This window comes from Ammodytes marinus (assembly GCF_949987685.1).
Source record: "Ammodytes marinus genome assembly, contig: scaffold_57, whole genome shotgun sequence".
Lineage (NCBI taxonomy): Eukaryota > Metazoa > Chordata > Actinopteri > Uranoscopiformes > Ammodytidae > Ammodytes > Ammodytes marinus.
In genome coordinates this window covers 42501-152500 of record NW_027648588.1, presented here as the reverse complement: position 1 = coordinate 152500, position 110000 = coordinate 42501, and the positions used below count along the sequence as shown (strand labels likewise).

The following is a 110000-nucleotide window of genomic DNA, read 5'->3' as shown; positions in this document are numbered from 1 at the left end:
CCAATTACCTTTTTACCCTCATTCCCATCCCAAATTTGACTTTTTTCAACAATTTTTGTCATTTTAACGAACTAAAAATCTTTCTGAAAATCGCATGCACAGTTTGTAGTTAAATTGCCCATCAATCCATCGTTATTCCATCCATCCATCCATCCGTCTGTCTGTCTGTCTGTCTGTCTGTCTGTCTGTCTGTCTGTCTGTCCTTCTATCTATCTATCTATCTATCTATCTATTTATCTATCGATCTATCGATCTATCGATCTATCTATGTGTCTGTCTGTCTGTCTGTCTGTCTGTCTGTCCTTCTATCTATCTATCTATCTATCTATCTATCTATCTATCTATCTATCTGTCTGTCTGTCTGTCTGTCTGTCTGTCTGTCTGTCTGTCTGTCTGTCTGTCTGTCTGTCTGTCTGTCTGTCTGTCTGTCTGTCTGTCTGTCCGTCCATCTTTCTGTCTGTCTGTCTGACTATCCGTCTGTCTGTCTGTCTGTCTGTCTGTCTGTGTCTGTCCGTCTGTCCACCCAGCCATACATCCTTTCCTAGCTTATCGTAAAATTTCACCCTTTAAAAAACCCATTCAAATATTTGACAATTTCATAGAAAATGTAACTTTTTTATTAAACCTTTTTTCTTGCATATAGCAGCACAAAAAAACTAAAATTCTTAAAATGTATTGCAAAGTTAGTAGTTAAATTTCATTTTACTACCCATCCACCCCTCTCACCAACGTAGAACACCCCCTCCTTGGTCTTTGACGCGGCCTCTTCGACTCCGGCCTTCGTTTTCTCGGCAGCAGCCACCACTCCTTCCTTGGCAATGGAGAATCCTTTCTTAAAAGCGTCCATGATGATTCTTCTTTACTTCTTTTTCTCTCTCTTTTTCGTCTTGTGTTCACCTCTGTGGCCCTCTTAATATTCTCTCTCTGCCTTATGCTGCTGCTGCTGCTGCTGCTGTGTCTGTGTTTCAGCCGTCTCGTCTCGTTCCTTTTGCTAGTGGACCAGAGGGAGGGGTGGATAGAGGGAGGGAGAGAGAGGTGGAGAGAGAGAAAGAGGGAGGGAGAGAGATGGAGGGAGGGAGGGAGAGAGAGGGAGGGAGCGAGAGAGACAGGGAGGGAGGGAGAGAGGGCACGAGAGATAGTGAGAGAGAGAGAGTGATATATGGAGGCATCATGGGACTCTTGTGCAGTGGAGTGAGAGAAAAAGAGAGAGACAGAGAAGGGAAAGTGGTAGAGAGAGTAGACAGATAAGAGAGGGAGAAAAAAGGTGTGGTAAAGAGGTAGAATAGGAAAAAAGGAGAAGCAAAGCTAATTTATTCATATAGCGCATTTCGTACACCCATGCTATGTTAACACAGTCTTGCTTCAAATAGGGAATTTTTTTTATTTACGTTTTAAAAATGGTCAGCGTTTAGACAACATTGTTTGAACACGTTCCACAATTTGGTGCATGTGAAATAATCTCTCTCTTCTGATCACAGCAATGGTGCAGCAGAGCTACACTTTGTTGGTGGAGTGTTGATTAACTAACCAGAGATAACAGCACAAACACAGCTCGGTAATCAATCATTGTGTCCCAATCCCCATTCTTTCTGCTATTTAGTCTGGTAGAAAAAGATTTAGGATGTCCCGATTCTTGTGGTCAGATTTAGTATGCTTAGAAATACCCGGATGCCTACTGCATCCGACCAAGATTGTTAGTGTTGAAATCAGAATGCTATTTGGGCGATTCTGACCCACAATCCAGTGCGCAACTGAAGTGACGTCACATTGACGCGGTCTCCGTATGAAAACAAATGGGGATGCGACGGATATAAAAACAAGAGGCAAGATCAAGGCGCAATGTTAAAATGAAATAAATAAGTTAAAGTATGTCCCAACTTAGTGTAGCATACTGCATCCTAACGAGAGTATTTTTATGGTCGGCTGTAGTATGTAGAATAGAATAAAGAGAAAAGTATGCGATTTGGAACACAGGGTATATTGTACTGTATGGGACCTTCACACACAAGCTCCAGGATATCAGCTTATCCTGCAGACGTAGGGCGTTGTGGCGGGAACAGGGTCATGGCGCCACAATCGATGGTTTGATCAGGTGTAGTGTGACACAGTGCAGGACAACCGACGCCTCAACACATCCAGAGAGAAAGACGAGCATGTTTTATTTATTTATTCTTGCCCTTCAGGACGTGCTCTGTAGTTATAACGTATTTACTAGTAATGAGATTTATGCGATTTAGTCTAGATCTATCTTAAAGTGCTACGAGGAACTTTTAAATATTTTTTGAAACAGTCTAATTTTTCCTCTAATGATCATGAATGACATGGAACAGCAAACAAGACCATCAGTGCAAAAAATGCTATCTTTTTCATGGGTACCTCACCCTGGAACTATACCTGGCATAGTAAAAAACGCTACCGCTTTTGTCCAAAGGGGGTGCAAGAATTAACAAAAACAAAAAGTTCCTCGGAGCACCTTAAAATTAATAATTTGCTGTTTCAACATTTAACCAAAATGTCTTCCTCTCTCCTGATTGGCTCACAGACCTGAGATGAGGTTGTCAGTTTTAACGGCATAGCAACAATTACAAAGGCAGGCGGAGTTTAGCAAACGATCCATGGTTTTATCTGGTGTAGTGTGACAGTAGCCTTGTCCTACCAGACCATCGTACTTCATTTCATTTGTACAGAAGGTCTGGAATCGCTCAATTGACGACAAACGTTAACCCACTTGAAGGCGGGTGTCTGTTGAAGTTTAAAACTATTGGATCTGTCCAGTGCCGATCTGGATCTGCCAACCAATCGCATAACGTTTGGTCGTGACGTATTTCATGCGCCGGCTTCTGAACCACTCCCTCTGTTCGCTGATTTGACTGGCAGAAATCTGGCTGGAGAGAACCCATTAATATACCGCACAGGCGCACACCCAGACTGACTACTGAAGGGAAATTAAAATTGAGCGGAAGTAGGTAGGCGGGCGGTGCCAGGCTAGTGTGACAGATAGCATGGTAGAATTGAATTTTCTTTGTATGATCCGTCACATCACATTTACCAATAGGAGCTTGAGATTGCAGAGATTTATAAAGAAAGATTGGGAAGAGAAAGGGCTTTTCTTAATGGGTATTTATTGTTTTTGATGAAGAATGAGTAACAGTCACAAGTATCATGGCCGCCTAAAGGTGGAGGAGAGAGGAGCTGTGACTCAGCAAAAAAAACACACACACACACACACACACGCATACACTAACACACACACACACCCTCTCTCTCTCACACACACACACACACACACAGACACACACACACACACACACACACACACACAGCTGCCTCACCTCTTCTCTGATTTGCCAGCATCCGCCGCCAGTCTATTTATAAATTATTATTTAATTTTTTTTCCCGGGACGGATTAGCCGCAACATTATGGGCTGTTGTGGGTTACCACGGCGATGAGGGTTGTCCGCCCAACCACATCATTGATCAATACTGACCACACACACACACACACACACACACACACACACACACACACACACACACACACACACACACACACACACACACACACACACACACACACACACACACACACAACACAGTAATGTAATACTAGATTGATTTCCGTGAAGAAATCCCTTAATAGCCTCACACACACACACACACACACACACACACACACACACACACACACACACACACACACACACACACACGCCTATTTATTGATGTGAGAAAATGGGATCATGAACTTTATTTTATTTTACTTTTTTCTATCGCAGCAGTACCCTCAGCCTCCTGTTATTAAGATGAAACCATGTGAACACAGAATATTATTTAGCCTATATCTTTGTTTTAGAAATAAAACTACACTTTTGGACAAAAGCGGTAGTGTTTTTACCACGCCAGCTGTTGTTCCTGGGTGAGCGTTTACCCATGACAAAGGCATTAAGAAAAAACTATATTAAAATAGCATTCTTTACACTGATGGTCTCGTTTGCTATTACATGTCATTTATGATCATCAGAGTAAAAATGAGACTGTTTCAGAAATATTTAAATGTTCCTCGTAGCGACTTTAATTAAGAAACTAAATCCAAAACACCCATAGAACAATGAAACTCACTAAGGAAACTTCCACCTAAGATTTTTTAAAATTCATAATAAATAAGTTTGCTGATGGATCATAAAAACTAGATATTTAATTAGGTAAATATTCAGCGACCATACAGGCGTACACCTCAGGTCATAACCGGAGCTGAAGATAAGATTTGTCTGAGTCTGTGGAGAAACTCGGGATGGGACAACGTGCTCCAAAAGCATCTCGGTGTGGAATCCAACACATGCCTGCTAATTGATACCTACAGTGTTTTAACGAGGCGCCTGTGTGTGTGTGTGTGTGTATGTTGGGTTAGCTTCCTGAATGCGACTCTATTTAATCACTTTGGCTTCATCACAACAGCGACATGAATGTTTCTGCAAACCCAGCAACAACGCACAGACCGCCGCACAGACACTTTGGTCTTTAGCTGAGTGTGTGTTTTGTAATCCCCTTTCAACCCTTACCCCTACCATTTAGCCCTACCCTTCTGATTTGTGCGTTCCGGTTTAGGGGTAGGGTGTCTCAGTCCCCTCTGGCATTGAGGGTTAGGGCTAAAGGGCTAGATGACCCTCCAAACAGAGATTTTACACACCCACGCTCCAAAACAAACAAAGGGCCAAGAGAAATCCCCCATAAAGCTTTGAGAATCTTCAGCAAAAAGATGGCCGACGGGTAGAAAGACAACTACATATAGTTTATCTTTAGTTAAAACATTTTGTAAAAAAAAATTAAATCACATTTTATTATCCAAGTTTTGACATACATCCCCAGAAAAAATTAAGAGACCAGCCTGGATTTTTCTTCAATCTTCATCTCTACATAACTTATTGAAAATGCTCTTAATGAAGAAAAAATTTATTGGAATTTGGTAGAAATGTTATCGGTAGTTTAAAATAAAACCAAAATGTTCATTCTACTCAAACATATGCCTCTAAATAGTAGGACGAGAGACACTGAACATCAGGAGTGGTCTCTTGATTTTTTTTCCAGAGCTGTACATGTGTTGTAGGAGCCAAATGTGATGTAAATGTGTTGTCTGTTATTCCCGGTGTGGGCCATTAGGTGGCAGTCTAATCTTGCCTGTTGGACATTTACAGAGGCATGGCAGGAACTTTTGTTTGGCAGGTGTATTATACTGTGACGCTCATCCTTTGTTTGTTTAAGTTAATATTGCACAGTGGAAATGAATGATTGTTTAGTCTTCTATTTAAATGTTTTACTTATATTCATATTTTGTATGCGCTTTTTTAATGTGTATTCTATATTTGATGTATTTTAATCTTGCCCCTGTAAAGCAGTTTGACTGGCCTTTTGTCTGAATGGTGCTATAGAAATGAACTTGCCTTGCCTTGCTAAACAAGACGAAAACTCGGATGAGATTATTGACAACACAATGAATAGTGGAGTGAAATCAAGCGCGTCAGCCAGGTGACTCTAGGTCAAACATTCTCTGTAGCTTAAAGCATCGGCTTAGCTGCTTTAATGTGTGTCATCAAGCATGTCAAAAGAGCAATACATTCTAGGGGGCGCCCTTAGCTCAGTTGGTTGGGCGTCCCCCCATGGGCCTCAGCCAGCAGCGGACCCGGGTTCGATTCCAGCCCGTGGTCGTTCTCTGCATGTCACTCCCCTCTCTGCCCCATTTCAACTCTGTCTCTACACTATCAAATAAAGCATAAAAAAAGCAAAAAAAAAAAAAAAAAAAATACATTCTAGTAGGATAAACTAGAATCCATTCTCTGCCTGAGATCGGGCAGTGCCACAGAATTAAACATAGTTTGTAAATAAAACACTTTTACAGATGGAATCAACATTTTATTTTACACGTTTTGGATCATTTAACATTTCTTACATATTGTAAACAATTAATTTAAGTAAATAAACATTGATTTTAACAACTTCATGGCTCCTCCACACACAAGTCAATATACTAAATCATTAACAAGAAATTTAAATGTCACAGATTTTTATGAAAAAGACAAAGGCTAAATTACCTAAAAATAAAAATTATGTTATAAATAATTGTACGTGTGAAAGATTTGACAATAGACACAAAACTGTCAAAATAAACAACAGCAGCTAAAGAAAGGAAATACACTAGGTGATGTTTGCTTTCAGGATCTCACAAAATAACCTCCAAAACATAAACTAAATCGCAGTGGCGTCTTTGCATGAGGGGCCCACCAGAGGGCGCTGCCGTGCAGGGCAGGATTATAAACTTAAGTTTTTCTGTGAAAAAAATTTCATTGAGCATAAGTTTATAATACATTAATTGTTAATTAATTAAATGTCCGCAGTTTTAATTTGATGAACGCAATTGTCTTACTTTTTGTAGTGTAGTAGTTGTGTGTGAAATAGTGCGTTGCACCCTCTCGTCTGTTCCGCTCGGTGGGGCCCAGCCGAGATGGGGAGCTGCTGCGCGAGCATGCGCGTGCGCAGCGCCCACTTTAGTTTCGGCAGTGGGGCCAGAAGTTTAGGGCCCCAGAGAGCTTCTCATTGGCTGATTTGTAGAAAGGGTTTACGGCGGGAGCTGCTCAGATCTTGCTAGCTCGGCTAACGTAGTAATACAGTAATAACAAATTGACGTTTCATTCATTCATTAAATGATGATGAATCGTGAATCTGAGAGAAACTTCTCCACTCTTAAAAGAATCAAAACTTTTACACGGAACACAAAGGGAGAGCAGAGACTGAACGCCCTGGCGATGCTTTTGAAAGTGAACTCATCCACGGACTGTTGGATTTTAACAGCAAAGTCACCGAGAGGTTTGCGCACATGAAGGGCCGCAGAAAGTCATTTCGTTCTGTGAGTCTTAATTTGCAATTATTTTTATTCTAAATGGAATTTATAATGTAGTTTACATATTATTGTTTGAATTAGAATTTCTGCATGCGTAACTGGCGATACGTGTGTGTATGTGTGTGGGGGGCACAACCTCATGTGGGCTCCCGAGGGAGCTGTTCACCTGTCTGTGGTGGTGAAATGGCTCTTTGGCTGTGGTATATTGTGAGTAGTGGCTTTGTATATTGATTGCTGTGTAGGCCTATAGGGTGTGCGCTGTTGTGTTTTTATTGTTGCCACGTTGTTGTTTCGATCTTGAGTTTTTGATATTGTGAAATCTTGAACACTGCCATTTGGTGGGGCTATTGATATAATAGCCAAATATATGTTGTCAGATTCGCGTTTGAGTGATGGCATTATTCAGCTGCAATTTTGGTCCCTTCTGTCACTTGCTACTTTGTTTTTGTTGTGATGGTAGTAATATGTGGTATTTCTGGATTGCGTTATAAGATTTTCCTGCATGGCCCCACCATAGTTTCCAAACCAAAATCGCGACTGCTAAATCGTAAATGTTATAATGGTCTTTATCTATAACTGCTCTGTACCACTGTCACACGTATCTTCACTGGTAATATCTTCAGTTCATCGCTAGTGTTAAAGAATGGAAACATCCTCTCAGTGAAAGTGTGTGTGAAGGTGTGTATGTGTGTGTTAGTATCAGGATCAGAGAACGACAGTTTTCCTCTGTTCCAGTCCAGATTCACTCTGATCCTCTGGAGCTTCTTCTCAAATGGGAGAACAGTGGCTGGAGCTGGTGTTGACCGTGCGTAGTATTTACCTTCATATAATGCTATTCTCCATAATCCAGACAGTTCGTCTCCCTTCCTCTGGCCAGACTCTGCTAACACACCCAGTAACCAGACTGTATTGTCTCCAACCTGGACGTCCCAGCTGTGAGTCCCTGAGTTAAAGCCCTCAGAGCCCAGGACAGACGCGTAAGGATCAAACCTCTCTGGATTATCAGGAAGCTGCTGTTTCTGCCCTTCTCTCACACTGGTCAGAGCTTCAGACAGGATGAGTTTTGGATGAGCAGTGTTTGGGTCCAGAACCAGAGGAGTGTAGGAGACCATGTCCTTCATCTTGTTCCAGATGTTGAAGGTCAGGTTGCCCAGGTGTTTGGCCTCGTCTATCAGAGCTCCTGAGAGCAGCTGTGGATCATCTGGCAGGGGGCGCTGCTGGACTCTGTCCACTGCAGCCTTGTAGTTGAGCAGGAATGAGACGTCTTCAGCTCTCAGCTGCTCCTCTGTGGCTCTGACTGTGTCTGAAAGAGCTGCTATCTCTCTGCTCAGAGCCTCCATCTTCTCCTTCATCATCTGACTCTTCTGCTCCTCTTCCTCCCACAGTGCAACCAACCTGACCACCTCTTCCTCTACTAGAAACTGGTGAAGCTTCTTAAACTGATCCTTGATCTGTGTCTCTGTGCGTCGGGCCTGGTCCTTTATGTGTTCTGCTGTTTGATCAGACTTCACTTTAACTTGTTCAAAAAGCTTTAACTTCTCCTTTAAGGGCTCCAGAGTTTCCTCTAGTTTCTTTTTGTGTTGAGGTGCAGCTTCATCGATGGGTTTGAATCTGTGGCGTCTGTGTTTCTCTGAATCTCTGCAGACGAGACAAACTGGCTGCTGATGGTCCAGACAGAAGAGTTTGAGTTTTCTAGAGTGCAGACTGCAGAGAGGCTCTGAGGTTCTCTGATCCCTCTCCAGTAAGAAGGTCTCACACAGGTTCTTTAACACCAGATTACAAGGGGGTTCTACTCTTGAAGATCTTCTCTTACAAACTGGACACTCACGTGTTGGTTTCTCTCTCCACCAGTTCTTCAGACATTCTTTACAGAAGCTGTGGCTACAGGACAGAACAACAGGATCTCTGAAGACGTCTGTACAGACCGGACAGCAGAAATCCTCCTCTGATCTGGAAGCCATTTTGTCCTTGAGTGCAGCTGAAAACAGAGCAGACAGAAAGTACAGTCAGTAGTGGCTCCCTTCCCTCTTCTACAAACTTCTCTGAGATTAACTTTGAGTCAAACTCACCTTCAGTGTGTGGAGTGTCACAGTGTTGTAGGAGCTGGACTCACTCAGAGGAAGTTGTTACTTTGGTCTGAAGGTGAATCTCTGTGTCTCTTGGTGAAGCTTGAAACACATGTAAGACAAGGGTTTGTTTCAGTCCAAAGTACAGTTTGATCACTAGATATGTAGATTGATAGTGTGTAGAAGGCTTTCACAACAGCAACGTCTAAATTCAAATAAGGGCGCACTCACACTTGGCCTGGTGGACCCATGCAGTGATTAAGCAAAAGGTCATTTTAATGACATTGACACTATTGGAGGAGTTAAAATATTAAGTAAAATCCTGTGAATGTCAAGACGGGAACAGACTGAATTAAGACAGCCTATAGGACCACCTTACACCAAACGATTGAGATAAGAGGAGCGTGAACCAACTCTGGCAGGACTGTAAGGTGTAAGGTCGGCATCAAACATAGCTCCCCTCCCCCTCAACTAACCTCTCTGATAAACAAGGCCGAAGCACACTTCTTCCAACCGGGCCAAAGAACTATACGGAGCACCAACACTGGTCAAACAAACTAGACTTTAGCTGTGCTTGGGCACGGTACCGATGCCTAGTCTGATTGCGCCCTAAGATTAACTATCTCTCTGAGTCCTGTTTTTAGTCAAACTCACCGTCAGTGTGTGGAGTGTCCGCAGTCGTGTCTGTGTGTCTCTTGGTGAAGTTTTGTCCGTCTGTCCGTCTTGGACTGAATGCTGTTGCACATGTAATGCCAAGGTGTGTTTCAGTCCAAAGTTTAGTTTTATTGCTGGTTGTATAGACTGATAGAGTGCAGCAGGCTGTTGCAACTACATTTATGTTCAAAGTAGTTTTTATGACACTGAATGTGTGGGAAGAGTTAAGCAGCTCCAGCAAAGGACCCCAAACTGCCCTTTCCCGGGCCACATTGACAAGCTCTGACTGGGGGATCCTGAGGTGTTCCCAGGCCAGTGTGGAGGTATAATCTCTCCACCTAGTCCTGGGTCTTCCTCCTCCTGGTCTAATGTGCCTGGACTAGATTTTTTTTAAAGCTTTTTTTTAAATAGATAATGTAGTTTTGAGGGACAGAGGTGAAATGGGGCGGAGAGGGGAATGACATGCAGAGAACGACTTGAAGTGCTAGATGTAGTTTTTTCTATCTTGCTTATTGTATATTGACGTATCAGATTGAATGTGGATAAACATTAACTATCCTCTGGCGCCCCCTGGAGGCCACAGCAAGCTTGTGCAGCAGAAAAATGTCAGAACCAATAACAGTTAAATAAACATTACAATGATGCCTTTTGAAAACACTTTAGAAACTGTGTGAGAGAGTTTTTTTGTTATTTTTTTTGTATTCAGATAAAAACTACCACTGTATCGCAGATTTGTTTCAGTTTACAGAAACCTATGCAAGACTGCCTTCAAGAAATTGGGTCTTTTTATACATTTAAGACAAACTAATATTTGTTGTTTTAATCAGTTCATATTATAATAAATGAGCTCCATTAATCAAAAATCCTCACGTCATAAGAGCTGGAAAAGTCTTTAACGATTATAAATTAAATAAAAACACTTTAGACAGAATCAACTGTACTTTATTGTATAAATTATACATATTTCACATGTTATTTGGATAATTCAAGGCCAGGCACATTTATTTCTACAGCACGATTCAGACTCAAGGCCATTCAAAGTGCTTTACATGGGCATGAAATACATCAAGATTAGACATTAGAATACGCCTTTAAGAGATGGTAAAAACAAAGAAAATAAAGCAAGATTCAAGATTAGACATTAAACATTTAGACAGCAATGTAGAATGGCTGCAATGCAAATGTAATACCTGACAATATTGTTATTTTCTATATAGCATATTGAACTTTTTTTCTTCTTTTTTTACTTCTTACATTTGCATATACAAGTGGACACATCCAAAGGAATATTTACAATCAAGGAAAAGCATAAAGCAAAATAAACTGTCCAACCCAAGTTTACTTGTTGTCATCAAATTTTCCTTTGACACTGATATGATTGACATTTAATTAATTATTAGTACACTGAAGTTGTAGGCTATAAGGCTGACCACTTCTAAAAAAAATAAAAGGCTTCAAGCCTACACATTAGAAGGTGCTCTGAGGAATTTCCATGACAAAGGCATTCAGAAAAACTATATAAAAATATAATTCTTTGCTTTGATGGTCTTGTTTGCTGTTACATGTAATTCATTATCATCAGAGGAAACATTAGACTGTTTCAGAAAGATTTAAAAGTTCCTCGTAAAACCTTTAAGATAAGGAATCCAAAATATAGAATCAATGAATAAACAGTAATAAAAGAGAAAACATGCCATCAAAAACAAAGTCAGATAATCAAATAAAAATATGATAAAATGATAAAACACTAACATACAGTGAATTGTAGTTAAATCTTAATATCTGTCACATACTTAGTTTTTCTCAAACTTTCTCCCAAACTGCTGCTTCTAACTCGCAGACCGTTTGTCCAATCGTCAAAATCTTCACACCGTGAGAAGCACAAGTTCCTGATGAAGATTTACTAAGAATATTGTGTCTGTAGTTTAAAACATGTGAGAAATAGATCAATTTAAAAAAGTCGTACTGTTTACGTTTCTCCAGAAAAGTCTAGTCTCTGTAATATGGGAGCCTATGGGGCAGTTTTTTGGACTTTCTGTCACTTGGAAGCTCACAGATCCAAATATGGAGGTCTGTTTGCTTCAGAAGTCACATGGGTGCGACCAGGACTAGATTTCCTAAATTTCAATCTAACAGATATGCATGTAGAGTGAAATTTGTGCGAGTGACAGTGATTAACATAAAGAAAATTCTCTTCTGCATTTAGGCTGCCTTCAGTGATGTCACCCAGTCTGACAATTTTGAACATTCCTTTTAAATTTCCCATTCATCTTTACATAGAGAACTATAATTTATTTTTTGCATTTTTCCCCAAAAATCTGTATGGCAAAACTCTTGTAAAAGCTGCACGTTTTGATAAAGTACTTCAAATAATACACAGTGGCAGCCGTACTGACTAGTGAGACAGCAGTAGGACAGGTGCAGAAACTTTTACCTTTAATTGTGATTATCTTTACTCTAGCTGCTCTGTTCCACTGCCACACAGACCTTCACTGGTAATATCTTCAGAGGGAGTTCATCTATAGTGTTAAAGTATGGAAACATCCTCTCAGTGAAAGTGTGTGTGAAGGTGTGTATGTGTGTGTCAGTATCAGGATCAGAGAACAACAGTTTTCCTCTGTTCCAGTCCAGATTCACTCTGATCCTCTGGAGCTTCTTCTCCAATGGGAGAACAATGTCTGGATCTGGTTGTGACCTTGCTGAGTATATACCTTCAAAAAACGCTATTCTCCATAATCCAGACATGTTGTTTCCCTTCCTCTGGACGGACTCTGCTAACACACCCAGTGACCAGTGTGTTTTGTCTCCAACCTGGACGTCCCAGCTGTAAGTCCCTGAGTTAAAGCCCTCAGAGCTCAGAACAGACGCGTAAGGATAAAACCTCTCTGGATTATCAGGAAGCTGCAGTTTCTCTACTCCTCGTCTCAAACTGGTCAGATCTTCAGACAGGATGAGACTTGAACGAGCAGTGTTTGGGTCCAGAACCAGAGGAGTGTAGGAGACCATGTTCTTCATCTTGTTCCAGATGTTGAAGGTCAGGTTGCCCAGGTGTTTGGCCTCGTCTATCAGAGCTCCTGAGAGCAGCTGTGGATCATCTGGCAGGGGGCGCTGCTGGACTCTGTCCACTGCAGCCTTGTAGTTGAGCAGGAATGAGAGGTCTTCAGCTCTCAGCTGCTCCTCTGTGGCTCTGACTGTGTCTGAAAGAGCTGCTATCTCTCTGCTCAGAGCCTCCATCTTCTCCTTCATCATCTGACTCTTCTGCTCCTCTTCCTCCCACAGTGCAGCCAACCTAACCACCTCTTCCTCTTCTAGAAACTGGTGAAGCTTCTTAAACTGTTCCTCAATCTGCCTCTCTGTGTGTCGGGCCTGGACCTTTATGTGTTTTGCTGTTTGATCAGACTTCACTTTAACTTGTTCAAAAAGCTTTAACTTCTCCTTTAAGGGCTCCAGAGTTTCCTCTAGTTTCTTCTTGTGTTGTGGTGCAGCTTCATCGATGGGTCTGATTCTGTGGCGTCTGTGTTTGACTGAATCTCTGCAGACGCGACAAACTGGCTCATGATGGTACAGACAGAAGAGTTTGAGTTTCTCAGAGTGCAGAGGGCAGAGAGCCTCTGAGGAACTCTCACACTTGTTCTTTAAAGCAAAGTCAGGAGGCGAGAGAGGCTCTGAAGCTCTCTGATCTCTCTCCAGTAAGAAGGTCTCACACAGGTTCTTTAAGGCTAAGTTGCGGGGAGGTGAATCCCTTGAAGATCTTCTCTTACAAACTGGACACTCCCGTGTTGGTTTCTCTCTCCACCAGTTCTTCAGACAGCCTTTACAGAAGCTGTGGCTACATGACAGAACAACAGGATTTCTAAAGACATCTTTACAGACCGGACAGCAGAAATTCTCCTCTGACATGGAAGCCATTTTGTCTGTGAGTGCAGCTGAAAACAGAGCAGACAGAAGGTACAGTCAGACGTGGCTCCCTTCCCTCTTCTACTAACTTCTCTGAGATTAACTTTGAGTCAAACTCACCTTCAGTGTGTGGAGTGTCACAGTGTTGTAGGAGCTGAACTCACTCAGAGGAAGTTGTTAGTTTGGTCTGAAGGTGAATCTCCGTGTGTCTTGGTGAGGCTCCTTTCTGACGTCTTTTACTGCTTGTTATGTAAACTGACAGTGTTGATGCAACAACATTAATGTTCAAGGGAAGTTGGAATGATGAGGATCGTATCGGAGGAGTAAAAATATAAAGTAAAATCCTGGGAATATTCTGGGACTGAGGGACCATGAAATATTGAGGAAAGTTGGTAACGTAGGATATAGTTTGTTTATGTATGTTTGCATAATTAAAATCAGTTTTTCAAACTATGAATCTATAAATATTTCAATGTACGAGCTTTGGAGACGTTCCTGAATGTATCATGTTCACAGAAAGGGGCAGGGCTGTGCAGAAAGAGTAAAGTAATACTCAGGAAAAATGTCCCTAAAATCCAGATTTAATCTGAAAATATACACCGGCCTGTGTTTTACCCTTTTTTTTCAAGATTATTTTTGCTTTTATTAGATAGGTTGTAGAGACAGTTGAAATCGGACAAGTAGGGGAAGATATGCAGAGAACTGACCAATAATAATGACCTGAATAATAATAATAATAATACATTTTATTTGAGGACACCTTTCAGGACACTCAGTCACCTTACATGTCATGAACAAAATAAAATAAAAACTGTTAAAAAGATTCTAAGCATTCCAAGAGATAGTTAGACAGTTAGAGTGTTAGTTATAGAGAGTAGGCCAGTAAGACCAGGTGGTTTTGAGGGAAAGGTGGTGGAGGGCTTTGTATATGAGCAGCAGATTGTTGTAATCGATCCAGTTGTGTACAGGGAGCTGTGTAGTTGAATTCCAGTGTTCAGATCAGTTTGTATGAGTAATGATGCGGGCAGACCAGTATCGCATGGTTGACCGATAGTAGGTGTCTGTGTACTGATGCAGGTAAGGTGGGCGGGGTTTCTCTTACACACACAAACACACACACACACACACACACACACACACACACACACACACACACACACACACACACACACACACACACTCACACACAAACACACACATACATACACACACACGCTTCAGTGATTTTTAGGACAGAGGGAGAGACATGGCTTGTTGAAAAAGCAGACAGGTTTTGCTCATGTTGCCGATAGTCAAGGCAAGCCAATGGACACATGCAGGTCTGCGGGCAACACACACTTACCGTTCATATGGAAGGTATTCACAGTGCTTCACTTTTTCCACATTTCGTATGTTACAGCCTGGAATAAAGCTGGATTACATTAATTTTTCCCCATCAAAATTCAACACATAATACCCCATAATGAAAACTTAATAAAATGTTGGTTTGAGATTTTTGCAAATTTAATGAAAATTAAAACTGAATTTAAACTGAATTTGAACTCAAAAACGCTGTTCATCACCTGATCAAAACTCAAAATCTGCACCAAAATCTGGATTTCATGTCATTTTTTAATCAGACATTCACACTGTCATGACCTCCAGATGGTGAAGGCAAAAAGGTTTTCTGTCTTTGAACATGGCAGGATTGTTGAGCTGCACAATCAAGGCCTCTCACAACATGCCACGCTGCAGAGGTTGGACGCAGTAATACAGTCATTTTATATTTCTTTAAAGATCCTGAGGCTTAAGGGACTAAAAAGTTCAAGTGGTCGACCCAAAAACAATGCGCTGAGCCGGAGGACCCGAGGTGTAGTCCGTGAAGACCCAGGCCGATCCTCGACCCAAATGAAGACCCTAACTGGTGCTGAGTGAAGCTCAATAACCATCAGACGGCATCTGTGAGAGAAGGGCTTTAAAAACTAAAAAACAGATTCAAAGACCATGTCTCACGCCACAAACCCGCTTTGACTCTTTACAGAACCTCTGGAGCTCCATCAGGTTGGATGGGGAGCGTCGGTGCACCGCCATTTTCAGATCCCTCCAGAGATGTTCAATGGGATTCAAGTCTGGGCTCTGGCTGGGCCACTCTAGGACATTCACAGAGTTGTCCTGAAGCCACTCCCTCCATATCTTGGCTGTGTGCTCAGGGTCGTTGTCCTGTTGAAAGATGAACCGTGGCCCCAGTCTGAGGTCAAGAGCGCTCTGGAGCAGGTTTTCTTCCATGTCTCTGTACATTGCTGCATTCATCTTTCCCTCAATCCTTTTTTTATTAAAGATATTTTTTGGGCATTTTTATGCTTTATTGATAGTGCAGAGAGACAGAGGTGAAATGGGGCAGAGAGGGGAGTGACATGCAGAGGACGACCGCGGGCGGGAATCGAATCCGGGTCCGCTGCTGGGCCCGGCCCGGGAGGGGGAAGCCTTACCAACTGAGCTAAAGGCGCCCCCCTTTCCCTCAATCCTGACTTGTCTCCCAGTTCCTGATACTGAAAAATATCCCCACAGCATGATGCTGCCACCACTATGCTTCACTGTAGGGATGGTATTGGCCAGGTGATGAGTGGTGCCTTTCCAAATCATGTCTAATTAACTGAAGTTACCACAGGTGGACTCGAATTGAGCTGTAGAAACATCTCAAGGATGATCAGTGGAAACGGAATGGACCTGATTGCAAAGGCAGTGAATACTTATGTACAAGAGATTTTTTTAATTAATTTATTTATTTTTTTAAATAAATTTGCAAAAATGTCAAACAAAGTTGTCATTATGGGGTATTATGTGTAGAATTTTGAGGAAACCAACATTTTATCCAGCGTTATTCCAGGCTGTAACATAACAAGTTGTAAAAAGTGAAGCGATGTGAATACTGTATTTTTAGCTATGAGCAGCTACCGTCACCTGCACCAAGGAACACAATTTTTATCCAATCACAAGAGAGAAGCCTACAAACCGACACCCGTCTCACTCATGAGGGGTATACTACAAAGCAAACTCAACAGAGCCCGGCTCTCTTTTTTTGATCTGGTTCAACATAACACATACCCTCGCTCAGAGCTAACCGGTATCACGAAGGCAGTTATCAACCTCTTATGTTGAACGAGGGTTTCAGCTTCAGGCTCTGTGCGCGTCCCCATAAGAGGGGGCGTTTGGCCGTCATTTGACTCTGCTTCCGCACAGACTGGACTGATCTTGTGCCGCTAACTTTACACTAACGGACTGATTGCGAGCAGCTGACTTCACAAGAGTTTGTCAGTCTGAATGATCACAGAACAGCAGAAAACAGCCGAAAAAAACTATACTGCAAATAAGGAGAGAGTGGAATGTTGTCAGAAAATTGGGCTACTGAATTGATTAATTTATTTTACAGATCGTTCTCGCAGTGAGAACAATCTGTAAAATAAATGACATTAAATAACATTATAAAGCAATTAAAGGTTGAACTCGGATTTAAACAGTAGGCCTACACCATTTAGCCTAGTTCAGGGGTATTCAACTAAAATTCAAATAGGTCCAGTTAGAGAAAATGTCCTCAAGCAAAGGTCCGGAACATCATAATGTCTAACTTGCGTTATGATTCAGTGTGATATATAGTGAAGTAGCCTAGTAGTTGTATCAACGTCTGCATGTAATTAACAACTGACTGTCAGATCAATATAGAAAGAACAATTCAAAAACATTTCAACAATATTTATTCTCACTTTTAAATAATTATAGATATATAATGCTGAAGATATATGTATTATTTAAGTGACTCAACTGAAACTAATCTCTTCATAGAGAAGGGCTGCATTTAAAAATAAAATGGTGAAAATAAATATAATAATAATCTTAAAATAAAGATAAAATATATAATTCATTTTTGAAAAATTAAATAATTTTGAGAAATATTTTCAATGTATAATTTCTAAACTTCACTATACCTACTATGTTTGTTTAACATAGTAATCTCCCACTTTGTCTAATACTGGATTTTTATTTTGCAATTTTGAAAAGCTCTGAAAAAGTGACATGTTAGAAACTAAACCCCTGTAGGGGGGTCTGGGGGTTTCCCCCCCAGTAATTTTTTTTTGTGTTTTTAGAATGTAATCGGAGCATTCTGGTGCATTCTGGGGAAAATAATAAAAGAAAAGGTCAACATTTAATATAGTTAAGATGAATAGAAAAATTAACAAAACAACATAACTTGCTAGCAGCCAGATAACTGGACTGAGGGACGGATGACCACTAGCTTTCGCTAATGTTAGTGGGGGCTACTGCCAAATATCTTGCTAAAAAATTAACCTGTATTTATAAATTCTGCCATTACTAAGAATATGTAAAACTTAAAATGTAGATAGGCTAATTGAAACTACATACAAAAAAAATTTAAAAATAATGTTTTTCCTGTTGCTGTTGTGGGCAGTAGATGCAGTGCTGCTGGCGATTGGTGATTATGTCAATCTTATGTCTGTGTCATTCACACATAGGTCTACATCAGGGTAATAGAGAGTCCACATGATTGCACCTTGATCGGTTTTCACCAGTCTTACAAAAGGGGAAAAAACCATAGATAGTAAATAATAGGAAAAAACTCAGCTGTTGATCGCTCGTTAACTCGCTCGCGACACACAGAGCCGGTGAGCGAGCGGGCGAGCGAGAGAGAAAGCTGTCTCTCACTCTCCTCCCGCTGTCTTTCTCACTCTAATCTGACTTATTTCGCTGAAATTCTCGTAATTCTTGCACTTCTCTCTGTCATCTCTCACATGATAGCTCACTGTCTCTTTGTCTGTGAGCCAGCCTGAGCCGGGAATGCACAGATTCGATTGGCTGCCTGAGTAGCAGGAGGCGGGATGGCTTAACTCGAAAGCATTTCCTGATTCGCTAAACCAGTACCGTAAAGTCTAGAAAAGCTGCGCCGGTCAAAATAGAAGCGCCCCGTCAAAATTTTAAATACTTAAATAATTGATTGACTACAGGTCCGGGTCCGTATAGGACGGCGTCTGGGTCCGGACCCGGACCGCGGTCCGCCTGTTAGTGACCCCCGGCCTAGTTGATAATCCTACACTTGAAAATCTGATTTAAGTCTGACACTGTCCCCTAATGAATAGCATAGCCTATGTAGAAAATCACGTTAGTTTTGGGCCACATCAAAATTAATAAATTTTTGATTTTGATTTAGGCTAATAGCCCTTTATTTGCATCTTATAAATACCATTAAAATAAATAGCCTAGATACAAAACCTGTAGGCTAGTCTGTATTTTCCGGACAAATATGAATCTACTGTGAGAAGCTTAACCTGCGAGTCTGCAGCGATGTCCGAACTGTGACAGCTGTCATCTGTCACGTCCCAACTGTAATCGCTACTGATGAAAAGAAAGAAGCCTACAGTGAAATAATGTTGCAACCTGTGATTTTATAGAACGCTTCATTAAGAGCCAGTGTGTGTAGATCGCCAGGTAAAATCATTTGAGGTGAGAGCATGGCGCTGCATACAGTAGGTCTAGGCTATTTTACATGTTCTGCATCAATAGGCCTAACTATGCATGTGGCAAAAAGCCGCAGCGCGATGTTACAGTTCACTCTAATGTAAGCCTTATGTCACGGCTTCGTTTCGTTCATTAACTTACTGATCAATAAGTTTACTGATTTAACTAGTTTACTCAGTGAGAAGTATCGCTCAGACAATATAGTCAGGTCCGCGCCTCCGCGGGATTTCAAAAGGTGTAGTTTCCTTAAAGGGCAACTCTGGAACAAAAACTGGTCTGGGCAGGTTAGCCGTGCAGCCTCTGTTACCACGGTGATCTAGCCAGGTAGAAAGAGAGCCACCTTTCGCGATACTGAAAACTCTGGCTTTAGACCGCTTTAGACTCAACAGACCTCGCTCAGCCCTTAATCTCGCTTCGTAGTATACCCCTCTGGTCTCACTGCCAGTGCACGCCAGAGCGACACATGGGTGAATGTTTATGCGCCTACAATGGCGGAGCTGGTAAAAATCCTTCCTAATGACTGTTTTGATGGTTTTTAAAATCGTGTTTTATCACACTTCTGGATCTGAGATGACGCTAGATAACTCGCTGCTTGAAGACCGCAGTGCATTAATGTGGTGACGTAGGGACGAGCGAGGGGACTGCTAACTGCAGTAACTGACAGGAAGTTAGCTAAAAGAACCATTCCGCTTACAGCACCTTTAAATACATACATCAGTATGAAAATGCAAAACCATCGTAGGCATGAAAAATCAAAAAAACAATTTGAGTAATTAACAATTTATTTTAATGTTTGAAAACAACTTCATGGCTCCACACAAACAAGTCCATTTACAAGATCATAAACAACAATTTAAAATGACACAGAATGTATGAAAAAGACAAGTTATACAAAATCACACAAAGACATCAGAAACAACAATCCAAATGCCAAACTTAACAACAAAAAAGTCTATCAATCATTATCCTGTATTTAACCTATGTGGCAGTTTTTTGGACTTTCTGTCACTTGAAAGCTCACAGATCAAAATATGGAGGTCTGTTTGCTTCAGAAGTCACATGGGTGCGACCAGGACTAGATTTCCTAAATTTCAATCTAACAGATATGTATGTAGCGTGAAATTTGTGCAAGTGACAGTGATTAACAAAAAGAAAATTCTCTTCTGCATGCCATTTAAATTTTCCATAAATGTTTCCATTGAGAATTATTTTATTTTCCTGCGTTTTTCCCTCAAAACTGTCTGGCCAAACTCTTGTAAAGGTTTTGATGTAAGTACTTCAAATAATACACAGTGGCAGCCGTACTGACTAGTGAGACAGCAGTAGGACAAGGGCAGAAACTTACACCTTTAATTGTGATTATCTTTACTCTAGCTGCTCTGTTCCACTGTCACACAGACCTTCATTGGTAATATCTTCAGAGGAAGTTTATCTATAGGGTTAAACCAAGGAAACATCCTCTCAGTGAAAGTGTGTGTGAAGGTGTGTATGAGTGTGTTAGTATCAAGATCAGAGAATGACAGTTTGTGTCTGTTCCAGTCCAGATCCACTCTGATCCTCTGGAGCTTCTTCTCCAATGGGAGAACAGTGTATGGACCTGATGTTGACCATGCCGAGTATTTACCTTCAACGAACGCTATTCTCCATAATCCAGACAGTTCCTTTCCCTTCCTCTGGGCAGACTCTGCTGCCACACCCAGGTACCACTCTGTATTGTCTCCAACCTGGACGTCCCAGCTGTGAGTCCCTGAGTTAAAGCCCTCGGAGCCCAGGACAATGTAGTAATTATCAAACCTCTCTGGATTATCAGGACGCTGCTGTTCCTCTTCTTCTCGTCTCACACTGGTCAGATCTTCAGACAGGATGAGTTTTGGATGAGCAGTGTTTGGGTCCAGAACCAGAGGAGTGTAGGAGACCATGTCCTTCATCTTGTTCCAGATGTTGAAGGTCAGGTTGCCCAGGTGTTTGGCCTCGTCTATCAGAGCTCCTGAGAGCAGCTGTGGATCATCTGGCAGGGGGCGCTGCTGGACTCTGTCCACTGCAGCCTTGTAGTTGAGCAGGAATGAGACGTCTTCAGCTCTCAGCTGCTCCTCTGTGGCTCTGACTGTGTCTGAAAGAGCTGCTATCTCTCTGCTCAGAGCCTCCATCATCTGACTCTTCTGCTCCTCTTCCTCCCACAGTGCAGCCAACCTAACCACCTCTTCCTCTACTAGAAACTGGTGAAGCTTCTTAAACTGATCCTGAATCTGCCTCTCTGTGCGTCGGGCCTGGACCTTTATGTGTTCTGCTGTTTGAGCAGACTTCACTTTAACTTGTTCAAAAAGCTTTAACTTCTCCTTTAAGGGCTTCAGAGTTTCCTCAAGTTTCTTCTTGTGTTGTGGTGCAGCTTCATCGATGGGTTTGAATCTGTGGCGTCTGCGTTTGTCTGAATCTCTGCAGACGAGACAAACTGGCTGCTGATGGTCCAGACAGAAGAGTTTGAGTTTCTCAGAGTGCAGACTGCAGAGAGCCTCTGAGAAACTCTCACACTTGTTCTTTAAAGCAAAGTCAGGAGGCGAGAGAGGCTCTGAAGCTTTCTGATCTCTCTCCAAGAAGGACTCACACAGGTTCTTTAAGGCTAAGTTGCGAGGTGGCTCATCCCTCGAAGATCTTCTCTTACAAACTGGACACTCACGTGTTGATTTCTTAATCCACCAGCTCTTCAGACATTCTTTACAGAAGCTGTGGCTACACGCCAGAACAACAGGATCTCTAAAGACGTCTGTACAGACCGAACAGCAGAAATCCTCCTCTGACATGGAGGCCATTTTGTCTGTGACTGCAGCTGAAAACAGAGCAGACAGAAAGTACAGTCAGACGTGGCTCCCTTCCCTCTTCTACTAATTTCTCTGAGATTAACTTTGAGTCAAACTCACCTTCAGTGTGTGGAGTGTCACAGTGTTGTAGGAGCTGGACTCACTCAGAGGAAGTTGTTACTTTGGTCTCCGTGCGTCTCTTGGTGAAGTCGTCTGTCCTCTTCACACACAACTAATTAAAATGACACAGAATGTATGAAAAAGACAAAAGTTAAACAAATCACACAAAAACATCAGACCCTTATTAAAATAATTTTCGCCACTAGAAACAAATCCGAATGTCAAACTAAACAACAAAAAAGTCAATCAATATCAATATCCTGTATTTAACCAGGTAGAATTAATTGAGATTAAAATATCTTCTTCAAGAATGACCTGTCCAGGAAAGCAGCATTATGATAAAATAAGCACAATCCACACAGTCACATAAAATGATCATACACCACATTCAGCATCCAACTAATATAAAATACAAGATCAGGGACAAGAGTAATAATATTACTTAATAATGAGTCAGCAGAACAGGTGCAGCTAGAGAAAAAGAATCCCACCAGGTGATGTTTGAGAAAGAAAGGAAATCCACTATAGGTCAGGTTTGCTTTCAGGATCTTGCAAAATGACCTACAAACACACACAAATAGACAGACAGACAAAGAGACACAGACACACACATACTGAGAGATGACAGATGAAATGGGTCAGAGAGGGAATGACATGCAGAAAACTATTAGAAGTGCTAGATATATTTGTAGTTATTTCTATCTTGCTCATTCTATCTTCTTGACTGAATTTGCATGAACATTAACTATCCTCTGGCGCCCCCTGGAGGTGTTGAGTATTATGGACGAATATGTGATAAAACTGTTCCATTCGTACATTTAGACAAAGTGGTTCATTGTTTTATTTTGAATTTTGGATTGTTTGTATTTGGTTTCCGGGGAGTTTGAAGTGATGTGGGTTTTATTGTGAAAAACAAAGGAAGTGTTGATGTTTTTTTGAAAGTTAGAACAGTAACTTGGTATGTTCACGAAGCAGGAGAGAGGGGGCGATACAGAGAGATTTTCATGTGCTGGTTGAATAGGCTCCTCCCTTCTGAGAGGAGAGACCTCCTCTTGTATTAAAAGCTGAGGAGGAACGGAAGATAGTCAGTTGAGCGATCAACTCGGTAACTTTTGATGAGAGGAACTCACCAAGCACTTTTTCTCTCTCTCTCTCTCTGTCTCTGAACACAGATGACTTGGTAAAATTCTAAAACTTTTAGGTGGGGATTATTAGAATAGAGGTCTGAATAGAATGGTGATTGGAATTAACGGAGATTGGGGAAAGCCCATTTACTGACTGGTGTCGTTAACAATCTTCCTTACGTCCTTATCATTTTTACAGACCTAGAGGGATGCATTTTATATAGGGCTAGAGCGCAAGTTTAAAATCGGAGTGCATGCATTAACTCTGGTCTTGGGCTTTAACAAATTGTGAAAAATACCAAGTTAACATCTATTAGGGGAAATGTTTAAAAACTCCTTTTGATGAGTTAATAGGCAAATAATCTTGTTTCTATCTTTTCTGTATTCTAATATATGATGTACTCTTAATATCATGTGAATAAATAAAAACCAGTAAAACGTTCCTCTTGTCTGAGTTACCAATTAGTTTAGACAGTGTTACCGGACCTAGATAGAGAGTTTTCCACGGAAGAACGGGAAGCGCCCCCTTGGACATAACGTAAGTTGGTACTCATGCTACGGCCTACACACTGACAACATTATTGAACACAACCTCATAACAAATACCTTTTTTATCAAAGAAAGACAATTGTTTTTAATGGCTTCCCAGGTTTAACGCTGGTAGTTGAATGCTGAAAATAGTATATCTGTTCTATTTTATAGGAGGTGGAATTAATAAACATCGGGTACATAAAAATACAGTAAATAACTTGTGAAAGATATCCTTTGCCTAAAATAGGGGAGTGATCATCAGGAGCAAATAGAAAGTGTTACATTTCACACCTAAACGGGATTCCTGAAATAGACGAATACGTTTAGAAGAATTGAAACGCTGAACACAGTGGGTTTAAGTAGGACACTTTTATTTATCTAAGAGAATCCCAAGGCAGTCTAGTAGTTAAGATCCCGCGCGCTCACCTCCTGGAGCCCGGGTGAGACGCTCAAGCAGAAGCCGTGAGAGTAGGGGAGCTCTTTGATGGTAATAGGGGTTGTAGTTAAAGCATTGGGTTACAGGTTAGTTAATGCAGGTTTAATAGGACATAACTAATAAACTTAGATACTAGCTTTTCATTACAGATCAGACTTTGGAAGTCGAGATCGTAACATGGCGCCCGGTCTGTGGGGCTCGCTGGAACATTGTTAGTTTTGTATGACTGGATAAATAACTGTTTTATCGGTAATAGGAATAACTTTGGGAAGCGGGCTTAAAATACAAGAACCGACTCCCGTGAGGGAAAGATTCTTTATCAACCGGCGAAAACAAGCCGAGGAAGCAATTGCGGTCTGCCAGACTGGGAGGGTCGATGTTTAAAAAGGGGTTTTTAATTTTAATAAAACAAATTGAAACCCACGAACCGGCTTTTTGGACAGAGGTTCTCGTAGTCTGCTTTGCTCGTTCTTAGTAAACATACCTTATAACAGGAGGCAAAATACATTCTTTCTTTAAAAACTCGGCCGGGCTTTAGTTTGTCTGAGAAAAATGGGAAGTATGGTCTGTTAGGTATAGAGAACGGGGTGAGTGGAAAACCACACTGTGAGTAAACGATACTCAGGAGCGGACAGGATAGTGATTTAGTGGATGAGACAATTGTGTTCTGCGTACTAAGTTTAGGTGGTACTGGTACTTGTGGTCATTAGATTGTAATGATCGAAGTCAGGCAATGGGATATATTTGTAGCGATAAATATATTACAGTTCCCCTTTTAACTGATTGTATCCATTTTGGTGATCTCAGACAGTGGTGATTTTCTAGGTATCCTGATCAGATGCCGTGAAAGAAATAGGGACCACGAAAGGACAAACGACTTGAAACTACCATATTTACATTAAGGGCTGTTAAGCTTTTAATTTATACACGTTCAATTTTAATTGTTTTTAGTGGCTGGGTTGTGGTTACTTTACAATTAGGGATGGATGGAAATACTGAGTATGGCTCAGACAAGGGGGAAGAAGCAGAGGAATTCCCCGGAGGAAGACAGCCCACGGCCCCTTTAGCGGAGGGGGTTGAGGGGCTGACGGGGGATGGGTTTAGAGGGTCCACGGACGAGTTTGATTTCAGAGGTGGGGCGGAGGGACGGTGGCCTGAATTGGCATTTCGCCCTCCGGCATATAGAGTAAGTAGTTCTGGAGGGGGTGGTTTGGGTGAGGTATTAGATAGCACGGGTAAACCAGTGCGCAAATCTACGAACATCCGAGGAACCATTAAAAACAATAGGGGGAGATTAATCATCACTCAGGTTCCACTTGAGGAATTGGTGGAACCGGGTGCCTGTATGTTAGTAAATCCTGCAAATACAAAATTGGCTCATAAGGGAGGAGTGGCTCTGGCCATTGTGAAAATAACCGGAGATATTATGCAACAGGAAAGTATAAGGTTAAGGGAGGAGTATCAGGGTTTCTTCGAAAGAGACATGGTACTAGTCACAGAAAAGAGTGTAAATAAGAATGTAACATGTGTATTACATGTGGTGTTACATCATTCGGTTAGACTAGAAGGAGAGGACCCTATGAAAGTGTTAAAATATGCATATGAAAGGGTAATGCACGTAGCTCTTACTCAGGTCAATCAAGGCAAACCGAATAATCTCATAATGACGCCATTCGGGTGTGGTATTTATAAATACAGTCATCTAGATTCACTGAAGGCTTTTATGTTAGCCTGGAACAGTTTAGGCGCTGCTCTGAACATAACTCTGTGTGTGGAGGAAACTGTCACATACAACGAATGGGAGGAGGGATTAAAGAATTTCAGTTCTACAATAATAAATGAATTATTCCAGGACGTGTCGTTTGCTCGAAAGGGGGAAACGAAAGAAGAAGAAGAAGAAGGAGAGGGGTTAGCTGAAACCGAGGGGCTGTATGCTGGACCAGTTGAACCGAGATACAGGGGTGCTGGGCCCACTGGGGGAGACATCATGACACTGGGGAGCATTAGGTTCTTGGTAGAAGTAAAAGCACCAGATCAAGTAGACATGACTTATGGAATAGGCCCACTATTGGTGTTTCATGAGAAAGATTTAACAGATTCTCCAGATTATGATTCAGAAGTGAGAAGGATGATGGGCCAGGCACACAGTAGACGCGCGAGGGCGGATGCCATGATAAGCACGTTTGCTGGTAGTGGAGACCGATTCGGGGGCCTGAGAGTAGGCCAAGTGGTAGAGGTGGATCCAGGAGACATAGCCAAACAGTGGTATGACACCTGTGCTCATGTTGTCATAACGGACAGGGAGTACTCCCGAAGCGAGCAGCCTACTATCGAAAAGATTAGTAGACCACTGGAAACAGCGATCAGGACAGTAATTACATGGGCTGAACAGGCCTCAGCACGCGTATTGACAGTAAGAGTTCGCACACAGGGAAAAACTTATAAAGGCATTAATATAAGACGGCTAATAGAGGCAGTGGCCCAATCAGTACCCTTACAAAAATGTGCGCCTATAATTAGACTTTTGGTAGATACTCCTGATTTGAAACAGTATTTACACGAAAAATTAGAGGAAGTATATGCAAGGTTTCCAATAACTGACATTACAGAAGAGGAGAAGGAGACAGGAAAGCCAGATGGATACTTGGAGGGGGGAGGAAGGAGACGACCGAGTACACCATATCCTAGCCCCGCGCGGGGGGGTGATAACCGGTCGGGGTCAATTGACTTCAAAACGTCAACACCTAGTGGTACATCAAAGCATGGAGGGTCCAGACCATTAGTGTCCTTTGCCCCTAGTCTGGCGCCGATAGCGAGGGGGAGGCATGGGGGTGCTGGGCCGTATGTCAGGAAACAATACAACCCCCATAGACTGCCAGCGCTTCCCCCTGTATGGATGACGTCGGACGGGTTTGCTTATAATCCACAAACAGAGTTTGTACAGCCCGTTAGTGAACTGTGGGAAAGTGTAGATGGAGAAGATTTGATATTAGATTGGTATCCGATCACCCACGCGGAATCCAGGTATACAGCCGGTGCGCCGTCTGCAAACACAGTGCTTATGCAAAATAAAATTCCTCATACGTGGAAGGAAGCATATCTAGCGTCAGGATATGATTATTACAGGGAGGGTAACATCAGGAGAGATATGGCAACTCAGGCTTATGCACAAGTTGTAAGACCCCCGCCAATAACGTTAAACCGAGCAGCAGTTCAGTGTGCGCCGGTATATGAAGATGAGCCAAGAAGGCCTGTCAGTCCGATAAATATAAACGAGGCGCGTTTTCCGACGTACGCAGATCAATATATGAATAGAGGAATGATGGGAAGCATACGAGAAGAGGGTGAGGAGGAGATTAATGACTCAAGATATCCAACATTAGCGTTCCCCATAGCAGACAAAACAAGGGCTAATGAGTATATGCATGATAAAACCTCAGTTAGGGCCTCTTCGAATATAGAGGACAGAAGACACTGGACAGATATGACAGTTAGCCCAAAAGATTTAAAATACCAAATTCCGGAAAGAAACACAGATGAAACAGACGTTCAGTTTATCTCTAGGTGTAAAGAAACAGGTGTCAGTCAGCAGATCTTATCGAATCCCGCGGTGATAGGGTTTTTTAATATCAGTAGGAAGTGTAGGTTGCCAAAAGGTTTGACTCCCTGGGATATATTGGCATTAACCAGACTGACACCTGGAATGAGTAGAATAGACGAAAAAGTAACTAATTTGATAAAGGCTATTAGGGACAAACGCACAACTTTAACTTTAGCCACGGTGGAGATGGACCATATAACAGATGATGACATACACATGGAAAGAATATTAAAAGAAATATCGGGGGGCTATGAGCTAGCGTTGAGATGGCGAGGTTATTCATATTCAAAGAAAATGGAAGAAGTAGCGGTTTACGACGCAAAACAGAAACTATTCACTGAGCAGAAAAAGACACAGGCAATGGAAAAACCTGGAGGGAAAGACACGCAGTCAAAAAACGACAAGGCGGTGGATCCGGTGAACAAGTTTACGAATCAGTCCAAACAGACTTTTGGTGCGCAGTCAAAGAACACAAACTCAGGGAGATATATACCAAAAACGTCTCAAGAGCAGAATACAACACAGTCAGATCCCCGGCCATGGGCAAAAAACGAGGTGTGGGGGAATATGACATATGTGGAGAAAGCAGAAGTGAGGAAGAAACAGGAAGAGTGGGACCTGAAATACAAGAAACCAAAAATAGACCAGCCTTAGATTTATTGAATAAATATACGTGGGAGGAGGACTATAATTTCTATGCAGATTACAAAGACACAGTTTACAGAGTAGATACCGGAGCCGATATTACAATAAACATGCAGGGCGCAGGGACAGGGAAAGAGAGAGTGGTTGAGTTAGCTGATGGGACCACCACCTCATTAAAGGAAATAAATCATCAAGGTTTGGTAGGGGTAAAAGGAACAGATAATTTAATCTCCATAAGAGATTTGTTGTTGTGCAAAAAAGTGTCTTATCTAAAAGAAATGGATGTAGACGCGCAAATTGAATTCCATGTACGAAATAGTGATTTACCTGATAAAGCTAAACTTAGAGAAGTGTTGTATATGGGGAAGTATGCGAGGTTCAAGAATGATGTGGGCAAGGCAGAACAATTTACACACACAATTAGGGGGGGTATGCCGCCTCGGCAACCGCCTTACCCTATTAAAAAAGAAATAAGAAAGGAAGTAGAGACTACTATTAATGAATTAGTAGAGCTGGGAATTATAGAAGAGGTGGAGAACCCACCGACCAACCTACCTATCTTGGCAGTGCCCAAACCTGATGGGACATGCAGAATAGTACACAATTTAATTGAATTGAATAAAAGGTCTTGCACAGACGCTAGACGTTTGATTAATCCCTCTCGGACCATGAGGGTGCTACCTCAACTCAGATATAAAAGCTGTTTAGACTTAAGCAATGGGTTCTGGACAATCCCTATATGTCCACAGTCTCAACTTAAATGTTGTTTCCAAGTATTTAACAAGTCATTTAAATGGCTTAGGCTCCCGCAAGGATACAAGAACAGTCCAAATGTATTTCAATCAGCGATTATGAACATATTGGAAGGTTTGGAATTAAAAGTATATATAGACGATATCTATTTCACCCACGAGGGGGCAGCAGAGCACTTGGAATGCCTGCAAGAGGTGTTGGTTAGATTGAAGACAGCGGGGTTCAAAGTGGGTCTGAAGAAGTGTGAAATAGGGAAGTGTGAATTGCAGTATCTAGGGTTTAAGATCTCAATGGACGGGAAAGAATTAACAGATGAATATAAGCAAAAAATTGCAGAGTTTCAGACACCAACGTCGGTGAAATGCCTGGAAAGATTTTTAGGCATTTGTGAGTACGTTAGCAACCATGTACCTTTAATGAGTGAATTAGCGGCACCCCTCCATAAATTAAAGGGAAAACTAAGACGCAAGGGAGCGCCTAAGGATTTTTTATTGAATGAAGAAGATGTAGCACATTATGAGACAATGAAACAATACATAATGGATAATGCTGTACAACTTGAAAAACGGGAATCGCATCTACCTCTAGAAGCACATTTGTCTGTGGGTGATAACGGAGGAGGAGTGGAAGTAAGGAATGCGAGATCAAAAAGACCAATGTTATTCTTGTCTAACACTTGGTCAATTACAGAACAAAAATATACTCGGGAAGAGAAATATTTATGTATAGCGTATAGATTCTGGCCAGTGTTAAAAGATGTTGCGGGAAGCGAAGATGTAGTGTTCTTTACCCCGTTAAGTAGTATAAAAGAAGCCACTAAACAAACAACCGCAGGCGCAAAGGCCATGCAATCTCGTTGGGGAAAGTGGGAGTTAATGATCATTGATACACAAATAAAGTTTGAGCTAGAAGGACAGGTTTTAAAAGCGGTAAAAACAGAGGAAAAGCCATATAAAAAACCTAAGATAACTTTGTTTACGGATGGTAGCTTACATGGTGCGGATGAACAGGCTGTATGGGCTTATATATTGAAAGATGAGGATGGAAATGTAATTGCAAGACGCACGGGGAGATGTATGGGTAGTGCGCAGACAGCAGAGGTAACTGCTGTTCATGAGGGCCTTATACGTGCGAAAGACGCTGGGATTTGTGCCCTAAGGATTGTAACCGATAGTTCCTATTGTTACAAGGCTGGCAGCCAGGAGTTAGAATATTGGAAACTCAGGGAATTCACTAATGTCAAGGGAGAACCCTTGGTGCATGAGACACTGTGGAGTTTAATAGCTGAATTAACAGGGAAGATCAAAGTAGAGTGGGAACATGTTAAAAGCCACACGAAAATAGATGACTTCGACCACGAAGGAAATCGAGAGGTAGATAAACTAGCCCAAACTAGGTTTAGAGTGGCGAAGTTAAGCGTTGTCTTCCCTCCCGAGTGGAGAACGAAAGATAAGCATATAAATGTGCCGGTAGATCAAGCGTATGAGGTAGTTTTGGAAATACATGAAAATCTGGGGCACGTAGGTTTGGAACGGATAAGACAGTTTGTGAAAGAACGTTTAATACACATTCCTACACTCAGTGCACATACAACATTAATCAGATCGAGATGTCAACAGTGTGCTTTGGTGGGAGGATATAAAAGAAACATGCCTCAGCCATTACAAATTGTATGTAAAGAGCCAGGGATACACTTCAGTACGGATATTGCTGGGCCCCTTACAAGTAGAACCAAGTTAGGAAATAAATATTTCTTAATAATTGCTGACAATGGATCCTCTTACAAACATGTTTATCCCTTGAGGGCTGCAACAGGCCGAATCGTAGCTGTTAGATTAGGAGACCACCTATGTCACTTTCCAACCACTAGGTCGTTAAGAATGGACAATGGGTCACATTTCAAAAACAGGTGGGTTGATGAGGTGTTACAAGACCACTCAGTACAACAAGTCTGGTCTGTCCCATACTCATCGCACACAAACGGAGTAGCTGAACGCGGAGTAAGGGCAGCCAAGGAGTGGATTATAAAAAATGCTCCAGTAACTTGGGATGAGCCAATACATTTGACTAGACTAAATATATATTTACAACAACCTAAATTGATTTCTCCGGTGATTAGGCAGGTTAGTGAAGAAGAAGGACCGTTTATGCCAGGAGAGTTAGTTTGGGTAGGACGGAAGTCAATTAATTTAGGAGAAGGGAAGTGGAAATCAAAGGTAGAAGGCAAAGACACAGTAGTCTCACAAACCGGTAACGTAGTTATACTAAAGAAGTTTGGACCAGCGCATCCTACTCAATTACGGAAGATAAAATAATCTGATATCATTATGGCTTCTGCATATCCACTTAGCCTACGGACACCTGTTGACATTTGCGATTTGTTCATACATTCTTCACAGGCCACATGGATACTAAACTGTTGTGGAACTAAGGGGGCGACCATATGGCTGGGGAGTAATACAAAGAATTTATCTCTGGCATTAAAAGGTGTTATACCAGAAAACTGGGAACGTGTATTAAGACTGGTGTGGAGGAAGTATGTATTGGGTTCATGTGCGGCGTGTTCTGCCCGTGTTACAGATAGCGTATGGAGGGGACCTGCCTCGCTCAGACCAGTGATGTTTCGCATAGCGTCTAGTGGCTGCAGTTATGCGGAGAGCTCGAGAGAGGGCTTACCCTCTTGTAGATTGGTATTCTGTAACGATTGTTTTAATTTATATGCGTTACGCATGATAATCGGACGTTATGATCATCCAGTAGGTTTTAATGGAGACTGCCAATGTTCGTCAACCCCGGAGGGGGTGTTACCTTGTGAGAATGCGACAAGAATTGGGCTAAGTTCAGGGTTAGAATAACTGAAAGGAGACGGCACCATCCATCCTTTTGATTCAGAAAGGTTGGGTTATCGTAGAGGTGTTAACAGAAAGTTAGGGATGTATACCTCTACTCTGGACCTAGGTCCTAGTCTGTCACCTCTACAAAAAATGATAAAAACCCAGTTTCCCATTCTAAGCCTTGATAGACCTAGTCTGTTTACCGGAAGTAAAACAGTGTCCACTGTGACACTGTATCCAGATGTCAGAAGAGAGGAGTTGTTTCCTAAAATGAAACGGAGCAAACCTTATGAAATAGAATTCCAAACGATACTGCTACAACTATTAGAGGGAGCGTTTATTAAATATGGTGGAGCTGCGGTAGGGAGAAGACCCCGGCATGAGGAAATGGACTGGGTAACTTTACTATCTAGGAAGCAGGAGACAGATATCACATATTGGGCTACGAGTGTGATACTTCCGTGTTCACTACCTCATAGTAAGGGGTGGTCAGCTCCCACCCTCCTGTTACACCTACAGATGGTGTTAGCCAAAGAATCACAAGGCCATGTGAAGACGGCGAGAGTAGTTGTGTCTCAATCGGCTTTGGAGCCTAAAGAAAAACCAAAAAGTAAGTATGATAGGATTTTAAAGTTGTTTAAAAAGAAGCCTACTCTAACGGAGTAACCTAAGCTAAGTGTAATTCACTTTGGCTGATTCCTTTAATTACATCAAAAAGGGAATGAGTATAAAATGGAGATAAAGGGGGAAAGGGCTGATATAAATAAGATAGAACAAACAGTGGTGACATATGAAGCCACAAGACGGAGAGAATTGAATCATGCTTTCTTACTCTGTTTTATGTACATAATATTTACTATTACTGCTTTATTAGGGATTATTATAGGATATGCTCAAATCACGACATATTCAGTTAGAATATGGGATGTGAAGGAGATTAAAGTGGAAGAAAGAATAGGATCTGTTATTCAGGATGTATATAATGTACAACCGTTGCCATGTACGAGTGAGATATCTACATGTGAACATCCCACTCAATGTAAAGAACGGAATATAACCAAATATCGAAAATTGTTAGTAGAGGAAATGTTGAATCGGAATGTTAACCTTACTGGACTGGATGTTGATTCTTACATTCTGACAGGAGTTATGGATAAATTGTGGAGGTCGGAAACGCAACCTTTTCAAATCTTAAATTCAAGAATTACAACTCTTTTAACAAAGACAGATTGTACATCATCCTGGTTTCACGTTAATCACAACAAATTTGAGGTTGACGCGGATGACAAAGAGATATTGAATGTGTCAACGTTTGTAAATGACTCGCACATTCTAACCAAAACATCATGGTTTTTAAAAGTCATGCTGACATTCAAATGTGTGACTATCACCGCTAATTGGACAAACATAAAAAACGGATATATCACCAGGCGACCAGAAAGACAATTTAGAAATTGTACATGGTTCACTGTTAATAATAGGTCATTAATTAGATACACAGATCCTTTGAAGTCAGAGTGGAGGCCCACGTCTTTAAGTGTATCTAAAAATCAGAATTACACGAAACCTATCAGTAGTTACACCACGGTGGCTATGCCATCGTCAAACAAAATCCATGTATTGTATTTATGGAGGTATATATTTCCTGAAGGACGATCTGAGGCCAGTAAAGAAAATTATGAGTTAAAAAACACTACTGCACCGGATGAAAAAATACAAGAGGAAGAGGGGACTGATACCTTGTATCGATTACCTTTGCGTCCTGTAAGAAGACGAAGGCATCCTCAGTCCGAATTTAAGAAATACTTTGAAGTGCTTTTTGGACAACGAAGCATTAAATTACAACATAAGAGATATTTTCAGTGGGGTTTACAAGTTCTATCAACCAATTATGGACTTGTGGGGTATCCAAGAGGACTTAATTGGTTGAGGAATGTTTCATTTCCTGAGGAGGTTCTATATTATATGTTAGTACCGAATTTTGAACATATTGAGAACAAGAAATGGCTGAAAGAAAACGGATCTCTTGTTATGAGTAATTTTTTGCAATGTGTTAATAAAACATTGTATGAGGCCCTTCCCGTAGTGATTAAATCTATGTTAGAAACGGGTAGGTATCCAGAAAACCAAAAAGAAATAAATAATAACTTTATTAGACCATATTGTCGGCTTAAGGGGCTGCCTGCGAATGACCAATATCATGCCTTTAATCACACAAATTGTGGAATCGACCATTTAAAATATCTGTGGCGTGAAACCATGACTATTACGCATGGAGTAGACAGGTATGTGGGGATAGGCTTGTTACCTTCGGAAACTTTGAAATTAGAGCCATGTTTTTTAAGCTATACGTTTAAAGACTATCAGTCACATCTCTTGGAAACCTTCTTGAAACAGCAGTGGTTTTCGTTGCATGGGTCCCATTATTATGAATATATTGGAACAAAACAACCCACTCCACGAGCGGTTTCATTGGAAATACAGGGGTGCAAAAATTGTTTGGCACCACCTTCTATTTTAACCAAAGAGATATTTGAAAAAGGTAGAAAACATATAGCATATACGTTAGGTCTTCGTGAAACGATGACACACTCTAACCCGGATGGCAAATACCCATCTGTAAAATATGGTTATTACGGGAAAGATTTTTGTTCTGAAAAGGATAATTACGAATATTGTTATGAAAAGGACTCTTTTGCAGAGTCCACCATGCATCAAGCCAGATTAGTGAATAGAAAGAGTTTTTGGTCAAGAATATATAGACTACATGATGGAGTATTGATAGGGAAGAGTTTTGAAAAATTGATTGACATGTATTTTTCAAACTCTCCGCCCAGACATGCAATAACTAATGAAATAATGTTGAATTCACACACCTTCTGGGGACAGGTCGAACGAGAAGTAAAGAATGCTTTTCAACATCCCATTCCCAAATTTCAGAAGATTTTTGAACAACGTTTTGGAAAATGGCTAAACGTTACTTGGGAAACCTTTGTAGAAGACACAATAAGAAACGGGTTCCCAGGGGCTAGGCCTGAATTTCAACAAGTGTCACTTTCAGAGTTAAGGATAGCTAGAACTAGCTGGGTAAATGAAATTGTGTGTCATGTTGGGACGAAATACGCTTTTATTACACAATCTGCTTATTATGGGAAAAATGTATTTCCAGAACATTGGTTGTTAAACGGCCTGGATGTCCGAAATCCCTGGAGTATCCCATTCCCTTCAATTGATTTTAAGGGTTATAATATGTTGAGATTCTGGCCAAAGAATCTCTCATCTGAAGTAGATTTTCAAGCTATTACAAATTGCAAACAAGGGTTTGTCCCTGGTTATGAGGAAGCCGGTTTAGACGGGTTTGGAACGAGAGACATGGGGATATTTACGTTAAACAACATTTTTAAGAAAGCCACTGAAGGCGTGGTGAAAGGAATACAACACATAGGGACAGGAGCAGTAGAATTAGTAGTGGATTTACTTTACCAAAGTTTTGGGTTTTTAAAATATGTTATTCCTATTGTTATTTTTATTTTAATTATAATGGTGGTAGGAATACTGCACAAACTGGGTTTGTTGCCCATAGCCAAATTAATTGTAGGTAAAATGCTGAGAGTGTTACTTTCAATATGTAAGTTGGTTGTATGCAGCCTAATAAAGGTTGTAAAACTTACTGTAAGGGGGGTGGTAAGTGTGTTTTGTGTCACCTCACGGGCTGTCAGACAGACAGGTAGAAGGAGACACCGGTTGGGGATGTGAAAGATCTGTTGGAACTTCGTTTTATTGGGGAGGGACGGAAATGTATAAGGAGTAAGGACCTGAGACAAAGGTTCATTATTTTCTGTTATCTCTGAGGAGAGGACACACTGATCAGTCACCTTTCTCTTTAACTCTCAATGTGTTTAGTTTGAGTTGTTTTTCATTATATAACAATAGATTAGTTTTGTTTAAATTCATTATTAACTTACTTTCAGTGCATTTTGTTTCTTATTCTTATTTGTTTTATTTGTTTTTTTTTTCTTTTTCTTTTTTCTCAACCATGCGTACGCTTAGGCCTAGTGATGAACTAGATGAAAACAGTTTTCTAGACTTAGCAAGTTATGTTGGGAATGATGAGGACATGTCCTATGAAAGCATCTTCTTCAATGATGAGAACAGTTCTAATTATGAACAGTTTTGGGAGGATGCACTATCCGTGATAGCGGAACTGACAGTTACAGACCGGACTGGATCGTCAACCGAAGGATCAGATGTGGAAAACCCTATGTCCGTGCAGGGGTTTTCTGACGATCCCCGGGAAGCATCTGAGCTACTGGAAATGGATGATTTCCAACGCAGAATGGGCCTACCAGACGGGAATGAAAACGGGATGGATGAAGAAGTGCCGTGGGAAACCCTGGAGCCTTCTGTGACCTATGAGGGAACACAAGAGGAGATGGAAATAATGCTGTATCCATCAGACGAGTATTCCCATGTCATGTGGGATTTGGAAGTGGACCAGGACCCTATTCCCAGCGTGTCCCCAGGACTGGGGGCATTGGACGAAATGTTGACTGAGATGGTATCCCCGCTGGAGGACGTGATACAGGTGGCATGGTTGAACGACATGAGACGGAGCGGAGGCATGGACCTGATGGGGCCTACTTCCTTACCCTGGTGCCGACATCCGAGTGAGGCAACAGAGCCACCCATGATGAGCTTGCCCGACGAAGAGGTCAGTGCGTGTAATATCATGAAAGCACTAGAAGCCTGCCAGATGACATGGGAATCATATGTGCCCGCAGAAGCGAATTGGCCCAGGCTGGTGTTTTACGATGAAAGTCACAAAGCGGTGACTCCTACACAGATGAAGGATTCCGACACATGGTCTAATGTGTTCTATGCTCGTCTCGGCCTGAATAGGTATCCAGGAGTCCAGATCTGGGTGAAGGGAATATCGTTGGGGCTCGTGGAAGCAAGCACCTTCTTGACGGGATTATCACCAACGAATGTGTGTGTCTCCTTCAGCCTGAGATGCGGAGTGAAGATCTACCGGCTTGGAAATTTCAAATGGGCTTTGATGTCCTGTTATGATGACTTGGACACAAATATTGCGGATTATATCATAATGGATGGCGTCTTCTGTGATGCAATGGATCGTTTGGGATGGCACAATTAAATGAAAAGTGGCAAGTAGGTGAGATAACCCTGTGTGTGTGTAACCAGGTAGAGATGAGTAGACAACGAGTAGGGGTGAAAGTGTTGATAAAAAAAAAAAAAATAAAAAAAAAAAAGCAGACTAAGCGTACAAACATGGTTGATAGCATTGAATGATTTGTAACCTAAGTTTAAGTAGTTTTATTAGGTTTTTTGTGTGTGGTTTTTCTTTTCTATATACATATTTAATTTTTGTGTTGACTGATTTGAGAAAGGTGTGACTTATTGAATGGTTTAAAGATGCCAACAAATAAATGTTCTCTTTTTTCAGTTTCATGCGGGGGTGTTGAGTATTATGGACGAATATGTGATAAAACTGTTCCATTCGTACATTTAGACAAAGTGGTTCATTGTTTTATTTTGAATTTTGGATTGTTTGTATTTGGTTTCCGGGGAGTTTGAAGTGATGTGGGTTTTATTGTGAAAAACAAAGGAAGTGTTGATGTTTTTTTGAAAGTTAGAACAGTAACTTGGTATGTTCACGAAGCAGGAGAGAGGGGGCGATACAGAGAGATTTTCATGTGCTGGTTGAATAGGCTCCTCCCTTCTGAGAGGAGAGACCTCCTCTTGTATTAAAAGCTGAGGAGGAACGGAAGATAGTCAGTTGAGCGATCAACTCGGTAACTTTTGATGAGAGGAACTCACCAAGCACTTTTTCTCTCTCTCTCTCTCTGTCTCTGAACACAGATGACTTGGTAAAATTCTAAAACTTTTAGGTGGGGATTATTAGAATAGAGGTCTGAATAGAATGGTGATTGGAATTAACGGAGATTGGGGAAAGCCCATTTACTGACTGGTGTCGTTAACAATCTTCCTTACGTCCTTATCATTTTTACAGACCTAGAGGGATGCATTTTATATAGGGCTAGAGCGCAAGTTTAAAATCGGAGTGCATGCATTAACTCTGGTCTTGGGCTTTAACAAATTGTGAAAAATACCAAGTTAACATCTATTAGGGGAAATGTTTAAAAACTCCTTTTGATGAGTTAATAGGCAAATAATCTTGTTTCTATCTTTTCTGTATTCTAATATATGATGTACTCTTAATATCATGTGAATAAATAAAAACCAGTAAAACGTTCCTCTTGTCTGAGTTACCAATTAGTTTAGACAGTGTTACCGGACCTAGATAGAGAGTTTTCCACGGAAGAACGGGAAGCGCCCCCTTGGACATAACGTAAGTTGGTACTCATGCTACGGCCTACACACTGACAACATTATTGAACACAACCTCATAACAAATACCTTTTTTATCAAAGAAAGACAATTGTTTTTAATGGCTTCCCAGGTTTAACGCTGGTAGTTGAATGCTGAAAATAGTATATCTGTTCTATTTTATAGGAGGTGGAATTAATAAACATCGGGTACATAAAAATACAGTAAATAACTTGTGAAAGATATCCTTTGCCTAAAATAGGGGAGTGATCATCAGGAGCAAATAGAAAGTGTTACATTTCACACCTAAACGGGATTCCTGAAATAGACGAATACGTTTAGAAGAATTGAAACGCTGAACACAGTGGGTTTAAGTAGGACACTTTTATTTATCTAAGAGAATCCCAAGGCAGTCTAGTAGTTAAGATCCCGCGCGCTCACCTCCTGGAGCCCGGGTGAGACGCTCAAGCAGAAGCCGTGAGAGTAGGGGAGCTCTTTGATGGTAATAGGGGTTGTAGTTAAAGCATTGGGTTACAGGTTAGTTAATGCAGGTTTAATAGGACATAACTAATAAACTTAGATACTAGCTTTTCATTACAGATCAGACTTTGGAAGTCGAGATCGTAACAGAGGCCACAGCAGGCTCGTGCAGCAGAAAAATGTCTAATTGAATAAAAGTTCAATAAACATTTAAATTGTGCATTTTGAAAACACTTTAGAAACGGTGTGAGGTTGTTTTTGATAGTTTTTTTGCATTCAGATAAAAGCTACCACTGTGTCGCTGATGTGTTTCAGTTTACAGAAACCTATTCAAGATTGCCTTCAAGAAATTGAGTATTTTTATGCATTTAGACTCTTCTGGTTGTAAATATTTATATGCCCTGTGTTCCAAATCAACATACTTTTTCTTTTTACAACACTACATACTAAAGTACAGAAGAGGTTTAGGGCCACAGGGAGGGGAAAAATAAGATAAGGAAGTTTCTTTTTTCATTATGTCGAGAAATGTCAAGAATAAAGAGGAATACTCCAAAATGCTATTGGAGTTAATAGGGCATTTATGTAATTTCAGCGTACTAAAGTTGACGTGCATGTATTGGGACATCCTAAATCTTTTTTCTGGCATACTAAATAGTAGGGAAGTAATGCTACCCTCCACCGTCTAAAGGTCAGAATTCACCCTAGGATATATTTTTAAAGTAAAGCCTAGAAGAGTAATGTGCAGGCATTTTAAGACTTTATATACACACTCACCGGCCACTTTATTAAGTACACCAGTTCAATTTCTTTTTAAACACATAACCAATAAGTCAATCTCAGAAGATCAGAAATCACCCAAGGAGGATATATGTTTTAGAATCAAAACAAGTGTTGCAAAGATGTAGGTCTTAACATTTTAACTGTCATGTTTGCAATTTGGAAAAATAAACAATATTTCATCTTTTTTAATTGCTGTGAAAAGATTTAGATTTATTTACAGAGAACCTGATCAAAAGTAAAATAATTAATGTATTCGTGTCATGTTATATTTTGTGCTTCATTGTCAGGAAAATTATATCAATTTAGTTTTAGCTGAAGAAAATCCAGTGTTAATACACAGCCTAGGCTCTGTAAACAGACAGGTTGCAGATCATTAGCAGATATTCACTGATTTTGACAACAAGCATTTTCCAGAGTCACCAACTACCCCTTTAAGACAAACTAATATTTGTTGTTTTAAATCAGTTAATATTATAATAAATGAGCTCCATTAATTAAAAAACCCTCACGTCACTAGAGCTGGAAAAGTCTTTAACGATTAATTGAATAAAAACACTTTTGTTACGGTAGCTGGTGGGCAAGTAGGACCCAATAGCAGACAGTTTAACGACGATGTATTAAGCCCCACAAAAAAGGCAAAGAGTACTGAGAACACAGATAACACAGATAACACAGATAACACAGATAACACAGATAACACAGATAACACAGATAACACAGATAACACAGAGGACTAGACTCACCTACAACCACAATGCAAAGACAGGGAACAAAGGAAAGACAAGGGCTTAAAAACAAAACACAGGACAACGAGGAACAGGTGTAACACATTAGGGCGGGGCCAGTAATCACACAGGAGGGAAACTGGACAGGACATGGGGAGAAACAAGACAGACATACCAAAATAAAACAGGAAACACAGGACACCACCAAAACAAGGCAAGAACAGACAGATCATGACAACCTTAGACAGTCAACTGTACTTTATTGTATAAACTACTAATATTTTACATGTATTTTTGGATCATTCAAGGCAAGGCAAGTTTATTTCTACAGCACAATTCAGACACAAGGCCATTTAAAGTGATTTACAGGGGCATCAAATACATCAAGATTAGACTTTAGAAATTGCATTTAAAAGATAGTATAAACAAAGAAAACACATCAAGATTCAAGATTAGACATTAAACATTTAGACAGAGATGTAAAATGGCTCCGATGAATATTACGTGATTGACAATATAGTTATTTTCAATATAGCATATTTAACTTTTTTCACTCATCTTACATTTATGGCATTCGAAATTTATTTATTCCAAACAACTAAATAAAATCAAAATCAGAAGGTAATGATAAAACAAGTGGACACATCAAAAAGGAATATTTTCAATCAAGGAAAAGCATGAAGCAAAATAAACTGTCCAAACACTTAGTTATCATGTTGATAAAAGGGCTGAGAATAATGATATTTTTTAAAATCTCAGCCCTTCTCCCCTAACCCCTAGTCTAAACCGAAAGCGTCTTGATCTAAGATCTGTCACAGACTTAATTTCTCTCAAACTTTCTCTCAATCTGCTGCTTCTAACTCACAGACCGTTTCTCCAATCGTCAAAATCATCACACAGTGAGAAGCTCAAGTTGTAAACATCAAAACGTAGGAACTCGTAGGAAGTTTTCCCAAAAACTGTCTGGCAAAACTCTTATCAAAGCAGCACATTTTGATGTATTTTTTTTGTGTGTGCGATCAATGGTGTGGGACTAGTTACGTGCCAACGTTTTTATGGAGAAACATTATTTTAAAGTTCTTCAAATAAAGAAGGAAAATCCAGAGACTTTTACCTTTAAAACATGTAATCATCATATTTATCTCTAACTGCTCTGTTCCACTGTCACACAGATCTTCACTGGTAATATCTTCAGAGGGAGTTTATCCCCAATGCCAACATATGGAAACATCCTCTCAGTGAAAGAGTGTTTGAAGGTGTGTATGTGTGTGTTAGTATCAGGATCAGAGAACAACAGCTTTCCTCTGTTCCAGTCCAGATTCACTCTGATCCTCTGGAGCTTCTTCTCCAATGGGAGAACAGTGCGTGGATCTGGTGGTGAACGTGCGTAGTATTCACCTTGATACATCACTATTCTCCATAATCCAGACAGTTTGTTTCCCTTCCTCTGTCCAGACTCTGCTAACACACCGAGTACCCAGTGTGTACTGTCTCCAACCTGGACGTCCCAGCTGTGAGTCCCTGAGTTAAAGCCCTCAGAGCCCAGGACATACGAGTAATGATCAAACCTCTCTGGATTATCAGGAAGCTGCTGTTTCTGCCCTTCTTTCACACTGGTCAGATCTTCAGACAGGATGAGACTTGGATGAGCAGTGTTTGGGTCCAGAACCAGAGGAGTGTAGGAGACCATGTTCTTCATCTTGTTCCAGATGTTGAAGGTCAGGTTGCCCAGGTGTTTGGCCTCGTCTATCAGAGCTCCTGAGAGCAGCTGTGGATCATCTGGCAGGGGGCGCTGCTGGACTCTGTCCACTGCAGCCTTGTAGTTGAGCAGGAATGAGATGTCTTCAGCTCTCAGCTGCTCCTCTGTGGCTCTGACTGTGTCTGAAAGAGCTGCCATCTCTCTGCTCAGAGCCTCGATCTTCTCCTTCATCTTCTGACTCTTCTGCTCCTCTTCCTCCCTCAGTGCAGCCATCCTGGTCTCCTCTTCCTCTTCTAGAAACTGGTGAAGCTTCTTAAACTGATCCTTAATCTGCCTCTCTGTGCGTCGGGCCTGGACCTTTATGTGTTCTGCTGTTTGATCAGACTCCACCTTAACTTGTTCAAAAAGCTTTAACTTCTCCTTTAAGGGCTCCAGAGTTTCCTCAAGTTTCTTCTTGTGTTGAGGTGCAGCTTCATCGATGGGTCTGAATCTGTGGCCGCTGTGATTCTCTGAATCTCTGCAGACGAGACAAACTGACTGCTGATGGTCCAGACAGAAGAGTTTGAGTTTCTCAGAGTGCAGACTGCAGAGAGCATTTGAAGCTTTCTGATCTCTCTCCAGTAAGAAGGCCTCACACAGGTTCTTTAAGGCTAAGTTGCGGGGAGGTTCTACCTTTGAAGATCTTCTCTTACAAACTGGACACTCGCGTGTTGGTTTCTCTCTCCACCAGTTCTTCAGACAGCCTTTACAGAAGCTGTGGCTACATGACAGAACAACAGGATCTCTAAAGACGTCTTTACAGACCGGACAGCAGAAATCCTCCTCTGATCTGGAAGCCATTTTGTCTGTGAGTGCAGCTGAAAACACAGAGCAGACAGAAAGTACAGTCAGACGTGGCTCCCTTCCCTCTTCTACTAACTTCCCTGAGATTAACTTTGAGTCAAACTCACCTTCAGTGTGTGGAGTGTCACAGTGTTGTAGGAGCTGAACTCACTCAGAGGAAGTTGTTAGTTTGGTCTGAAGGTGAATCTCCGTGTGTCTCTTGGTGAATCTTGTAACACATGTAAGACAAGGGTTTGTTTCAGTCCAAAGTACAGTTTGATCACTAGATATGTAGATTTATATGTACAGAAATGCAGAGAACTGACCCGGGCAGGATTCGAACCCGGGTCTGCTGCAGGGCCTGGGCCCTGGGTGCCCTGCCCACTGCCGGGCACCCCCTTATATGTGCGACGGGCTTTTGTTTGTTTATTTATTAGGGACAGTGCATATTCATGAACAACTGTAACATTTACAGCTGTAAAAATGCCAGATTTTAGCAAAAATGCTAGATTTCATCTGTTGTCCCTGGCATGCAAAGAAATACAGGTTAAAAAAAAGAATACATATACAAAGGCACAAATAACACAAGAAAATAAAAGAGTTTAAAGGTGGTCACAGACTTGGTTTTCTTTTATCCACTGTTTGAGGTGTGTTTTGAAGGCTAGCCCTCCACCAATCAGATTGCTCTGGCTGAAAGACTGGCCCACTCCGATTTTTGTATGAGGAATCAGAAAATCAAAGTTGCCATTTGCACACACGTGTATAAGGTGGCCATATTGGAATTTAAAAAATGGCAGCCGTAAAACCCTAGTTATGTAATATATCGGCTTCTAAACAAGCTTGAACATGGGTTTAAACTACCATTTATATATTTTCCAGGTCAAGGAATACAATAGTGGTAGTTACAAAGCTAAAACATTTTAAACATTAACCATTTAATGCTTGAGTCGGACCAAATTGATATTTTGTTTTCTTGCAATGTCTTGGTAATGAAATGTTAGTATTTTATATTACAGCGGTTCCACAGAAAACATGTTTAATATCATTCCATCATATCACTAAGTTTAAAATACTATGGGCCAGTTTCACAGACATGGATTAAGCCTAGTCCTGGACTAAATGGAATTTTGAATGGAGATTGTCCATTGAAAGTACAATTTAGTCCAGAACTAGGCTTAATCCATGTCTGTGAAACCGGCCCACAGTCTGTTTGCAATGGCTCAAACAACGACCACAGAGGTCCTCCCCCCCAAAGGCCATCTTTGAGTTGGTCCAATGCAGTGGTTAATCAGACTGTTCTTCTCGCAGATGTTCCTACCTAAGGATTTAGCCTGCATCAACATGTGTCAGTGTAGCAGCCAGTGCCACAACAACGACGATTCCCAAACCATGATGCAAGAAACTATGCTGAGTATGATGATGTACTGTATATAGACTGTGTAATGAAAAAAGTTGCTTTATCATGATCTTACTGTGGTCTGAAAGTTGAGCTAAGTTGAGTTGAGTCAGGTAGAGCTACATGTGCTGTGGAAAAGCACCATTAGAGTCGTGTTTTTAGTCAAACTCACCTTCAGTGTGTGGAGTGTCACAGTGTTGTAGGAGCTGTGTCTCTTGGTGAAGCTTTGTCCGTCTTCCTTTTAATGCTGGTTATGCAAACTGACAGTTGCAACAACCTGCTGTAAACTGTCAGTTTGCAGCAGGTTGTTGCAACAACGTTTATGTTGAAAGGCAGTTGGAAAGACGAGGAATTAATTGGAGGAGTAAAAATATAAAGTAAAATCCTGGGAATATTCTGGGATTGAGGGATCATAAAATATTGAGGAAAGCCGGTAACGTGGGATATAGTTTGTTTATGTATATTTGTGTAATTAAAATAATTTTTTTAAACTATAAATATTAAATATTGAACGCATCATGTTCACACAAAGGGGCAGGGCTGTGCAGGGAGAGGGAAGTAAAAATCAGTTTTATCTGAAAAAAATTACGCCTGCATGGGTTTTACCGTTTTTTTAGAGGTGGGAGTTTCAACATTCAAAAGATTATAATAACAATTTTTTTATTTTTTTATTTAATTTTTTTAAATTGTTCTTTCGGACAATTCCACAAAATACACAATTTTCTCTTTCATATCTTCATACATCTTACTTTGTGTTGTCCGAAGGGTGACGGAAGAAGCCAAAGGCTTATCAGGTCCCGTCCCCATTTTCATCAGATTCGGATTCAGATACACAGTTATTGTTTCAGATTTTTTTTTTCTAAAAAAAATAAATAAAAAAAAAGTACGGTAAACATACCGCTTGGCATTCAACCCAAAGAGTTCGATCTTTGTCTCATCAGACCAGAACATTTTGTTTCTCATGGTCTGAGAGTCTTTCAGGTGCCTTTTGGCAAACTCCAGGCTGTGGCCTCTGTCTGGCCACTCTACCATACAGGCCTGATTGGTGGAGTGCTGCAGCGATGGTTGTCCTTCTGGAAGGTTCTCTCTCTCCACAGAGCAACCCTGGAGCTCTGACAGAGTGACCATCGGGTTATTGGCCACCATAACTAAAGCCCTTCTCCCCTGATCACTCAGTTTAGAGGGACGGCCAGCTCTAGGAAGAGTCCTGGTGGTTCCAAACTTCTTCCATTGACGGATGATGGAGGACACTGTGCTCATTGGGACCTTTAAAGCAGCAGAAATGTTTCTGTACCATTCCCCAGATCTGTGCCTCGAGACAATCCTGTTGCTCGGAGGTCTACAGACTTGCACAGTGACATGCACTGTTACCTGTTGGACCTTATATAGACAGGTGTGTGCCTTTCCAAATCATGTCCAAACAATCTAATTTACCACAGGTGGACTCCAATAAAGCTGTAGAAACATCTCAAGGATGATCAGTGGAAACAGAATGGACCTGATCTCAATTTTGAGCTTGATCGCAAAGGCTGTGAATACTTATGTACAAGGGATTTTCTTTGTTTTTTTATTTTGAATAAATTTGCAAAAATCTCAAACTTTCTTTAAGTTGTCATTATGGTGTATTATGTGTAGAATTTTGAAGAAAACAACATTTTATCCAGAGTTATTCCAGGCTGTAACATAATGAAGGCTGTGTCTTGATTCAGGGATTGCAGCCTGCGAAGGCTGCATTTGAAGACCGATTGCGTCATAGCGGCGCGCAAAGGCTGTCCCATTTGCAAGGCTCCTTGCAAGGCTCCTCATATGCGGCCGTGAAATGCAGCCTTCGTTTCACGGTTTTGAAGGCTGCACCAGATGTATCCTTCGTGGCCCAACATATCCCAGGATTCATTGCGTTTTTTTCAGAGATGGCATAAAATAAAATAAAAAATAACAAAACAAAACAGCAACGTGTTGCTCCATCTTCTTAACTTTTATCTTCCTTTCTTTTTTTCTTGTACTTTTTTTTCTTTTCGTCTGGTAGGCAACTTCTTTTTCTTTTTTCCTCCATTGACAGGGCTGTCTCCGTTGGCAGCAATCAGGGTTGCTAGGCAGCACAGGAGCGGCGAGTCGTCACGCAAGGTAACGGCTTGTTACGCAAACCGGAAATGCCTGTAAACGGAGACCTGCGGAGACCGTCCCATTTAACAAGGCTCGTTGGCCTTAAAATCGGCATTCATAGGCTATAGCCTTCATAGACCGCGAGACTGCGTCCTACCAAGTGCGTGGTCTCTGTAATGGGATACAGCCGAAATGTGGAAAAAGTGAAGCGCTTTGAATACTGTATTTTTAGCTATGAGCAGCTACCTTCACCTGCACCATGGAACACAGAGTGTAGAGGGAATTAAAAAGGCATGTATTAATAAATGTTTTCTAAAATTTAAAAGTTAACCCTTTAGGCGCCAAAGTCTCAAAATTGCAACATGACGCTGTACTGAATAAAACAGCAATTTTCTCTTAATAGAGTGTTATATGTCGTTCATACTCCCCTCCACTAGTTAGCAGACATCCCGAACTTAGACCTTAGTTCAGAAAAATGTCATACTTCAATGCAAAATGTTCGAGCAAAATCCCATCCAAAAAACATAAAAATTATTTTTTATTTTTTTTGTCATATCCTCCTAGCGACTTTTTCTGGTGTTATTTGAGACATTTGTGGTGTTTAGAGACTGACGGGAAAGCACGTATCACTCTGTTTACTCTGCTGTTTCTGTGCTCAACAAGCAGCGGGTGCTCACGGAGCCCCTACCCCGTCCAAAAGCACTCGCGGGCGGTCAGTCTCACAGAAGCTCAGTGCAGCGGTCCCAGCCTGCAGCCAGCAGAGAGGACACACACCCGCTCCTCCTAGCGACCCTTTCTGGTGTTATTGGAGACTTTTGTGGTGTTTGGAGACTGATGTGAAAGCACGTATCACTCTGCTTTTACTGTGCTCAACGAGCAGCTCCCGGAGCCCCTGAGCCCCGCGCAGCAGTCAGGGCAGAGCGGGTGTGTTTCTCCTCTCTGCTCCGCTGACACCTCCGCGTCCAGGCTGCAAATGAATCGCGCATGCGTTGCCATTCCTGCCCAGCCTGTGTGCTGTGCCATGCAATGAGAGGTTCCACACTGTGACAAACTATAAACAGTGTCATCTGGATAGATAGGCACAGATTAGGCCTCTGCAGCAAAAAGACGCCTACTGTTATTATTATTATTTATTATTATTATTATTATTATTATATTATAATGATATAATGATAATTACAATAATGAATAATAATAATGGAGAATAGAAGAAGAAAAGTACTGTAAAAGTTGTGGTGTGTAAAAAAAAAAAAAAGCCTGCTGTTTACATGCGTTTTGTGTTTTAGTTCTAGTTCTAGTTTACAAATGTTGGCTTACAACAAAGTGGGCATCATTACAAATAGATGGAGGGGGTGAATCTGATGAAATAAGTTCAACTCTCTTTCAAAATATCAGGTATTTCATGGAAATTACATAATCCAATATGGCCGCCGCCATATGACGTCATAATATGCAAATTAGATGAAAAAATTATTTTAAAAAGTATTTTTCAAAATTAAACCCGGCGCCTAAAGGGTTAAAGATAAAAACAATAAAAACCACAGCGTAGTTAAAGGTGAAGTAAGGGGTTTATTTATGTTAATATAAGTGTTAAATTTCTCTTTATTCATACAGTGATCACTTAAATAATGTGCGCGTTTCATAAAGCCGTGCATGTAATCGGCAAATAAACTTATTGGAGGATCCCGAAATTTTTATCCAATCACAAGAGAGAAGCCTACAAACCGACACCCATCTCACTTATGGTCTCACTGCCAGTGCACGCCAGAGCGACACATGGGTGAATGTTTATGCGCCTACAATGGCGGAGCAGGTAAAAATCCTTCTCAATGTCTGTTTTGATGGTTTTTATCGTGTTTTATCACACTTATGGATCTGAGAAGAGCTAGATAACTCGCTGCTTGAAGAACGCAGTGCATTAATGTGGTGACGTAGGGACGAGGGAGGGGACTGCTAACTGCAGTAACTGACAGGAAGTTAGCTAAAAGAACCATTCCGCTTACAGCACCACATCAGTATGAAAATGCAAAACCATCGTAGGCATGAAAAATCAAAAAAACATTTCATTTGAGTAATTAACAATTCATTTTAATGTTTGTAAACAACTTCATGGCTCCACACAAACAAGTCCATTTACAAGATCATAAACAACAAATTAAAATGACACAGAATGTATGAAAGACAAAAGTTAAACAAATCACAAAAACATCAGACACTAATTAAAATCATTTTACATGTGAAACGGTCGCCAATAGAAACAACAATCCAAATGCCAAACATAACAACAAAAAAGTCAATCAATCATTATCCTGTATTTAACCTTTGTGGCAGTTTTTTGGACTTTCTGTCACTTGGAAGCTCACAGATCAAAATATGGAGGTCTGTTTGCTTCAGAAGTCACATGGGTGCGACCAGGACTAGATTTCCTAAATTTCAATCTAACAGATATGCATGTAGCGTGAAATTTGTGCAAGTGACAGTGATTAACAAAAAGAAAATTCTCTTCTGCATTCCATTTAAATTTTCCATACATTTTTCCATTGAGAATCATTTTATTTTCCTGCGTTTTTCCCTCAAAACTGTCTGGCCAAAACTCTTGTAAAGGTTTTGATGTAAGTACTTCAAATAATACACAGTGGCAGCTGCACTGACTAGTGAGACAGCAGTAGGACAGGGGCAGAAACTTACACCTTGTGATTATCTTTACTCTAGCTGCTCTGTTCCACTGTCACACAGACCTTCATTGGTAATATCTTCAGAGGGAGTTCATCCGTAGTGTTAAACCAAGGAAACATCCTCTGAGTGAAAGTGTGTGTGAAGGTGTGTATGTGTGTGTTAGTATCAGCATCAGAGAACGACAGCTTTCCTCTGTTCCAGTCCAGATTCACTCTGATCCTCTGGAACTTCTTCTTCAATGGGAGAACAATGTCTGGATCTGGTGTTGACCGTGAATAGTATTTATCTTTATCGAACCTTATTCCCCATAATCCAGACCGTTTGTCTCCTCTCCTCTCCACACCCATTGGTAAGTACAATGCGAGGGCCATTGTTCTAATAAATCTAGACACATTTGATTCCTTCCTCTGGCCAGACTCTGCTAACACACCCAGTTCCCAGACTGTACCGTCTCCAACCTGGACGTCCCAGCTGTGAGTCCCTGAGTTAAAGCCCTCAGAGCTCAGGACAGAAGCATAATCCTCAATCCTCTCTGGATTATCAGGAAGCTGCTGTTTCTCTCCATATCTCACACTGGTCAGATCTTCAGACAGGATGAGCCATGTACCAGCAGTGTTTGGGTCCAGAACCAGAGGAGTGTAGGAGACCATGTCCTTCATCTTGTTCCAGATGTTGAAGGTCAGGTTGCCCAGGTGTTTGGCCTTGTCTATCAGAGCTCCTGAGAGCAGCTGTGGATCATCTGGCAGGGGGCGCTGCTGGACTCTTTCCACTGCAGTCTTGTAGTTGAGCAGGAGTGAGACGTCTTCAGCTCTCAGCTGCTCCTCTGTGGCTCTGACTGTGTCTGAAAGAGCTGCTATCTCTCTGCTCAGAGCCTCCATCTTCTCCTTCATCATCTGACTCTTCTGCTCCTCTTCCTCCCACAGTGCAGCCAACCTAACCACCTCTTCCTCTACTAGAAACCGGTGAAGCTTCTTAAACTGATCCTTAATCTGCGTCTCTGTGCATCGGACCTGGACCTTTATGTGTTCTGCTGTTTGATCAGACTTCACTTTAACTTGTTCAAAAAGCTTTAACTTCTCCTTTAAGGGCTCCAGAGTTTCCTCTAGTTTCTTCTTGTATTGAGGTGCAGCTTCATTGATGGGTTTGAATCTGTGGCCGCTGTGTTTGTCTGAATCTCTGCAGATGAGACAAACTGGCTGCTGATGGTCCAGACAGAAGAGTTTGAGTTTCTCAGAGTGCAGACTGCAGAGATCCTCTGAGAAACTCTCACACTTGTTCTTTAAAGCAAAGTCAGGAGGCGAGAGAGGCTCTGGAGCTTTCTGATTTCTCTCCAGTAAGAAGGTCTCACACAGGTTCTTTAAGGCTAAGTTGCGAGGTGGTTCATCCCTCGAAGATCTTCTCTTACAAACTGGACACTCACGTGTTGGTTTCTCTCTCCACCAGTTCTTCAGACATTCTTTACAGAAGCTGTGGCTACATGACAGAACAACAGGATTTCTAAAGACGTCTGTACAGACTGGACAGCAGAGATCCTCCTCTGATCTGGAAGCCATTTTGTCTGTGACTGCAGCTGAAAACAGAGCAGACAGAAAGTACAGTCAGACGTGGCTCCCTTCCCTCTTCTACCAACTTCCCTGAGATTAACTTTGAGTCAAACTCACCTTCAGTGTGTGGAGTGTCACAGTGTTGTAGGAGCTGGACTCACTCAGAGGAAGTTGTTTCTTTGGTCTGAAGATGAATATCTGTGTCTCTTGGTGAAGCTTGTAACACATGTAAGACAAGGGTTTGTTTCAGTCCAAAGTACAGTTTGATCACTAGATATGTAGATTGATAGTGTGTAGAAGGCTTTCACAACAGCAACGTCTAAATTCAAATAAGGGCGCACTCACACTTGGCCTGGTGGACCCATGCAGTGATTAAGCAAAAGGTCATTTTAATGACATTGACACTATTGGAGGAGTTAAAATATCAAGTAAAATCCTGTGAATGTCAAGACGGGAACAGACTGAATTAAGACAGCCTATAGGACCACCTCACACCAAACGACTGAGATAAGAGGAGCGCGACCCAACTCTGGCAGGACTATCATTGGAAAAAAATTCTGCGACAGTGAAATCATGTGAGAAGTTGTTTGGTGTAAGTTCGGCATCAGACATGGCTCCCCCCCTCCCCCTCTACTAACCTCTCTGATAAACAAGGCCAAAGCACACCTCTTCCAACCGGCCAAAGAACTGTACAGAGCACCAACACTGGTCAAACAAACTAGACTTTAGCCGTCAACTGTGCTTGGGCACGGTACCAATGCCTAGTGTGAGTGTGCCCTAAGATTAATGGTAACACTTTACAAAAGGGTAGACAAAAAAGAGTAGTTGCTGTTCAAAAAAGGAACAGTAACTACTCTTTTTTGTGTACCTTATTATAAAGCGTTACCAGATTAACTTTCTCTCTGCGTCCTGTTCTTAGTCAAACTCACCGTCAGTGTGTGGAGTGTCTGCAGTCGTGTCTGTGTCTCTTGGTGAAGTTTTGTCCGTCTCTCCGTCTTGTACTGAATGCTGTTGCTTCACATGTAATGCCAAGGTGTGTTTCAGTCCAAAGTTTAGTTTTATTGCTGGTTGTATCGACTGATAGTGTACAGCAGGCTGCTGCAACTACATTTATGTTCAAAGTAGTTTTCATGACACTGAATGTGTGGGAAGAGTTAACATTTTAAATAAAGTAAAATCACGGGATATATTCTGGGATTGGGGGACCATGATATATGAAAGAAAGAAGGTAACGTGGGATATAGGTTATGTCTGTCTGTGTATGTAAATCAGTTTTTCAAATCACGAATCTAAAAATACTTCAATATATGATCTCTGGAGTGGTTCCTGAACGCATCATGTTCACACAAAGGGGCCGGGCTGTGCAGGGAGAAGAGGGAAGTTAAAGCTGTGTTGTAAAAGCCCTACTAACGTCCTCAGGACATGCTCAGAGTATAAACACTAGCATCAAACCCCAATACACAAATTACAAACTTTTAATCTTTACAGTTTAAATAATTTGAGTTATTTCTTTGATGAAAGGGTGAAATTCTTTCACATGAAATTGTTTATTTTATAACAGTTTTTTAGGAGAACAAAAATAAATGAAAATCTGAATTTTGCTTCAATAGATACACATTTTGTACATTTTATTGAAAACATTTACAAATGTAGTATTTATCTGTGTAAATATTCTATAATACAGAAATCAATTCCTGTAATGTTGTCATTTACTGTAAGGATGCAACTCTAAGCTGTTTGTTTGCTGGAAACGTATTACAGATGCAACTTTAGATTTTTGCAGATTGCGTTGCACTCTCAACCCTGCCTCTCTCAATGAGAGACCATGATTCACAACAGGGTCTATCAGTGTAGCCCTTACTGTATTTCATCAGACATTACAGCTCTATGTCTTCTAGGTCTTCCTCCACACATCCACACTCTCACTGCCACTTTTCTCCCTCCAACAACCTGTCTTCATTGGTCCATTTCCAAAAAAATATATATTTTTGAGCTTTCCCTGTATACTGTTCACTAACAAGTCTAAAACAAGACATCTTAGTGTTTCAGTTGAAATTGCAATCCGCAGTGTTTGAAAAGCACTAGGCTGATATCCATTCTGTTTTGAATGTGTGGTTTACAGGTTTGGCAGCAGTGTGTTAGCATTTGAAAAAAGTGCTGGAAATCCACAGTGTTGTGCAGGTTGTGGTTAAGCCATGAGATAGGTGTGTAGTGTTTTGAAAATTGTGTTTAAGCAATGAAAAAACGTCAAAATTAGTATGAGTAGGACGTTAGTAGGGCTTTTAGTATGAGTATGATGTTAGTATGAGTAGGACGTTAGTAGGGCTTTTAGTATGAGTAGGATGCTAGTATGAGTAGGACGTTAGTAGAGCTTTTAGTATGAGTAGGATGTTAGTATGAGTAGGACGTTAGTAGGGCTTTTAGTATGAGTAGGATGCTAGTATGAGTAGGACGTTAGTAGGGCTTTTAGTATGAATAGGACGTTAGTAGGGCTTTTAGTATGAATAGGACGTTAGTAGGGCTTTTCAAACACAGAAGTGGGAGAAGTTGGGAGAAGACATGGAGAAGGACTTTCGGTCGGCACCAAAGTGTTTCTGTCAGGCACCTCGGGCGGCTGTGGTGAAGTGTGTAGGGCGGTTCGGTCGTCCACTGGGTTACAGGGTCGGTGGTTGGATCCCCCGTCTCCCCGCCACATGTCCAATTGTCCCTGGGCAAAGACACTGAACCCTAAATTGATCCCGATAGTTAGCTTGCACGGTAGCAGAGCAACGGGGCTTGATGAGATCCGTCCAGAAATGCTTACAGCTCTGGGTGCGGTGGGGCTGTCTTGGATATGTCACAATATCAAGTGATGAGGTGAAGATGTATTTAGTTATTTATTCTATAGTACATCATACAAAAAATAATAAGCTTTCATACAAAAATGTGTATAAATAGACAAAAAACAAAAAAAACAAGCAGCGACTAAATAAAGTTAGGAACACAAAAAAAACAGTTAAAAGAAAAAAGAAAGGAAAAAAAAGGGGGGTGGGGGGGTTCAGTCTTGCAGCCAATCTCTTTAAAGGCCATCGTTGCTTCTGTAAATTCTCCCAAAGGACGTGGACAGCAAGGGAATGTTGACATCTACAATCTCACCCTTAGATGACGTTAAATAAACCCCAATAAGGCTAAACACTGTATCTTTAAGGAAAATAAATATTTATTGATTAGATAGTGATCAGAGGAAAGCAGCAGTGAAGGGGTTTCTCTCCACCACACAGCAGCTGAAGTTGCTGCGCGGCGTTTCCATGTTCTGGACTCGGCTCCACCTGTCGGTCGTTACAATGATTATGAACATTTAAATTCAATCAGATTTCTGTTAAAGCTTATTGAGACACCAAACTTCGATGTCATATGTTGATTTTTTAATATTTTTATATAAGGTTAACAGAGGCTTAAAGCTGGGGTATATGATTTCTGATTGGTCAAAGTTAACATGAGCTGTACACTTTGACCAATCAGAGCGAGGCTCCGATTCTCTGTTCTTATTGGCTGTTGGGACTGTCCATTCACTTTGGCACGACTTTGTTGGTGTAGAGCGTGTCAGGGAGGGACCAAAGAGAACGAGTGGAGCGGTTGAGGTATTTGGATTCGAATCTCTATCCCAACTGCCATTTTCTCCCCAAATCCTCCACCCCAGCTTTAAAGTATTCCTGGAGAAATAGCTAGCAACATGTAGGACAAAAGAACCCGGTTCTGCTTTATTTAAATCCCACCTGTTAGTCCAAAAAGTTAGCCTGGAAATCCAGACCCATGTCTTGAACGATAGAGGGTCTGGCCACGATCAATAGACCTTCCCAACTCAAGGGGCGGAACCTACGTGTACATTTCAAATACCATTGCACGTGATTGGATAGCACTACAACCAATCAGAGCGATGAACAAGGTGATGTATTAAGCCCCGTTCGTTTAGCGGACAGCTGGGTTAACTGGTAAATTTTACTTGTCGGCAAAACAGAACATTCCTCTTACTTGCTAATGAAATATTTGAGTGCCGTCTTCCAAATCGTTAAGTGTCGAGGCCAAAGCCGTTTCAAACTCAAACAACATATCAGTATTACATTTGCGATCGGCAGTTCTGGATTTCCAGGCTACAAAAAAGTAGCAAAAAGTGACAAAAAAAAAACGCATTAATACAGTTGTGGAAACCTTATATAAATGGCTATCTAACTACCGTCCCCTAAACACTACACACTACAGACTTGACCCACCTGTTGGTCGTTCCATCGTAGCGCTCTACGGTTCGTACGGCTCCGTGGCTGTGGATTCCTCCGGCCACGTACAGCCGCCCCTCCAGCACGGCCACGACCACAGCTGCTGCGCTCCGTCGCTACCGGACTCACCAGCGTCCAGCGGTCGGACCGCGGCTCGTACGCGATCACTCTGCACGTATGCCACACGCCCCTGAAGCCGCCAACCTACCATGAGGAAAACACTTAAAGGAATATACTTCACCCATACGGAACCGGCGTTCTATCATTATAAAATCGCTATTATAATATAATAAATTAGGTTTTTCTTCCCTCAGTCTTTCCTATGTGTGATGATGTCACACATATTAAAATGCAGGGTTAGACAGTGAAACCACAAAACACTCTTTCTGCCTTTTCTCATGCTAGGATGAACCTATTTCTAAAATGTTTGCACATTTAGACTACATAGGATCTCAGAGTTCAATACACCTTCATATTCCCACCGGTGAAGTAGGTCTTTAAGGGAGTCTCAATAATGGTATAAATATTAATTAAAATGAACGGTCCCCATCCCTACTTACGACATAGATTCTGTCTCGGTAAGCGACGGCTCGTGTGGCGTTATATCCCACGTCCATGGCAGCTATCCAGGTCCACTGGTTGGTATTAGGGTTGTAGCATTCTGCAGAGCACAGGGGCTCAGCCTTATCAAAACCACCGCAGATGTAAACCTAGGGAAATATCAAACAAAGACAATATCAGATACTGTAGACTATTAGAAATCTATTCATTGTAATTGTTAATTAACCTTTATTTAGCCAGGAACATTATCATTGAGATTCAAAATCTCTTTTTCAAGAGAGTCCTGGCCAAGAAAGCAGCATAAAAACATAACAGTTTCACACTAAAAAACAAAATGTCACACTCAAAACAAGACACAAAACAAGATACAAAAATAAAAAAGGTCACAAAGCATCAATCTCATTGGCAGTAAGTCAGTGTTCAGTAACCGGGCATGTACAGTTTGTGGTTAAATAGTCCTTAATCCTGCTTTTGTCATTGCACATGAGTACAACAACAAATTCTATCAACTTTAGCATACAGTTTTTTTTGGTAGAAGCATTATACGTTTAATAATGTCAGTCAAACAGCACTGGTCCTCAGGTCAACCTACTTTTCCGCTCAGTGTGGCAGCGCTGGCGTCGCTCCTGTACTCGTGCATCGGTGCGATCATCGTCCACTGGTTTGTGTCCGGCTGGAATCGCTCGACACTTTTCAGCCTCTCGCGCCCGTCGAAGCCTCCCATCGCCAGTATACAGCCGTTTAGCACGACCACGCTAACGTAGCATCGTGCCGTGTGCATAGACCCCGCCTCCTGCCAGGTTTTAGTGGCCAGATCGAGCTTTTGAACAGTGCGTAAGTATTTCCCGCCGTTGAAACCTCCGACACAGTAGACAGATCCACCGAGGAAGACGCAGCCGTGGAATGAGGAAGGAGCCTCGGCTACGTTTACGCTCACCCAGCGATCCGCTCGCACGTCATACAACTCCATCCTGTTGGTTTGGATAAATACAGCAGATACAGATATGATAGATAAATACATTCATCACACAAACACATACAAAGGGATTTAGTCTGGTGGGGTGCTCCGGTGGTGTTGTGGATAGACCGCGTGCCATATTGGCTCCGGCCTTCGTTGCAGTGGTCGCGGGTTCGAATCCGAGCCGTGGACCTTTACTGCAGGTCATCCCCCCTCTCTCTGTCTCTCTCTGTCTCCCCATTTCAACTCTGTACTGTCTAATAAAGCTTGAAAATGCCAAAAAATAATCTTCTTCTTATAGTCTGGTAAAGAAGATATATCTACTGTACATACAGCGAAAAGTACATTTTTCTGATTTTATATTTTGTAAGTGTCAATTCAAAACACCAAGCCATAAAAATTGTTATTTCAATGTTTCTTTTATAGAAACAAAGAGATATTAAAGCTATAGTGTGTAACTTTTTTCATCTAAATGAATGTTGGTTACATCCAAGCCATGGCCAAAGCGAGTGGACACAAAGTTGATTAAGCCTATTATCAGCTCCACAAAACTCTCTCTGTATTTCTCAGTATGGCAGCGTTTACAAACTGGTGTCCCCCCCTCCCATGACACTGGTGCAGGAGCTCAGAAAAATCCCAAGAAGAGCCCAATAAATGTTTCAGTTATTGATTCTACTGCTAAGAAAAAAAACCTGGACGTACAGCAGAAGGTATAAAATCCATGTGCCATCACTGAAGGCTTTACCTCATGTAGATGCACCGACAATTGTTATTGCTATTACTCAGAATTCCTCAAGTGGGAGGGCGACCGAAGCTACACAATATAGCTTTAAAAGAAATAAAAAAGCCCTTATCCCTGTCCACTAAAAAGTAAAGTAAAAGGTTACGCACTATATTTTTATAGGTAAATATGCCCACATCTACCCACCCCGGACTGCAGTTGTTTGTAGAGTCTTTTGCAGAGCCGGCGATAGCCAGAATCACAGCTGGGGGCAGACGTGTGGGGGTCAAAGGGCGCGGCTGTTTACTGGACTCAAACATGGATTCCAATGTGGTCTGGATGGCGTCGGTCACCATGGTAACACACTCGGGACATTCCCTCAGCAGTGAGTTAGTCAAAGCCTCGGACAGACACACGTCAGACATCAACAGCAGCCGCACCTGGACACAAGACAGATTTAATATAGATTTAAAGGTACAGTGTGTAATATTGGAGTAGTAAGTCATTCAAAATTACGAAACTAAAATGCCAGTATAGCTAATAATTACTTTTCACTTAAGTCGCCCAGCCAGAACAATTTACATTCATAAAAAAAAAATTTATTTCCAATTATTTTTGGATTTTTGGAAAGACCTGGATGTCTACTACATCCGGCCAAGATGTTTAGTGTTGAAAACTGCATCCTATTTGGGCGATTCTGACCCACAATCCAGTGCGCACCGGAAGTGACGTCACATCGACAGAGCCTACGTATAAAGACAAACGGGGATGCGCCGGATATAAAAGCAAGAGGTAAGATCAAGGCGAAATGTTGGGATGAAATAAATAAGTAAAAGTATGTCCCAATTGTAGCATACTGCATCCTAACTAGATTATTTTTATGGTCAGATGTAGAATGTAGAATAGAGAAAAGAAAGAGGAGGAGATTTGGAACACAGGGCAGGTTACCTTCCTTAGCAGCGTTACCATGTCCCGTGTTCGTTCCTCTGGACTGTGAGCGACCCAGCGTATCACGGCGTCCAACACAACTCTCTCTCTCGGCACATTCAGCTCATCCTTCTCCAGAAAACCCGCCAGCTGATCCACAGAGAGCTTCAGGAACATCTCAGAAGATCTCACCACCTCCTCAAACCCATCCAGGACTAAATGCTCTGCTTTCTGCCTCAGATCGGGACAATTGTGGAAATCCGCCAAAGTCCAAATGTCCACGGAGTTCTTCAAGCAAAGACGCTGCTCCAGGAAAACGCAGCACGCTTTTATAATGCCCGCGATGGCGAAATATTTAGCTCCCGCCAAAATATCTAGTATATTCTCCTCTGTTACGTGGATTTTGTGTGTGTAGACGTAATCCAAGATGAGACTCATAATGTCTGGTGACACCTGGTGGAACGTGAAGACTTGATGCTGTTGTTGAGATGGTGACGATTTATTGCAGAGGATTTCTCTGTTGGATCAAGATTAAGAGGAACAAGTATTACATTTTAAAGGTGTAGTCAGTGATTCTGGAGAACGCTTGTTGTCAAAATCACTTTGTGTAAAAAATCAGTGAATATCTCCTCATGATCCACTACCTGTCTGTACTGTGTGTGAGCTGAAAAAAATCCAGTGTTAATACACAGCCTAGGCTCTGTAAATGGGCATGTTGCTAGCTATGGTGGGCCCCCTTTGTTTACATACCAGTTGGAAACACACAAAAATAAAACTCAGTACAGAACTATGTAGCCTATGATCTCCCTGATCTTTCCCAAAAAACAGTCTTCTTCTCACCTGGCAAACAAAACAAATCCCTCTCCTCTGAAACTGCATAGTGCCCCTTTAAATATCTTTCTGAATTCTGAACTATCTGATAGGCCAAATAAATCAAATTAAAAAATTAAAAAACCCACCGTCTTCCTCACCTGAAGAATTCACTGCATCCACACAGCACGATGCGATGAGCGGGAAACTCTGCGTCTCTGACTCGGATCAGCAGGTCACACAGCGCCCCCTGCCGGCGCAGCTCCGTACAGGCGCGTCTACACACACCGAGGCTCATCGGTCAAACGGTGGGATGAAACTGTGATAGTAAAATGTTGGTCTTTGTAGAGTGAGTGAAGGGACTTTCTTTCTGCCTCAACGGATTGTTTTGGTTTGAAAATCGTGAATCTTCAAAACTCACATTCTGTTCTGTAGCCTACACCATGATGTCTCTATTGAAATATTTTAAATTTGAATATACAATTTCTCCCTCTTACCTGTGTGTGTGTGTGTGTGTGTGTGTGTGTGTGTGTGTGTGTGTGTGTGTGTGTGTGTGTGTGTGTGTGTGTGTGTGTGTGTGTGTGTGTGTGTGTGTGTGTGTGAGAGAGAAAATGGGACAAACTATGCAAAGCATCTTGGGGGAGAAAAACAATCGCGTCAATTTTCTGTAATTTAATTTTGAAAAAGTGAATCTTTCATATATTGTAGAATATTCATTACAAATAAAGTGAAATGAAGTTAATCTGGAATAAACATACTTTTCAGAAGGTCGACATTTCTGTATTAGAAATCCTTTTGTTTGATTGGTTTCATGTCATATTCTAACAATTTGAGATATTCCATGAGCTGAAAGCCATAATCATCAAAATCAAACAAGATAAAGAACTGACATACTTCCCTTTGTAAGCAATTTAGAACATATTAGTGTTTCACTTTTTGAATGATCTTTTCCTTGATATCCTAATGTTTTGAGATGCATCTGTACAAGAGCAGTTGATATACTGAAATTACACTTTAACTTATTTATTTCTTCATAAAATTGTCCACTGCGCACTGGATTGTGAGTAGGAACCTCCATAATGCTCCCGATTTCAACACTAAAAATCTCGACCAGATGTAGTAGACATCCGGGTATTTTTAAGCATGCTAAATCTGACCACAAGAATTAGGATGTTCTTAAAGTTTTACTAGTATACTAAAATTAGTAGACCATACTTAATAGCAGCAAGTATGGGGATATGAACGCAGGGGTCTGTGTTCGAAAAGCCCTACTAACGTCCTCCCTCCTACATACTCAACATGTATATACTACATACTGTCTACTTAACCATCCATTGTGTATGCAAGGTTCGTCGGGCTGTTTACACTGAAGTATACAGAAGCAATAAAGAATTTTATAAAAAACTTCAGTGTCGTTTGAAAAGACGCAATGCATTGTGGGGCGGTTGAGTAGGAAAAGTAACTTATCGATCCATACACATAGGTTGCATTCCGAATTGCATACTCTTTCTTTTTTCTACTCTACATACTACATCCGACGATAAAAAGAATCTAGTTAGGATGCAGTAGGCATACTATTGGGACATACTTTACTCTCTTATTTCATCATAACATTGCGCCTTGATCTTGCTTTTATATCCGTTGCATCCCCGTTTGTTTTCGTATGGAGGCTTCGTCGATGTGACGTCACTTCACGTGCGCATTGGATTGTGGGTCAGAATCGCCCAAATAGGATGTAGTTTTCAACACTAACAATCTTGGCCGCATGAAGTAGGACATCCGGGTACTTCTAACCATCCTAAATCTGGCCACAAGAATCGGGACATCCTAAATCTTTTTTCTACATACTATATAGTAGAAAGTATGCGATTCGGAACGCAACCATAATCTTTCCAACACAAACTCACATACACAACCACAACACACTCAAATTGACATCAAAATGAGTATGAGTAGGACATTAGAATGAGGAAGACGTTAGCCAGAGCATATTCGCACAGTGACTTAGCAGCTAAATGAAGCATAATTTCTCTCTCAACTGTGTGTGTGTGTGTGTGTGTGTGTGTGTGTGTGTGTGTGTGTGTGTGTGTGTGTGTGTGTGTGTGTGAGAGAAAATGGGACAAACTATGCAATGCATGGGGGAGGGGTCACCATACAGGGGCATCTCTAAAAATATGAAAATCTATTTAAATTTTCTGCTATCTAATTTTGAAAAGTGAAACTACATTACAAAAAAGTGAAATGGATCTAGAATAAACATACTTTTCAGAAGGTCGACATAATTTTAAATCCTTTTGTTTGATTGGTTTCATGTCATATTCTTTATTCCGTGAGCTCAAAATCAAAATAAAACAAAAGAAAGAACTGACATAATTCCCTTTGTAAGCAATTTAGATATCCTAATGTTTAGAGATGCATCTGTATAAATTCAGTTGACATACTGAAATGGGCTCTAATTGACATCAACATTTGTATGAGTAGTAGGACGTTAGTAGGGCTTTTCCAACACAACCAGAGCATGTTCGCACAGTGACTTAGCAGCTAAATGAAGCTAACTGAAGCGTAGCAGTTTGACGGACAGATGAGGGACGCGTGATTTTTTTTTTCTTCGTCTAGAAGCTTTATTGATAATAGTTTACATCTCACAATGCATTCCACAAACACGGCTTGTTTTATCGTCACAACTATGAAGTATGAACGGTTTGTTTTCTTGTTGTATCATTCACAAGTATACTTTCTGCATAACAAACAAATGCGGTATTTTTTTTTTTTTTCTTCCTTATTCTCTTCTCTCCCCAAAAATGAAAAAAAAAAGTTACATCTTCAAGCTGCAACTTTCTATTAAGATATCAGATCCACAGACAGTGATGGTAAGGTCATTTTTTTTGTATTTTTCCTTTAAATATTTTTTTTCCGTCTGATGTATATGAATGTAAACGAGTTTCTTCCAGAGTTTTTTTTCAAATCACTACACAGCTGACATGGGAAATGATTTTCTAGATGTTTCTAGCTAGAGATACTCATAAAGCAATGAAGTAATTTTTTTTTTTTAATTTTCATTTTTTTCAAATGGTAGTATATAAGGCCTAGACCCGCCCTCCACCCCCCATCCCCCCTCCTTTGTCCCGTCCATTTCATTACTACAAAGACGTCATTCATCACGTCGACGCTCGAAAACACTCAGAACAAGACAGGAAAAAACGAACAAAATAATAATAAAAAGTGCTCGGCTCGACAAAAAACAAAAGTACTCCCATATTGTACTTGGGGGGGGGGGGGGGGTGGGGGGGGTTTGGGGTTATAAGGATAAGGTTGTGGGAAGGAAGGAGGGTTGAACTGAAATTTAAAATGCAAGTCTCACACAAACAAACATTGCTTATTAAGAATCAGAAATGATAAAAAGAAGAAGAAGTCGGTTTTGGGGATTTTTTTTCGACCCCCAAAAGGAAAAAGCAAAAAGAAAACGGAGGAATTCTGAGCTGGAAAAAAAGTGTTTTTTTTTATTATTTTGACAAATAAAAGTGTTGAAGGTTTTCTGCGTCCGCGCGCCAGACCCTTCTGTCGTCTGTCACCGTCCTCCGTTTATTCTCTTCATCACAAACTGCAACTTGTCCTTTTTCTCTCGTCACTCTGCTTTACGCTTCATCCCAGGGACCTTCTCCTGGATCCTACAAGGAACGTTCACAAAAAATTTATTATATAAAAATAGATAGATAGATAGATAGATAGATAGATAGATAGATAGATAGATAGATAGATAGATAGATAGATAGATAGATAGATAGGAATAATTTTGCAGTTTGGATTATTATTATTTTCTCTAGATCTGGATCTTAGAAGGGAAGTTTACACAGAGGGATTTACAAGGCCTATACAACTTCAAAAGTGAAAATAAAATTTAAGGACTTTATCCAGCAATTTTCAAGATACAAGTTGAAAGAAAACCTTTAAGGAACCGAAAGATTTACATTTAAAAAAAGTGACGTTTACAAATCTTTTTGCAGTTTGGATTATTATTATTTTTCTTATTTAAAGATTATTTATGGGCATTTTTTGAGCTTTAATTGACATAAAATAAAATTTAAGTTTTTATTTTTTTGTTATAATTGAAAACTGTGACTTACTTTCCCACGATGTCTTTCACCTGGTTGTTGACCAAACCCACGTAATGATCGATCTGAGTCTGAAAAAAAAAACAGTCACAATCAATATCCTCATAGCGCAATAACTTTAAATCTAACCACAAATCGCCAGCGTTTCTTACTACAGTAGAATAAATACTAGTGTGTGTGTGTGTGTGTGAGTGAGTGAGTGAGTGAGTGAGTGTAGGATTTTACCTGGTGTTTCTCATAGATGATCGGGCAGCTGAACAGAGCAATCAGAGCTGAAAGAAATAAAGAAAATAAGTTAGTCAAATTAAATTTCACATTTCAGTTTGAAGACGTTACATTGTTCACCACTAGATGGAGCCAAAGTCCAGTGTATGTTAACGTCCTAAAGCTTAATGCAATCGGTTAGATACAAGTGTTTAAAGGCATTTTTTCAAGCCACTAAGATGGAAATTAAAGATACATTTTACAATAACCAAAACTGAAGAAAATTTACTTTGATTTCTTTGAGGAAAATGTTGCCATATTTTTGCCAAATGCTATAATGTGAAAAATAGATATGACTTTCTTAGTCAAGTCAAAGTTTGAAAATTTTCTTAAAATGATAAATACGTTTTAATTTGATGTTATTTTACTTCAAATCGTTCAAAATACGAAACTAAAATGCCAGTACTACTAATAATTATGTCACTTAAATTAGCCAGAACCATTTATATGCACCATAAACATTGATATTCCCAATTATTTTGACATTTTTGGAACATCAGAAAAAATAAAAAAGTATTCATAAACTTGTTCCTCCCAATGTCTTAGCAATTTTAACACTTTTTAATATACAGGTAAATCCTATTGAGACCGGAGACTCTTTTTCAAGGGAGACCTGTTCCCATTCACACACACACACGCACACACACACACACACACACACACACACACACACCGATCGCAGCAGCTAACTATCGACATTCACACTTGTAAACTATATGTGTTTACCCAGAATGAGGAGGGTGAGTCCGTTGAACAAGGCTCCCACGTAGGTCAGAATCCACATCAACACGGCAAACTGCAAAGAAAACACATCAACAGATACATTAGGAAAATTATCTATACAAGGTCAATAGGTTTAACATTTTAGCTTTAAACTTTGACAGTTTTCATCATGTTTTTAAGAATGAAATGTCTCATAAATCAGACAATGAACAACCTATGAACAAATCCTTCTGTAATAACCTTCAGAATAGTGTAATAAGACTCCAAAGTTTTCACATTTTGGATAGGCATTTTAAAAATATTTTTAAGAAGAAAATGTCTCATAAATCAGACAGTGAACAACACATGAACAAATCCTTCTGTAACAACCTTCAGAATAGTGCTGAGAATGATTATGGAAAGTTTAGTTGATACGAGTGCTTTAGAGGTTGAGATTTAAAGCAGATATGTTTTAGGTCTAGACGCTGCAGATGGATAGGGTAAGTTTACTTTTTAACTTATATAGATATCATGAAACTTTGCCAGTTGATTACCGACATTAAAACTGTTTTTTTGTATTGGAATTTTTTCAGAAATGTTTGAATAGATATGCAAATGTATCAATATCTAACAATTTATGTGTAAATTTGCATCGCTTTAAAGGGGCACTGCGTAACATTTTAAAGGGACACTGTAACATTTTAAAGGGGCACTGTGTAACATTTTAAGTAATTTATTAACCTAAATCAATATCCTCATTCATAAATATGTCCTCATTGGTGTGGAATCACCTCTGCCAATAATCTGAATTATCCTCCTGAGCGGAGAATTACAAATATTACTATAAGTTTGTACATTGAGCTGGCAAGTCTTATGGAGGAATCCATGTTTTTGGAATGTCATCAGGTGCTTTGTTTAACATTTAGAATTGTTCTTGTCCTTGAAGGCCACTGTAGCTTCTGTTATTATTCTAAAGGGTTGGGGTTACCCAGGGAGCGTTGCATTCTAGAACTTTCTAGAACTTACTTGATGATGTCATATTACACAGTGCCCCTTTAAAAAAACCAACAACAATCTAGATTTTGGATAAAGCCAGAGTTAAAATCTTCATTTAATTTTCCTAACATAAGACTCCAAAGTTTTCACATTTTGGAAAGGCCAACAGCCTTTTCTTCGTTTTGTAAATCAAAAAATACTATGTACAGGTCTTAAAAATATTTTTAAAAAGGAAATGTATCATAAATCAGACAGTGAACAACATATGAACAAATCCTTCTGTAATAACCTTCAGAATAGTGCTGAGAATGATTATGGAGAGTTTAGTTGATGTGCGTGCTTTAGAAGTTGTAGTATTAAAGCAGTGAAGTGGTGGTGGGGGGTTGTGAGGCGACGACAGCTACAGACAGCTGCAGGGGGAAACCAACACTGATCCGTGGACATGTGAACACGCCTGACCGAGCTGCCTCTCATTAACAGATACAAACTCAGACTGGACACACACACACACACACACACAGAGGGCGACACACACACACACGGCGACACACACACACACGGCGACACACACACAGAGGGCGACACACACACACGGGGTGAACTGAATTGGGTTACGACCGTTTCTCTGTGTCCTTAAAAAGTCTAAAAACATCTTAAATAGGGTTTTTACTGTTAGTTATACAGGGCATAAGCTACTACACGGGTAAAACTAAACTGTTGGTGAATGGAAAAAATCAGGGCGACAACCTTGTAGTCTGAATAAGGTCTTTAAGGGCGCACCCACACTAGGCCTGGTTGATCTGTGCTTCAGGCCCAGTCTGCACTCACACTGCTCCTAAAGAACCGGCCCAGTCTGCACTCACACTGCTCCTAAAGAACCGGGCCTAGGCACCATTGCTTCTTCACAATACGTCGCCACGGTCGGTTCAGTAAGTGATTTTTTTTTTTGTGGTTGGGAGTCAGCCTTTTCATGACCTGTGTTCTCCAAATTCACTTTTTTTTTTTTTTTTTTTTCAAAGCATCCCTAAGGAATTACTCGTCCCCTCTCTTTCTCTCTCCCCATTTCTGACTGTCTGTCTGTCTGCTTCTCACCTTGATGGAGTCTGTCTGTCTGACTGTCTGTCTGTCTGTCTGTCTGTCTGCTTCTCACCTTGATGGAGTCTGTCTGTCTGTCTGTCTGTCTGTATGTCTGTCTGTGTGTCTGTGTGTATGTCTGTCTGTCTGTCTGTGTGTATGTCTGTCTGTCTGTCTGTCTGTCTGTCTGTCTGTGTGTCTGTGTGTCTGTGTGTCTGTCTGTCTGTCTGTCTGTCTGTCTGTCTGTCTGTCTGTCTGCTTCTCACCTTGATGGAGTCGACCAGATCTTCCACCAGGAACACGCGTCTCAGGTCTCCGATGGTTTTGTTCAGTTTTGCCAAAACCAAGTCGCTGTATTTATGAACCATTTCCTCTGAGAGCGCCACCTCCTGGTCCAGGTACTGCCTAAAGGGACACAACACTGTTAATATACATGTTATAACCAGTTTACAGAGGCTAGGCTGCCTAAAGGGACACAACACTGTTAATATACATGTTATAACCAGTTTACAGAGGCTAGTACTGCCTGAAGGGAGACAGTAGCATTAATATACATGTTATAAGACCCCTTTGTTTACATACCAGTTTACAGAGGCTAGGCTGCCTAAAAACATTCAGAGGCCAGTCTGGATTTTTCTTCAATCTTCATCTCTACATTACTTAATGAAAATTCTCTTAATGACAATATTTTTGGGGGGAATTTGGTAGAAATGTTGTCAGTAGTTTAAAGTATAAAACTAAAATGTTCATTCTACTCAAACATATGCCTGTAAAGAGTAAAACGAGAGACACTGAACATTTGGAGTGGTCTCTTCATTTTTTCCAGAGCTGTACATAAGCCCCATTTGTTTACATACCAGTTTACAGAGGCTAGGCTGTGTATTAAAAACAAGGTGAAGTCAGTGATTCTGGAGAATGCTTGTTGTCAAAATCCCTTTTTGTCAAAGTCAGTGAATATCTCCTCATGATCCAATACTGTCCGTAATGTATGTGCGCTGAAAAACATACACAGCCTAGGCTCTGTAAACAGGCATGTAAACAAAGGGGTCCACTGTGGCTACATACAACATGCCCATTTACAGAGCCTTTCAGCACACACACAGTACAGACAGGTAGCGGATCATGAGGAGATATTCACTGATTTGGACAATAAAGTGATTTTGACAACAAGCGTTCTCCAGAATCACTGATTACACCTTTAAGGGATCTTTGATTTGTTTCAATGGGATTTAAAAAGTGTGAAATAAGCAGAACATCAGAGCTCTTGCTAATCTGAGTTAATCGTTTCTAATGATCTGAGGTCAGTTTGGAGCTGAAAACTCAATAAGTAGGTTTGGTGTAACTGCCAAAGCGACTGATGAATTAGCAAAATATCCAAACACACAGAGAGAGAGGGGTGTGTGTGTGTGTGTGAGTGAGTGAGTGTGTGTGTGAGAGTTATATGTACACAGTTGACATTACATCATCATGAGACAAGGAAATAAAAATATAAAGTTCTCTAACAAAAACTGACAATATTTTGAGCCTTTTTCACCACTAGATAAATGTCCCACAATATTTGAGTTGAAGTCCGATTGAATCCTTCTCTAAACGTTAGAACTCACTTGAATGGTTTGTCCTAATATAAATCTGGTTCTTAAGTTAACTACTGCTTACCGGTGTGTGATCTAAATGCTATTTTTAGTGCTGTAACTACTTCCTTAAATGTTTATGCAATGTAAATCTTGGGTTGTAAGGTTAGGGGTTAGCACTTACTTGAATGGATGTCCCTAATTTAAACCCAGCTACTAGGTTAGTACTCACTTGAATGAGTGTCTGTTACACAAATCCTATTCGTAGGGTTACATTCAGGTAACTAAAAGTCATAAAAAGTGCAACATTTTTGCAAAAAAGGTCATCTAAAAAAAAAAATCTCACAGAAGTCGCAAAAAAAATACTGTTTTTAAGCGTGTGTTTTTAGGTAAAAAACAAAGTGCACAAAAATACTATTTTTAGGCTAGCTACTCACTTGAAAAGGGTATTTGGGTTACAGTTACATTAGGATAACTACTTACTTTAATGGGTCTATTTTAGTGTAAGGAACTTACTTCAATGGGTCTTTGGGTTGTGGTTACAGTAGGCTAATTACTTGAATAGGTGTCCCTAATTTAGACCCAACTACTAGGTTAGTACTTACTTGAATGGGTTTCTGGGTTAGGGTTACGTTAGGCTAGCTACTCACTTGAATGGATGTGTGATGTTAACCCAGCTCTCAGGGTTACATTACGGTTAGCACTCACTTGAATGGGTCTTTGGGTTAGGCTAACTAAAGGCTAACTACATACTGTTTCTAGGCTAACCACTCACTTGAATGGGTCTTTGGGTTAGGCTAACTACATACTGTTTCTAGGTGTACCACTCACTTGAATGGGTGTCCGTCGTCAGACTTCTGAATGGCTATGGTTATTGGTTAGTACTTACTTGAGTGGGTGTCCCTAATACTAGTTATTTTCTTAGGGTTAAGTCAGGATAACTACTCACTTGAATGGGTGTCTGTCTGTTAGTGTACTGAACTTACTTGAATGGATGTCCCTAATTTAAACCCAGCTAGTAGGTTAGTACTTACTTGAATGGGTCTTTGGGTAAGTGTAACTAAAGGCTAACTAAATACTCTTTCTAGACTAACCACTCACTTGAATGGGTCTTTGGGTAAGTGTAACTAAAGGCTAACTAAATACTCTTTCTAGACTAACCACTCACTTGAATGGGTCTTTGGGTAAGTGTAACTAAAGGCTAACTAAATACTCTTTCTAGACTAACCACTCACTTGAATGGGTCTTTGGGTAAGTGTAACTAAAGGCTAACTAAATACTCTTTCTAGACTAACCACTCACTTTAATGGGTCTTTGGGTAAGTGTAACTAAAGGCTAACTAAATACTCTTTCTAGACTAACCACTCACTTGAATGGGTGTCCCTCTGTTAGTGTAATGAACTTACTTGAATGGGTCTTTGGGTTAGGCTAACTAAAGGCTAACTACATACTGTTTCTAGGCTAACCACTCACTTGAATGGGTCTTTGGGTTAGGCTAATTAAAGGCTAACTACATACTGTTTCTAGACCAACCACTCACTTGAATGGGTCTTTGGGTCAGGTTAACTACATACTGTTTCTAGGCTAACCACTCACTTGAATGGGTCTTTGGGTCAGGCTAACTACATACTGTTTCTAGACCAACCACTCACTTGAATGGGTGTCCGTCGTCAGACTTCTGAATGGCCTGCAGAATGCCTTTGTATATCCTGAAGCAGATGGTGACGGAGAGCAGAGCGAGGCCGATGTAGGAGCTCACGCTGACGATGCTGCAGGCCATGAGAGACAGCAGCAGCAGCATGGCCGCGCCAAACACCACACCACTGGTCTTCACATCGCGCCAGTACAGCAGGTCCACCACTAGGGGGAGAGGGGGAGGGAGAGGTTAGACAGATAGAGGCTTTCAATGCTAACAAAAGGGTTTTCAGCAATACATTTAAAATAAATACCTTCATATCCTTTAAACCTGCAGTGTGTAGAATTTGGGGTTTATTTCCTAGCAGATTTTGTAGAAAGTAATTATAATATCCATAAGTACATTTAATTTAGTGCATAATAGCTGAAAATATTTTTGAATTATTATTTTTTTCCCCTTAGAAAGGGTCTCATATATGTCCATATTTCTGCATATCTTGGACCAAGGCCTAGTGCCGCCATCTTTAAAGTGTCATAGTTGGAATGTCATCAGGTGCATTGTTTAAAATGTAGGATTGTTCTTGTCCTTGAAGGCCACTGTAGCTTCTGTTATTATTCAAAAGGGGTGGGGTTACCCAGGGAGCGTTGCATTCTAGAACTTTCTTGATGATGTCATATTACACACTGCACCTTTAACAAATTTAGACATATTATCTAGAAGCTTTTTAATGTCTTTCGAATTAGTTGATTCGTCGCTTTCTTTTTTTTTACATTTGTTTGAAAAATGCAGCATTATTATTGTTGTTGTTTGAGATCTTCAATACTTGAATGGCTGTTTTTAGGTGTACAATAGAGAAACTACTATTTTGTTTGATATGCAATGACAATTTATTATTATTTATTTATTTTTTTACTATGGAAAAGGGGTAGGATTAAATAAGTGTATACTTCTTCCTGCTCCTTTTCAGGCATATCTCAGCAATACAGATAATTTGTTTTCTTTTTTTTTTTTTTTTTTTGTGAAAACATAATTTTTGTTTATTGTATTTCCATGCTTTTCATTTTGTTTTGTATGTTTGATATGTCTGAAATAAATTGAATCAAATCAAATCAAAACAATAAATCTTAAAAAAATAAAAATCTCTTATTTATTTCCACAAACTGTTACATTTCTAAAATATTGCCGTCATGACAAGCTGTCCATAACCACATCGCCCTTTCGCCACAGTGCAAGATCACATGCTCTCTATTCCATCCGGCACTTATCAACCAAAACATTAATTGAACTTGAGTATTGAATGATTGTCAACATACCGAATCATTTTAGGGAATCAAACTGCGATTTTAGATTTTTATTTTCTGTTATTGTCCATCCACCATTATCTTTCGTAATGTATTGATCATCGTATCTGGACTCGTAAAATGTCCTTGGGTGACTTAACATACTCCTATTATACAAAATGTATGATTTAAAATATAATCATGGCGTCTTCTCCCAACAAGTGACCTTTAGATTTCCTAACAACTCCTTTAGTTCTGTTGTAGATGATGAGATATTGGTTATGGTAAAGTCATGTGATGGTCAGAGGGTCGCAGGGGAAACACACTGATCACTTATCCATTAGTTTTGGGTTTTACAAAAAATATAAATCATCGTAAAGTTAAAATGCCCCGAGGAGAAATATCTGAAAATCAAACAAAACTGTGTTGATGTCACGTCACACGATTTTAACATGTGACTGTTCAGAGGTCTCACACACACTGTCTGTCACACACACAGGGTTACACACACACACACACACACACACACACACAGTCTGTCACACACACAGGGTTACACACACACAGTCATCCAGAGTCTAAAACCCCTGAAGGAGGAAATTCACTCAAACTGTACGATCCCTGTATGTGCAGTATGTCCGTCCTGGGAGAGGGATCCCTTACTCTGTCAACTCTCCCTGACATTTCTAATTTTTTTAATCCCGATAAAGGGTTTTTTACTGGGAGTTTTTTCTCAGCCGAGCTAAGGGTGTAAGGGCAGAGGGTGTCATACTGTATGGAATGTAAAGCCCACTGAGGCAAATGTCTGTTTGTGATATTGGGCTGTACAAATAAAACTAATTTGATTTCTGTGAAACTCAAAAAGGCTCAAGATTTAGGGGGCGCCCTTAGCTCAGTTGGTAGGGCGTCCCCCCCCCCGATGGGCCTCGGCCAGCAGCGGACCCGGGTTCGATTCCAGCCCGCGGTCGTTCTCTGCATGTCACTCCCCTCTCTGCCCCATTTCAACTCTGTCTCTACACTGTCAATAAAGCATAAAAATGCCAAAAAGGCTCAAGATTTGATATTTTAAAATCTGATTTCTCTCAGTATGTAGCGCCCAGGCCGACAGGTGGCGTTTAAGGTCCGAATCGGCAATGGGACAGCTGAGCTCCTGACCTGGGGCTCCTGACCACACACACACACAAACACACACACACACACACACACACGGCTGAGCGATCTCATATTTCACCAGGGAATTCCAGGCAGGTCAGCGGACAATATTAGAAGTCCAGAGGAGAGACGCAGGACTTTCCTTCAGACTGAGCGGACTTTATGACCGCCAGAAAAACGTCACGTCACCATGGAATCTAACGGTTACAGTCACACAGTCAAATGTCTCACGGTCGGACACACACACACACACACACACACACACCAATAGATAAAGTGTGTTTGCAGCAGAGGGCCGAAGGCAGATGCTATTGCTGCAGACTGAATGTCAACTGTGTTTTGGAAAAAAAAAAAAAAAAAAAAAAAATTAATCTAGCAATATCTAAAAATGTGTTTGTTTTCCAAAACTGCCATCAGTTAGTAAAATATCTTCACTTCCCCCCTTAAATTCCTTGCTTTACAAATGTTTCTACTTTTTAAAGATGTTCACTTTCCAAAAAAAATCATCTCACATTACAAAAATGTTTTCATTTCGTAAAAAAAAAAAAATATCTGAACTTTGTTAAGACCTTCAGTAACAAATAAAAAAATAATTAAAAAAAATGCTCTCAATTTCTAAAAAAAAAAAAATAATCTCATTTTGCATCATGTCTTAACTTCACGGATCAAATCACCATAGTTTGGTTCCTGTCACATTTGAAAACATTGTTCGGTTAGCTCAGACTTTGAGACCAATAACAGTAAGTCCTGGCCGGATATCGCCAGTAGCACACGGGGAGAGGAAGAGACGACATTAAAATGTGGTATTGTTAATTAAAAAAATAAAAAAATAAATAAAAAGAAAATTGTAATGAGTTTTTTTTTTTTAATTTTGGTTAAAACATTTTCTTTTGCAGTTGAGACCCTACGACAAAATGATATGTATTAATCTTAATATTTGAAAAAAAAATAATAGTAATGTGTTTTTTTTGGGAGGTAAAAACATATATATATATATTTTTGCAGTAGAGACCCTACAAGAAAATGAAAAAAAGATAAATAAACAAATATATGTATTAATCGTGCCTCAACTGGTAGAAAGTTGATTTATAATGTTATTCTAACAACAGTAGCGGCGTTGTTAATGTCTAGATAAATACATTCAATCCATTTAAAGGATTTTTAGGAACCTTGGGCAACAAAAGAAATCAATCAAACCAATCTACGGTCCACATTTCTTTTAATTTTATGCAGCTGCAAAGCCCTTTGAATGGCCTTGTGTTTGAATTGTGCTATTAAAATAACCTGTCTTCTCCTATCACTCCATCTTAAAGGAGGAAGAGGCTGAAGATGGAGAGAATAAGGAAAAGGAGGAGAGAGGGAGCTGGTGTTAAGGGGGAGGGTCCGCGGTCCAAATGTGGCCGTGTGGCTACATATGGTAGCAGGCGTTAGCATCGGCGGTGAGTCGCTAAAAATAGATCCGCATCAGAGCGCACCGAAGTCGGCCTGATCTCATTTCACTGCCCGCTATGTCTAATCCCCCCTCCTTTCCGTTTTTAACATGACCAAGAGTTTTATCTTTCTCCCCCTGGAAGCCGCCTGACCCCCACCCCACCCCGCCTATCCCTATTATTCTACCCAGGATGCAGGCATCTTATAGCGGATACAATACGTCAAACTATCCGGTGTGACCTCCATGACAGCTCCCGATACACCTCGCATCGTTCACCCGGGAGAACAAGCACCAAAGCCGGCTGCACACACTCACACACACGGTCTAAAACCTCCTAATGAACCAGGCTATCATGAGTAAAATGAGCAAAGAGATGTCGGTAAACAAAAGATTAGCAGCAAACTGACCCCGTTTGGCGTCCATCTTGCACCACCGCCTGGCTAGGAGATGAGCGCGAGGGAGAGAGAGAGGTGGAGAGACAGACGCATGCGCATATGAACCCTCCGCTGGACTACAGCTGTAGTTTATTTAAGGTTAATCTATAGAAATGTAACTCCGGGACAGATTCTGACTAAATAAAAAAGAGGAAAATGTTTTGAAATCATAATGAAGCCGAAAAGAAATCAATATAGGTACATTTTTACTAAATATTACAGATTTCTGATGTAAATAATTGGACATATTTTATATTGCCTATCCTAATTATTTCTAGTGCTTTTTTCCCCTTAAAAAAAGACAAAGAAAAGCATTTAAAAAAAAAAAAGAAATGCGCTCAAACAAACCCAGTGATACGGACATCCATTCAAAATCCATGCGAGGTTTGTGTGTACGCGTCTGTTTTATTGTAAAATTTAAACCCTCAATTGATCTCTCGAGGATAAATAAAAGTAAAATTAAAAAAAATTAAAAATTAAACAAAGGTTTAAAAAAATGTAAAAAATATATATATATATATATATATCTATGAGGAACTACAAGCTGTCCCAGTGCATTCTGGGAGAGCGTCTAACTCCATAACAAACCAACAGGGATGTTTTCATACATTAATGATCTCATATGTCACATAGAAAAAGTTGAATATACTATGTAATTTACAACATCAGACCAAAAGCAGGATTTTTTTTTTAAAAAGGAGAAAAATATCTGGATTTTAGATAATATAATTTAGCGGGTGAGATTCATCCATCAAATAAAACCTTCCATAGGCTTTTCATGCCGATATATAAAACACAGACACATTTCAATCACTTGCCAGATTACAATTAAAATGGAGACTGGATATTCATGGATCCACTTCAGAGAGTTAAGTTACCAATCCTGAGAGACAATGAGGTCCATAACTGAGATCTAAGTTAAGTTAGTTACTTTATTAGTCAACGGCTACATTAATTTGTCTTTGCTCATCTCCCCTCTCAAGTTCCCACACTCCAGAGGGGGTCCTCACACAGGGTCAGCCATAGTACAGACAGACAGACAGACAGACAGACAGACAGACAGACAGACAGACAGACAGACAGACACAATCCAGAGGGGGTCCTCACACAGGGTCAGCCATAGTACAGCGCCCCTGGAGCAGTTTGGGGTTAAGTGTCTTGCTCAAGGACACAATGGTAGAGATGGTGGGTACAGTTGATGTAATAGCAGCCACCACTAGTTTTACTACTAACACCCTCCTGTCTGGTGCCAGGGATCCAACCAGAGACCTCATGGTTACTGGGAGGAGGAACCAGAGACCTCATGGTTACTGGGAGGAGGAACCAGAGACCTCGTGGTTACTGGGAGGAGGAACCAGAGACCTCATGGTTACTGGGAGGAGGAACCAGAGACCTCGTGGTTACTGGGAGGAGGAACCAGAGACCTCATGGTTACTGGGAGGAGGAACCAGAGACCTCGTGGTTACTGGGAGGAGGAACCAGAGACCTCATGGTTACTGGGAGGAACCTCTCAAACTCTAGGACATCCTACTACAAAGACAATTCTGGAGGCTTTATCAATATGTGCACACTGTCCACCAATCAACTAGACAGGGATTTCTCAATCAGCTGGATAGCATTAGCACACATGATGTAATATGTCACAATAAAGGATTGCATTCAGGGATTTTCCATTTAAAGAAATATTCAGTTAACGCAACTCCTAACTGATTGCATTGATGGACACATAACTGACCTTCAGCCCAGATGAAGAGAACTTATCTCTAACGACACATCACGTATTTCTTAAATCTGACTTGCAACATAAAGCTGCTGGTATATGTCTCAACTGCAATACACACACACACACACACACACACACACACACACACACACACACACACACACACACACACACACACACACACACACACACACACACACACACACACACACACACACACACACACACACACACACACACACACACACACACACACACACACACACACACACACACACACACACACACACCAAAAACTGCTTAGTCATTGTGTGACTCAGCCTCCTGGCATCACACCAATGCTCCTGATGGGGCAATGCAGCGAACACATGCTTCTATCTATCTATCTATCTATCTATCTATCTATCTATCTATCTATCTATCTATCTATCTATCTATCTATCTATCTATCTATCTATCTATCCATCATGTAATGCAGAGCTGAACTTTTGTGTGAATGTGTATGACTGCTGTATGTTTGAGGTGGTGGTCGGAGGGGCCGTAGGCGCTGAATGGCAGCCACGCTTCCGTCAGTCTGCCCCAGGGCAGCTGTGGCTACTATGGTAGTTTACCACCACCGGTATGACTGTGTGTGAATGAATGGAACCTGGAACCCTGTAAAGTGGTGCTTTGAGTCACAGAGAAATAAAGCGCTATATAAATCCAATCCATTATTATTATTATTACTTTAGTTTCATATTCAGAAGTAACAGCACTGGAAGTCTGGAACATTCAAGGCATACTTAGTAGGATGCTCCTAAAAACAAGGTATAGAGTCATACGAAAGTAATGTAATGCTTGGTGCATATTTGTAAGACATTCCTTCAGTGTGTGTGTGTGTGTGTGTGTGTGTGTGTGTGTGTGTGTGTGTGTGTGTGTGTGTGTGTGTGTGTGTGTCCAGCACCAGCCCTAACACCTGTGTTTGAAGATGCTACAAAAGTGATGACAGAACTCCTGTAAATGATGGATGGCCTGAGTAATTTGTCAAATAATAAAAAACTTAAACGCTATTTAGACAAAGCTCTCTTACTCGCCATGTGTGTCACGTGACAGCGTCTTCTCAGATCGGCTCATTAGAAAGAAAATATGACCGACACAAAACTGTTGGTCTCTCCGAAAAACAACACTGCTGTTCAGTTGTGTAAAGCATCTTAAACTGAAGAATGCAGCTTCAAATACTTCAAATAAAATAGTGGATAGAGCGCGTACCATATTGGCTCCGGCCTTCATTGCAGTGGTCGTGGGTTCAAATCCGACCTGTGGACCTTTACTGCAGGTCATCCCCCCTCTCTTTCCCCATTTCAACTATGTACTGTCTTATAAAGCTTGAAAATGCCAAAAAATACTATTCAAAAAAATAAATAAATGCAGTAACATGCAGTGATTTGGTTGGTTTCTTTGGAAAATAGGTTGCATTGAGTTACATTGTGATGTGTTCAAGTGCCATCCAGTAAAAATTAGTATTTGGTTAAGGTAACTTCATGGTGATAAGTTCAATGGTACCTTGTAAAATGTAGTGTAAAGCTAGAAACTAAAACCACTAGGCTACAGTTAGTGTAGAAATAGGTTTTACTCTGGCGGGACCACAGTGCACCGAGGGAGAATTTGAAGAAGGTACACTTGGGCCCATCCCAAATGTTTGAGCTTGTCAACACCTCACGTTAGTCATGAAACAAAGGTCGTCATAGTTTTAGTTAACGACATCAACATGGTCTCACACACACACACACACAACACAGTCTAACACACACACACACACAAAACACAGTCTAACATACACACACAGTGTCTCTCTCTCACACACAGTCTCACAAACACACACAGTATCTCTCTCTTTTTCACAAACACACACACACACACACACACACACACAGTCTCTGACACTCTCTCACACACACACACACACACAGTCTCTCTCTCTCACACACACACACACACACACACACACACACAGTCTCTCTCTCTCTCTCTCACACACAGTATCTCTCTCTCTCTCACACACACACACACACACACACACACACACACACACACACACACACACACTGTCCTATCCAGCTCATTAGCATATCCCCGTCACAGTAGCCAATCAATGCGGTGCCAGCTCACGTCATATCCCCTCCCTCCTCTCCACTCTACCTTTGGTCATGGTGTCTGACTGTCCAAAGGTCCCCTGTCTATCTGCCACACTGCAGATTGCACACTTTGCACTAAAACAATGCAATCATGCAAACGGTTTAGAGTCCCCTAAGGTAAAAGTCACACCACAAGATTAAAAACACGCGATTTATGACCCTAGATATCGAGTTAAACCCTATGTGTTTTAAAAAAGACCCATGGAGCTAAATGTCCGATAGTTAGCTTGATATTTTATGTCCTAAGTTCAGAAAAAGGAACCTGATTATGGTCACAGTCTCATAAAAGGTACACGTCACATCTTGAAGATTTAACAGAGCGAGATAATAGCTATTTTGACCTCCAAATGTTATGAAAATATTAAAAATAATCGACTTTCATAAGATAATGTTTTTGGTCAGGGTTAACAAGCCAGTTTGAGCCAGATCATGTATTTATTTTACAGTTTAACTATATTTAAATCCAAATAAAAACTGTTAAAAAAAATGCAGCTTTTCCAATATATCTAAATAATTGCAACCATGATTTTTGCCATATTTAAAAATCGCCCTTCCTCAACACTTGATTCCTTTGTATCCCCCGAAATAAAATAAAATAAAATGTCCGACAGTTCTGCGAGTACGACTGATATTAAGCTTTAAAATCAACAGAGATCTATTTTTGCCAAAGTCAGCTGTTTTCTTCCCACAGCCCCTTGCACCAGTGAACTACTCGAAAAAGAGGCAGAGAAAGAGGCAGAGAGAGCCAGAAAAAGAGGCAGTAAGAGCCAGAGAAAAGATGAGATTTTATACCCAGGTCTCTCCAGTGTTTGGAATCGGTGTTGGCTGCATCATTGGCCTTTGTGTCGGCATCCACGTCGTTGTTGTCCATATTGTCCGATCAGCAAACACACATTCCACCCACACACACACCGAGAGAGACAGACACACAGGGACCGAGAGGCGACCGAGGAAATGTGTGTGAGTGTGTGAGAGGGGGAAGAGAGAGAGAAGAGAGAGAGAGAGGGGGGGAGGGAGAGAGGGAGGGAGAGAGACAGAGGGAGAAGGAGGGGGAGAGAGAGGGAGAGTCAGAGAGAGAGAGAGAGAGGGGGGAGGAGGGAGGGAAAGAGACAGAAGGAGGGAGGGGGAGGGGGAGAGAGGGTGGGAGGGAGGGGGAGGGAGAAGGAGGGGGAGAGTCAGAGAGAGAGAGAGAGAGAGAGAGGGGGGGGGAGGGAGGGGGAGAGAGAGGGAGAGTCAGAGAGAGAGAGAGGGGGAGGGAGGGAAAGAGACAGAAGGAGGGAGGGGGAGGGGGAGAGAGCGAGAGAGAGAAATGTGAGGAAATGTGTGAGTGTGTGAGAGGGGGAAGAGCCCGAGAAGAGAGAGAGAGAGGGGGGGAGAAAGGGCGAAAGAGAGAGAAAGGTAGAGAGAGAGAGACAGAGAGAAAGAGAGAGAGAGAGGGAGAGAGAGAAAGGGGGAGTGAGAGAGAGAGAGAGAAGGAGGGAGGAAGAGAGGGAGAGAGAGAAAGAGAGAGGGAGAGAAAGAGGGAGGGGGGTGTGGAAGACTGCAGCGGGCGATCACACTCCCTCAGCTGACTGTCTGCTTCCAGCGCTCTGACGCAGCAACTATAAACGTCTGCCCCCCCGCCCCACCCCACCCCCCACCTCGTCTGACCTTCCCCTTTCTCCCCCGTTTGCTTTACTACAAATCTGATGACAACGCAAAATAATGATTTATGCCCGATATGTCAAAACGAAGCAGCTAGAGATTTCTAGAGATGCACCGATCTACTATTTGTCAGTTCTGATTGGATTCTTGATACTGTCCGACATTACAAATGGGACCGATCCAAATGTATTCTATCTTGCAGTGGTGTTAATGTCTATTTCATTGTAAAAAAGGTCAAACAAATATATATACTAAACTAAATAGTATTAAAAACTGTACATGTCTGCATTTTCTAAATCAAATCAAATCAGTTTTATTTGTATAGCCCAAAATCACAAACACATTTGTCTCAGTGGGCTTTACATTTCATACAATATGATACAATATGATACAATATGACACCCTGCCCTTACACCCTTAGCTCGGCTGAGAAAAAACTCCCAGTAAAAAAAACCTTTACCGGGAATAAAAAAAAAAATTCTAACAATAAACTGAGAATTGAGTTCTAGAGATCGAGAGATGCAGCGATCCACTATTATTATCTTTATCAAGTGAAAAATGATTTATGTCCAATAAGTGGAATGTCAATACACAGCAAATACAGATGCACTGATCCACTATTTGTCAAGTTTCTGCTTGGCTACTGATAGTGTCTGACATTACAAATAGGACTGATCTCATCCAAATTACTTCTTTCTTGCAGTGGTTATGGGTTTAGAAATATTTAAATTGAATGTCTTAAAATATTGTTGTTCATGAGCAGATAGTTAAAAAGGAAAGGGTGCTCTATGTCTATTTTGTTTGATTTATTGTTAAAAAAAAAAAAATTAAAACTATATTTCTGCATTTTCTAACAATGAAGTGAGAATTGATTGGTCGTCAACATTCCCAATATTTTAGGAGATTCCTTGAAAAAACTGCCATTATGTTATTGAATTTCTATCTCATCTTGACTTTCCCCCTTTTTGCTTTCTCTCACTCTGCTGACGAAGAACAGACAATGATTTCTGCGTGATACGTCAAAATGCAGCAACTACAGATTTCTAGGGATACATCGATCCACCACTTTACAGTTCTGCACACACACACACACACACACACACACACACACACACACACACACACACACACACACACACACACACACACACACACACACACACACACACACACACACACACACACACACACACACACACACACACACACACACACACACACACACACACACACACACACACACACACCTTGTCAGACAGTGCCGATCGAATTTCGATATCTTGGTTTTGGATATCAGCCAATACCAATAATCAAATCAAGATCAGCTTCGTTCTCAGTATGACACTCTCTGCCCCTAAGACCATACGCTCAACCGAGGAAAAACTCCAGCAGAAATCCCCTTTACCAAAACTGTCCGATACTAGAGAGACGGGACCAATCTGATCCAATATCAGTATATGGTGGTGAATGGATACAGCCTTAATTCACTGATGAGATATTGTACTGACGTCAAATATTTATATTCTCAATGTCTTAATTTTCTATAAAGCCTTTTATTGTTGAAGAATTAGGCAAGAAAGAAAAAAACATCAAATATTAAGTTAATAAGTTAAAAGTATGTGGGAAAACAAAGAAAATCACACCATTAAAAAAAATACAAGTGAAAAATGGCGGCCCAAATATTTCTAGAGTTTACAAGAGATCACTTACGTTTTGCAAAGAGCCTTGAAGGGTTTATGATATTTGCTTAAACTCACAAGAGTTGCATAGTTTCTCTAATCCAGCTCGTAAAGATTGGGCGTTCTTGTTCAATGATTTGCCTGGTAATCAATCATTAACATGGGGTTTGCCTTTAAAAGGGCCTGATAAGGATATTCAATCAGACCGGTCACTTCAAAACAACAGAGCAGTAACATGTGCACATCACAACCAAACCACAGTACACATTCGTAAAGTGTACATTCACACAAGGCTATATTCTAATGTGTCTTTTCTCATCTCCCCTCTCAAGTTCCCACACTCCATAGGGGGTCCTCACACAGGGTCAGCCATAGTACAGCAGTTTGGGGTTAAGTGTCTTGCTCAAGGACAAAATGGCATAGAGATGGTGGGCACCGTAGACGTAATAGCAGCCACCACTAGTCTTACAAATAACACGACTCTAGGCTATCCTACCCCACGTGTGACAACAACAGCAGATGAAATGTCAGATTCACGTCACACTAACCCTGCGTTCCAAATCTCATACTCTTTCTTTTTACTACACTACATACTAAAGTAGAGAAGAGTTTTGGGGCCACAGGAGAGAGAAAAAATCGGATACTTAAGATTTTTTTTTTCATTATGTTGAGAAATGTCAAGTATAAAGACGAATACTCCAAAATGCTATTGGAGTTAGTGGGGCATTTATGTATTTTCAGCATACTACAATTGACCTGCATGTATTGGGACATCTTAAATCTTTTTCTGGCGTACTAAATAGTAGCTAGTATGGGAATTGGAACGCAGGGTAAGTTCATGTTTGAAATTTCGAGAAATAGTGAAAGAGAAATGACTGGTTTAGATTGACCAAAACAAAAAGCAGCTTGTTCCTGAATTAAGTTCTCAATCGGCTTAAAACTTGAAAGGGTCAATAATCCTGGAGTCATTTAGTCTAAGAGTTTATAATCTAAATCAGACCAAGTTAAACAAACAAGAGGTTTAAGCACTAAGGAATTAAAACAACAATGGCTGGTTCCTCCTGCCAAATCAGATCATTTTTCCAACGGGTAATCCCATCTAAACGAGCAGAAAAACCCTCAGTGTGTACACATTACCTTTTTGTGTGAAAGTTTATCATGTTTATTATGGTGTTTTTTGATTTAATTTCAACACAGAGAAAGATGTTCTGTGTGTGTGTGTGTTTTTGTTGCGTTTAAAAAAAATATATATATAAAACTTTTTTTTGACCCCCCCCCAAAATAGAACAAATAAATCCATCTTCTGAATGGACTGCACCTGTTGCTAGTTCACAGGCTGAAATAATAAAGACATTTTGGTTTTAAACTATTTAATCTAATACACAACATTAGTGAACACAGGCTTTTGTATGTGATTTCTGCTCAGTAACAAGGAGAGACTCGGACCTAATTTTAACCTGCAATTTCTACTCATTAGCTTTTAAAAGTTTTATTTCTATTAATTTGCTTTTTTCTAATGTGTATTGTGTATTTTAATCTTGCCCCTGTAAAGCACTTTGAATGGCCTTGTGTCTGAATTGTGCTATAGAAATAAACTTGCCTTGACTAATGGCGATGGCTGACTTCACCCACTAGATAGCACTGTTTCATAATCAAGCCAAATTCAAAAGGCCCTAACTCACGAAAAGTTATTCAACATTGACAGAAAACATAGCTACAGATGAGTTCAAATAAAGCTGTATGGACTGATGTCATGCCTTTTACTTACACCATAAAGTATAGGAATAATAGTAGTAGATAAAACTAGATTTGAGCAGTGAAATGTATGTACATATTAATCATTGCCTCCGTGAGATAGCCACAGATAACAACTGAACTGATAACTGTGGCTGCATTAAGTTACAGGAAGTGACCTTTCACATTCTTCTGAGTCAGAATTACTTTGCCCTCCTTTGCTGCTGATGACACACACACACACACACACACACACACACACACACACACACACACACACACACACACACACACACACACACACACACACACACACACACACACACACACACACACACACACACACACACACACACACACACACACACACACACACACACACACACACACACAATAAATCTACCAACAAATTAAATTTAAAGTCCTGTATCAATTGTTTAATAGGTAATTTAAAGTCTTAAGTCATGTAATGTCTATTCTTCTAACTACATATTACTTGTATCCACAGATCCATGTTCTACAGGTCAAACTGCAGCCTCAACTGCGCATAAAACAAACAGCTTCATTGGAATGTCTTTATCAGAGGTCTGGCTTAACCTGATCAAGGAAAATAGATTGGTGAGGATGTCAGTGACGACCAGATAGTGAAATTCTATCAGTCCCATCTCTAGATAACACTCCTATTGCTAAACGCTCATTTAAATAACAAACTAAGGAGTGACTCCTGGCAGATATTTTTCTTTGGGGCGTGGTGGCTGGACAAAGGGAACTGGCTATCTATTGATCCCCGGGGGTTCAGGGCTGCAGCAGAGCAATCAATAAGAAATCCATACAAAATAAATCATTCATAAATTTATACAAGTAAAAATGTTGATTAAATTGTAGTTAGATTGTGAATATAATTTTGGGTTACTAAAGATGATTATTTCTAATATTAAAGACAATTCACCTAAACCAAATTAGTTATTAGTTATGTTAAAAAATGTACAGATTCATTTTGTCCTATTCTGGACTCAAAAATCAGTGAGCTGTCTGGTCAGTACAATGGTTATATTTCTAACTGCAATGTTAACCAATGAAAACTACAGTATAAAACAATATAAACTTAAATACTTTACCTATTTATATGTCTGTAGTTGCTTAGGGCCAATACAAACATGCAACGCGTCTGAAAGCGTCTGTCACTTTGTCAATAAGACAATCAACTAACCTATTTTGATTATTTCCTTGTTATCCTAAAAGATGTTCTACTATGTTCTTGCCTGTATCATCAGCACAATTTTTTTTTTACTATTTCTATATATTTTGTGTTTGTGTGTATACTTGGATGCTGCTAAAATGTAGTTACACACTGTACAATACCAATAAAGGACTCTGCTTCAAACTAAATCTCCCTTTTACTCTTTTCTGGCATTTTAAAAGGAGTGAATTAAACTAAAGAAAATGCATGAACAAATTGTCTCAGTGTGAGATGGGGGTGGAGGGGGGGGGGGGGGGGCTTGTGTGCTCCGATCGAAGAGCTCGCTGCACCTCAAGTTGCATAATGTGGAAGATTTGCTGAGTGGTTTCTGGGTCGGAGAGAGATCCCTTTGTGGGTGTGCCAGTGTCGCAATGCAGGGAGGGAGCGGGAGAAGGGGGGGGGGGGCTTTAATTAACGGGACATCCCTCCAAACATACACACACCCTGCGTTCCAATCCCCATACTTCCCTACTATTTAGTATGCCAGAAAAAGATTTATGATGTCCCAATACATGCACATCAATTGTAGTATGCTGAAAATACAAAAATGCCCCACTAACTCCAATAGCATTTTGGAGTATTGCAGGGAGGTAGAGCAGGGAGGGGGGGGCTTTAATTAATGGGACATCCCTCCAAACATACACACACAGGCCATGGTTATAAATGGGTTAAAAATGGCAGAATTAGCCAAACTAGCAAAATAATTGGATTTAGAGACTAAACGAACGTCTACACACTGTCCCTGCATTCCAAATCACATACTTGATCTTTTAACTACATTACATACTTAAGTTCAGAAGAGTTTTAGGGCCACAGGAGAGAGAGAAAAAAGAAGGAAAAAAAAAATCAGATAAGGAATATTTATTTTTATTATGTCGAGAAATGTCAAGAACAAAGACGAATACTCCAAAATGCTGTCGGAGTTAGTTAGGGGCATTTATGTATTTTCAGCATACTACAATTAACGTGCATGTATTGGGACATCCTAGATCTTTTTCTGGCATACTGAATAGTATGGAAGTATGGGGATTGGAACACAGGGATAGTTAAATCTGCGCGTCCCAAAAGAGCAAAGTCTCACTGATGTAGTTAGAGATTAGACGTCTGTAAATGAGTGTGTGAATAGATAGGATTGAATAAAACTGAGTCATGCACGTTTAAGTAAATGACCTACTTCACCGGTGGGAATATGAAGGTGTATTGAACTCTGAGATCCTATGAAGTATAAATGTGCAAACATTTTAGAAATCGGTTCATCCTAGCCTGAGAAAAGGCAGAACGAGTGTTTTATTGTCTCACTGTCTAACCCCTACATAATACTAGTGTGACATCAAATGAATTGAATAAAACTGAGTCGTGCACGCTTAACTTAAGTCTCGTTTTCATTGAGAAGCACAGCACAGTTCGGCAGGGTTTAATACGGAACTGTAACCCTATATCTGTCTTGCATTTCAACTACATGGCAATAGTTCACCCTTACTTGGTAGGCGGGGTTTATGCCGGACAGAGATAGCAGCAGTCAGAGAGCATATACAGTATGCTTTGGTACTATGGTGACATCATAGCAGCCAGACACATTAAATTCAAGCTATTCAGTTCACAGTGAATTGATAAAAAAAAAAATTGTCCTCACACTGGAGAAACAAGATATTTGCACCTTTTGATCAATTAAAAATAACACATTTATCAATTCTAAAATGTTGGCTTTCTTGACAGAGCAAATTCTACTTGTATAAACTAGTTGTACTTCAGTTCACATCTGTGCTGCATATTGCATTTTACATTCCTCAGCACTCCACTATATTTTATATACATTTGTTTATTTTGAATGCACTATTTGCACGGTTTAAAACAGAAAACGAATCATTTAATTGCCAACGACTGCTATTATAATTGTTGAACACATGACAATTAAACTTTTAACCTCCTTACCATAAGCTAAAACTTGCAGTAACTTTCCATATAAATGTTGGCTCTATAACTTGCTTATGTAAAAACTAAATACTGATTGGTGGATTGAACGTTCAACACCCTCTTAAAAGCTATTTGGCACAGCTCTGATCACTAAAATGATTTTCAGCATTTATCCTCGGGCACATAAAATATGTGATGCAACCAGGAATTTTTCAGGGTGTGAGATAGAGTGTACATAATAAATCATACGGGTCGGTGGCAGCCTATTCTGGCAGTTACTGGGTGTGGCTGTTCGCTGCTCTGTGTGCTACTGTGGGTGTCGGGGGATGTAAGGTGGGGTCGGGTTTCAGATTGGCAGCTCAAGTTATTTCCAGAGCAAGAGAGAAGCTAAAACCAGATGGAAAGGTAATCTAATTCGACAGTGAAAACTGCTCCAGAGGCAAATGACAACGGCTGTAGTTGAGTGTTTGTGGTTAAGCTTGGAATGCAGGTTTGAATTCGTCAGCGCCACGTGATTTCTCATTTCTGCTTATCGTGCATTACTGTTCAGGTATTTGTTTTTCTTTTTTAAAGGCGTGTCACTGCAGGAAAAAAACAGTTTTTTCAAGCACTTGTCAATTTAGAATCTTTTTTCATACTTGTATTAAATCAAAAGGTCCAACATGTACATTCAGGTGTTTATTTGACTAAACCTTGTCTGTTTGCATCCGTTTGTTTCTCCTATACAACAAATCTTTAACGGACATTATCTTAGAATCGTTTATTTTCCAAGACTCTCAACCAAAAATCTCACAAAAAAATAATTGATTTAAATGTCAGTAATCAACTGGCAAAGTTTCATGATGATATCTATAAGTCAAAAATGTTTCCCTATTCAACTGTAGTGTCTAGATTTTAAGGCACAACATTACAGAGCAAAAAATAAACCACAGTCTACTACTTACCACATCTTAAAACGTTAAAATCCAACAGACAAATGAATTGAAATGATCAGTTAACACAGGAATGATGTTATTCTAATGAGACAGAGATGAACAAAATGCAGCTAAAGCAAAAATAAAGTCAAACGCACAAAAGAAAATGCAAAAGGGTTTAAAATCCAAAAGAAAATGCAAAGAAAGGGACGATGCAAGAAAGGAAGAGGAGAAGGTGATGGGGTCGAAAGTATAAAGTAAATACTGGCGTCTGGGTCGGTTGGCTTGTTTTTTTGGGGGAGAAAATAACTGAAGAGAACGAAAGAGTGAGGATGAAAATGATGCCGGTGGGTGAACATGGAGGATGTTTTGGGGAGGGAGGGATGGTATATATATTATCCATGCCAGGATTTTGGTTATTTTACCTGCACTTATGTTCACGTTTGGCATCTTAAACAGTTTCCCGCCCTCCGTAGCGGCCTTCTTAGCGGGCGCCTCCTCTGGCTTGCGGACAGGGGAGTGAGTGAGTGGGGCTTGGGACGGTGGGGAGGGCTGCTGGATGTCTAGTTTCTCCAGCTCGGCCTTGCTCTTCTGGGGGGACGCCTGGGTCAGGATGCGGTAAGAGCTTTGACTTGGGGCATCATCTTCAGAATCGAAGGAAGGGGATTGTTTAGCAGAAATCGCATCTTTCAAGAAGCTTAGATCTTCGTCCATGGGGATCTCAGGGGGCTTGGAAGAGGCAAACTTGGACGTATCAAGAGCTTCAAGGAACTCGTCGATAACTCCTCTGGGTGGTCGCTCAATGAACTCAAATTCCTCGGAGGACACCTCATGCTCAGAGACCTCCTCGCCGGCCTCTGGCTCTTCGCCGTCCAGCGGTAGGTCTTTTTCGGTTTCCATTTGGAAGATGGCGGGGTTTTTAGCCATCGCTTCCAGGACCGGAGACAAGGAATCTGCTGTGGGCGACTCCGAATCAGAGTCGTCAGCGAGGCCCTTTTTGCTCTCGAAGTCGAGCGGCTCAAACTTTTTGGTCATTGTGGGAGAATCGTGGCTTGAGAACCAATCTTTCTGCTCGATCTTGACGGGTTCCTCTGCTTTGACCTTGGAGATGGGGCTGGTGGTTTCTTCTGCCTCTTTGACCAGATCGAAGGCACCGAAACTCTTCAAGTCTTCTTCAACTTTTGTTTTGAGATTGAACGCTCCAAAGCTATCGTCGTCGTCTTCAACTTTAACTTTGTCGGTGGATTTCACTTCCAGCTGCTCGGTCATCTCCTTGAGCAGAGACACTTTAGCGTCAAAAGCAAACGGGTTGTTCGCGGACAGATTTATCGGCGGGTTTGGCGACTCCATCATCCTACGCTCGAGAATGGGACTTTGCTCTGGGCTTCCCTCCGAAGAGCCAGAGTCCAACTTTTCTGGGTTGAGCGGAGAAGACTTCAGGATATCTGGAAGCGATGGTGGCAAAGCAGTATCCTCCTCTTCTTCATCATCTTCGTCATCATCAACTTTCAGACCAGGTGAGAACTGATTCACCGACTGCATGAAGGAATCGGCCGCCATCTTGCTCGTCTCAAACGTTTTCTTGCCGTCGTCTAAGAGGGACATCGGTGCAAGTGGCGCATCCAGGGATTCTCCGGTGTGGCCGTATTGCACCAGATCCGGAGTTGGACTCTCGGACATTTTGGTTTCGGTCTTGGAGTCTCCGAAATGGGAGTAGCCGCTGTCGGCCAGTGGGGAGTAGCCATCGAAGGGGTTGTTATTCTTCTTCACTTCGTACATCAGGTCGTCATCCTCGTCCGATTGGTTGCCGTGTAGATCCGGCTCGTACTTGGACGCGCTAGTAACGGGAGCGGCGGCGGTGGTGTCCTTGTTGGAATAGGGATCCATGGAGACCTTGGAGTTGTCTTGAGATGTGAGGAAAGGTGAATCCCAGTGCTCTGTTGGGTTAGAGGAGGCAAGGTCAGACTGGGGGACCTTCATCTGGGGGTTCGGGGACCTGTCTGCGCTACTTAGCTTCTCCTCGGGCGAGAAGGACACTCCGCTGTCTTCGCACGGATTATGAAGAGGCCCTGGATCTTTACCTAAACTCAAGTAAGGACCAGCTATCGGGTCTAGAAGGTCCTCCTTGTTCTTACCACGGGTCTCTTCACCCACCCAAGGCATGTCGCTGGACTGAGTAGTGGGGGGTTTAGCGGTAGAGCCAAAGGAGGCAGCGTATCCCGAAGGCGGGGGCTGGTTGGGAGATTCGGTCAGAGAAAGCTCCTCCAGAGAATCGGGGGAGTGAAGAGGGGACAGAGGAGAGATGGGAGCAGGGGAATCACCCTTCTGCCCAAGTGCTTGAGTAGAGAAGGGAGGAGGGAGAATGCAATACAGCACATATCAAATACATACTCCATTCCTTACACTGCCGACCAAACCTGGGGCGGGGACGGGGGGCTATTAGTGAAAATTTGAGACTCAGAGATGAAGACCAGACAAATGCTGCTAAAAGGTTGACTGTGGCTGGTACATTGAGTTTGAGAAATTACTTGAGATTTAAAACTAATACCGAGTCTAACAATCACTGCACTGCCATCTTTTGCAGGTTACGTGGTGAACCTCGTTTCTATGGAGGGGAGTGTGACAGCTCCTGCTTCCAGGAGATGATCGCTAATTACAAACACCCATGCTGGCTGATCGCCTCAGCTATATAAGCTGCAGGAATCAGCCACTTGGGTCCTCCCTTCCTTGATGTATGGTTTGGTTTTGTTTTGTTTATTTAGTGTTGCTTTGCACATACATTAAACTCTTCACTCACTCACACAGACACCGCCCCATTACTGACATTCACGCACCACTTATTAGCTTACTTTAAACTTTGTTTAAATAAATTATTATTTGGTTAAACTTAATCTCTTGTGTGGTTTCCTCATTGTCATTCCCTTGAGCCGGGCTGTGACATTAGTCACAACCTGCCCAACTTGAACACAAACTTAGTAGTAGTAAACTTCTTCTGTTTCCATTTTAACCTGGAATTTTTATTTTATTTAACTGTTCTATTTCTATTCATTAGCTTTTAAATGTTTTATTTCTATTCATTCGCTTTTCTACTGTGTATTATGTATTTTAATCTTGCCCCTGTAAAGCACTTTGAATGGCCTTGTGTCTGAATTGTGCTATAGAAATAAACTTGCCTTGCCTAGTATAATCTCTGCGTTTTAGCCTTCATGCTTTTTGAAAATGCCTTCCAGGAAGACAGTCTCCATACATTACATGAAGATGTTAGGGAAGATTCTTAGTTTCAGGGGAGGTGGCCGTCATCCGCTTTAAAACACAAACACTAAATCTCAATAGTTTCTTTCTTTGGTTAAACTGGGACTTCTATTCAGTTGCTTCTTATCCTAAATCGACTTACAAGTGATGTGAAACCCCACTCCAGTCCAGTTCTAAAGAAATCCAGCTACTGAGTATCAATCAGGCACAACCCTATAAAAATAACTAGAACTATCTTTTGAGTGCTGCGAAAAGACTAATCGGACCATAAGTGATCTCTTGTAAGCCTACTCTTCTTAAATGTATAGCTATAATCCTTGACTATGTTCCCCTCAAACAGTACTATAATAAATACAGAGAATAAACTATTGTCCACAGTTCCACAGATTTGGCAGCATTTGTCTCGGGTCTCTGTAAACCACTTTGGTTTGATTCATGGTGGAAAAAATATTGTTTCGCCCCAGGTCTGGTGCTTAATAAATCATGCCCAAAGTGTCTCACAAACTCAAACTGTTAATAAATGTTAGTTACATAATGATTCCTCTCAAAGAACTTCTGAAAAATATTCTGAAAAAAACGCCAACTGTATTTCATATATGTGTCGCTGAGGAGAACCATTATTCCTCTAGAACTACTTGGTATAAGTTCATATCAATCACAATGCAACACGAATACAAGCAAAGTCAAACGGCTAAAGATTAATTAAAAAAGGTGGAGTCAGCGATTCTGGAGAATTATCGTTTTAAAATCACAATTTGTCAAAATCAGTAAATATGGGGGCGCCCTTAGCTCAGTTGGTTGGGCGTCCCCCCCCCATGGGCCTCGGCCAGCAGCGGACCCGGGTTCGATTCCAGCCCGCGGTCGTTCTCTGCATGTCACTCCCCTCTTTGCCCCATTTCAACTCTGTCTCTACACTATCAGTAAAGCATAAAAATGCCAAAAATATCTTTCAAAAATAAATAAATTAAAAAAATCAGTAAATATCTCCTCATGATCCGCTACCTGCGTGCTGAAAAAAAACGTGTCAATAAACAGCTTAGGCTCTGTAAACTCTTCCTTAAACAAATCATATGTAAACAAAGGAGGCCCACTGTAGCTAGCAGCGTGCCCGATTACAGAGCCTAGGCTGTGTATTAACACTGGATTTATTTTAGGCGCATACACAGTACGGACAGGTAACAGATCATGCTACCTGTCATACTAAAAATGTATTTTGACAACAAGCGTTCTCCAAAATCACTTACTCCACCTCTAAGTGTTTCAATACAAATCCACAAGCATCTTATGTTAACGCTAAAGGTGAAATTTGAAGAAAAAAAAACAGCGTCTAACATGCAAAAGGATTATTTTGACGCTAAGTGAAATAAAAGTAGTGAAAGGGTTAAAGGGGAAACACAGCGAGCAGAGAGAACTTGCCTGTAGGGAATTGCATCAGAGGATGAAGTTGAGCTTTAGAAGGAGAAGGTTCATCTGTGGAAGAAACAGGAGAAAAGCAGAAAGTAGAAAAAGAGCATTGAGTCAGTAAGGAAGCCCAGAGGAGCAAGACCAAGGAAAGCAAAGATACACAGCAAGAACTGGAGTGTTGATTTCAACTCCCTAAGTGTTACTTTTTGTGTTGATTAGTGTTCAGTGTTGGGATTGAGCTCCTCCCCTCATTTCACTGCATTCAGTTTCAGTTTCAGTCAGTAAGAAAGCTCAGAAGAGAAAGATCAAGGAAAGTAAAGATAGAAATGTCTCCAGGATTAATTTAGAGTTTTAAGATGTAGCAGGTCTCAGTTCAGTTGAGTTTTATTTTGTCATTGTTTGTATTTTTTTTCAGCGAAATGTTGTCAGGGCAAAACACAAACAGGCATAAAGTTTTAGTTGTCCACCAATTCATACATTTCTTTGAAGTGAAATTGTATGATTTTGGTTGGTTTTCTATTAAGTCTAGTTCGTTTTGGTACAAGACAGGAATGTAGCAGAGGGGCGTGTATGAAGGAGCAGTGTCAGAAATGTCAAGGCAGAAGTCGTTCTGATTGGCCAGACATTTAGCGTTAGAAAAATGTGAACAGGAAATGGACATGCAACTTCTAAGCAGGGTTTGACAGGCTGTGTTCTAATTCACATACTTCCCTAATATTTAGGATGTACAAAGTCATGTTGTGAATGTTTGCCGAAAAATACCAGGATGCCCTATACACTCGGTCGCAATTTATATGGAACGGATATATAAGCAAGAGGGTCAAGTTCAAGGAGCAATATAATGACGAAATATATTGTATAAGAATGTAATGCGAGAGGTATTTGTAAATTATTTTTAAAGACCTACTTCACCGGTGGAAATATGAATATGTATTGAACTCTGCACATTTATACTACATAGGATCTCAAACATTTTAGAAATCAGTTCATCCTAGCCTGAGAAAAGGCAGAAAGAGTGTGTTATGGTCTCACTGTCTAACCCTACATTTTCCCATGTGTGACGTCACACATGGGAAAATGTAGGGTTAGGATGAACAGGACAGCTGGGTCAAGGGACAAAAAACCTCATTCATTATATTATAATAGCGATTTTATAATGATAGAAGAACGCCGGTTCCGTATGGGTGAAGTATTCCTTTAAATAGTGTCAACAAATGCCCGCGCAGGCAGCTCATAACACAACGCCTTTTGCTTCACCTCCTGAAAGTGGGTCGGATCAAGTTCTCACTGCAACGGATCATGTTCTCACTAGAATCGCACTAAGGTTCTCTTGGAAACGGTCCCAGACAGTCGTTTTGAACCAAACCAGAATATATAATGCAGCATTTACAACTGCACAACAGAACTATGTTAAAAAGGTGTATCAGGTGTATCCAGTGATTCTGGAGAACGCTTGTTGTCAAAAAAATGTATATGTAGTGTTTTTTTTTTTTTTTTTTGAGGGGGCAGGAAATATAAGATACTCTTCACCCTGCCTCCTTTTCGTCACGGTTTTATGGATTGTACATGTGAGAATGTTGAAATGAGTTTTGTTGGAAGACATCCATGGACGAAATAAATATAAATCAATCGAAAAAAAATAAGTGCATATCTCCTCAAGCTACCTGTCCAACAAAGGGGGCCCACATAGCTAGTAACATGCCCTTTTACAGAGCCTAGGCTGTGTATTAACAGTACACACAATTTTTCCTTCAGTGCACACAGAGTACGGACAGGTAGAATACTTCAGGAGATATCCACCGATTTTGACAAGAAGCAATTTCGACTACAAGCATTCTCCAAAACCGCAGACTCCACATTTAACATTGCAGTGGGTGGCGAAAGCGTTCCTTAATCACACAGCTGCACTGAAGTTAAGGGAAACCAAAAGGGGGACACATGGGAGCCTCCAGGGGTATTTTTAACCCAGTTTTTAAAATACTTGTCTCCAGAAACTAAGGGAACCAGTTTGTGTGGCACTGAGGGCAGGAATGAAATCTCTCTCTGCGCTACACGTCAGTCAAGAGAGGAAAGAGATACTGTCCATGTATGAATAGCTCACGCAACATGTTCTCCGAGGTATTTGTCAAAGGCTGAAGGTTTCGTGTTGTAGATTCTAAAGATAAAGATTCTGAAACTTGACAACAAAGAGGAAGTGGGAACACACACACACACACACACACACACACACACACACACACACACACACACACACACACACACACACACACACACACACACACACACACACACACACACACACACACACACACACACACACACACACACACACACACACACACACACACACGCACACGCACACGCACACGCACACGCGCACACGCACACGCACACACACACACACACACACACACACACACACACACACGTCGCCTCAGATAAGGAAGTGGTCATATTTCATGGGTTCGGTTTGTAAGGATATTGAAACCAATGATCATCTATTTCCCAAAAGCATTTATTCTCAAACGTTTTGTCTTGAATGTACAGTACACGACTGTCTCCACCCAATGGCTTTCCAGCTTAAAAACATCTCGATGATGTCATATTACACAGTGCCCCTTTAAAAAGGTGCAGAGTGTAATATGACATCATGAAGAAAGTTCTAGAAAAGTCTAGAAAGTTCTAGAATGCAACGCTCCCTGGGTAACCCCACCCCTTTTGAATAATAACAGAAGTTACAGTGGCCTTCAAGGACAAGAACTATTCTAAATTATAAACAATGCACCTGATGACATTCCAACTATGATGCTTCCAACATGGCGGCGCCCATGCCTTGGTCCAAGGTATGGAGAAATATGGACATATATGAGACCCTTTCTAAGGGGAAAAATAATAAATCTAAAAATGTTCAGCTATTATGCACTAAATTAAACATACTTATGGATATTATAATTATTTTCTACAAAGTCTGCTAGGAAATAAAACCCAAAATTCTACACACTGCAGGTTTAAAGCCATCTTTGTACATAAAAACTGTTTTTTTTTAAACAACAACTTCATAAATTTGAATCGAAGGGAGAAACCTTCACCTCTATGTCAGAGTGTTGTTCAAATACTTTTAAAACGCATTAAGACATCGTGACTCCGGTGATGTTGCCAAAACGAAAATTGAGTCAGCTCAGTCTCTCAGCCTGTGTGTGTGTGTGTGTGTTAGTCGAACCAAAACGCTTGTAAAAGGCAAATGATGCTGAATCACATTAACAACAGCGCTGAAAAACATTCTTGTTACTGGTTCTTTTTACAAGAGCAACTAAATACTGGTGCATTTAAAACACTTAATGTGGCAGGACACTAAATAAGGAATGAACAAAAGGGACTATTGTTCTCGAAACTCCCACTAGTAACAACTTCGACTCAATTACATACGAGTCTGCACTGAGTGGGAGCTGCTTTTAATCTCATTTACATGTTGTTACCCTCATAGCATAATTACTTAAAGGTGCAGTGTGTAATATGACATCATCAAGTAAATTCTAGAAAGTTCTAGAATGCAACGCTCCCTGGGTAACCCCACCCCTTTTGAATAACGACAGAAGCTACAGTGGCCATCAAGGACAAGAACTAAATTTTAAACAATGCACCTGATGACATTCCAACTATGACACTTCCAAAATGGCGGTGACAAGGCCTTGGTCCAAAGTATGGAGAAATATGGACATATATGAGACCCTTTGTAAGGGAAAAAATAATAATTCTAAAAAAAATTCAGCTATTATGCACCAAATTAAACGTACTTAAGGATATTATAATTATTTTCTCCAAAATCTGCTAGGAAATAAAACCCAAAATTCTACACAATGCAGGTTTAAATCATATTTACTCTACATCTACTTTACCCTACTCTATAACCCTTAAACTATGACTAAGGCAATTATCCTATTAGGCTAACGAAAAGTAGATGTAGAGTAGAGTAGAAGTAGATGTAGAATAGAGTAAATATGATTTAGGCAATTATGCTATGAGGTTAACAATGTGTATATTGACAATAAAAGGCATTCCGATTCTCATTTCTCCCTCAAATCACAAAAAAAAGGTATTTTACCCAAACCATTCAGCGCTAATGTCGGCTACAAAACAAGACAAATCCAGCATTTTATCGACACCACAATTCCCGTTTCAATTTCCCCATTGCATTCTGGGAAAATGTGGCTATATAGTACATCTTTTCTGCATATAAAAAAATATATATAAAGTTGCATATTAGACATGTGGCCTAAAGGCTTCAGATAAACACAGCATCAACATTAAGAGAATATGAAGCACGATGAACTCATTAGGTTATGATAAAGGTTTAACATAATCAAGGATATTTGCTGCTTTGATAAATGATTAGAGGTTTAGTCATGTAAACAATCAGGCACAAATCTGCATCAAAACAAAAGCATTTTGAGTTGATTTCTTAGTTTATTGGCTTAAAAAATATGTTTTTGATCTAATAATGTGAATTTGATTTGGCCAAAATGATTTGTCATATTAGGCCCGTTATTATTTTAATGTTACCTCTGCTGTTAAGGCTCCAGCCATGAAGAAGACCTGTAGGATTGAACCAATGACATGTTTATTTAACAAATGGACTCCACTTATAAAGCTCTTTTATCTGGTTTTTCACAGACTCAAAGCGCTTTACATTGTTTTGTACACATTCACCCAATCACACACACATTCATACACCGATAACAGCAGCAGCTACCACGCAGGGTGCAAGCTAACTCTCGGGAGCAATTCGGGGTTCAATGTCTTGCCCAAGGACACTTCGACATGTGGCGGGTAGACGGGGGATCGAACCTCCGACCCTGCACTCCAGAGGCGACCTCCCTGCCCACTTCGCCACTACCACCCCTAATTTAACATTGAAGCTATCGTGTGTAACTTTTTCATATAAATTAATATCGGTTACATTCAAGCCGTCGCCAAATGAGTTGACACAAAGTTGATTAGCATTGGATAAGTAGTCTCAAGAATCACTGAATCCACCTTTAAGTAGAAAAATGGGTTTAGTCGTACTCTATAAACCATTTTCTTTTCCAAGAGATCTGATCGGAATATCCGGAACAATACAGAATGTAGGAGTCCTAAAATACGGAGACACATGCCCTATTTTAAGAGTTTCTTCTAAATCAGCAAGTTATGAGCTACTCTTAGCCTGAAGGTGTTTTTTTAAATATGGCCACTAATTGAAATATTGGGGGAAAAATACAGATGGGAACACAAGAAAAAGTCCTAAAATTCAGGGGCGCCCTTAGCTCAGTTAGTAGGCCCCCCTCCTCCCCCCCATGGGCCTCGGCCAGCAGCGGACCCGGGTTCGATTCCAGCCCGCGGTCGTTCTCTGCATGTCACTCCCCTCTCTGCCCCATTTCAACTCTGTCTCTACACTATCAATAAAGCATAAAGATGCCCCAAAAAATATCTTAAAAAAAAATATATATATATAAAATCCTAAAATTCGGGGTGACTTGCCCTTATTTCTTTTTTTGTTTCATTTATCTATTGGATTTTTCATGCCCTTATTTCTAATGTAACTTTATTTATTATTATTATTATTATTTTTAATAGTTTCTTCTAGATCAGCAGGTTAGGAGGTACTCTTAAGATGTTTTGTGCCCCCCGATTGAAATATTGGGGGAAAATACAGATGGGAACTGTAGAAAAAGTGGTTTCTTTGCATCTGTAGAATGTACCCGACCGACCCGGTGTGTCATGCCTGGCGATCCGTCTCCTTGAGCTATAAGTATCGACAGTGATATACGACTACAGCCCACCACGTCACCTGCTGCCTTCTGGCAACGTAAAGAACTCAATGTACCACTCGCTCTGTATATGACTCTCCTCTATGCAGGGTCCATACAGCTCTTAAAGAATATAATTAAAAATAATTTTCTTTTTTTTTTCCAAGGAGGTAAAGTTTTAAATATATATATATACTGTAAATATGGGGGATAAAACATAAACATACATCGACAACGACCTAATAAAGCTATTGGAAAAACTATTTACTATAGTATTTTATAGACGGCCCCTAAATAAGTCTGGTCAATATAGAGAAAATCCAGCATTCTCCAGTATTGTTTCTCAGATTTCAAACTTTGAAAAAAAATAAAAATAATATATATTTAGAATCAAACATTTTCCTAATTTTCCAGACGCTTTTCGATCCCCGTCTATCGTCAGTAAACAGGATCAAATTTAAGCAAAGCCGAAACAGCGCCGGTTCCTTTGTTTAGTTTAATGACAGACAACAGGATGTTCAGTCTCCGCTGCAGTCTGCTGTCTGCAAAACCAACAGTTATGTAACTCTGCTTCAAAAAATACATTTAACTATATGTGGACAAAATTCATTATGAGATTTCAGGGAAAGCAGAGAAGTTTAAACAGATATGTCAGCCTTTCCTGGACTATATAACAGTACTGAAGGGACCTACATGACACCTCAGAGAAGTTTAAACAGATATGTCAGCCTTTCCTGGACTATATAACAGTACTGAAGGGACCTACATGACACCTCGTTGACGTTTTATTTTCTGCTTAACATTTGCCTTTAGTTTAAACAATTGTTTATTTTTTATTAAAATCTAAATAAATATGTATTTCTCCAGATTTTATAGAAAAGTAGAAGCATAGAAGTATTTTTTATTTTTATTTTTTTTGCATTTTTATGCTTTATTGATAGTGTAGAGACAGAGTTGAAATGGGGCAGAGAGGGGAGTGACATGCAGAGGCTGGAATCGAACCCGGGTCCGCTGCTGGCCGAGGCCCAAAGGGGGGGGGGGGACGCCCTACCAACTGAGCTAAGGGCGCCCCAGAAGCAAATATTTGTGTCATTTATTTAAATTTAAAAAAGTCAAAACCAGTAGTTTAAGATTCAGCTTTTGCCTTATAAAGAACAATAAATATTTGGCACATTTTACTTTCCGATCTGATCAGGACAATCCCCCGCGGCTACATATCAGTTTCTCTGTTTATCCCAGCGACGGATTAAAACCAGAATAACATGTGGTTGTTCATTCTCATCATATTTAGCAGTTTAGCGCCAGCTGCTGTGATAGAAGAGTGATGGAGGGGTGTGTGTGTGTGTGTGTGTGTGTGTGTGTGTGTGTGTGTGTGTGTGTGTGTGTGTGTGTGTGTGTGTGTGTGTCTGTGTGTGTGTGCGTGTGTGCGTGTGTGTGTGTGTGGACATTTTTGGAGAGGGATGACATTTTGGATGGTTGTCACTTTGGGACAGGCCTTTAAAAGGCTGTTTGAGGGTTAACAGTAACACTAGGTTTTAAGGTTCAGGTATGAATTAGGTTTATGTTAGGGTTAGTGTAAGGGTTGGAGTTAGGCATTTAGTTTAGATGGTTAGGGTTAGGGGCTAGGGAATGCATTATGTCAATGAGTGTCCTCACAAGTATAGCCGTACCAACATGTGTGTGGATTTAACCCTATTAAAATCCAGCCCTCACCAGGATACCCAGCTCAAAAACAAAAACAACAGTGAGCTTTAAGCCTGTGTGACTGCTGTGTGTGTGTGTGTGTGTGTCTGACTGTGTGTGTATCTGTGTGTGTGTGTGTGTGTGTGTGTGTGTGTGTGTGTGTGTGTGTGTGTGTGTGTGTGCGTGTGCGTGTGTGTGTGCGCCTGTGTAATCCACCTGAATACATCAACAGCGCTCTACACAAACACACACTGACGGATGTAGGTGACCCACAAAAACACTCGATGTGAGCCAGCGACGGACAACTCACTCGTCTGACAGTCACACAAGACAAAACTGACTTTAAAACGTGACGATACGAATCCAAATTTCTTGTAACAATTGCAAAAGTATTCCCACTAACGCTGTAACTAACAATTTAGTCTCATTATCAGTTCTCTGCCGACAATTTCCGCCATCAATCGACTCATAATTTGGTTGAGAAAGCTGCGAAATATGACCATTAACATATTCTATACGAGGCAAAAGCATAATTAAGTTTATTGCCAAGAATGCTAAAAGACACCTGGTATTTGGAAAGCGGACAATTTGCCTGCTTCTGTCTAAACTTGTGCTGATAAAATACCGCGCTCACACACCCCTAACCAACTGCTTTTGTGTTAGCCATTAGCTTTCGATGGACTATTACTGTTGCACGTCTGTTTTTACCCATGAAAACCATTCAAATTACTTGGGTTGCGTTCCGAATCGCCTCCTCTTTCTTTTTTCTATTCTACATACTACATCCGACGATAAAAAGAATCTAGTTAGGATGCAGTAGGCATACTATTGGGACATACTTTACTCTCTTATTTCATCATAACATTGCGCCTTGATCTTGCCTCTTGCTTTTATATCCGTCGCATCCCCGTTTGTTTTCATATGGAGGCTTCGTCGATGTGACGTCACTTCACGTGCGCACTGGATTGCGGGTCAGAATCGCCCAAATAGGATGCACTTTTCAACACTAACAATCTTGGCCGCATGAAGTAGGACATCCGGGTACTTCTAACCATCCTAAATCTGGCCACAAGAATCGGGACATCCTAAATCTTTTTTCTACATACTATATAGTAGAAAGTATGCGATTCGGAACGCAACCTTGGTCTCTGTCTCTCTAATTTGAACTGTGCAGTAATATAGGCTAGAACATTCAGGATGCTTCGAGAATCAATTTGCGTTGGAGTAATTTACGGTGCATAGTCAATAAATTGTATCGTAAGGCAAGATGATATTCACACCCCCTCCAGTTATAGATTTAAAGAGAGAGAAATGCAGCCCCGGAAAAAAAGAAAACAAGAGACCAGTCTGGATTTTTTCTTCAATCTTCATCTCTACATTACTTATTGAAAATGCTCTAAATGACAATATATTGAATTGTGAATTTGGTAGAAATGTTGTCAGTACTTTAAATATTATAAAATCAAAATGTTCATTCTACTCAAACATATGCCTCAAAACTAGAGACACTGAACATTTGGAGTGTTCTCAATTTTTTTCCAGAGCTGTATAATATATTCAATCAGAGTAGCCTTAAAGGGACACTGTGTAACATTTTTAAGTAATTTATTAGCTAAAATCAATATCCTCATTCATAAATATGTCCTCATTGGTGTAAAATCACCTCTGCCAATAATCTGAATTATCCTCCTGAGCGGAGAATTACAAATATGAATATTACATTTTGTACATTGAGCGGGCAAGTCTTATGGAGGCATCCATGTTTTTGGAATGTTATCAGGTGCATTGTTTAGAATTTAGAATTGTTCTTGAAGGCCACTGTAGCTTCTGTTATTATTCTAAAGGGGTGGGGTTACCCAGGGAGCGTTGCATTCTAGAACTTTCTTGATGATGTCATATTACACAGTGCCCCTTTAAACCAAGCTTTCATTTAACCCTTAACCCAAAATAACGAAACTCACATGTTGGAACCTGAGTGATTAAATATGTTAAGAGGAGCTGGATCAAACCGTCCTGTTTATGTTGTTGTTTTTTTATCATGATTAATGTATTTTCTTTTAACATTGATGTCAGGGGTCTACAGATGAAAAATAGCCTTTTGGTTAATTCTGGCATTTTTAACCCATATGTGATCATGTGTTTTATTAATGTGCATTGTCCCCCTTCTTAAATAAACTGAATCAAACAGAAAACTGGGACGGTACTTATCTTAATAAAAAAAAAGAAAGGTTAGGTCATCGTTTTTTCCTCTGTCTCCATCAGTGGAGGCCGAGTAGCCCCACCCTGATGCTGCTGCTGGGGGTAAGGAGGGTGTGGTGCTGTGTGTGTGAGTGTGGTGAGAGAGGGGGGGGGGGGGGGGTCGGAGGGGGTAAAGACTGGCCTGTTTACCTCCTAGCTAACAAACAGCACCATCGTTATCATTTTATTATAACTGCACATTTCATCGGATGGTTATCACTGGAAAATAATGTGCAAAATAAACACCAGTGTTGAAATGTGTCCTTCATTTATACACCTATAACTTATTATGATTATTTATTAGTCATAGCCGTCATTTTATTTTTTTACTTTAACTCTCATTGCGGTTTTGATCAAATGTATGTGCTTAAACAGGAAAAAAAATTAAATTAGAATTGTAATATGATCATTAGAAAGTTAATCTAGAAATACCTGGAATACTGAATGACTAAATGAACTGCAAAGATTGTAGAAAATATAACCTCACTTTTCGACCCATGTGTTCGTGCTTCCGATGGTTAACTCTATTCTATTCTATTCTATGTACAGTCATGATACAAATATAGGTTTGAAGGGGTCAGGAGTTATAAAAAGGACATGGTTAACTGATTTCATATGCTATTTGAATAGTCACTGTACTGTATCCATGTAGCCTAAAACAGTAAAACGATTAGATAGATAGATAGATAGATAGATAGATAGATAGATAGATAGATAGATAGATAGATAGATAGATAGATAGATAAACGCCAGTGTATGGGCGTGAGCAGGTTGAGGCCTAGCGCTTGTGGGGGGGTTTGGGGTGTTGGTTTGGGGGACAGGGAGGGGGGGTATGCACCATACAGACACGCACCAGAATATATAAAACATGAGCCAGAATAAACATCATTTAAAGCTATATTTAAAAGCATGGATGTGGTCTGGAAGAGACAGGGAGTGGACAGAGTAGCGGATTCCTTTGTTGTGACTTAATCTCGTGGCCTTGTTTCCAATATCGGACATTATCTCGCCTTATTTACTACTGTATATCACATACAACACAACGCAGTTAATCTCATAAAACTGCCACCATTACTACGCCTATAATAAAATAGAGTAAATGTCCCGTTATCAAACCATCATATGAAATGTAGCGTGTACCTGATACATGCAAAACAGGTGTAACCCACAATCCACACAGCATCAGGCCTGGTTTGTCTAATTGTAGAATAAATACATATTTGTAAACCTAATATAGCCTCTAATACAATGATTTAGTCCATTTTGTCTTTGTATATTTACATTTCGTCTATTTGTAATAATAAAAATAAAAAAATTAAACTGTCCGAAAATGGAACCATTAGCATAGTTAGCACAGAACAGATGGGCGCTGACACAACAACCAAATCAATACCGGCCTGAAATGCGCAAATATATTCACGTTAACTGACTTTAAAATACACGGACTGATGCTAAAATAATTAAGGAAGTTGATAATCTAGCTGTGATTGTGATATTTACAGGGAAAATAGACGAAATAGTGAAAAACAGCGGGTCCGCCTCATGCTGTCTGACAGACCCTACGCTCACGTCACCAGCGAGCTAACCGGCTAGCCATCACCGTGACGGGGCACTTATAATGTCTACAAGATGCTATTTAATGGCCCACATTTACTTTAAGCGACATTTTAGGTTTTAGATGGTTATTTAAAATGTTATCACGCCGACATAAAGTTGGTTGTACCGATATAAAGATGGTTAAATGGTATAACGGTAGCAGTATTAAAAAAGGTAGCGCTAGAAGCCGCCTATCTACCTACGGTTAGTGCGGTTAGGATTTCATCACCACCGTAAAAAAAAAAGAGAAATCCGGTCAAATAAGAAACGCTAAATCAAATGTAACAACGCTAAAAGATGATAATCGTTTGTATTAATCAAGTTAGATCGTTCAAAGTTAGCTAACAGGCTGATTTTTGGGCATTTTCCCCAGGTTTAGACGCCTGTCTACCAAGGAGTGCGGTCAGGATTTCGCGTCACATCAACGTCAAAAAAATGGAGAAATACGGCAAATTAAAAAACATAAAATCAAATCCAACAACGCTACAAGATGCCAATTATTCTTATTTATCTATTTAAATGGTCAAATCTGGGCTAACAGGCGGATTTAGGGTGATTTTCCCTTTAGGTTTAGACACTCACAAGATGCTGGCGCTGGTGGTTCCTCTCTCACCGCAGGTTGCTCTGCTGCCACGGCCGGGGATGGCGCTGCTTTCTGGGGCTCGGGAGGGGCGTCGCTCTCGGGAGTAACAGGTTCCATCTCTGGTTCTGCCTCTGGGACGAATGTTATACTTTCCGGTTCAGCTACAGGGGCGACAACTTCAACGACTTTTTCCTCTTCGTGTACTTCTTCTGGTTCTGGAGTTACAGATTTCTCGGGGGCAGTAAAATCATGAATTGAGGTTGAGTCCGGGGTTGGAATTGAAGGAATTGGTTCTTCTGGGTAGTCGTCATGGACTTGCTCTGGCTCTTCTTCCTCCTCCACCGCTTCTGCTGTTAATGTTTCAACCAGGGGCTCCGGAGTGGCTTCACGTGGCGCACTGTCTCCAGCTATGTGCCGCTCCAAAGTTTCCTTAGCCCCGCCGACCAAATCCACGATATCGCCCAAGTCGTACACGTCTGGTTGTGTTGTGGGCTCGGGGTCCAACTCTGGGTCATCGGCCCCCCGAGATGAGGGCTCTGATTCGGGTTCGTAGTGGTGCATCTCGTCTCTGAATAGAGAAGTGCTGGAAGACACTTGATCCACACTGTCTGCCATGTTTTTTTTTCTTCTTTTTTGTTTGTTCTTTACTTCCCCCAAACAAATTTAAACCTTCTGATGACGAACAAAAAGTTTAAAAGTGTCAGTTACCTCTTGTAGGCAGCAAACTTCTCCAGTTTTCTTTACGAAACGGGAGGAAGTTGGGACAAGTGCGCCACACGACAAGCCTTCAGAGTCGGACCCGAGTCTCACAAGAGACACCGTAAAGTTGAGCTGGACATGAAGGGAAGTCGGTTGACCAATCAAATGCCGCTTCATGTTGAGTGACGTCAGGTGTGGCCAATTAGCGCGCGTCTACGTACAAAAAGGGGCGGAGTAAAAACTGACACCTTCGGCTCCTGTAAAGAAAGTTTAGGACTTCGTGTGCTATCCAACAGGGCACACAGTTATGTAATATATTTAACTCTTTAGCCTTGACTCCTCCTGGGATCTCTAGCCAACCCCTAAGACTGGAAAACATTTTACACAAAGAACAAGAAAAGTGATTAGAAGTACGTTAATGTCTACCTGTGACGTACACACATATGCTAGCCTATAAAAACAATGTAATTACTGCAGTAAACTTGTCAACATGATAGTCAAAATCCCTCATTTTAAATCCCTAGTGAAATAAATTGTGCCATTATGAAGAAATACTCTGTTCAAGTGAAATAATTAGCATTCAAAATGTCTCTTGAGCGAAAGTAGGCCTACAGAAACACTTGCATCAAAATGTTCTTAATGGACCTCAGAAAAGCATTACAAATGGTGAAAAAAACTACTTTTATTGCAGGAAACTTGGCAAAACAACAGAAATACTTTTGCATTGTTAGTAAAAGTAGAAGTACCCCAAAGTCTTGTAAACAAAGCATCTGTAAATTAAAAAATGTAACAGTATTGCTATAAAAATATAACTTATTTAAAGTACCTCAGAAATGTCAGACAATGAGCGTAAATGTGTTGAAAGTATAGAATAAAAGTACTTAATTGTCTATTTTTGATGTGCAAAGATCAGCTACAAACATGTTATAAACTCACAACTTCTCCTGTAGTACCCTTAAGCAAAATAACAGTAATACTTTAAAATTCTTAGTAAAAGTAGAAGTACGACAATGTTGAAAATAATTTTTACTGCTTTATTTAGATTGGGGTTGTGAACGCTTTCTCCAAATCTATGCGTACATTTCTTTTTTTAAGTCTAAAATAATAATAATAATAATAATAACAATAATAATAATAATAATAATAATAATAATAATAATAATAATAATAATAATAATAATAATAATAATAATAATAATAATAATAACTAGAACTGCAAGCAGTTTTTACCGGGGGCCAAGCCTCCGACGCAACTCGTCGTCAACCGCCGCGCCGGCCGCTCACTCCGCAGAATCTGCGGATGTAAAGTTTTTGACCGTGGGATGTTCGGTGCGGGAGTTGTATAGGTATCGCTGTTTACGGATGAATTTCGCGAAAGTGCCACGGTGGAACGATGCAGCTCAATTCACAGAACAAGTGGATGTCAAGTTTTTTAATGTGCGATGTGTGGTTGGCGAGTTATGAGCAAAAGCAGATTGTCAGCCTTGACAAAATGGCCGCCGGAGCTAATTGCACAATGTAATGTCAATGGACATGCTAACATTCCCGCCTTTTTTCTTTGATGGAAAAAAAAAATATCTAATTTTATTAAAAAGTCCCTTACACATTAATATTTCTTGGCCATATTTTTTATATAGACTCGTGTATGCCCCTTGATGGTTTCCCGTGAGTTTTAAGAAAATTCCTCTGGCCAATTAGGAGATATGAAATTTCCTAATTTATGGCGCCCCCTTATGGCAAAATTCTCCAAATTTTTTATTGAACGCAATTAAGGGTAGCCCCAACATATGTCTAAAATTTGGACTTGATCCGACTTATGATTTTGGATTTATGAATTTCTACGTAAAACGTAGCTAATCAACAAATATTCAAAGCACTACCGTTTCGTTATCGATGGTCGGATCAAAATTATTTCAAGAAAATCTTTTCCGTGTGGGTCGGTAGATGTTCTGTGCAAACTTTGGTGTCAATTGTCCAAAAATTGTGGGAGGAGTAGCGAAAAGTCAGTTTTGCAGTTTTCGCGATTTTGCGAAAAATCTATAATATCGCAAATGGGCGTGGCCTATGCCAAATGATGCAGCTGACTCCAGTGAATATGTGGATATAAAGTTTTTGACTGTGGGACGTTCGGTGTGGGAGTTATGACCCCAAAGGCGTTTTCCTTCGTTGTAGCGCCAACTAGTGGCCGGCGTGTCTGATTTTTTTGGTCAGCTGAGAGGCCGGGGGTCTGAACTAATGATTCTAGTGGCATGTCCCAACCCGTTACGGTTTGGGCTGCAGCACCATTTTTACACCGTTTTTCCGAGAAAAATAAAAAGAATAATAATAATAACTAGAACTGCAAGCAGTTTTTACCGGGGGCCAAGCCTCCGACGCAACTCGTCGTCAACCGCCGCGCCGGCCGCTCACTCCGCAGAATCTGCGGATGTAAAGTTTTTGACCGTGGGATGTTCGGTGCGGGAGTTGTATAGGTATCGCTGTTTACGGATGAATTTCGCGAAAGTGCCACGGTGGAACGATGCAGCTCAATTCACAGAACAAGTGGATGTCAGGTTTTTTAATGTGCGATGTGTGGTTGGCGAGTTATGAGCAAAAGCAGATTGTCAGCCTTGACAAAATGGCCGCCGGAGCTAATTGCACAATGTAATGTCAATGGACATGCTAACATTCCCGCCTTTTTTCTTTGACGGAAAAAAAAAAATCTAATTTTATTAAAAAGTCCCTTAAACATTACTATTTCTTGGCCATATTTTTCATATTGACTTGGGTATGCCCCTTGATGGTTTCCCGTGAGTTTTAAGAAAATTCCTCTGGCCAATTAGGAGATATAAAATTTCCTAATTTATGGCGCCCCCTTATGGCGAAAATGTCCAATTTTTTTATTGAACCTAATTAAGGGTAGCCCCAACATATGTCTAAAATTTGGACTTGATCCGACTTATGATTTTGGATTTATGAATTTTTTCGTAAAACGTAGCTAATCAACAAATATTTAAAACGCTACCGTTTCGTTATCGATGGTCGGATCAAAATGCTTTAGCAGGATTTATTTCCGTGTGGGTCGGTAGATGTTCTGTGCAAAGTTTGGTGTCAATTGTCCAAAAATTGTGGGAGGAGTAGCGAAAAATATGTTTTGCAGTTTTCGCGATTTTGCGAAAAATCTATAATATCGCAAATGGGCGTGGCCTATGCCAAATGATGCAGCTGACTCCAGTGCATCTGTGGATATAAAGTTTTTGACTGTGGGACGTTCGGTGTGGGAGTTATGACCCCAAACGCGTTTTCCTTCGTTGTAGCGCCACCTAGTGGCCGGCATGTCTGAATTTTTTTGTATGCTGAGATTTCACGGACCTGGATCTAGTCATGCTATTGGCATGTCTGCACCCTTTACGGTTTGGGGTGTGGACACAGTTCTAGCGGCGACAAATAAGAATAATAATAATAATCGCCACTAAAACAATAGGGTTCCCTGCCCCGCAGGGCTTGGGAACCGCGTTGCTGTGCAAAACGCGGTCCCAGCTCCTGCTCGGGCTTGGCCCCCTAATAATCGCCACAAAAACAATAGGGTTCCCTGCCCCGCAGGGCTTGGGAACCGCGTTGCTGTGCAAAACGCGGTCCCAGCTCCTGCTCGGGCTTGGCCCCCTAATAATCGCCACAAAAACAATAGGGTTCCCTGCCCCGCAGGGCTTGGGAACCGCGTTGCTGTGCAAAACGCGGTCCCAGCTCCTGCTCGGGCTTGGCCCCCTAACTAGAACTGCAAGCAGTTTTTACCGGGGGCCAAGCCTCCGACGCGACTCGTCGTCAACCGCCGCGCCGGCCGCTCACTCCGCGGAATCTGCGGATGTAAAGTTTTTCACCGTGGGATGTTTGGTATGGGAGTTGTATAGGTATCGCTGTTTACGGATGAATTTCGCGAAAGTGCCACGGTGGAACGATGCAGCTCAATTCACAGAACAAGTGGATGTCAAGTTTTTTAATGTGCGATGTGTGGTTGGCGAGTTATGAGCAAAAGCAGATTGTCAGCCTTGACAAAATGGCCGCCGGAGCTAATTGCACAATGTAATGTCAATGGACATGCTAACATTCCCGCCTTTTTTCTTTGACGGAAAAAAAAAAATCTAATTTTATTAAAAAGTCCCTTAAACATTACTATTTCTTGGCCATATTTTTTATATAGACTCGTGTATGCCCCTTGATGGTTTCCCGTGAGTTTTAAGAAAATTCCTTTGGCCAATTAGGAGATATACAATTTCCTAATTTATGGCGCCCCCTTATGGCGAAAATGTCCAATTTTTTTATTGAACGCAATTAAGGGTAGCCCCAACATATGTCTAAAATTTGGACTTGATCCGACTTATGATTTTGGATTTATGAATTTCTACGTAAAACGTAGCTAATCAACAAATATTCAAAGTGCTACCGTTTCGTTATCGATGGTCGGATCAAAATTCTTTCGTATGATTTCTTTCCGTGTGGGTCGGTAGATGTTCTGTGCAAAGTTTGGTGTCGATTGTCCAAAAATTGTGGGAGGAGTAGCGAAAAATATGTTTTTCAGTTTTCGCGATTTTGCGAAAAATCTATAAAATCGCAAATGGGCGTGGCCTATGCCAAATGATGCAACTGACTCCAGTGAATATGTGGATATAAAGTTTTTGACTGTGGGACGTTCGGTTTGGGAGTTATGACCCCAAACGCGTTTTCCTTCGTTGTTGCGCCACCTAGTGGCCGGCATGTCTGAATTTTGTTTTATGCGTAGTCCGGACGGACCTGGATCTAGTCATGCAATTGGCATGTCTGCACCCTTTACGGTTTGGGCTGTGCACGCAGTTTTAGGGAGGTACAAATAATAACTAGAACTGCAAGCAGTTTTTACCGGGGGCCAAGCCTCCGACGCAACTCGTCGTCAACCGCTGCGCCGGCCGCTCACTTCACGGAATCTGTGGATGTAAAGTTTTTGACCGTGGGATGTTCGGTGTGGGAGTTGTATAGGTATCGCTGTTTACGGATGAATTTCGCGAAACTGCCACGGTGGAACGATGCAGCTCAATTCACAGAACAAGTGGATGTCAAGTTTTTTAATGTGCGATGTTTGGTTGGCGAGTTATGAGCAAAAGCAGATTAAAATGGCTGCCGGAGCTAATTGCACAATGTAATGTCAATGGACATGCTAACATTCCCGCCTTTTTTCTTTGACGGAATTTTTTTTTAAACATTTTATTAAAAAGTCCCTTAAACATTACTATTTCTTGGCCATATTTTTTATATAGACTCGGGTATGCCCCTTGATGGTTTCCCGTGAGTTTTAAGAAATTTCCTTTGGCCAATTAGGAGATATGAAATTTCCTCGTTTATGGCGCCCCCTTATGGCAAAATTCTCCAAATTTTTTATTGAACGCAATTAAGGGTAGCCCCAACATATGTCTAAAATTTGGACTTGATCCGACTTATGATTTTGGATTTATGAATTTTTTCGTAAAACGTAGCTAATCAACAAATATTTAAAACAATACCGTTTCGTTATCGATGGTCGGATCAAAATTCTTTCGAATGATTTCTTTCCGTGTGGGTCGGTAGATGTTCTGTGCAAACTTTGGTGTCAATTGTCCAAAAATTGTGGGAGGAGTAGCGAAAAATATGTTTTTTGGTTTTCGCGATTTTGCGAAAAATCTATAATATCGCAAATGGGCGTGGCCTATGCCAAATGATGCAGCTGACTCCAGTGAATCTGTGGGTATAAAGTTTTTGACTGTGGGACGTTCGGGGTGGGAGTTATAGCCCCAAACGCGTTTTCTTTGGTGTAGCGCCACCTAGTGGCCGGCATGTTTGAATTTTTTTGTAGGCCGAGAGGCCGGGGGTCTGAACTAGTCATGCAAGTGGCATGTCCCAACCCTTTACGGTTTGGGCTGTGGACACAGTTTTATGCGGCGAAGTATAATAATAATAATAATCGCCACTAAAACAATAGGGTTCCCTGCCCCGCAGGGCTTGGGAACCGCGTTGCTGTGCAAAACGCGGTCCCAGCTCCTGCTCGGGCTTGGCCCCCTAAGAACCGCGTTGCTGTGCAAAACGCGGTCCCAGCTCCTGCTCGGGCTTGGCCCCCTAATAATAATAAAAAAAATCCTTACAAAAACAATAGGGTTCCCTGCCCCGCAGGGCTTGGGAACCGCGTTGCTGTGCAAAACGCGGTCCCAGCTCCTGCTCGGGCTTGGCCCCCTAATAATCGCCACTAAAACAATAGGGTTCCCAGCCCCGCAGGGCTTGGGAACCGCGTTGCTGTGCAAAACGCGGTCCCAGCTCCTGCTCGGGCTTGGCCCCCTAATAATACTTCCTCTCCATGCTCTATTGTTTGTTAATTTTATTTCCCTACAATGGGCCCTAATAAACATTTGAAATCTGCAGGTAAATCAGTGAAATTCTTTCCAATT

General features: G+C 40.8%; 5 protein-coding genes across 6 annotated transcripts in view; all 5 read right to left on the bottom strand.

The window, feature by feature from the left end:
• LOC307270307 (uncharacterized protein) overlaps nt 1–966 on the bottom strand; it is a 12368-nt gene extending 11402 nt beyond the window's left edge. For both annotated transcript variants that reach the window (XM_080054196.1, XM_080054197.1), the window contains exon 1: nt 727–966. In XM_080054196.1, coding sequence (XP_079910322.1) covers nt 727–847 — 121 coding nt within the window. In that variant the 5' untranslated portion in view covers nt 848–966. The remainder of the gene's footprint in view (nt 1–726) is intronic.
• A 6492-nt stretch (nt 967–7458) lies between these two features.
• On the bottom strand, nt 7459–13521 carry LOC307270313 (E3 ubiquitin-protein ligase TRIM39-like; the record flags this gene model as incomplete). Its single annotated transcript, XM_080054203.1, has 3 exons — nt 7459–8870; nt 12324–12551; nt 12867–13521. 3 exons carry the CDS (start codon nt 13519–13521, stop codon nt 7459–7461), a joined length of 2295 nt encoding a protein of 764 aa, XP_079910329.1.
• A 6866-nt stretch (nt 13522–20387) lies between these two features.
• On the bottom strand, nt 20388–21824 carry LOC307270312 (zinc-binding protein A33-like; the record flags this gene model as incomplete). Its single annotated transcript, XM_080054202.1, has 1 exon — nt 20388–21824. The coding sequence occupies one exon, from the start codon at nt 21822–21824 to the stop codon at nt 20388–20390; it is 1437 nt and encodes a 478-aa protein (XP_079910328.1).
• Nucleotides 21825–41333: 19509 nt separating this feature from the next.
• On the bottom strand, nt 41334–50438 carry LOC307270311 (uncharacterized protein; the record flags this gene model as incomplete). Its single annotated transcript, XM_080054201.1, has 4 exons — nt 41334–42838; nt 44994–45372; nt 46456–46461; nt 48948–50438. The coding sequence occupies 4 exons, from the start codon at nt 50436–50438 to the stop codon at nt 41334–41336; spliced, it is 3381 nt and encodes a 1126-aa protein (XP_079910327.1).
• An 11488-nt stretch (nt 50439–61926) lies between these two features.
• LOC307270308 (uncharacterized protein) lies at nt 61927–103687 on the bottom strand. Its single transcript, XM_080054198.1, has 10 exons — nt 102876–103687; nt 95551–95583; nt 91003–91056; nt 86760–88670; nt 69031–69238; nt 66074–66212; nt 63762–63831; nt 62997–63043; nt 62784–62842; nt 61927–62327 (listed from the first exon to the last, which is right to left on the bottom strand). Exons 1-10 carry the CDS (start codon nt 103489–103491, stop codon nt 62285–62287), a joined length of 3180 nt encoding a protein of 1059 aa, XP_079910324.1. The 5' UTR covers nt 103492–103687; the 3' UTR covers nt 61927–62284.
• Nucleotides 103688–110000: the final 6313 nt, after the last annotated feature.

What these genes read in the sequence shown, in the direction of transcription:
- LOC307270308 (XM_080054198.1), bottom strand. Translation starts at nt 103,491, where the DNA reads ATGGCAGACAGTGTGGATCAAGTGTCTTCCAGCACTTCTCTATTCAGA. An exon ending in CTGGAGCCTTAACAGCAGAG is followed by an intron (nt 91,057 to 95,550) that starts GTAACATTAAAA and finishes TTTCTTCCACAG; the next exon opens with ATGAACCTTCTCCTTCTAAA. An exon ending in AAACGTGAACATAAGTGCAG is followed by an intron (nt 69,239 to 86,759) that starts GTAAAATAACCA and finishes CTCTCCCCCTAG; the next exon opens with TGGTGGACCTGCTGTACTGG.